Source organism: Morchella importuna (genome assembly GCF_003444635.1).
Source record: "Morchella importuna strain M04M26 chromosome Unknown Morimp01GS067, whole genome shotgun sequence".
NCBI classification, from domain to species: domain Eukaryota; kingdom Fungi; phylum Ascomycota; class Pezizomycetes; order Pezizales; family Morchellaceae; genus Morchella; species Morchella importuna.
Window position 1 is genome coordinate 1 of NW_025763463.1, and position 126,154 is coordinate 126,154.

Here is a 126,154-nt window from a genome sequence, read left to right on the forward strand (position 1 = left end):
TGGGGAGGAGAGGAAGATGGACAGACAGACAGACAGACAGACAGACAGACAGACAGAGGGTATATAGATGTGCTGTCTGTCTGTGGTTTGATACCTGATACTTGTTTGCTCGTTCGATCGTTAAATCCTATTGTTCCATCTCACTACAATCCATCCATCCATCCATATCTGTTTGTTCGTTTTAATTAAATCCCATCAAAGAGTATCCTGATCGCAGAGTGAGAAGAAGACACCTCACAGCAATAACAGACAGCTATGCGTTTCTCCGCCATCGTCCCGATCGTCCTGTCGACGGTCGCGCTGGCCCTCACATGTCTCGTGCTGTTCTCTGGCCGCGACAAGGACTTCCTCACAGATGTCTACATCATTAGAGTAAGCTAATTCAACACCTTCCTACCCCCTCAAACTAACACCCCGCAGCTCAACACCACAAACATCGGCGCCAACGCCACAATCCCCACCACCGGCATCGCCAGCGTCGACACCCTCACCTCCCAACTCTCCTCCTCCCTCATCTCCTCCGCCGCCACCGCCCTCGGCCTCGCAAACGCCTACACCTTCCACCCGATCGGCTACTGCGAGGCCGCCAACTCCACGTCAATCACACGCTGCACCTCGCGGCCAATGTTCACTTTCGACCCCGTCACCATCCTCGAGAAGGAGCTCAATGCCACCGGTTTGGGCATCACACTCGATGATATTGGGTTCCCGACGGAGGACGTGAATACCGCCGTAGAGGCGCTCAATATCGCGTATAAGGTCATGTTTGTCACGTACTGTATTGGCGCGGGCGCGGCGGCGATATGTATCATGGCGGGCCTCATCGGCTGTGGTGGTGGTGGCAGGGGCGTGGCGTGCTGTAATTGGATTTTTGCAACCGTGAGTTCCACCCCCCCTCTCCATCATTATTCTCGGAGGTTTTGTTCTAATATGTTTTTGTTGCTAGATTGGCTTCCTCGCGCTCGGCATCGCCTCCGCCGTCGGCACCGCGCTGGCCGTGAAGCTGACGGAGACGGCGAACCGCGAGCTGCGCGACGTGGGCGTGACGGCCGAGTATAGCGTGGAGTATCTGGGGCTCACGTGGGGCGCCGTGGGCGCGATACTGGTGGTGGGGCTGTATTGGTGTGGCGCGTGTATCATGGGCAGGAGCGAGGGGAGGAGGAGCAGGAGTAAGGAGTATGCGGACGAGGGGGCGATGGGCGCGGGGGAGGGGAGGAGGAGGGGGTATTGGTAGGGGGTTAGAGGAGACGGGGAAGAGAAAGGGAGGTTGAGAGGGGGGGCGAAGGTAGTGGGGTTGGGGTTGGATTTGGGTGGTGGGTGGGATGTGGGATTGGGAGAGGGTAATGATTGAAATGAGGGCTTTTCGCATTGGGCTGCTGGGTGGGTTGGGGTTGGGTGGAGTTTGGTGTGGCTTTTTTCCTTTAAATTTGTAGTTTTTTTTTCCTTTTCCTTACACACTCTCTATCTCTATCTCTTGGCTGGGTTTTTCTCTTTTTTTTTTTTTTTTTAAAGATTTCTTTTTTTTGTCGGATTCGCTCTATACCATCATCTACCACATGCTCATCTGGATCATATCACTGTTATGGCCAATCGATACCAGTTTTATTGCAATTGGGGGTTACGTTTAAAAATTTATATACGACGACGTGTGTTTTTGGAAAATATATCAATATCTGGTTGATCGACATGCTATGCTATTTAACTAATCAATATGTTTTTTTGTTTTGAGTTCTGGCCGGAGTGCGGTGGATATGCGTAGACCCCGGTGGTGGTGGTGGAAAATTTAAAGGGTGCCGGTACCGGTACCGGGCCGGTGTGTGCCGGCAGCGTGCGAGTGATGGTTTGTGATCCGGTGTGCGGTTTGTGGAGCTTGGCACGTGCTCGGTATCGGGGTGTGAGTGCGCTTTGGAGTTTTGGAGTGGGTGGGATCCTTCTTGTGATGGCAGCTACCGCAAAAAATTGGAAATGCCTGCCCGGGCTTGATGATTGGGGGGCAGCTTAGTAAGGGGGCAGGATATTGGACAACAACCCTCTAGTGAGCCTGACAATGATTTTACACTCGGGTGACTAATGATGGGGAGCAGCATAAGTATTCGGAGGGGCAGAATAAGCTGGAGGGCAGCTATTTCTAAATTTTTGCGGTAGCTGTTGTGTGTTGCTATAGAATAGGTTGGTATTTACGTAGAGTATGTACTTGTGGTTTTGATTATTCCCAATCGACTCCTGGGGGTTCGGGTGCGTGTTTTTGTGTTCTCGGCGTAGGGTGTTTTTTGTCCTGTGGGGGGTTATGCGTGAGGCCTGGCGCTGTGGATATTCTTTATGGAATACCATAGCATACCACGCCAGTTCTACGATCTTAGCAAGAGTTTGTGTTCTCGGTCCTGGGTGCTGTGCGCGGTTGGTTCGGCGGGGGCGATGTATAATGTTGGGGACTTCTGGTATGGACTTTTAGTTGTGCTGTTTTGTCACTGGGGGAATCATTTCTGCGTAGGAAGTGGAGGGAGATAGCTGTTGCTCGAAAGGCGGTAGTTTGTAAGATCTGCCACCGATCTTACTTTAGAGATGGGGTTGGACAAGGGGGGGGGCTTGGGGGGAGGGAAGTGTTACGAACCACCCACCACCAAGACGAGAAGCGGTTGGAAGGCTCGCCTTCCCCTCCCCCCCAATCCACTCCCCCCCATTTTTTCACCTTCCTCTCCACCCGCACCCCCCGTCCAACCCTATCTCTCAACCTTCCAGACCACGTCCCCCCACAGATACCGCAGCACCGGAATACACACCAGACTTCTCTCCCACACAAAACCCTACGCCGCGTGCTTAACTCCCCGCAGCCACTCCTGGAAAACTCTGGCCTGATCAAGCCCCTGTACCATACGGCCTGGATATATTGTTACCATTGGCTCTGTTGTTAAATGCGGCGGCTTGTTAGGAATTGATGCCTGGACGTAGGGATTCGGTGAAGGCGGAGAGTAACGCTCGCCTCAAGTCGAAGTAGCGACTTTTCTGGTCCCTACATGCCCGGCCGGCCGTGGGTTTGTGCGGGCTGTAGATGGGTTACCGTTATAGGGGGGCGGGCCGCGAGGATGCGGCTTATCTCCATGCCCACCTGGGTGCCTGGACCGATGTGACGGCTTGTGATCGTGGATGACGTTGTGACGGCGGGTGAAAGGGCAGAAGGAGTTTTATAGACTGGCTGCTTTTGCCCGGCACTCACGCGGTGGATATGGGCTGTCGATGCCGGTTCGGTGGTGGGGAGTTGCAGTGTGAGTGAGTTGTGGATGCTCGGGTGGTGGCGGTGATGCGGAGGGTATGGATAGTGTTCCCGCAGCCGCGCTGGGATGGTGCTAGCTGGTTGATTCCGCTGGCTATAAGTGAGGGGCCGGGGATATATTTTCCCAGAGAGGCAGTGGGAGTAGAAGGACTGGCCAGGGGAGTGTTTGAGAGGGCGCGGCAGATGCGTCGGTGTTTCCCGCGGGGGACGTTTGGAGTGCGTGACAGACAGAGAGACATCACTTTTTGGAACATATAATAGCTAGCATTATAGTGGATATAGATAGGAGATACTTACCGTTCTGCACATAATTCCAGCTATCCCGCATTCCGACGCGCAAAAGTAGAATAGTAGCTCAACACACACACACACACACAAACGGAAATAGCAATACCGTTACAAATCCCACCACCCCCCCATCTTCAATTGCCCAGGATCACTGATCAACGGGTTTCCGGGCGAGCATGAAGTGGAGGGTTCGAACATGGATTCCTTCCCTCACACCCGAAAACGTGATCGATAGGCACTTTCCTATTTCCGTCATTGAAATTTCGGGCCTCCGTCCGCCTACATACATGTGAGTACAGGACTAAAAATACAGGCCCTACATACAATACTAACATATACATTCATGTAACTTGCGGGTATTTCTGGCTTACGGTGCGGGAAGGGGGGAAAGAGAGGGTGAAATCGTCAGTCTCCAAGGAGGTCTTCGTAAGTCCCAAAAAGAAAGACTTGCAGGGTGCTAGCTTCAAACACTCTTGGGTGGTCAACTGGGTGTGCTGCAAACACAGGAACCCTAACCTGCTGCGGTCGGAGAATTATTGGAGGAAGGGAGAGGAAGGATGTGTAGCTAGCTAGCACAGAACGGAAACCGGGTTGCTTGAGAGGGGATAGAGTGGTTAATTAGAGAAGAGAGGAATGGAGGGGATAAATTTGGCAATTACTTACAGCAGTGAGTGGGCTTTCGTTTGGATGGGTTGGGTTGGCGCACGTTGAACGGCGCTGCACTGCTGCTGCACGATGCACATAGGACATGAGCTGGGTGCATACATAGACGCGCGAGTTGGAGGTGAGTTTACTCTCGTGCGGTGCACTGGAGAAAACGCTCAAGCAGAAAAAAAAACACAGAAGAGTTGACTGCTCGCTCCCTCTCTCCTCTATCTGTGAATCTGAACATGAACTGGGTGATCGAACTACGCGGTATACGTTAAGGAAGGAAAGGTTAAGGAAGGGAACAAAAGGATGGAAGGGACTCAACTGCAGCAACTGCACGACTGCACTGCACTGCCCCAATGTCAAGACGCAAACGCAAACAGGTAGGGGGATGAGGCTCGTTTCTGGGCATACGTGTGTTTCACGTTGGCTGGAATAGGGAACAGGGAGTTAGCCCCTGGATCTTGGACCCTTTCCCCAGCTCTTACTCTCTCGAGGGGGAGGGAAGTCACTGTTCCGTCTCGACTGATAATACCTCTCACAAAAGACTCGACTGGAAAGAAAGAAAGAAAAGAGACAGGAATACATACACTCTCTTTAAGTTTCCTGTGCTCCTTTCGTTAAGGCTGTAAGTACACATACCCCACCCCCAAATCTGTCCTCGTAACTTCTTACCTGCAGCAGGTTGTTTCTCGTCAAGTCTGCAGGCCTTACACCACCCCCTCCCCCTACTGCTTCGTCCCATCATCATCAGCATCATCATAGTGAAGGAGGACCACTCTCTATCCTCTTCCCCCCCCCCCCCCCCCCCCCCCCCCTCCATCCCCTTTCATCATTATCTCATCTATCCCACCCCACGATCCTATCAAATCAGATCTGCCTGCCTGCCCAAAGTGCAGTGGTCGGCTTTACTCTCATTACATAGCACCTGACATTGATTTGCTTTTTTGCCCTATTCTAGGTTTACCTACCTGCTCTCTCTCTCTCACTCAGCCTGGTGCACCACCTTCGTTAAGTTCCAACAACAACCTGCAGGGTGTCTATCCAAGTTCTTCTCTGGTCGAAGATCGCATCAGCACGTCTGCGCCCACTCGCTCTCTCACTCACTCACTCTCAGTCACTCTTTCACTCTCTTTCTTACTTTCTTACTTTCCTACTTTCTTTCCTTCCTTTCGTTCCTACTCACCCAGAAGCAGCAGCAGTAGCTCATCAAGAACGCCTCTGCCTGTCTCTCCCGTCGCCAGATTCAATATAACGAAGCCACACCCACTCCACCCACCACCCCCCACCCACACTCGCTAGAATTCGCGACAAGAATTCGCAATCATGAAGTTCTCTTCGCTCACACGAGCACTCGCTTCTACAGCACTGCTAACGGCCTCCCTGTTCTCGAGCTCTGCTGTGGCCATCGATGTTGACCCGACCAACCAAGGTGTGTTGTGTGTTGCTGTTGCTGTTGCTTTGCGTTGAGCGGCGGCGGCTACACGCCCCTATTTGTACCCGCCGAGTGTGGGTGTAGAGTGACGCGACATGAATGGCCCCCACCACGTCAGCACCCTCTACCTGTACGACCAGGCTCACAAACAAGAGCGTCGCGCCCGAAGCTGCCGGGCCGACCTGTGATTGCGCCCGACAAAAGCGAGACGGAGAGGTCGTGGCGGTGTAGTCTCTGGAGCCGGGACCATACCAGACTGAGTCCGACTGGGAAAAGAAACCAATCAAGGAGATACTACTGGGGACCTGGAGTGCGCCTATGAGAATTAGCCAGGCAACTAAGGCAGGGAGAATGCTATGAGCCTCCCCTGCTAGCTGTTCGTCTCCGCTCTTGCGCCCACTATGCTCGCCTCAAGGTTTATCAAGTTTTTTCCGTTTCTCGTGAGCTCTACGGATCCATGTAGGGAGTCGAAGTTATCTGGCACTAACACGAGAGCTCGTACTGACCAGATGACAACCGATATGCGTAGACGAAAGGCCACTTACTCAACCAGAGACGGCCGAGCACCCCACTTTCGGGTCCCCTTTTTGGCATGTCAAGCACCCAGGGACAACTAAAACCACTCCGTGAATACCTCGATGACCAACTGGCCCGAGGTTACATCCGTTCCTCCTCGTCCCCAGCCGGCGCCCCGGTCCTATTCATCAAAAAGAAGGACGGCTCCTTACGACTATGCGTGGACTATCGGGCCCTCAATGCCATCACGGTCAAAAACAGGTACCCCCTGCCCTTGATCAACGACACGTTAGACCGGCTTAAGGACGCCAAAATCTATACCAAACTGGACCTACGCAATGGTTACAACCAGATACGGATCAAGGAGGGGGAGGAATGGAAGACGGCTTTCCGAACGCGATACGGGCTGTTCGAATACTTGGTCATGCCCTTCGGCCTCACAAACGCACCTGCCACCTTCCAGGCTTTCATGAACGACACCCTGCGGACCCACCTCGACGACTTTTGCACAGTATACCTCGACGACATCCTCATCTACTCTAACTCTGAGGAAGAACACTCGCGACATGTAACTACCGTCTTGGACAAGCTACAGGCAGCGGGACTACACTGCAAACCCGAAAAGTGTGAGTTCCATGTCAACCGTACGGAATACTTAGGGTACATCATCTCGGGCGAAGGGGTCACCATGGATCAGGGCAAGATCAAGGCGATATTGGAATGGCAGGCACCTACCTCGGTCCCACGACATCCAGGCTTTTTGGGATTCGCCAACTTCTATCGACGATTCATTAAGGACTACTCGAGAGTGGTCGCCCCGTTGACAACCCTGCTAAGGAAGGACACCAAGTTCGACTATACCCCAGCCGCCGACAAGGCTTTCAACGCTCTAAAGAAAGCTTTCACCACCGCACCGATACTCAGACACTTCGACCCCGCAAGAGCCTGTACCCTGAAAACCGATGCCTCCGACTTTGTTGCAGCCGCCGTACTCTCCCAGGAGGATAACCAAAGGATTCTACACCCAGTGGCCTTCTACTCGCATAAGATGACGCCGCCGAATGCAACTACGAGATCTACGACAAGGAACTACTTGCGATAGTACGGGCCTTTGAGGAATGGCGAAAATACCTGGAGCCTAGCAATGAGGAGATCGTGGTCTACTGCGACCATAAAAACCTGGAGTACTTCATGTCCACAAAGCTCCTCAACCGTCGCCAAGCACGCTGGGCTCTCACCCTGTCCTCCTTCAACTTTGTAGTCACCTACCGCCCGGGCGCAAAAAAATGGGAAACCTGATGCCCTCACACGTCGATCTGGAGATCTCCCTAAAGAGGGGGATGAAAGACTTGCACAACAGCATCAGGTTATACTCAAACCGAAGAACCTCCGCCTCGCCGCGCACTACAAGCTCTCAAGATCGCCGCTGTATCCCTTAACCGCCACGACGAACTCCGCGCAGCACTAAGGAAGGATCCCCTCTCCAGACAACTGATGAAGGACATCGCCAACAAGAAAAAGCACTCCCGTTTCCTACCAATAGGCGAGTGTTCAATCAGGGATGGACTGTTGTACTATCAGGGCCTGATCTATATCCCTGACGATGCCGCTATCAAACTGGAAGTCCTCCGCACTAACCATGACGCCCTTCGGCTGGACACCCCGGACGCGCCCGCACACTGGAACTCCTCTCACGCAATTACTACTGGCCACAAATGCGGAAGTACGTCGCCCGCTATGTAGACCACTGCGACACTTGCTCTCGGATCAAACCAGTCCGACACGCCCCTTATGGCCTCCTCAAACCCCTCACACCACCCACAAAGCCTTGGTCATCGCTGTCCATGGATCATGTTACTGGCCTCCCGGAGTCCCAGGGATCCAACGCTATCCTCGTAGTGGTCGACCGACTGACCAAAATGGCCCACTACATCCCCACCAGAGACACGCGGACGCGGCCGAACTGGCCCGCCTGTTCCTACAACACGTCTGGACATCCCATGGCCTACCCAAGGATATAGTGTCCGACAGGGGTACCACCTTCACGTCGCAGTTCTGGAGGACGCTGTGCAACCAACTGGACATCAAACCTCGGTTCAGTACCGCCTTCCACCCTCAAACCGATGGACAGACCGAAAGGGTGAACGCCATAATGGAGCAATACCTACGGGGCTATGTCAACTATCAACAGGATAACTGGTCGGAGTTCCTTCCCCTCGCAGAGTTCGCGCACAACAATGCCACCACGGAACCACTGGGGGTCAGCCCCTTCTTCGCGAACTATGGATACAACCCTCAGCTGGACACCCTCCCCTCAGAAGAAAGGCACGAATCTACACCCAAGGAAGTGGTCGATTTCGCCAACTCGATCTCCACCCTGCAAGCCGCGTTAAGATCTGAGATACTGTACGCCCAAGCCGCCGCCACCGATAGCGCTAATGCGGCCCGACTCCCAGAACCCCATCTCGAAGTAGGGGACATGGTATGGTTATCCCGGAAGCATATACGCACCACTAGACCCTCGGACAAATTGGACCACAAACGACTGGGAAAATTTAGGATCCTCGAACGCATTGGGTCCCACGCCTACCGATTGGAACTCCCCGCGTCCATGAAGTCCCATCCCGTCTTCCATGTGTCCTCGCTAGAGCCGGCTCGAAGGCACCCACTTCCTGGCCATATACAACCGCCACCGCCACCAGTGATCGTCGAGGGAGAAGAGGAGTTCGAGGTACAGGAAGTGATGGATTCCCGGATACGCCGCAACCAGCTGCAATACCTGGTCAAGTGGACAGGATATGAGCAACCCACTTGGGAACCAGCCCGGAACCTCGACGCAGAATTAGGGTCGCTGCAACGCTTCCACTCGCTGTACCCCAGCAAGCCGTCCCGGGATGCCACGAAGCCCAAGGCACGGAAAGTATGAGTTTGTTAACGGTTTCTTTCTCATACGAAGCCGCCCTATCTTACGTCTCCCGCTTAGAATATTATGAGACCACATTACTAACCTCTCTCCCTGTTCGTTCTCCTACCTCGTCGCTCGCAGGAGCTCGCCCTCCCGGAGGGGGAGCTAAACTGTTACGAACCACACCCACCACACAAGGAGGAACGAGCCATCGCGGAATTCTGGAAGGTTCTCTTGGTATTAGTCATCGCTAGTCTGTTTTCCTTGTATATAGGGGTCTCTCACCCCGCTTAGCTTTACCTTTCCTTTCTTCTCTACGCAACATCTTGTACTATACTTTGGGTTATTACTTTGGGGGATTTACTTCGCTTCAATACAAACTTTACTTCAAAGCCACGTTACGTCTGCTGTTCATCATGCTCTTTGCATCCGCCGTCGCTGTCCTCACGATGCTCGTGACCTTCGCGCTGTTTCCCTCGGCTAATCCGCCGACCGCTATCCTCCCTGTCCTCGTACAGGCCTCGGCCCCTGTCCTAGTACAGACCCTCCTCCCTGTCTTCGTGCAGGCCGCTGAACCATTCCTCGTCTCAGTACGAGCCTTTGTCGCTCCCTCTTCTCGGAGCCCCCTGATGTCCCTCGACCCCGTAGCTATACCTTCGCCCATGGTTCTTTACAGGAAGAGTCTACGAAATCGAGTACCTTTCCTCATCTAGGTAGGAGGACGAGATTACTCCGATGCCGGAAAGCGAGGGTATTTTGATTCCGGGAAGCGAGGTTAGTATTCCGGAGGATACTCACGACATCTTTGAGAACACTGGCGACATTACTTCGAGCCAATTGACTCAGAGGTCTGTGGTCCCTAACTGTAGGAGTGCAAATGTGCTGTCAGTGCAGGCTCAGAGGATTGAGAAGGAGTGTAGCGTGTTAATCGGGAAGCATACTCTTCTACATGAGCCCTTTCCACCTGCAGCAAGACTTTTGGTACTGGTAGTGAGCATGTGGGCAACTGCTAGTCGCCGAGTGGGATGTAGAGTAGACCTTGATGAGGTCGTTATTAAACAGGTGAGTGCCCCCAAAAGGATTACGAGTGCTCTGGAAGCATAATTGAGAATGATAGGTCAGAAGTCTGTACTCCCGTGTCCGTTCCCACTTGATGCACGAGGTGAAAGGGCGCCTGGTGGACTCTACGATATACGGGCTTGGAGATTTTGTGGGGCCTGAGGCGAGGGCGGCTCAAGTGGAATACCTTTTGAAGAATGATCGTTTCTTGAGCCCCCAACAGCATTACGAGGTATGATGCCAGTGGATGGCCAGAGAGCACTCGGGATAGCTGGTAATAGATTCTAGACCTACCGACTGAGCTTCCTGGCTCCGGAAATTATCGATATATTGTAGTTTAAATACTTTAATGGGGTAAGAATGCGAGGGGTTAGTGATCCCGAATTTCTAGAGCGGATAACCCCTATCCTTATTTGCCTGATATCGACGGCGATCTGGAACGGCATTCGGGCGTGGTCACCAGGGAGTTACGTGAAGCCTGATAATTTTCAGTCGCAGAATGAGAGTGTTGTGAGTAAGTATGGCCCGATGCCCTCATTGTTATGGCGAGTCCCTTGGGAGCAATGACGGATGCTTCTAGGGCTATACGGGATTGCCAAGCTGACATCCAAACACGAGTAGAAACATTCAACAGGCTGAGCAACACTTGGAAGGGGAGAAGTAAACAGAACCAGGAGGCAATCTTGGAGGTAATCAAAGATAACCTTCGAGAAAAAGTATGATACTTCTAGATGCCGGTAATGCGAGTGGTATTCTAAATGCTAACCCTAATAGATACGAGATAAAAAAGGGGTAACGATTGAGATTATACCGGAGGAGGGTTTTAGCGAGGACGATGAAGCTCTGGCTGCAGATCTTGCCACATTCCGAGATGCTCGGAGAACATCCACGAGTGCTCCAGAAGGTCGAGTTGATTTCGACAGCACCCAGGACGAAGTGATTAATGCCCGACTTCGCGGCATTGACACCGAAGTGGACGGGGAGGAGGAAGAAGAAGAGCTGGAATTACCTGTAACGGGGTATTACGAAGGGTGGGGGGAGGAGGATTTGTAGAACAATCACGAGTGCTAAGGGAGATCGTGGGGGATTTCTTCTGATTCGTATATTGTATTAGGGTTAGTTAGGGTTTTAAATGGCGTATTGTATTTAGTATTAGGCGGAGGATCACGGTGTTGAAGACACCAATTCTCAAAGTGCAGTCGCGAGTGCTCTGGAGACAGTAGAGATCGTCGTGCGAGCGATGTTTTTGTAATCTCATGGGAGAATTGTGAATACCAGAGGCCGGAACGGCGGAAAGGTGTATGCCTAGAGAGAACGGGGCGCCGACATGTAGGAATCGGTACGTCGGGCATGAGCCAGATTTCAAAGCACCCCATCCGGCAACGTCAGGGGAGTCAGGGCAATCATTCGATCCCCAAAGCCCGCTGGAGCAGTGAAGAGTGCTCCAGGTGCAGTCAGGATATCCAACCGTGCAGCCAGCGTTCTCTGACGGGTAAAGTGAGGTCCTAGTTACACGGGCGCTAGTATTTAGTGTCGGGGCCCGTTGTGCGGACTAGTGTGCGCTGGGGCGGAATAATGTGCGCCAGACCTCGCCAGGAGCACTGGCGGTATCTCTGGAGAGATAGTTTACCTACCAAGCGACCTGAGCACCCTGAGCGCCCCGGGCATCTGGCGAAGGCTACAGGTTGCTGATGAGGTGGATTGGATGCCGGTGGAACGTTATCCAGTGCTCCCCAGATACTCCTGATTGCTCTGCTGTGTGCGGTGTGCTTCAGGATCAAATTGCAGAGCTCTGGAAACGTTATCTTTGTCAGAATTCCAATGAACGAAGGCTCATTTTGTGGATAGTTCCAGTGATAGGTAGGAGGCGGGACAACGTTGAAGAATGCTCCTAGAGCATCGGGGTCTACCACTGTGACCATTATGGAAGGTCTATCGAGATCTGCAGACACTGGATCCCGTTTACGCTTCCTAGAGCGTTGGGCGGGCTGTCCACCGTCGTCATCATCATCACTATCGCCGGCAGCTTCTCTGTACTCGCGATTTCCCTGCCCTCTCGATAGCTTTTCCTTCTGTCCAACATCACCAATCAGCCACTTCAAAGCATCCGCGAGTACTCTACGGGCTTCGGAATCGACTCCTGTCCAAATAGGCAGGAAAGCGCGGAGCGAGCATAAGTTCATCACATACAGGCATAGAGCATCGAACGCTGCTGCCCCGGGAACGCTTTTATTAACCCAACCGACGTTCTGCATCTGCGCTTTGAGGCTGTTGCGGATGTTAGTGTACACTTTAGGTAGGTTGAGCAAACCTAAAGTCATTTTTGCTTTATTCGCCTGAGTCATTCTGAATTGACCTTGAGCGGTGGGAGATGCTTCCGAAGCACTCGTGTATGCTACCTGAACACTCAGGGGTGTTTCTGGGGCACGGGCTCTGCTGCTTCATCTCTGCTCTACCGGTGGAGGAGTGTCTAATGCTCTGGAGGGGCCAGCAACTGAACTCTGTATTGGTAGCCGGCGAGGGGGTCGGGTTGGTGTCTTTGGTGCTCTCTGTGAAGCACTGACGGTTGCTGTTGGAGCAGTGGAACGAACTGGAAGCACGGCTCTATGGACAGGGGCTGGTGGTGGTGGCGGTGAGCTGCCGAGTTCTGGGGAATCACTGGGGACTCGTAAAAGTGCCCGTCTGCTTCTTCTTCAGGGTGCCGGGCTTGCTGCCGGGCTTGCTGCTGGGCCTGCTGGGCCTGCTGCTGGGTGTGCTGCTTGGCGCTTTGCTGAGTGTGTTGCTGGGCCTGCTGCTGAGCATTCGCCGTTGGAGTCAGAATCAGATTGCAATGATATCCACTGCTTCGGTAAGAGTCCTTCAGCGTTTTTAGGGCTCTGGCTGAGGGGGGCAACGCTAGGAGGCGCTTGCGAGTAATGAGGGGGAGGTGGTGGGCGCTGCGGAGGAGGTGCTTGATGCTGTACTGAAGGCACTGCCGGGCGCTGTGAGGACGGTGGTGGGAGCTGCGGAGGAGGTGGCGGGAGTTGCGGGGGAGGTGGTGTGAGCTGCGGGGGACTTGAAAGCACTGGCGAGTGCTCCGAGGATGTCTCTGCTATCTCTTCCGGGATAGCCTTTAGAGTTTTCCGCGACTTTCGACGTGAGGAACGGGAAGATCTATGCTTCTTGTGTTTTCGGCGGGAGCGTTTGTAGCTACTACTGCTACTGCTGCGACTACTGCCACTATTATCAGTACTGGATTCGTCTGAATCTTGATCTCGATGGCGCCTCTTTCGACTTTTGTGAGGTTTTTCGGTATTCTGTGAGCGCTTGGGAGTGCTCTGAGAGGAGTTTGGAGTCTATTGTAAATCTGTGATGAATATGGTTCAGAAAGCAATCGGGTTAAGGAAGATATACCATCTTATATATGATTGCAAAGTGTATAGCTTGAAAGCTTGAACTTGAAACGAAACTTGAAAGCTTGAACTTGAAACGAGACTTGAATGCGCTTTCAAGAGGTAATCTTGAAAGCTTAGATACCAGAGCGCTTGAAGTGATAGGTATTGCTGGACTTGAAATTCAAGATGGTTAGGAATATCTCATGAACTGGAAGGAGGAGAAGGGTGCTCTTATACCGAGTACAATCAGCTTTACCAGGCTCATCATCGTTCTTCCTGGAGCACCACCATATGCTATATAAGCATTTGAGATTGCTATAGAAGCACTCGAGGGTGCTGTACGAGCACCCTCGGGTGCTCCTACCGTGCTGAATGTTTGCTCCCACACATGACGTAGATGAATGCTCTAGGCGTACTCGAAAATGCTATGGTGGTTTGATTCAATTTGAAATGGCGTAGATGAATGCTCTAGGCGTACTCGAGGATGCTCTGATGGTAGCATCGATAGTGGTGTCGGCAGCATTCCGGTGTTGGGTTGGTGTTTGTGTTCTTGTTGGTATCGGTGCTCTGTGCGCTAGGAAGCTGAGTCGGAGAGAATCTATCCTTTGAGATTGTAGTCGATATTGGTGTTGAATTTGGTGCTGAGAATAGTCTCTCGATCTGAATAGCATCCGCGAGTGCTCACAGAGAGTGTGCGAGTGCTCAGAGGGTAGAACATGGCATCGCTGTCGGCGTGATTGTGGTGATTGTTGTTTCTTCCTGTTGTATTTGTGTTGGGGTTTGTGTTTGCATTATTCGGTTGGAGATGTATGACGTGAAAATCTGCCTCGCTATGGTGGAGGTGCGAGCGCAAGGCTCACAATCATTTGGCGAGCGCTTTGGCGAGCACTCCGCATGGGGTGACAAATCGCTTGTAGAGCACTCTGCACAACCGCTTGGCAGCGAGAGCCTCATGTGGTGACTAATTGCTATTAGAGCACTCTGCACCACCTGCAGGAAAGAGCCTCCTCAGCCTTGGCAGACTGCAAATTCTCGAATTCAATGAAATCGTCTTGCCCTTTTTGCAGCAAGAAGTACAGCTCCTCCGCCAACTTTGACAGACATCTTCGAACGATCCATCCTCTGGAAGCAGATGAATGGTTGGGAAACCAATATTCGCTCCTGGAGCACGATCAACCTGCGGAGACTCCCGACTACACTGATGAAAGCCCAGAGAGCATTCCCGACTGCTATTCAGACACGCATTACGCTTCGGAGTCGGATAGTTTTGACCAAGTTTCTGGTAACAATTCGGACATAGAATCTGAATCATATTTCGTGATGGAAGAGGCAGACGGCGATTTAAATGGACATAAGGCATCTACAACAGTTTATGAGGGTGCTGGGGAACCACTTTACCGCTTGTAGGACTACGACGAATACTGACAGAGCCTTCTCCGATACCCATAGCACCCATTCAGGTCAGCATACGAGTTCAGAATGGCAAGGTATTTCGTACTGTCCAAAACCTTCCAGGGAAACATCGACAGCTTCTTTCTACACGCTCCGCCAAGCAGTGACGAGTGCTCCTCCAGCACTGGGCGAGGTTGTATCAAGAGGCTGGAGGAAATGAAGGACATATTGGGAAAGTCGAGCTGGAATCATTCGGAGGTGGATATTGGGGGGGAGAAGATCTCTTACTACTACCGGGATCCAATGGTAGTCGTCCGATATCTTTTGGGGCAACGTGCCTTCCGGGAGTCATTGGTGTACTCGCCGGTAGTGGAGCATAATGAATTTGGCTAGCGATTGTACGGGGAAATGCATACAGGAGATTGATGGTGGGAGATACAGGTCCATAGGCTTCGCCCTCTCAACTTGAAATCCGAGTACTACAGGAGATGTCGCTAATGCTTTCTCGATAGAATACGTTACCGGAGGGGTCCACTGTCGTACCAATTATCTGCGCGTCGGATGGCACACATCTGACAAATTTTAGCGGGGACAAGAAAGCCTGGCCAATCTATTTTACCATCGGGAACATCAAGTCGTCGGTGCGCACCAAGCCCACAGGGCATTCATTCATTCTCCTAGGGCTTCTACCTGTGCCACCGAAGCTCGGGAAGATTACAACACTCGCTAACTCCGTTTTACGACGTCAGAGTCAAATGGCGCTGCACCGCGCTCTTGGGGAGATCTTTCAAAGCATTCGCGAGTGCTCTCAGGAGGGCGAGTTAATCAAATACGCCGATGGCTACGAACGACTATGCTTTCCGGTGCTCTCGGGCTGGATCGCTGACCAACCCGAGAATTCAAACTTGCAACACATTAGCACTAGTGCTTTCCCAAGATGCGAGGTGGAGTTTCACAATCTTGGGAGCACTCGTTGAAGCTCTATGCGCAGTCCCGAAGACTACAGGGAGAGAGTACAGCTATTTAGCGAGAATCCGGGCAACCTGGAACCGGTAGAATACCTTGTTGCGAGATTGGTCAAAACACTCTTCAATGCTTTCTGGGGTATGCCGAGGGTTAATCCGTACGATCTCAATAAACCGGACATATTGCACAATATCTACCTGGGGATGTTGAAGCACATGATGGAGTGGATTCAGGGTTTCTTGAAGAAGCATCACCGATTGAAGGAGTTCGACAGCGCTTGGGCTTCGATTGCGCCTTACCCTGTGCTGGCAGTACCAAACAAAGCATATCGTTCTACCACCCAATGGCAAGGGAAAGAGATGCGCAATCTGGGGCGGGTCGTTCTGAGAGCACTCGCGGCTGCTCTGAGAAACCCGGGAGTGGCTGCCAGGAGCGACTTCGCAAAAGCGTTGAAATGTGTTCGAAGCCTAATAGACTTCCACTTAATGGCGCAATATGGGAGTCATACAACGAGCACACTGAACTATATGGAGAACTATCTGGAGGATTTCCATAAACACAAGGATATCTTTTTAGAATTCAAGGCGTACAAGAAGACGTTAAAGGATGCGAGAGATCGAACGAAAGCAGTAACTAGCTCCCAGATCACCCAGCAATGCTTCCAGAGCACCCAATGAGGCTTGAAGGAGATCCGGGAGAATCGGGAAAGATCGCACTTCAACTTCATCAAATTGCACGTCTTAATGCACTACCGGGAGCACGTTGAGCGCTTTGGGAGCATTCCTCAATACTCCACGGACGTCAGTGAGCTTGCCCATGTACGGCAGGTAAAAGAAGCTTACAGAGTGTCCAACAAGGCTGATGCTGCGATACAGATACTGGACTATGGAGGGAGGCGATTGGTGTTAGAGATCCGAATTCTAAATCTGAAAGATAGCGTCGGAGGTCCTGAGAGTACTGACGACATCCTCTTGAGCCATCGGGATAACCTCAAGGAGTTGCTCAACATTTTCAAAATCGAGGACCGCAGGAAAACGCCGAATGAACGCTCAATAGTAGAAAGCGGACTGCCCCTGAAGCGTCTTTGCAATCCCTACTCGAAATCGGAAAGACTTTTCAACGTGGCAGATGGACTGCAAATGAGCCATATCACGCTGTATCGCCTGATAAAGGAGTTTGCAGAGGATGCGGGATGGTTCCAGAGCTTTGCCGGAAGCTCTGAGAGCATTTTGGAGCGTCGGGTGGAGGTGTTCACATGTTTGCAGGTTCCAATACCAATCTTCCAAAGACCTGAGGTGTACGAAGTTCACAATATCAGGTGTACGGGAACATTATCTTCTAGGAAGGGGAAAATAAGAAAGGATTGGGCATGGGTATCGGTAGGTTCCTCAGAGCAGTGGGGAGTGTTTCGGGAACGCTTACCAGGACGAGTGGAGGCTCTGTTCAAGGTACGGGATAGCACAGGACGCGCACATAGACTATGTGTAGTTGAGCTGCTTGAGGCGAAGGATCGTGGTATCGCTGATAGCTCACATGGGCTGCTGAAAGTCTTTAGTAGGAGGAGGAAGAAGATGTGGGTCGTGAATATTCGGAGTATATTAGGAATGGCCCATTTGTTCGAGGTGGATGCTGGCAATTGGCTGGTAAATACTAGGATAGATTTGCATACGTGGAATGAATTCAGTTAAATGCTGTAAAGCATTCCCGAGTGCCATGCAGTGATATGGGAGGATTACCGAGTGCTAACTAGTGACGTGAGAGGATTACCGAGTGCTATCCAGTGATATGAGAGGAATACCGAGTGCTATCCAGTGATATTAGAGGAATACCGGGTGCTATTCAGTGAATGCTCTGAGGGCAGTGGCGAGTGCTCTACGAGTGGAATGTTAGACCCAATAGGACTGTCTAATTCAAATAGGTATCGTTCTGCTAAGCATGGGGATTGGAAGAGGGAGGTAAGTTTCGGCCGCTCAGTATCTGAGTCTGGCTATCCTGCAAGCTCGCCCCAGGAGGACGCGGTAGGCAGGCATTGGTCTTCCGACTAGTAAAATCATCCTGCACCTTTTTCCAGTCCATGTTGCTGCTTAGGCATGGACATTGAGCTTTTGAGACGAGCCGTACCATGGCCTCAACCTCCAGGCTTATGCCTTTCACGAATCAACAGATACATACACGTTCATCAAAGGTTTGGTAGCCATCTCCAGTATACACGACAGTGATCGTATCAGTATTCCGTGACTGACCGTTCAGCGGCGTGAAGAATACCCACGTAAGATATTGTTTGAGAGACTGGCGATGCCTACCTTGCCTTTGAAGAAAGCTTATCGATTCATATGGGTGTAAGTAGGGGATGTCCCACCTTGAATAGTATTATCAAAGATGTTTTGGTAGCTCTACGAACATTGGTCAGTGCTCTCCAGACTTGGGCTTAGCAGTGCCTGGAAAACCATGTTGACGAAGACTGTCTTGGCGTGAGCGATATACTCCGGCGGTGTCTGGCGGGCAGCCCGGTGAGAATGCTCTCCTGGTGCAGATAGCACTGATGAGTGCTGTCAGGGTGCTGACGCTGTCTCCTGGTGACCCCCGACGCGTCCGTGATTCATTGCCAGTCACTGGGCAGAGACTCATTCGTTGATCGTTATCCAGACGCAGGATGCATACCCCAGGCATGTCATGGCGGGGAGAGCATTGCCGGGTACTCTTAGGACGTGCACCACATTGGCTGGACGTTCCTGATGCGTGAAGGTGCGCAATGCGCCTAGAGAAGATCGCGGAGAGAGCATTGCTAGGTGCTCTGGAGATATAGGTGATATCGCTCGGAGCACTCTGTAGACAGCAGCATTAGCGAGCGTAAAAAAAAGCTCATTAGGAGGACTATTCGGTACTGCTTGGAGCGAGTGCTCTTTTTGGAGCGAGTGCTCTGCTTGGGCGAGTGCTCTGCTAGGATCGAGTGCTCTGTCGGAGTGCTCTGCTTGTGTCGAGTGCTCTGCATGAAGCGAGTGCTCTGCTTGGAGCCAGTCTCTGTTGGAGTATATAGACGATTATGCGCCCTGGTGCTGCCAGAGAGGGAAAATAGTGCTCAGGAGGCGTCGGGCATGGGAATGTATCGTCTGGCATGAGCATTATGCTCTGGTGATGCCTGGCGTGGGAGCTCTACCCTGGCGACGCCTGGCAAGAGCACTTTACCCTGGCGACACCTGGCATTCTTAGCACCCAGGGCGTAGGCTCTGCGCCCTGAGGAATCCCAGAGTTTGCTGATGGTCGTTCTTGGAGTACTCGCGGATGCTTTGAGAAACCCGGGGGTGGCTGTCAGGGGCGACTTCGCAAAGGCATTGAAATATGTACAAGGCTTAATCGACTTCCACTTAATGGCACAGTATGGGAGTCATACGACGAGCACACTGAATTATATGGAGAGCTATCTCGAGGATTTCCATAAGCACAAGAATATCTTTTTAGAATTCAAGGCGTACAAGAGGACGGTTAAGGATGCGAGAGATCGGACAAAAGCCTTGAAGACCTCAGGCCCCCAGAGCGTTCAGCAAGGTTTGGAGGAGATTCGCGAGATACGCGAAAGGGCTCACTTCAACTTCATCAAATTGCATGTGTTAACGCACTATCGGGAACATGTCGAGCACTTTGGGAGCATTCCACAGTACTCCATTGACATCAGCGAACTAGCCAATGTAGGTCAGATAAAATAGGCATACGGAGTATTCAACAAGGTCGATGCTGCAACGCAAATACTAGACTATGGGGGGCGGCGGTTAGCGTTAGAGATTCGAATTCTGAATCTGAAAGACATTGTTAGAGGTCCTGAGAGCACTGAGGACATCCTTTGGAGCCATCGATATAACCTGAAGGAGTTACTTGAGATTTTTAAAATCGAGGACTGGAAAAAAACACCAAATGAACGATCCATAGTAGAAGGCCGACTGCCTCTAAAACGTCTTTGCAACCCCTCCACGAAATCGGAAAGACTTTTCAATATTGTGGATAGACTGCAAATAAGTCATACCACATTATATCGCCTGATAAAGGAGTATACAGAGGATATGGGATGTTCTCAAAGCTTTGCCGGAAGCTCTGAGAGCATTTTAGAGCGCTTGGTGGAGGTGTTCACATGTTTGCAGGTTCCAATACCAATCTTCCAAAGACCTGAGGTGTACGAAGTTCACAATATCAGGTGTACGGGAAACGCGGCTTTTAGGAAATAGAAAATAAGAAAGGATTGGGTATGGGGGTCGATAGCTTCCTCAGAGGAGTGGGAAGTGTTTCGGGGATGCTTACCATTACGTGTCGAGACTTTGTTCAAGCTGCGGAACAGTGGGGGGTGAGCACATAGACTATGTATAGTGGAGCTACTCAAGGCAAAGGATCGTGGTATCGCTGATAGCTCACATGGGCTCCTGAAGGTTGTAGGAGAAGAAGGAAGAGGATGTGGATCATTAATATTCGGAGTATATTGGGAATGCCCCATTTGTTTGAGGTGGAGACTGCTAATTGGTTGGTAAATACTAGGATAGACTTGCGTACATGGAGTGAATTTAGTTGAATACTTGTAAAGCCATGAGGGCATCCTTGAGAGCTCTAAGAATGTTAGACCGAATTGGACTCTCTAATTCAAAATTCGTGTCGTTCTGCTATGCATGCGGATTGGAAGAAGGAGATAAAGTTTTGGCCGCTCAGTATCTGAGTCTAGCTATCCAGCAAGCTCGCTCCAGGAGGGCAATGCCAGTCCAGATTTGCTGCTTATGCATGGACATTGAGCTTTTCAGACGAGCCGTACCGTGGCCTCAACCTCAAAGCTAATTATGCCTTTCACTAATCGACAGAAACATACACGTCCATCAAAGGTTGGGTAGTCATCACCAGTATACAGGATAGTGCCCGTATCAGTATCCCGCAACTGACCGTACAGCGGCGTTGAGGATACCCACGTTAGATATCTTTTGAGGGACTGGTGCGGCCTTTCTATCCATTGAGGAGGGCATATCAATCCAAAGGAGGCAAAGTGAGGGTTGCCTCATCTTGAGTGGGTATGACAAATGCCTCAGCTCTGTGAGCCTTGGTGAGTGCTCTGGGAGCACTCGCGGAGACACTCGCGGAAGCACTCGTGGAAGCACTCGCGAAAGTACTCGCGGGAGCACTCGTGGGAGCCCTCGCGGGAGCCCTCGCGGGAGCGTTCGCGGGAGCGTTCGCGGGAGCGTTCGCGGGAGCGTTCGCGGGAGCGTTCGCGGGAGCGTTCGCGGGAGCGTTCGCGGGAGCGTTCGCGGGAGCGTTCGCGGGAGCGTTCGCGGGAGCGTTCGCGGGAGCATTTGTGGGAGCATTTGTGGGAGCATTCGCGGTGCCGTGAGAGCATTCAAGAAAACTGTGAGAGCATTGAGAAGTGCTCGCGTGTACTACTGACGTAATCAAAAGAAGCAAAAGTTCCATAGGTGCTGTGGGCGCCGGAGTCGCTCCATCCTAGCATCTCAGGAGGGAGAGGGAAACTCATGGCGGCCCAAGCGACCAGCGCATTGGCGAGTGCCCTCCGGACGTGAGCCATATCTCCTGCCGGTCCCAGAGAGTGGGACGGTCCTGCGGCGGAGCCTGGCGCAAAGGTTGTACTCTGGCGGTGCCAGATGCGCTGGGCGCTCGTAGCGCAGAATGCCCGCCAGGACGCAGGGGCTGCGTCCTGGGTAATAGGCGAGCTTGCTGATGATGATTGAAAGTGAAATGAGAAGGTGTACTTTGTGGTAAAAATAGTGAAAGGTGTATAAGCGTGAGTGGTCTCCGAGCTCATAACCTAGAGAAAGTATGTAGCAGAAGTCAAGTAATTTATCGTGTTGAATTTCTATCTAAAGGGGAATGACCCGTATTTATACTAAAGAGAGGTAGTATAAAAGAAATAGAATGAGTCATAGACGTGTGAGTAATAAAATTACTAAAAGGGAAATAAATCATACGCCAATGACAAATACTAAAATGAAATGATGAGAATTTTCCGAGACTATGAAACGTGCCGAGCGCCCTATTTCACGAGGAACCGCAGCGTGTAGGAGAGGTTTTATCCCGTAAAAATATATGACATGAGTCATCGATACAAGAGCTCAACTTCCCTAAGCTTAGCTCTTGGTCGAAAACGTAGGTCAAGTCTTATCCACCCTGAGGCCTCCTTTGTGCACAGACGAGAAGCAATCATTGATCTATATTAATCTATACCGGCCAGTTCTGGTGTTTGGGGGGCGGGAATGGTGAAATCAACAACGAAGAGCGCCAATATATTATTATCATCACTCAATAGCAGCACAAACAGTAAAGGAAACAGTACAATCGGGCATAACCACCCATTTTATGCACTGGTCCTGATGAATATTTCATTAAAAGAAAACACCCAACGCTGAACCAATCAAAATCCATGCAATAAATGAATTAAACAACGAAAAAGAAAAAGAAAAACCAATCAGAACCCTCCGAGACCCACATTACACACCCCAGCATATATATATATATACTAGTGAGACGTGCTGTCAACAGTAAACCCTTCAGGGCCATCACAACCATCACAGCCACCCAGAATACCACCCTCTCAATCCCCAAAACCGAACTCATGCGCTGGTGAACCCCCAAAGACAAGTCGACAATCTGTAGGCTCCCCATCACTCTTGACAACCAGATCTTCCACCCAGGACACCAAGTCAGATGGGTCAGATTCTGGCTGTCTCCTAACTTCAACCCAAACACCCACTTCATTCGCCGCCCAGCCTCTGTGTAAGCCAGCCTCGGAACCCTCTAGAGATTCTCCTCCCCTGCCAAGGGCCTCTCCTTAGCTAACTGGAGAAAGATCGCCCTACTAGCCATCCGCCCAATGCTCACATACAGGGCACCCGTCCTAACCCCCACCAGCTCCCTCAAGGCCATGAATAAATTTTGAAACTTAGTACTCAGATGGGCAACAGGCTGCTTCAGGTCGACCAACCGACGAGTACTCTGAGCCGAAGCTCACCGCCTCCCCCTCGTCAACTACATCCACTACCTAAAAACAAGATTCGCTATCCGTGTCCTACTCACACACCCTCTCAACAACCCTGTCACAGGTCGCTGCCACCCTTCATTCTCCACCCTGACCCCCGACAGAGTCCCCTCCCATATCCGCCTCCTATGCAGCTGCCCAAACCCATCTAAGAAGTGAAACTCAACCGCAACAAAAGGAGTAGCCTACCTCCCAATTGAACACCTCTGCTCTCTCCTCCACAACCCTGTTACAAGAGGAACCAACCACAAACTTCTCCCAAAACAATCAAAAGAACAAATACTGAACAATTGGGCACACAACTTCCCAACACCCCCCTACTACTCCCTCCGCCTAACCACAAGCCCTGAACCCTTCATGGAGCTGTACAAATTCACAGCCATCCGAATCCACCACATTAGAGCCCAAAAAAACTACCTCAAAGGCCACAAATCATGGCTCAACCTCCAACTCCCCAACACGTGTTACAGATGCGGCGAAGGCTCCGAAACCACCGAACATGCCATCATCTCATGCCAAGCAAAAGCAAGCCAATGCTTCCAACTACTACCAGGAATCAATACCCTCGAAGAGATCTGGAGCAACCACACTAACACACTGGCTCTAGGAGCCTTCATCACCGCCACGAAGACGAACTTATAAGGAAGAATCACATCTCCCCCCTCCTGTCCGGATCTGAGACGTCAAGCTCCCTCAGCTCCCCTACCTCCTCCACCTAGCCATTGCAAGCCCACCACCGTAACACAGAACCACACACTCCCACAAAACCCTCAAAGGGCAACAGGTTATTAAAAACCAACAGGAAGGATCTCCTATGTTGGACATGGGCCGCCAAAGGGGGCCAGCTTTCCTAGGCATCAGTCAGTTTGTTAATGCAGTAATCTTTCTTTACATTTCCTTTGTTCTTCTGGGGTCATGTCATTTGTGTTCTAGTCAGGGAGAGGTATTTTTATGCCATAGTCTATGACTGCATGCAGAGTTTTGTACCTAGAATCAATTCAAACTACATGATTTAAAAAACAAAAATGTGCTATCAACAGCAAGAACAGAAACAGGTTTATCGAATCACGCCTCAAGAACCGATACAAAAACGAAGACGGAACTACTTGTGCAAGCACCCCTAAACTGAGATAAAAGAAAGCCTCGTGGAATACCAACTCAATCTTTTTGCATGCAAGCTGCCTCCATGCGAAACAAAAGAACCTTTCCCCCCCCCCCCCCCCCCCACACGCGCACACGAACACGCCACTACGGCCTGCGGATCAACATATCCATCACCCTCCTATCCTCCGGCGCCTCCACCGGCAACTTCACAAACTGGGCCAGCGTGTTGCTTGTTATCTCACTACTCGTGTCCCACCCCTCCACCGGCACCTTCTCGCTCGATTTTGTATCTCTCATCATATCCCGCCCCTCCGTCAACCCCTTCTCAAACCGGACCGGCATCCAGTCCGGCCTCCTACCCGGCGTCCAGTCCGTCCTCCTGGGCCGCCCGTCGTCCAGCGTCTCGTCCGGTGTCAATTCCGGCCTCCTGCCCTGCCTCCTGCCCGGCATGCAGCTTGGCCACCAGCCGTGAGAAGAGCTATCCCTCTCCTCCTCCCGCCCCCCCACAAACTGGACCGCCATCCCATCCTGCGACGATACCTCCCCCCCGTCGGCGTGGCAATAATGCAGCCCCACCACCGTCCTGCCCATCTCTTTCGCCCACTGCTTTGGCGGCAGCGCCCCATTCCTTCCCCCAGCCAACATGTTCACCACCAGCCTCCCCGTACTCAGCTGGTTCAGCAGCAGCCGCACCTGCCTTAACCTCACCCGCCGCCTCACCCACAACACTACCGCGGCCCCAAGCACGCTGAGCCACAGGAGGACCAGCAGCATGCCGGGCACCGCATACCGCACTTGATACCGCACCACGTGGTAATCCACGCGCACGAGCCCGACCCCCTTACCGCCCGTAGACACACTCGTGGCCAAGTTGGCAAACACGTCTGTCCAGATCAGGCCCGGCAGTTCGGCGGCGCTCCCCGCGTCAGCCGTAACCCGGTCCCATTGGCGAAACATTGCATAGTTGGTCCTCCCGCTATAATCCGGCGTCATCGGGCTGGTATCCATGTACATAAAGCTCGCCGCATACTGGTACGCCCCCGTCCCCGCGAGGGAATCTGTGATGCCGTTCCCACCCTGGCCGGCAGGCAGGTACAGGAAGGGCGCTCGACGGGCCGTCATGTTTGCAGCGTTCTCATGGTCGGGGTGCAGTGGGCCCCAGAGCGGGCTGATGAGGGCGGCGGTGAGGTTGGCGCGTGTCTCCACGCCCCAGAGGGGCGGTGAGGCAGTGAGGGTAGTGTTGTTGACGGTAACTGAGGCGAGGTTGCGGGTGGCGCCCGTGGAGGTGAAGTTTGTGGTGCGCAGGGAGGCACGGATGGCCGTTGCGCAGGTGTACAGCGGGTAGTTGTAGGCGCCGGAGAGCGTGGTCGATTGGCCGTCGTCGCGGCGGGGGGCACCAATGATGAGGCCGCAGGTGACGAGGGGGGCACCGGAGGGCGTGTCGGTGGTGAAGCCAGCGCAGTGAGTGTCTGGGAGGAGGAGGGAGGGGGAAGTCAGCGGGGGTTGTGGAAAAAAAGAGGAGGGGAGAAGAGCGAGGGAGTGCAAATGATAGGTCAGGTTGCTAGTTATAGGGGAAGGGGGGGGGGGGGATGGCAGTGGAGGAAAACAGGAAGGGTGGAGAGCGGGGAAGTGCAAATGATAGGTCAGGCCGGCAACGAGAGGGAGGCGGGGGGGCATGTGAGGAGGGAATGTCGGGGTGAGCGGAAAAAGACATATCGTCTGGTGCTCATAGGAGGGGGGTAAATTTGCAGTCTACCAAGAACCAGGATGGAGGGGGATCTAATGCAAACAACCGCCAACGACAGGGTGCAAGGCAGTCACAGGATAAGGAGGAGGAAGAGCGGGGCAAGGGGTGAGAAAGAGAGAAATCAAGCTGTCAGTGACCAGAGGGAAAACCTACCAATACTCGTACTATTCTGTGTTCCACCCACAATGCTCGCCCCCAGCGGCATCCGATGCACTGCAAACAGGCTACTTCCCAGACTCTCACCCACAGTCCTCAGAGTCTCAGTCCACAGACCGGTTCCCTCAATATCAAACTCTTTCCTCCCTTGTCCCCCCCCGCCTGCCCCCACCGCCGCCGCCACATCCTTATTGAAAAAGTACGCCCCGCTCCATGCCCTGCCCGCCAGGTCCGGCACGCCTTCCACATCCGCTGGCACCTCGGGATCCTGCGCCCCCGCCAGCCCGCTGAATCCCCCCGTGTCCACCAACACGCTTGTCGACCCGCCTTCGTCATTCGTGGTCACCCGCATGCTCACATTATTCGGCACACACACCGTCTCCGGCGTCACCCAGAGCAGTGTCTCCTCCCAGCTCGCACCATACCTCTTCCGCTCGCGGTCCGGAACCGCATGCGTCCGGAAGCCCACGCCGCCGCCGCCCTGCGTATTCACAATCAGCCCCTCGATCAGCTTGTAGCCCTGGCTCAGGACGAGCGTCTCCAGGAAGCGGAACTGCCCGATGGCGTAGCGCAGCCCATTGGAGAGCCTATGCTCGTCCTTCTGGAGGATAAGGTAGTTGCGGAACTGGATGTCAAAGACACTCGCCACGCTCTCGCCGTAGCTGGACGTGTTTCCGAACAGTCTCAACAGGGGCGCGGGCACCTCCCCGCCGATGCGGTACTTTTTCACGGTTGCACGGCGAGCGAGGCGGGGACGGGGGGCGGAGGTAGGCCTGAAGTCGATGGTGACCACCTGCATGGCGTTCCTGGCGTTGCCGCCAGCAGTAGTAGTTGCCGCAGTGATGACTTCCGACTGCGCCGCCACCTGGTTCGTGGGGGCCGCCTCACTCACGGTGGTGGCCTCACTCACGGGGGCGGCCTCGCTCACGGGGGCCGCCTGACTCACGGGGGCCGCCTCACTCACGGGGGGCGCCTGGGTCACGGGGGCCGTTGGCGGAGCACTGGAGACGGGGGCCGCCTGGGTCACGGCGGCCGTCGACGGAGCACTGGAGACGGGGGCCGTCTCACTTACCGGCGGTTCCTGGGTCACGGCGGCCGTGGGCGGGGCACTGGAGACGGGGGCCGTTGACGTGGTAGTAGTACTCGTTCCAACGCTGGTGCTCGTGCTCGTGCTGGTGCTCGTTCTGCTGGCGCTCGTGCTAGTGCTCGTTCTGCTGGTGCTCGCCCTCGTGCTCGCTCTGCTGCTGCTCGACCTCGTGCTTGTCTCCACCCATACCGGACTGTCATCCTCCGCCGTCATCACTGGCTTCCACGGCGCGACCTCGAATCTGCCCTCCTCCTCCTCCCCCGTCTCGCTCTCCTGCCCTGGACACCTATCATCGCTCGCGCCACACACCCTCGTCAGTGAATACTCGTTTCGCTCGGCGGTCCCGAGGGAGAACGAGTCGTTGTCCACAGCCAGCTCGAAGCGCAGGCCGGGAACGTCGAGGCCCTTGTAATCGTCTCTGACGCCGAGCGGAATGAGAACACTGGTGAGGGTCATGAGACCCGCCGCGGCGATGCTCAAGTAGGAGATGAGCAGGACGGGGCGTGCAATGTACTTGCTGGGAACACTGTCGGAGCGGAGGACGGCGTGCAACCAGGAGTTGTGGAGAAGGGTGGAGATGACGGACCAGGTGTTGGCGGAGCAGGCGTTATCGATCACGCCAGCGAGGAGGATGCCGAGGAAGAGGGGCAAAGTGTATTGGACTAGAGGGCGGGGGGGGGCGCTGTTAGTACAGTTTGGTGCGAGGGGGAGATGGAGGGGACTGAGGGAGGGGCGGCGGCCGGCGGGGACAAGGAATCGTACTCATGATGATGCCGGCGTTGATGATGGACAAGACACTCCCAGCCTTAGGGATGTATTAGCAATTGTATACCATCATACCATCCTGATTCTCGGAAGGGGAGGCTTACGTTCAGCTCATACCCCAACATGTTGGACATATTTTATCTCTCACGCCGAATTCCGGCAGTCGTCGTAGTGTGTGGGGTTGTATATCTATCTTGGATATAATATTCAAAGTCAGGATTAAACGCGGCGAGCAATGCCCTACTCTGAGCTGCCACTGTCGACAATTAGCTGGGGATAAGAGCATTCAGACAGCAGCAGCAGGGCTAGCTATTAAATTACTTCTTCCCCCTTCCCCCGCGGCTCCCCTCCTCTCCTGTGTCCCCCCCCCCCCCCCCCCCGCGGCCTTCCCAACCCCTTCCCACCCTCCCACCCTCCCATATCGCACCCTCCCCCCAAGCGCAGATACAGATAGAAATTTCAAACGACACTTGGCCATGCGGCACCGCACCCAGTGAGTCCCGCGCGCAGTGTATGGCTTCTGCGCTTTTCAGCTCCGCGTCGCGATGTGAGGTGGTTGGTTGCTGCGACGGGGTGTCTCACCGCAAGGGACGAATCTCTGTGGTGGTGGTGTGGTTAGAGGTTCCAGTACCCAGCTTTCTCTCGACCCCACACGCGCACCGCCTGTAGGACGGGACATGCTCTGAATCCGATGCTGTGCGCATTAACAATATACATGTACTCTATACCTACTCTACTGAATTAAGCTTTTAAGGTGCGCCTTTTAGGTCCACAGTATGTATGTATGTACAAGTTTTCCGCCCAACAAAAGAAAAGAAGAGAGAAAAAAAGCCTGAACTCGTATCAGCTGCTCATCCCAACCCTAGCCTGGCCGGTTGAGCACTAAGTTGATGCGCTGTAGTGCTAGACTACACCAACTGTGTTCCAGTATATACAGTACCTTTTATCAAAAATAGAATCAAATAACAAAAATCGGTCAAAGTAGAGTACTCGTTGGCCATTACAGTGACCAACATTATGCCAAATATTTCCATTGACAAGGGAAGGTTATCAACGTACTGCAGACCCTCGCCAACCATGGGGAGTATAGGCAACAATTTCCAAAAGGTTTTTCCCCCCCCCTCCCCGGGTTAGTAAGGTAGTTGGTCAAGTCGGCGATGAAGACCGCAACAGGAGTATTAACAGGGATGTCAACAATAAAGGCTTTTGCTATGCATAATGCAAATTACAGAGATTCAGAGCTCGTTGGAGGTACAGTAGCGGTAGGGCCCAATTACCTTGAGTTCTACTAGGAAAGTGAACTTTTTCCTCAAAAGACATAAATCTAGCCTAGATATCGGATCCTTAATTAAGCCACCATGCCGGTAATGAAAGTCAGAGAAACAAAGTACAATTCTTCTTCCCGCAACCCAAGAACGGAAACAGGTAACTGGCGACTTCGCGACTTAGTGGAAAAATGGAGGCCGAGTTGTAAATGGGTTTGGTAAAAGAGCTAAACAGACCCGCACATATTGCTCTTTTCCAAAACCTCTGTATGCGTCGATGTTTGCTTTGATTTGTATCATAGAGAATACCCATTTAATTGATCATTGACCTATCATTGCTAAACTCTTTGAGACATCTGCCGAGCGTTCCGGGGTCTTCCGGCCACCACGAAAAATGGTCAGCCTGCCAGACGAAGAGATACTAGGGGGTAGCCTTTTGGGGTAATTATTCAACCTTATGGGGTGATGATTCATATAACAGGTAACCTTATCGAGGCCGAACTGTGTACAATCTGCTATGTATCGCTTTTAGTTCGAACAATATCTTTCTAGTTTCAATGGACACCAACCCTCTACTCGGCCGGATAATCTGCCATAGCTGCCGACTCGACCGTGGTGGTAGCCTAATCCATATAGACGTGCATATGAAACAGCGCCAGAGAAGATTTTGAATGTTTCTCCGTACTGATCATGAGCTAGGCATACTTCACACACACCTCATAAATACCGGGCATAGAAAAAATAATGGTAAAAAAACCTCATACTGAACCCATCTCCCCGCGAGTCAGGCAACTCAGCGCGCATTATCCAGCCATTAACCCCAACCATCAACAGGTGACTCTTTTGAGACATAACCTGCGCATGCTCAAATCTGTTTCCCCCATGAGACACCGCGCGCAGCAGCAATTGGATCCTCCCGGATCGATAACCAGCGAGTATCCCTTCGTCTGCCAGTTAAATACTGCCACGCCAGGAAAAAGAAATTTCGGTGTTCTTTACCAACAGATCTCGTTCTCTCTACAGATCTTCGATAAAAGATTTATTCCTCTATTATCCGGCCTTGGGCTGGTGTGACATACAGATTCCCCGAATTCCTGACGAGGAAGCTATGTGGGTGACTAAGTGACTTTGCCTCTGTAACATTGATCATTTCCCCGCTGGTGGTGGCAGCAGCCATACCTCGATCAGGGAGTTGTGGGGTCTGCATGTCGCACCTGTCCCAGGGATAAGGTGGCAGCATTAACAGAAGACGAAGGAGAAAACAAAGTACACAAAAGCAAACATTCATCGAAAAGAGTGTGATGCTCAGCCCTCTGATCTTCAAGCACAGAGTCCAGACCAGCGAGAGGTGGCCTACATAAAGTGCAGAAAAAGAGATAACAAATGCGCAAGTGGCTGATACGGCAAACCACGGCGAGGTTCACCTTCAACCAACCCCCGCAGACCCATACCTCTTCGAATACGATCGATATTGCATGGATTGACGAGAAGGTAGAGGGATATCTATCCCTTAGACGACACAGTCAAATTGGCAGCTTGGTCCATGCACGCACCTCTGTGGATGACTTTCTTTTCTTCTCTGAACACCAATAACCAGAAAGCCAATCAAATTCACTGATAATTGCTAAACAGGGCTGCATTAGCTCAACGTGGCGAGCGAGACAAGAATACCGCAAAACCCGAATTTTCGCCAGCTCCGTCCAGATATTATCTCTCCAGCTATCGGTTGTATGGCATTGAGCTACATCAGATATCTTCACACAACTTTGATCTCACGGGGTTAGCGGCGGTGAACGGTAGGACGGCCTTCCGGCATGGAATTGGTGGGCTGTTACACAGAGTAGCCAGTAGACGTGCTGTTATCCACATTATCCACTCGATCAGAGGCCTCCATAAGCTGACAGCAATGGAACCCAAGTTACCCTCGTAGGTTGAGTGAGTGGAGGTTATGTGGGGAACTAATTGGTCAGTTGTGTACACCTCCAACACTGTAACACTGCACCTACTTAAACAGCGGACTGCACACTTGTTGGCGATTTACTCGCGGGGGGGAATGAAAAGGAGTCTAGGAGGCTTGCACAGGGAAACATCACGTTCGGGGGAATTTAGTATATAGAGTCCTCTACAGAATGGCCTGTCTAGCTGGTGTACTTAGGAGGGGATGGAGTGAGATTGTGCTGTGATTGGACAAAGGGTGTGTGTAGCGGAGCCTACGATTCAGGGTATGGCGAGAGGCACTAACTAGGACTAGTATTGTTACATATGGCTTAATGCTCTCGATTATTCCTCTGGTCAATTTATATATGTCACTGATAATACATGGAAGAAGGTACTTTTATTAGTACAGCATGTATTAAACCACGTTTTTAGACCCGGTTTCTACAATCATTGACTGCAATCCTGCCGTAAAAGGCTCTAATCCCGTCCTTTAAGGGTGATATTTTTCGGTTCTTCTGTTAATCTATCCTCTTGGCAACCGTCCGAACGAACTCAGATTTTACGATACCTCATTCGGAGAAGAACTTACCCCTTGTTGTCGGGTATGTTTATTATAACACACCCTACAGTATAATTTGCAAAAGAAATTTTACCTGCACTAACCCCCAGGGATAGAACTATTCCAATATCAGACCTTCTCCCCTGTGCCATTTGACCAGTCGCTCCATACGGTGCTTGCAGGAAACCCAAGAGCGCGTAATTCCCACTTTCGTCAAATTATCCACATCCCACTATCACCTGTCCTCCCTTTTCCCAACCTTGTTGAGAATAGGGTGCTCGGCCAGGACCTGTTTGGCCAAGGCCCTATCCTCGCATGCCTCCCAAGGGTCATCTTTCTTTTTACTAGGAGTAGGAGAAAGAGTCTCAGGGGTAGAAGTGCCCGATAAAATATCAAACAAATCGATCTGGTACCTCGGCGTTCCGCTGTCTCGTTTCCGCGTTTCGTTTCCGTCTCGTCGTTTCGTTCTGATTCTGGATACTGCCAAACAGTTCGAGTTTACAGTACAAAAGGATGTGAATATATTATTCAGAAACCTTTGTATAGCCTCCGCACCCCTTCACCGTTTCGTTTAGCCGCATCGTTTTGTTCGTTCGGCAGTTTCACTGTTTCGTTTAGGTAGTATAGTTCTCTTAAACAGTTACAGTCGGATCTCCCTATAAGGTTACCTACTATGAATAATCGCTCTATAAGGGTAAGTGTTTTAGTTCCTTACTAGGCTTCGTAGGTACAAATTTACTCTTACTATAAGGGTAACAGCTCTATAAGGGTACCAAATTTTGGTCCCGACGTACCCTTATAGGGAGACTCGACTGTAGTCATGTAGCCTAAAGAGTGGACAGAACACATACCTAGTTGATGGTTCTTGATGAGTGAGTGATAGTTGATGGTGCGAGATAGCTGATCGTAAGATTATTGTAGAAGTATGGGAGGAGTCTTATTGGCTTGCCCAGCCACAGAAACCCTGTTTTTAGACCCCTGTTTCTACAATAATTTTATCTCTCGCTGTAGTCGACGTCTCGTACTCAGCCCGTTCGTCCTCTGGAAGCATGGAAGTAGACGGGTTGGGGACGAGCCTATACCAAAGGTAAAGTGAAAAGCACTTCCGGACCTTGCACCCTGTTTCTTTGCATTCTGGAGAGCCGGACCTCGCGAACGCAAAGTGTCTAGTACCTCTCTACCCGCAACTACTCCCAATAGTACCTCTACTCGCAATAGTTCCTCTACCCGCAATCTGATATCACGTGACGTCTAAAATTCGCTAGGACAGGTGGCGCGGTCCAGGTCGCGAATTTGACAAAATTCATTCACCCGATACAAAAATACTTAAGAATACCTTTTGACATTTCACAAATAGCGGTGATCAACTCCCAAATGACTCTCACTCACTGGCTTCATTCCCTTTACAGAACCCGCCCGGATACCAATGCTTACACCCGCACTACAGCAAACCATCAGTTCCACCTATAAACCATGTACCTTCTCACTACCTCTCCATTAACTGAATGAGTCCCGAGGCTGCCAGCTGCCACGCTCTCACGACAGCCCTCGTCGCGATACAGGTATGCGATATGTGGTTCCGTGGCGTCCAATGTAAAGTTGTCGACTGCCGCATAGCGAGTGACATTTTGGCAGCCGACATTACCGCTACCAGTATAGGTGACAGCAGGAAAGCTGATGTAGTTGATAGTGAGATCCCAGGCGTTGGCGGAAGGCTTCAGGGCAGAAAGGAGGAGAACGGAAATCATCTTGTGGGGATACATAGAGGCGTGGGAGCTAGGCGATAGGCTGTGCAGAAGTATTTATTTTGCAGGAGCAGTGGAGCGGTGGATCAATCAATGAGGAAAAGCGGGGGAGGATAGGTGTTTTTATATATAGCTTTTTTTTTTTTTTTTTTATATATATCATATAAGTTGTTTCTATAGCTTGTTGTAGGTGACTATATACGGACTTATTGTAATACAAACATTTTTCCCGCCAATCGATATTCGTGCTTGACGATACATGACCCTCTCAATAGTTGAGTACCCCGAGTACTGATCCCGCCTATAGTTTAATTTGCCACGCCCTTGGTCAGAGTGTATGGAGGCTCGTATTCTCTAATTATCCACCTACCTGGATAGCAGTACGTCGATCGCAAATGTTGTGCAACACATCATCGTTGTCTCCTACGAGCCCGCCGCCACTAGACGACTTCCCATAAGCAATAGAGCGCGTTCTATTGCAATAGCAGGTAGTTCTTAGATAGATTCAGTTCCCATGAGCAAGTAAGATTTTTCTATTCGCCGGACTTGTTCTAAGACAGATAAGGTACAGTAGCAGTGCTTTCCTAGTTAGTTCCCTGCTCTAACCGAAGAAGGAAGGTAAATGTACTCAAAGTTCTATTCAAGCGGATAGAAAATATTCTATCCCATAGACCCAGTGCTCTATCAGATTTCTTAGACATCCGTGTTCTATTTAATAGAAAGACAAAATCAGGTCTATTGGGCGATAGAACGCGCTCTATTGCTTATGGGAAGTCGTCCACTGTTACACACAATAGCTCACGGGGGTGACGGATCACACCAGAGTGTAACAACCAAACCACTTGTATCTTCTAGAATTCTTCTATGGGACAAAAAGGCCCTTCCCGTCAACACCCAGTGTCCGTCAATACGGGCCAGTGAATAGCAGTACAAGTTGAACTTACATATAGCTACCGCATCGATCCGAACCAGCGGCCGGTCACGTAAGACGTCAAACCTGACTCTTTAGTAGGGGTTTGACGCTATCCTGGGTTCGTATAGTTGAAGGCGGCGTATGATTCATTTCATATCAATGAGAGAACTAAAAGTCCCGGTTTCCGTTGCCGGAAATCGCACTCTCATTGTGGTACAGACCGGCAGGAAGTGTTTGTTTCTTGTCGATCAACCACTGCAGTACAAAGGTTGTCAAGAATCAGCTAGTGCCGTCTGCTGAGGAAACGGATCTTCTCTCTCGATGTCTGATGTTAGTGGAAACGCTCTATACTCGCTATGATCAGGGGTTTTCTTTCTCAGTCAAATCACTGGCTATCCCTCTCATCAGTCCTGAGTTCCTACAGGTTTATAATTTAGTTGACCGCTATCCATCTCCAGACGAAATCGTCTTACCTCAGACATAGATGAAGTAGATCAATCTGGACGGTGGAAATAAATCGATACATTTGGTTGCAACCCTCCGCGCGAATTTATTTGCGACAATAGCCATTCCACGCTCACCCAAAGCCTTGACAAATCCCCTTGCGAGAGAATACTTGAAAAGAAAAAACAGAACGGAGAAGACAAGCGTCACGCCAGAACGGTGGAGGACAAGACTACACCTTATTCCAGAACTCTGACACAGAAAACAAATTGCAATGGCTTTCTCCAATCTCTACGCCTCAAATCCCTGCGTTTACACGATACCACACAAGAGTTATGAATTCAAATTGAAACAGTGATATAAAGAAAGTGCAAGCCTATGTTTCTACCCTTATGACCTACACGTACCCATCGGGACTATCTAGACCGAATCAGTCATTATTCGCAACCGCCGTTATCTTTGCCGTACTTGCAGCCCTTTCTCCATACTAAGCCCTGTCTCGTGCCCAGCCAAACTCCTTGGCGCCAAGGTTTGTACCTCACGCAGCTTCTCCGATTATTGACCAATCAGAAGAAGGCTGGGCACGAGACAGTACTAAGCCAACCCTAGCCCCAGATACCCGGTGTGCGAGGAAAGTCAGTATCTCTGTCAGTTTCGAGAACTGTAGTCTGCTCTATGCTTTTTATTATACGCGCTTTGTTTTGCAGAAGGCCCTGTATCATTGGTGTCATTGATCATTTCAAGGAGAATATTCTCTCCAATTGAAATCCCGGTACAATTCTTAAGCAGTGCTTCCGGCCCTCCCTAAAGCCGCCGCTAGATTGCAGTTAATAGAACCTCATCGGAGACATTGATGATATTGTCATGTGGGGACGGAGAAGTACTCGTATTTCTCTGACGTTTGTGGACGCGACTGATATTGCATGCCATACAAAAATACGCCAAACTCATGATTTTGGGTGTATGCAATAATGGCCCAGTTCAAAAACGTCAGAGAAATACTAGTAGTCCTATGACATGTCCGCATTCGAGTGGCATATTCCCCACCGCGGCGACCAGGACGGCGGGAGTAATCTTCAAGCGATCATTGAGTTTCTCGAGTAGTATTTCTGTAAATATCTTGCACCGCTCTCGGTAACTCGCCGCAGCCAACAGAACGGCCTCAGTAACCTGCATATCGGCGTCGCAGTGGCTGAGAAGTAATGATGAAGTCTGGACACTCCGAATTCAACTGAAATCCGCACATCAACTCGGGTATACACCAGCAACTACATTTACTACCGCCAGAATAGCAGCCTCTGTCACCCTTATCTTTGGGGTGCCATCTCTGAGCAACAACTCCGCGCACCGTTGAGAGTTATGGTGCGCACACTCATAAAGGTGATATGGTTTTATACGGAAGTGGAACAATCATGGCTGCAATAGGGCCTCATGGGCCAATAGGGGGGCCCGTTTCTAGCCATTCTGCTGCATTACTGCCACGGATCAGTCAGGTTAGCTTTTTGGGGTATAAATGGGTATAATACTGTTCCACTCTGTTCGGTCTTGGCGCATTTTACATACAAAAATCCACAATTTCAAATCCCTAAGGATTTACAACCCAGACAGATATCAAAAATCTGCAAAAATAGAACTAAACTTCATCTCTTGAACTAGGGTTCTATCTTTCCGCTTTTTTTTTTACCATTTTTCCTTACGAAGCCTTAGACTTTTGAGATTTTGTCGCGACCCGCTACCTTCATGCGTAGGCGCACCATACTTGCCGCCGCTACCTAACAGCCTCTGGGATATTGACATCTGAACCCACAGCTTTGAGCAACAAGCAGATCATTTCAAGACAATGCTTACAATTTCCCGCCGCCACCATCATAACAACCTCTGTGGTCGTGAACTACTTCTGTTATTATGGTGCCTGGACCCACAGCGACATGCACGTAGAAATTCGATGACGCCCGCACCCCGATAGGAGCTGTTACGTATAACCGCCGCTTCCACTAATATCTACTCCGTTATTGTGACATCTAACAATTCGATGCTCCTTTTATTACCACTGGACTCGCTCCCCGCCCCCGCCACCAAAATCTGCTCTGTGATAGCTACCATTATTTTTTATTGGGTTGCGGGTTTTTCTCACAGGTTGCGGCCAATGAAAACTGCCATCTGCGAACTTAAGTCTCTACTACGAGTGGAAATGCATCAATTAGCACATTTCCCACACAAAGGTTTGGGAAAAGGCACATGGAAATGGGCTTACAGGGTGACGTCTGTTGGAAATGTACACTTTCTTCCTTTCACATCCCCTGTGGTATTTTTTGTGTCTTTTCCCATTGTAGACCCTGACAGAAAGGCTCCAATTCCTTGGTATCGTTAGCAAGGGTTAGGGTTTACACAGGAATTATTGTTATTATTTGACTGAACGTACTAATTTCAATCATCAATCGGGTTATGGCCACCTTTTTAAGCCTAAGACTGAAGATTATGCTCCCAACCTCGCTTGTAATAACGAATTGGCATCACACGCTATCACTCGGTTCATTGTATCAAACCGTTCAACCCTCATCAATTATATACAGCGCGGATTCTAACTCCCTTGAGTTGTCCGAACAGCCACGCCCGGTGTGAATATAGTCAAACCAACCTATACATCTCAGACTGGTAAACGCCTACAACACCCAAGCCAAACGTCTGTTAACACTTTTTGAATCATAGAAAAGGTACAGCGACGAAGCTCAACGCTCGGCTTTCTTACACGATCGCCATACAGGATAAGATAAGACCTATTGGTGGGTAAGACTAGCAGGCTCGACAAGAATCTTAGGCAATCTAGAGGAATCTGCAAACACTCTAAAATATTGAAAAATGGGAGGGAGCTACAGTCGCCTCTGGGTCAGCGACGAAACCAGTTCGATGGCGAATAGGCCAATCGAAGCCAACAAAAGCCAACAAAAGCGCCCCGACCCTTTTTGCTTCGACTGACTATCAGCCCAAAAAGTAGCCACTCGTCATCGAGCCGGGTTCGTCGTTGACCCAGAAACGACTGTAATGTCAATTTACCCAGGGTCTCGGAAAATGATGCACATTGAGTGATATCTCAACCACGAGAGAATTAATCTGTACATAAGTCTATCTTGAAGTTAATTTAAGTGTGTAGATTCCTTTCATAAGAAAAAATAAATAAAAAAGGTCTGTCATCGATACTTTTGGGTTTTTTTTACCACTGATTTTCGCTACTGGATAGTGACTTCTTGCTTGAAGAATGGCTACTATGTATTCAATTAGCACCAGATGAATTCTTAGCCATTGTGGAGACGCCCTACACTCGAAATTTGAATTTAGGGAGTGTGTTGCGTTGTGCCAAAATATAGGTATTTGGGGTAATTGACCTGTCAAACCAAAATGTGCATCACTTTCCAACACCCTGGGTATTGTGGGTTGTCAAAAATAATGGGACGCAACAGGCTTCATTGCAACGTAATAATCTCTCAACCATGACCGACCACAAAGAGAGCACACACAGGATAAGTGGTAATAAGAACTACTGGAGACCCAAAATGTATTTTCGTTAGTATTGTCGTTAGTATTGTCGTTCGTTGGTGCGGGGTTGGGTTGTCGTTGCTGTATTCGTTGCCCCGTTGCGTCCCATTATTTTTGACAACCCGCAATACATTAATATTTCAATGTATATACATACGAGTGATGGTTTGTGATTCGCCGTCCACGACAAAAGTCCAAGCCCGTATTTCTACTTTTAGTAAGTAACCACCAAAATCTACATATATCTACACCACAAATAACCAAAGATAGCAATATCTACATGGAGAGGGTGGAGCCAAAGGCCCATAAGTGTAGAAGGAAAGAGAGCTGGAAGAAAGCTGGAATGGAAGCAGGGAAAGGAGATGCCAAAGGAGCTGGCAAAGGATCCGGGAGGAGAGCTGGGAAAAAGTAACAACCCGCGGTCGCGAGGCGGATGGACCCCCTAGTCTTTCAGCATAACAAACCACTCAGTGGAGTAGGCTGGTTGCCATGTGGGTTAGGTTTTCTCGCTCTCGGCCAATTAGGTTTCGGGCTCGCGCGCAAATACAGCGTGAGGTAAAATTATTGTAGAAGTATGGGATGAGTCCTATTGGCTTGCCCAGCCATAGAAACCCTGTTTTTAGACCCCTGTTTCTACAATAATTTTCCCTCTCGCTGTAGAGCTTTTACAGTAGATACTTGCGGGATTTTTTTCTGTGCCCAGCGAACCTATTCTTCCTGATACGGAAGAGTCGCAATGACTTTATCTCACCAAATAGCTATCAAATTCACGAATTTTAGGGCCGTTACTTCGTAGCACTCCCATATTTCCGGATGAGGAAGAAACAGCTGGACACAGAAAAAAATCTGGCAAGTATATATTAACACCTCGCGATGCGGTTCTTTTGGAGAGATAAGTGCTTCGGTCATGTGCCACAGTTTTGGGGGGATTCCCTCCTCGGAGCCAATTCACTCTCTTTCTTGATGTTGAATTTTCCAATAGTTCTTCAATCTGCCCTAGTTTTTCGGAGCTGGAGGCCTTCAGCCCCACGCCCCCGGGGGGGGGGGGTCCACCTCCTCCCAGTCAGTTCGCCCTTTCTTGATATATTCAATAATGCATCCTTTGATTGCGCGTTGCGCCAGCTGCTCAGGATACATTTGATGGGTCGTGCTTAGTCAACTATCCTACAGTTGTCATTAATCCCTGTCAATTGCGAGACCGACCAACCAAACCTCCAAATGTCTCAGTATGTGTCTCACTGGTACTGTCATTCACGGGGTATTGGCGGACACTGGACCGTGTTGACGGATTGCAGGCAAAACTTGGCTTGGCTGTCCCCTTTTTGGTTTGAGGGTTTGCAAAAATTGATAGAACCCTAACCCTAAGTCCCATCATCTATTTCTTACTCAATTTCTTAACTCGTACCAATCGAAAGTATATAATAATGACAAGCAACGCAAACAACATGTGAATTTCTAGCCTGCCTTCTTCGCTTCTAGATAAGTATAAATTAGTAGCACCCCTCTTCTGTGTGCATGACAAAAGCCGCAATACATATAAAGGAGTACTAGTCGCGTTGGTGTATCGATTCAAGAAATAGGGACGTTCACGTTTTGCATTTAGGTGCCATAATCGCACGAAATCCCGGATATCAGTTGTAGCGCTTATCTATCCCCCCACCCAGACCACAAACTGATCTAAGCCTTGCCCTTTTACACCCACGCTACGATAACGTGTAGGAGGCCTTTCAACATAATTGGAACAGCTAATACAGCTGGTACGTAAACATTATTTATCCTATGTTACAAAATGAGAAAAGAATAAAGACCAATAGATTGCGACAGAAATATCCATATAAATAATGAATATTTATAGAAGAAATATGAAACTTTTAGACATGAGCTTATCGCAAATCCTGTGAAGATTATTTAGCATGAGATAGAACGAACCTTATACCAGAACCAACCTAGGACCGAAACACACCCCTCTCCAACCCCCCTCCGTCATATGCCGATCTCACTCATACGTTCAGTGTACTTGAGATATCTCTGGACTGTATAGTATTTGGTCGTATAGGACTTTCATGAAAATTCCCGTTTTTTATTTCGTAGTGAATAAGGTCGGAAATAAAATCGCTCCTTAATTTCACGGGTAATTAGCGAATATACAATTAAAACACTTATGCCATCATTCTTCTAACTTACCTAAACTCAAAAGCCACACACACCGCATATGTGATTGCAAGAGTCATAGACACAGAGGTCGCCACTCTGTACTCCATCCATTCTGATGGATGCGGCATAAACGGTGCGTCAAACGGAAGGGTTACCGCCAAAAAGCATATGAATATCACGACCCCGGAAATTGTGGCGAATACAAGGCCGTAGAACACACCTGGGGCGGTTTTATCTTCCCACTGGTGCTCCAATGACAACTGGCAACTGTCGCATTTATTCCTGAGTTTGCGACCATGCCAGTACTTTGAGCTATTGGATTTGTTTTCGACAATGGCTTCCGGCATCCCCGTCAAGATTCGTATTATCGCAGCTTTCTCCTCTGGCAACTCATAGGTGATCATGGTTATTCCCGTACTTGTTTCCAGAAATCTTCCCACAACAAGACTAACTGTCCTAGATATCCACATGACGCACATAAACGCGGCCACGAATAATACGGTCCACTCGAGAGAACCCCCCCAGATGCTTCCAAACATAAAGGTGAGCGCCAAAATTGATGCGGACTGTATCATACCATCCAAAGCGGTTTTAATGTCATCTGAGCGGTTGGAGTGGTGTGCTTTTCTGACTACAACTATCCGTGGATGTGGTTGCCCCAGCCTATCAATCGTGCGATGCAGCCAGTTCATCCTGAGAAATGACAAACGAGGGCTAAAATCTCAAATCAGCCAATGAAGTGGGGGTGTGAAGATTAGTGTAGCATACATTCTGCAGCGGAAAAAAAAGCCCCCCATCTCACCAATCCTCGCTATCGCCCGCGTGACTCTAGAAGATTTCACAGGAGCGACTTCGACACGCATCACCGAGCATTTCTGGCATGCGGTCCTAGTGTCCGTAGTGTCCGCGGGCTGATTCTCTATAGGAGATATATGTAGTATTTCGTCGTGCTTGGTGATCGAAGAAACGGCAATGGTGCGAATAATGGCGGAGAGTACGGCAGTTACTGACAACCAAGAGTTAAATATTATCGTTGTAGTCTCTGGACAACCCCAGATAAACCGTATGGATTCGATCTGCGGAAGAGCTCGAACCAGAGTGCCAAACAGGAGAATCTGTATAACGTTGGATGTTGTTATCACTAGACTGATGTAGATGGACCGCTTATTTTCGGTTGTGGGGGCCGCGAGAGCGCAAAGCTTCGGGTTTCCCACGCCCTGTTCGTATAGTGCACCCAACTCCTCAATCTGTTTCGCCAGCTCATGCTCATCTGTAATTTGGCGAGGATTTGCTAACAGAGACAAAACGTAAGCCATTAGGACATATAGAAAGACTATCGCTCATCTGAGGATATCTATATATATACCGTATTTTTGTATCTGGTCGGGTTTACATAGCTCAGGAACACTCATGATCTTCTCATCCTTCAATGTCTTCTTGTATGTCATTGTCAGGCCTAATGTCAAGGCGCTCGTGAATAGCGCTAATCTTGTGTTTATGAAGTTTAGTGATCTGATACTCGCCATCGGCATCGCCGCAAAGGTCAGCATGGCAGGGACTAGAGTCATGACTGTAGTCGCAGCTGAGGAGGCCGCTTTGTCGTATTCATCCGAGTTTTCGAGAATTTTGAGATAGGCACCCTGGCAATCAGATTTTCCAATCGACATACCCCAAATCCTCTCGACGTACTGACCAGTCTCATTTTTGACAAAATGAAGTCGCCTAGGTGATAAGGAGGGAGTGTCGGGAAAGCCATCCTGCGCGCTGGTACCCTCGAACATTGAAAACAAGATCAGTAAAACCGCATAAGAGCAGTTGGAGAGTATTCGGTTGTTTCGGAGATGATAGGTCATGGTATAGTTGATGCCACGATATAGCTGTGAATGGGTCGACCTGTAGAGGCATTAATTCCAGTAGTACTTGACAAAGCGGTAAATTAGGAGATTTCAAGATTAGTGAATAATGATCCTACCGAAACTAGCACCTACAATAGAAATTCCCAATTCAACCCTTCAAGTTATTTCCGGAGAGTAGATCCGTAGAGTTAGATCTTTTCACGCGGAGGCCAGGTGAGCTAGACGGTATCCGTACTACCGAGTATCGTGAATATATATTGAACTTGCTGACTTTGTTGAACTTTGCCTCAAGATCACTCCAGTGTGGAGACCTGGAGAAAGAGAGAATTTAAAGGTGTCAAATATGGTGACGGACGACAGACTATTTGTTAGATCGAAGGCGCCCAAGACATCCACATATATATATCCACATTGTGTGAGCCCTGTGCCAATTGGAGAGTGATTTTTAATCCTCCCCCACAAGCCCTGCATGTCGCACAAGTACTCTGCATATCGAGGGTCAGATTGCAAGGCACCCGCCCGTGTGAATAAGACTTGATTCTGCGTGACCCTGGTACTCTATGTAATTAAATTCCCATCGCATCAACACCACAGGCCGCAAGCGCCGCGCCAATATGTGGGTACGTACATCTAACTACTTTATAATATCTCCTGATATCTAGAGTAGAATATTTAGGAGCCTTATTTTTCACACCTCTACTTACTTGTCCAGGCGCGGGGAATCTCAGCACACGGTTGCCCATAGCTACCATTTTGTATGCATGTCTCAGGTAGCCGCAGCTGCACATCATCGAGTGATCATAGAAGCACTCGATATGTGTAAACATTACGGGTAACACACCCAGGTAAGCTTTCGGACACGATAACAGCATTATATTTAGCCTTGGCAATGTTGAAATATTCCAGACTATACCGTTTGCATCGTGAACCGAGTGCTCTCTTGTGATTGAGGGTGGCCATTTTGGCTATATTCGAACATTCTGATTGACGCCCTACCCAACAGCAAACAGCACTTTCGTGACTCCTCGCTCAAGAAGTAAATCAAATTCGGGACTTCCCCCCGATGGCGAATCTTCACGATTGACTCGTTCGTATACCTCATTGACCACCCCGGATTAGAAGCAAGCGCATCCCCGACCACCGCTTAGAACAAACCCTTGCAAACTAAGCTTTTGTATATAACCGCTGCTTGTCTCGATAATCTTTCTCAACAGGCTATCCCACTCAATGTGCAAAGAGCCGGTTGGTATCTATCGCTCGCCTTATATCGAACCCCCGAAAGCTTCGCGCAGGTCACATACCCACGGGATGCGCTCTTAAGTGGTATGCACCGATCTACACGGCACACATGCACTCTGTGCTCCAGATCAGTACAACTAGTAGACCAGTTTGCTCTCCTGCGGTACATATGTTTTGTATAAACAAAGGTTTACTAAGATACTGAGAAAGAAATAAATCTGCTTTTATTGTAAATATCTCCGGCAATACCATCGAATATATTAATGGCTAAGAGAGTTACAGCGAGAGGTGGAATTATTGTAGAAGCAGGGGGTCTAAAAACAGGGTTTCTGTGGCTGGGCAAGCCAATAGGACTCATCCCATACTTCTACAATAATCTTACCGCAAGCTATACAAGTATTGACTGACAATGACGCCTAGGTACTGGTACTGACTGATACGTGGCGCCTAACGCAGTGTGCCGAAAAAGAAATTTTTTTGGCAGAGCTGGGTTGGCCACGATTGGCGAATGCGCAGTGTCTCACTTGGAACTCATGCGCATACCTAAGACATACCGCTGCAGCTAACCAAGACTTCGGGTCGAAACACCAGCTGCGCAGCTACACCTACAGATAACAAACATTTGAACTTGACCCTGGTCACGCTATCTGAAGGATGCCAGCCTCGTACTTAAAAAAACCCACTACAGAACCGAGCTTTGGTGTCTCAGTGTGCCTATACCCTTCAAACCTGTTGCTTAGCACTCGTGTTCATGTCGGTAAGATCTAATGACAGCCGAGTGGCGAGCTGAAAATGCTTCATTCTCGGCAACCCATCAATTGGCCAACGATAGCCCGCGAGCTAGAAGAAAGCTTAAAGGATGTTACCTGCGCGGTTTCGATAGAAACTCGGTTTGGGCAAAATAGGAAGTGCAGGTGTTTCTGTCCACACGCCCAAAAGTGTAGCTAGCTGAAGCAAAAATTCATCGCGCCTCTCTGCACGGTGGCACCTACTCTAGCTATGTGGAGGAATAAATGCGATATATATGGCCATCGTATTATGTAAAGCAAAAGTCGAACGCTATGGCCAATCCCACCCTCGTGTCTGGCATGGAATTCAAAAGTAAACCTAGCTATGTACCTCTTTTACACCACCCTCTTATCCCTCGGAACATTCATATCGCCCTGTGGAGTGGAAAGGTTTCGTTCTGGCACTCGAGCTATGGGTTAGGGTGTTTACACACCAAATACTCTGGAGTACCTGGTCCATATCGATATATATAGCACCTATTTCATATCTGGTTCAAAGATGAAAACCAAGGTACAACTTTCTTTTCTAAAAAAGAAAAGTAATATACCCGCGACCAGCAACAAGAACCCGAATATGCAGCTGCAAGTCTTTGGTGTATTTTTGACTTCTACTCCAATGGAAGTTGCAGATTAGGACGTGCATTTTCGGGTTCTTGTTGCTGGTCGCGAGTAGTCCTAAGCGGCCTTATAACCCTGCACGCGTTTCCTACTCCACAACCTTTTACTGAAGGCACATTGATTCTAAGACATCATCTACTCCGCGACAATCGGATTGATCTTACTCGGCGAGATGATACAACCATTCACGTTTTATTTTCTTTCTTTCGTGACCTAACTGCCCACTAATATTCATGCTCAGGCGAAACCCGATTAGTTACATATAGCACTTTTCCACACCTCCCATTGAGTGGATAGGTGGGGAGGGTGCTTTAACAGGCGGGGAAAGGTATCAACGTGCGGGGCGTGTATCTAGTGGCTTTTCTTTCATGAAAGAGGCCTTCCTATCATGTTACATACTGTAGGAGGCCAAATTTAGATATGTACTGCTTGCCTAAAGTGACAAACCACTTTGTGAGATAATGGAGCATGCCAAGCCGCACACGACTGTTCCTCTATTCTCCGTTTCCGAGTGATATATCGTGACGCAGCGCCGGAAGTGCTGAACTGGGAGGATGTGGTCATCGTTTACAACTTTCTAGACGACTTTACGGGGGGTATTCAACACGGGGGTATGGTCAATTCCAAGATTTTGTATGGAAACCAAAAGAGGTAGTGCGTATTATACCTTACTCTGGCGTATATTTGAGATTGACCGTACCCCCGTGAAAGCGTCTACTTTGAAATGGTCCCAGGAAAGCCTTAACTTATTATTTATTGCCTTGGTGCCTAACCACACATACCCCGCTCGTTCTAGAAACCGCCATCACGTGACTTGCAGATCATTATCGAAATATCCATGTGTTCCCGATCCCCTTAGCTCATATGTACCTGTAGGTACAATACATGATGGATACTACGGTGAGGTATATCTCTGCACGCCCACCGCGCGTGGTGTGCCATGTAGGTACATGTAGCTATCCGCAACAAGCAACCCATGGGTTGCCTGAATTATTGATAATTGATATGAGCTGCCTGAATTATTGATAATTGATATGAGCTGCCTGAAAGCTAAAAGTCAGTCATCATGGCATATGAGCGGCGGAAACACAAGTCTCTACAGCTCTTGCTCGAGCATCTTTCCTGTGCCTAGCCTCTATAGCAAGTATCTCGTCGCTTGTGTCCGAATCCTCCTCAGATATATATACACTCTATACCTCCAGATCCATATTCCATAGTTCTCTTGAGTGCGATCTTGATTACTAGTATCGATATCACCTATTCCCAATATCTCAAACTCACTCGATAGTCGGTCATAGCATTAGGCCAGCAATCCTCTTGGAGTGGACAGGAATCTACCTACTTCCACATTGCTCTCGTGTGATCATATACAATCAAAGATGGCATCTTCATCTAAACAAAAGTATTACTAGATTCCCCGTTTATTGTCCCTATGATCATTTCTAGTCTAGAACACTACTAACGAACACCTATTAGAATCTGCAACCAATTCTCCCGTACTGGTACATGTACCTTCCCCAACTGTCGCTATACGCACAACTCCACTGGGCCACCTCCCCCGAAGGCTCCATGCAACTACTTTCTTGCGCGCGGTCAATGCCGTTTTGGCGATGCCTGTAAATTCTCCCATGATACAAGCGTTACGCGTCCGCCTGAAGATCCCACCAGCGCAATATCATTGTACAAAGGCTGGTCCCAATTGCTCGGAAGTCGCACCTCCGCTCGTACCGCTCGCGGACTCCTCTCTGACCTGACTGTAGACCAGATGGAACGTTTTTTGGTTGATGCCCATAAGATACTGGAGATTGGGACATCAGAGTCGGTGCAGCAGCTGATTGGTGACCTGGGGTCGGAACGGGGGTTGAGGAGAATTCTGCAGCTGGTGGAGTCTAACTTTGCGCTTGGGTACTCGTTAAGTGGGTTGGGGTTCAGGAGACATTGTCTCGTATTCTTGAAGGTTGTTGCACATGAGGAGATGCGGGCATCGTTGGTGCTCGAGAAGGAAGTTGGAACGATCTTCAACTTTATATACGGCCCAGGTGGACGACGGGGAATCGACTTCTTCACGAGAGTAGCCGATCAGCTTGAACGACTCGCCGAAACAGACACGAGGGAGGAGCTTGAGGGTGCGCTGCTCCCAACGGCGACTGCGCTCTTTAACACGCTGAATCTGAACGACGCGGCGGCGGTACAGGAGCAGTTCAAGAAGATTGCCAATACCCTCATCACCCTAAGCACAAGACACGGAGACTTGGGCGGCCCCTTCAACTACACATATAGATGTGTACAGGAAGAGCTCAACCGCATCAAGGTGCTCCTTCAGATGGCGGACACAATCCCGAGCGCAAGCTCCAGAATGCGAGTCGCGTCACATGCGCCCCTACAGAGCTTTGCGAGGCATTCCGTGGACCTTCCCGGGGAGCTATCCAGGGAGGGGCCCAGGCATGATAACGATCATGCGGATATATCAAAAATCAAGATTCTGCCTTCGAGTCAGGAGATTAGTTCCCATAGAAATGAATTCCTTCCGCAGAGAGCGCTCGAGTATCCCCACCATTTGGAGGGAATTGCCAGAGTTCTGGATTTCCAGTTTAGACTACTCAGGGAAGATACCGCCGGACAGATCAGAGAGGCGGTAAGGGCTGTTCAAGACGGGTGGGCGGAGCTTGTGGAGGAAGGTGGCAAGGGGAAGCAGAAGGGAAGGAACTCCGGGGTGCGGACACTACTCTATCGGAATGCGGTTATTGAGAGGATCAAGTGCTCTCAGAGAGATGGACTGGTTTTGAATACCACCTTTGATCAGCCATCGAAAGTACAGGCATTGACTGATAAAGCAAGGAAGGAATGGTGGGCAAAGTCAAAGTATCTCCAGGTTGGATCGCTGCTATGTCTGGTGGATAATTTCAAGAGAAGCACCTTCTTGGTGGTCTGTGAGCGTACTGCCAACATCGCGGATAATAAGAAGAATAAGTCGGTCCCATCTCATTTGGAGGTGGAGGAAGGGATTCAAGACCTAGGGAGCAATAAGCAAAGGGCAATGATAACTCTCCGCTTCGCTGGGACAGTCTCGGAAGTTGATATCGAGAATGTATTCAAGGACGTTGACAGCAGGGAAGAAACCACCCAAGTGCTAGTCGAATTCCCGGGACTCCTCTTCACTTCCTTTGATCCAGTTTTAAAGTGCCTCCAACAGGCCTCAAAAACAGGAAATGTTCCGTTCCCAAAGTGGCTGGCTCCATCACCAGTATATGAATACGCATCAGAACCAGGTTCAAAAGAGGTGGATGTTGCTCCTCCACTTTACATGACCAAGCCTGGGGTGTCTCTAGACCTGAAGAGCATCACCGGCGAAGGCCTACCATTGAGTTACTCGGTAGGACAAGAATTCAATATGGTGAATCTTCGACAGAGGACCACCCTGGACCATGGACAGTGCGAGGCCTTGATTGCGAGTTTGAGTAGAGAACTTGCATTGATCCAGGGACCCCCGGGCACAGGAAAGTCTTATCTTGGCATTCAAATCGTGAAGGTCTTGCTGGATAACAGGGAAAAAACAAACATTGGTCCCATCATCTGTGTGTAAGTCTTGCCAGGCCTTTCCATTTGTATCATTATATAAAGACAAAAGCTAATTCACCACCCAGTTGCTACACGAATCACGCTCTTGACCAATTTCTCGAAAACCTGCTCGCAGACAAGATCACCAATATCGTCCGCATCGGATCACGCTCAAAGTCGGAAGCCGTCGCTGCGCTCTCACTCCAAAACGTCTCTCAGAGGGCCGACCGCACACGTCTCGAACGATATCAAGTTGCCAAAGCCCGCGAGAGTATCTTGGCCATAGAATCATCCATCGAAGAGGCGTGTGGGCAGCTCCTTAACCCAAAGGATCCAAAGATTCTAAAGGAGTTTCTTGAAGAACACCACCCCACAGCGTTCACCGAGCTGTTCAGTAATGAACCGGATGAGGATGGATGGGTACGAAAGAGGGGAAGAAGAGGAGGCCGCTCGGGCACGGGGGAGATCCTGGGTGATTGGATTGCGGGCCGGGGGATGGATCCTAATCGTATCCCGCGAACAAACCGTCCTGTAGAGGCCCTACTCACAACTAGTGTCCTCGCCATGTCCCGTATCGAGAAGTTGAAGCTCTTGGACCACTGGTACGACTCAATGAAGGAACTTGCCAGCTCGAAGCTCCTCAAAGGATCGGAGGACCACACTGTGGAGCGTTTAAATCTCACCCGCCAGTATCAAGAGCAGGAGCGGCGGTGTCTACAGGAGAGCCATATTATTGGCGTGACAACTACCGGCTTCGCTACACACTCAGATCTGATCCGTTCAGTCAATGCAAAGGTGTTAATCTGCGAGGAAGCGGCGGAGGTCCTCGAAGCACATATTCTCAGCGCCCTGTTGCCAACCGTGGAACATGCAATTCTCATCGGGGACCATCTCCAACTACGACCACAGATTATGAACCATGATTTTTCGGTGGAAAACCCGCGTGGAGGGAAGGCGTACGGGCTTGACACATCACTCTTTGAGAGAACTGCTGATGTGGAGACCTATGGGGGCAAGAGATTTCCTGTTGCGAGCCTTGATACACAGAGACGCATGCACCCGTCGATTGCAAGTCTTGTTAGGAATACGCTGTACCCATATCTAGTTGATCATCCCGATACTACGGCTCATCCCGCTGTCAAGGGGATGGCTCGGAGAATGTTCTGGATGGATCATAGGGTGCTCGAAGATGGTGCGGATAAGCTGGAGCTCATTCAGACATCGCATGCGAACGAGTTTGAAGCCGATATGGTCGTTGAGCTGGTAAGGCATCTTTCAAGGCAGGGCGTCTACAAGAGTGGGGAGATTGCAGTTCTCTCGCCATACCTAAGGCAGCTCTTTGTGTTACGGAGGAAGCTGGCATCCATGTTTGAAGTTGTGGTTGGTGATCGAGACCAGGAGCAGCTGGACGAGGAGATGAGCGGCGATGAAGAGATGCAACCAACAACAGTACCAGTGTTAGTTCCATCCCAGCAGGTGAAGAAGGGGAGTCTTCTGAATGAAGTAAGGGTTGCTACAGTAGACAACTTTCAGGTTTGCACAATCTTGCCCGTGTATGGTGCAAGAGATTATTTCCATTCTAATAATGTGAGTGTTAGGGAGAGGAAGCAAAAATCATTATCATCTCACTGGTGAGAAGCAATAAAGAGAAGAAGTGTGGATTTTTGAAAACATCAAATAGGATAAACGTGTTGCTCAGGTTTGTACACCAAAAGTCCAAAGCTAGTCTTTCGATGCACATCAGCTAACCCTGCGCCACAGCCGAGCACAAGATGGGATGTATATCATTGGTAACGCAGAGACATGCGGGCCCATCGACATGTGGTCAAAGGTGATTACCATGTTTGAAAGAGGCCAAAATATTGACAGAAGACTGGAGCTCTGCTGCCCTCGCCACCGCGAAACTCCAATCTTTGTCGCCGAACCGGATGACTTCCATCTCTTCTCCCCCGAGGGAGGCTGCAGTGAGCGCTGCGAGTGGCGGCTAACGTGCGGTCACCCATGCTTGAAGAAATGCCACTCGGAGGTGCTTCACCAGAGTACAATGTGTCTGGAGCCCTGCAATCGGACATTCCAACACTGCGCACACATATGTCCCAAGCCGTGTGGTGTGGCCTGCGGCAAGTGCGACGAGAGAGTACGCGGGGTGCTCCTGGCTTGTGGCCATGCACCGCCCTTCCTGCGGTGTCATCAATTGCAGGAACTCTCGGAGATTCGTTGTAAACAAAGGGTTCAACGGAAGCTCTCAGCCTGCGGTCACGAAATCATGATGGAATGCCACCAAGACCCTGATGTTCACCGGTGCTCTCAGCCCTGCGGTGGTATTCTACAATGCGGGCATCCGTGTCTGTCTCGTTGCACTGAGTGCACGAGGGTGAGGAACCAGGGCGAAGAAGGGGCCACGGTGATCTCGGTCCATGGGCCATGCAAGAAGCCATGCGGGAGAAAGTACACAAACTGCCCACATGTCTGCATCAGCAAATGTCATGGAGGAGAGGCATGTCCGCCTTGCAAGCAGCAATGCGAAATTCGCTGTGAGCATTCGCGGTGCGGAAGGACTTGCACGGAGCCCTGTGCTCCCTGTGCGGAACGGTGCTCGTGGACATGTGTTCATCGGGAACGCTGCGAGATGCCTTGCGCGGTCCCGTGTGACATCAACCCGTGCTCTAAGCGATGTGAAAAGCAACTTGACTGTAGCCACCAGTGTCCGTCTGTGTGTGGAGAGCGGTGCCCACCTGCAGAGTTCTGTCAGGAGTGTGGGACGGAGGAGGTGTTGGGCAGGGTGGTGGATCTGATCATGTTTGAGCCGTACTCTGAGATCAATGTCGATACGGACCCGATCATTGTACCAACCTGTGGTCATTTCTACACCATGGAAACATACGATAATGTCGTGGGTATGAAGAATGCGTATGAGATAGACGAGCTCGGGAATATTGTTGGTCCAAAACCACTGGATGGAAGTGGCGGAGCCACCCGGCCTGAGGGTAATAATGAAGAACCACCGGATAGGCTGGTGGTGAAGAACTGCCCAGACTGTCGGTCTCCCCTCAGAGACATTCATCGATATAACCGCATTGTGAAAGTGGCCTGTCTGGACGAGTCAACTCGAAGGTTCTGCACGAATTCCCAAGCCAACTTTCTCCAAATATATCAGGAGGTCTCCGATGCCCAAGATCTCTTCCAAGCAAATCGGGATGAGTTCATTAGAAGGCTTCATGGAACCCCCAAGGTACGTGGAAGAGATGAAGGGAAGATTCCACAGGCCGTTCAGGAACGAACCCGTAGGACACTCATGCTAGGAACAAAGATCCAGCGTTTTGTTGGAACTGTCTCCGAGGAAGAACAGCCCTATTCCAAAGTTCGACAAATGGCCATTAGCGCCCAAAGAAGGCGGAACGCCCAAGGCAACTTTGTGGTGGATAGCTCTGCCGTGCAGATGGGGTTCCGTTTGAAAAGCCTGAACTTACTTCTCTCGTTCAGGTGGGAAAGCCTGTGGGATACGCACTTGGTTGCTGCAAGCTTTCCCGAAAATGACAGTTCTGTTGCTCTTCTTAGGAACCAAATGCTGAGGGAGCTTCGAAATTTGCATGGTCTATGCTCAGATGTCATTGAGGAATGCCAGACGGGAAGGCTCTCGAAGTATGAGGTCGAAGCAAGACTCCGGCGAGCGCAGTTTTTCGGCCTATACCGGTTGGAGTCCAATGCGCAGAGTCAGCAGCAGCAGGGGAGTAACACCCAACCAAACCCGCCAAATACAAGGGGCTTCGACGAGAATGGTCGGCAAGAGGAGGAGAGAAGTCTGGATATATGTGACGCTCTATGCAGAAGGCTTCCAGGCACTGTAGGGCCGCTCAAACCCCAGATTGATGAAGCGCGAAGGCTACTCAGAGGAATAGCATTCTACACCACAGTAACTGCCGAAGAGAGGAGGTTGGTACATCTTGCGATGTCAGCAGAATTCAGCAGCACGGGTCGGTGGTATACTTGCGCAAATGGTCATCCAGTAAGTTAAATCTCAGTACACGCAATTGACCTGATAGAATACGACTGATATTCGTACCATCTCTGTAGTTTACGATCGGGAATTGTGGAGCTCCAAGGCAGTTAACGAGGTGCCCAGAATGTGGGGCACCGATTGGAGGTGACCACAGTGGGCTTGCAGGTGGAGTTAACCGCGCGGCTGAATTTGCCGCCCTTGATCAGCAAATGGGCCAGACAAGAATCTAGATGATTGGGAGGGACAAGAGGGACATGAGTGGAGAGATATTTCAGACATATAAATCAGTATTTGAGTTCTTCTTCAAATTGATCGTGAGGCTTCTTAAGTCAATTAATTTTCTACATTTATCTTGAAAGGAAATGCTGATGGAGGGAAAGCAGAAGTGAGGGAAAACATGATTAATATTAGATGGATTGACTGTTGCAAATAATTCATTGTCTGTAAGAATACATATCTTTAGTTTCTCAATATCCTTCAAGTTGCTGCGTATACGTAGTACTGTACAGCGAAGGCTTGCACCAAGGGGTATATATATATACACTTTAGATATGTAGTTGTAAAGGTCAGATCGATCAATGGCCCGGCCGGGTTGCGGCTTAATTCATTCTAGTCGGTGATTATCAATCTAGCTTTGCACTCAAAAGTATGTAACTATGTCCTGTTGGTTATGGTGGTGATTTGTGGGCCTAAGGAAATGGTGAGGTCGATGGTTGCCATATATATATATCGCGAGAGATAATACAATAGTAAGTACAGCTTAATTTCACCGCTTACCGTTACATGCAGCAATTACCCCGTCAGTCTGAATCTTGGTGCCTGATCATCTAGCTATGAACAAGCATTCAGGCTTGGACAGATCTAACAACTCTGGTTCGTGCACGTTGTGGCGCGTGGCTATGCTAGTAAGGGTACGTTGCAATTGGAAGAGGATCGCATAGTCAAACGTCAGGTCAACATCGATTTGGATTCATGACTGCAACGCGCACACACTTAGAGTAGTCAGACAACCTACAGGTATGTATTTACGTACGTGTCATCACAAAGCCGATTTACAAAAGGTTATCATTATCTCGGTTAGAAATAAACAGGAATGCAAGTTTTGTCTCTGGCATGCGCAGTATTGATGCCTAGCGATAGTGTGCGCACTCATTGGTGTACCAGAACCTGCAGCTGGCGTCTAGGTAGCAGGATACCCCATAACTGGAACACTCAACGTCAAAAAGAAAGGGTCTTCGTTGCAACCAGTTAATTCTATACCAATCATACCCAACTGTTTGGGTGAGGGGGGTGTTTGGTGGCTTAGGGGGATGTGGTATTTCTTTGATAGCAAATTTTGATTATCCTCAGGTTTAGGACCTCTCCGAACTACCACGACCAGGCGTTGAAATAGTTATAAAAACTTCATTCTTCCAAAGATATAGACGCTTCCATCACTCACCAGGATGCCCCCTCCTCGCCCGGACAGTTGCCATAACAACAAGAGGATCTACATTATAACTATCTTTTATATCTCTTCTAAACCAATCAGCATCAACTTTCCGGGTGAGGGTGTCCGAACCATAGCTTGAACCAGATCGAAAGACCGGAAGCGAATCCTGGGTGCGATTCATGGTTGAAAAACATCACATACAGCTATCGGTAGAATTATTGCGGAGACAGGGGCAATTTTTCAACGCCACACCTCCGCAATAATTCTACCGATAGCTGTACAACCGTACCAATAGCGTCATTTTAATCATGACCAACCTCATTACCAGTCACATTCACGATAGATTCTGCACTTTATGTTTCACCTTGGACGACTTTGGCTTTCTGTACTGACAACAATTTCGATAGGTCGGATACTCGGTCTTGCTACTCCATCCATGCGATAGTATCTTCCCCTCAATCCGGGATAGTAGATTTCAAAGATGTACCCACGAATATTGGATAAATACCTCGTCTCTGTCCAATTTTATACTCCTCTCGATGACCCCCAAGTTATAGTATATATATACCCCATTCGATACCAATCCTCCAAACTGACGAAAACTGCTCTATCTTCGTCGATTAGGTTGATTGGCCGACCTCTTGAGAAGTGACGGCATTTTTTTTTTTTTACAGGCTTTGTTCTCTCAATTAAACGCACCCCCGCTCCGATATTCTTCAAGAAAGGTACAGGATCCCGAATAGCGATGGCCAATAAAGCCTCTATTCCTCACGAACCACTAAATGGCCCTACGGATTCCCTTATTGAACCCGGTGGCTCCCGTGACTCCACATATACGGATTCCCCATCAGAGCCAGAATCTATCTACCCTATAGCACCATGGGATATCTGCTGGGACGATAAGCCAAGGACGGCCTTGTCCTTATTTTTGATAGGTCTTGGTTGTGCCATCGGGCAGCACGTATTCTACAGTATGAAGGATGGAACTCTGGCTGAGCATCAGGCGTGGACAATTCGAATCGGGACAGGTCTCGCATATCTCCTCGGGTTTTCGATGGCTGCCTTGGTTGGGATCTCACGGGATCAGTGGGTATGGCGTACCCTCCGAACCCGATTCTTCCCCTTGAAAAGCATAGATGCCTTATTCGGAGTCACCTCCAATGTCACCTGTTTTCTGGATTTCAACATGGTGCGGCACGCCAAAGTCTCGACAGCGCTGGCAGCTTTGAAATGGCTTTTCCCGCTGGTGACAATCTTCACACCAAGTACCATCTCTGTCATATCGTCGCCCTTCCCGTCCGAATTCGATTGCGAAGTACCAACTCTATCATTCTCGAAGGCTAGTGGCAGCACCGATCCCGGTGTGCATGCCCTCAACTACGTCAACACCAATCATACCCAAGATAATACGGGTCCCAACCCCCGCCTGAGATCGAGGGCGATGGCCGCGACGTATGCAATACAGAACAGTCATGCGTTATCCCAAGAGTATAGCGCCGTAGATACATTCGATCCCGCCGCGTACGCTGAACAAAACCTCTTCATCAATAACCACTCTGTATCCATTGATACAGAAATTGAAAGCAAGGATTGCTATGCAAGCTCTGAGGCCCTTCGATACCTTATAATGTCGGCATACTCCGATGAAGTCATCTTCCCTCGGCCCCCCGACAATCGTGAGCACATTATATCGGAGCAGTGCTCTTCCAACTGCAGCTACTCTTACGAGTTTGTTGGACCTACGGCCAGCTGTACTGAGTTTGAGACCCTTCCGCAGATACTTTCTGATATCTATCATAACATTAGTGATAAGAATATCATCTTGTTTGCTGCGGGGCAAGGGTCGGATCTGAACACGACAGATCTTAGCTCGACGTATAATGTGCAGACCAATGACAAGCTATACTCGCCCGATCGCCTGTGGGCATTCTATTCGTCCGCAAACGATAGCCTTCAACCACGCGACGATCGCAGTCTACATGCCTACACATGTGAATTTGGGCCCGCACGGTACTCGATCAAACAAGAGATCACCGACCGCTTCTTGCAGCCCGAGATAACCGTTGGCCCGATCGACCGCGAAAAGCTGAGCTTGGATAACACGACTACATGTGTGCTCCTTCAGTCTGTTCTCGAAATCCTCAGGGGTTATTTGGTAATCACATATGACTCTCGGCTTTATAGCACGAGCAAAGAAAGTGGTCAAACGCCGTTGATGAACTATACGGTCACAGTACCCATCGCCTCCAATCGCACACATATTCGCTCAACCAACCTCATCGACAAAACGGGCTTGAAGGTGAATAATCCCCTAGGCAAATCTATTGAAAAGCTAGTCAGCAAGATGGTTGTCTCGTTGATTGCAGATGACGGCCTCATCATCGCCGATAAAGTCAAAACAAAATGTCACACAGAAAGGATACAAAACACCTACGTATACAAGCCATTCATCTTGGTTCTGGTCAACTCAACCGCCATGTTTTTCTCTGCGTTGGTAGCGGTGCTGGGAGCTGTGGCTCTTGTGGAGAATGGCGTGGCGAGTGACGCTTCGTTCTCGACCTTCCTCCGAACGACACGAAATCCAACACTGGACCAAGAGTTGAGGGGTGGGTGCTTGGGTGGAAGTTCGTTCCGGAAGAGATTTCGTAATCTAAGGCTTAAATATGGGGAAATTTCGGTCAAGGACGAGGGGATTTATGGCGATGGTGTTCGCCACGTGGGTATGGGTATCGAAGGAGAGGTTACCACCATGAAGAAGGGTAAGGATTACTATTGATTTTTCTTCCAAGCCACTTGATTTCCAATTAAGATTGCAATGTATGTATGGATTTGTCTTTCTCTGAGATTTTCCTATGTTTCGTTATTTGTATAGCGGGTTGGTTCGAGGTATGACTTTGATTGTTTCTATGGGCCAGTGATCGGGGGTTTTTAGTGTCGTTTCCATTTAAAGTTTGTGGATAGAAATTATGCCATGCATACGGTAGAAGGTTTGGGGGTGTACACATGGTGGGTTACCTTTCAGTGGGTTTTTGTCATCCAATTTGCATCTCACTTTATCATGCAGTGTCTATGTGTAAAATCATTTATATATATATATTATTTACTCTGCGTCGTGTTTTGATAAACTGCCCCAGTCTTTTACGCAATCCATCTCCATAGGTAGCAGTCGAGGCCCTCTGACTTTGAACTTGTAGTGATGTACAGAAGAGACTTTTGCATGAACTTATTAACCCCTGCCTGGAAAACGCTCCGTTTTCAACATTTTTATCATATTTCGGGACCTCTCGAGATTGAGATCCTTTGTTTAATGTGATAATTACTTACTTTCGAGATCTACATATGTACTTATCCATCTCCCTTATCATTTGGTTAGCCAGACTAGCTTGATTGAGCGTATGCTGCATAGAGCGCGCGCGCGCTCAAGCCTGTAAGATACTAGTGTATGTGAGAAAACGGTACCCAAGGATGCAGTCGGGTAGGAGAGGATAAACAGACCACTATGACACTTGCTCCACGAGTCTTTAAAAGAATATCCTGTAGTGGGTACTCTAGGGTTAGGGTTATGGACAACTGCAAGGAGTAAGTGTGACGGGCAGCATAGCGCAACCATCAACCTAGAGCATGTTTTGGATGAGGAACTGCAGAATATCCCGACACAAATAGTTATCTTGTCGGTGAGGAAATGCGACCATTAGACCGAGACGTGATCTTCTGCAATTAAATATTGCAATGGCGGGGAAGGAGGTTGATCAATCTAGCTAGTGCTATGAGAATATATAAGGCTGGTCTCATTTCTTTGGATGGGAATGTATACCTATGTAGGGCAGACTGGAGCAAGAGGTCATGAACAGGTAAAAGTAGCGACCACTACATGTAGTAGAGATTGAGTGAATTGATCTCTGCAAAAACATGTATATATAGCTACATACATACATATTCTGAGCACTACTACGAACAGCATGATATGTCTTCCACACAAAACTCCATCCCTAATTCACCCTCTACAATAGTCCAAAAACGCTGCCAGCATCGACTTCATGCCCTCCCTCTCCACAATGGTCAAGACATTCTCCCCGCGGCAATCCTTCGCATCGATATCGACCCCCTTCTCCAGCAACATGTCCGCCACCCCGAGCTCGGCCTCCCCCTCCACTCCCGCACCGACCAGGACATGCAGCGCCGTCTCCTCCTCCCTGTTTCTCGCATTCAAATCGATACCCGCGTCAAGCAGCAGCGGGACCACCGCCCACTCACCCGCCCCCACCGCCACATGCAGTGCCGTCTCGTTGTCCACATTCCTCGCATTCCTGTCGACGCCGGCCTCCAGCAGCATGGCCACCACGCTCTTATCGCCGCGCCTCACCGCCATATGCAGAACCGTCTCATTCCGTGCTTTATCGCGCGCATCCACGTCGACCCGTCTACCCAGCAACACCGCCACAACCTCCGCCGCCCCGCGCACCACAGCCCCCATCAGCGCCGTCTGCCCCTCTGCATCCCTCCGGTTCGCATCGGCCCCCATCTCTAGTAGCCAGCCCACCATCGCCGCCCCGCCAGCCCCCGCAACAGCCACATGCAGCACCCCGCGCCCCTTCTCATCAACACCGCCCAAGTCCCCGCCCCGCTCGGCCAGCAGCTTCGCCGCCACAATCTCGCCGCCGCCCACCGCGAGCAGCAGTGGCGTCATCCCGCCATGCCCCGCAATGTCAAACATCGCCCCACGGTCAAGCAGCAGCCGCGTGATGCCGTCGCACCCCGCCGTGCTGACGGCCCAGTGCAGCGGCGTGCGGCCGACCTTATCAACGATGTTGATGTTAGCCCCGCGGTCGACAAGCGCACGGACCGCGCCCTCCTGCCCTGCGCCCGCGGCACAGTGCAGCGGTGTCTGGCCGTAGCTGTCCGCGGCGTTTATTGGTGCTCCGGCGTCGAGGAGGGCTTTGAGGAGGTCCTCGTAGCCGTAGACGGCGGCGCGGTGGAGCGGGGTGCGGAGGGAGGTTGTGGTTGTTGTTGCGAGGGGGGCGCCGGCGGCGATGGAGGAGAGGGCGAGGGGGAGGTCGTTTGTCTTTGAGGCGTGGAGGAGGAGGGCTGCCGGGGTGCGGTGGGTGGCGAGGAGCTGAGCGAGGAAGTGGAGGCGTTTGCAGGTGAGGAGGAGTGAGAGGAGGGAGGAAGTGGGGAGGTAGGAGGCGACCGCCTGGATGAGGGGGGCGGGGAGCGAGAGGAGGGGGAAGGGGGGGTATGGGCGTAGCATCTTTTAGAATTGAGGGAAGAGCAGTTGGAATTGAGGGGAACCAGTTGGAGTTGTGCTTGTCGAGGTAGGCAGTATGGTATGGTTGGATGTCAAGAGGTCTGAACTACAAGAGAGGGGGAATGGGGTTTACTTGTAGCAGATGGCCATGTCGCCACCGGGAAGCGCATGTGCATACCCCTCTTATCTGCAATATCTCCTCTTCATATGTACAGGGAGAGAGATAGATAAGCACTTGCTAGTCTTGTTCCCCTTGTCCCGGGTGCAGAGGGCGTCTCAGCACCTGGCATATGACGTTTACCCAGGCCCTCTTCTTTTTCAGGCAGCCAGCGCACCACAATCCTCGGAGGTGAGCAGCAACAGGCATGGGGTGCAGATCACCGCCGGATCGAGATGCTGTGACCAAAACAATATTGGCGATATCGTAATATGAAAGAAAGAGTGTTATTTTTTCGTAGATGCACAGGTTGAAGGGCACAATGTCAGGAACACGAAAGAGCAGCACAGTTGGGATGGCATGTAGTAGTAGTACCTACGTGTTAGGCGCTGGGGTTGATTTAAGCAATGATAGCTGAGACGTGATTGCTCGCTTAGGCACGCGCGTCTTGGCGCGTGGGGGGTGTCAATGATTGTGTGACCGTGGGTGTCTTGGCAGACGAGTGATGTTCCATGACTGGAATTCCACTCAACACTTGAGACTACGTGCATACATGTATGTATGCAACGTTGCATGAATGGGTTAAATACAGCCATTACGCATTTCTACACTGGCATAAGCACATCATCACCAACGAGTCTCAACCCTCAAGTACAGGTAGGTCAAGTACATAAGTAGGCACTTGTAATTCTTTTATTGCAACTTCGGAAAAACACACCCAAACTAATTAGTTCGTGGTTTCATAATTACTTGAAGATTAAACACTTACCCCCCCACAATGCAATTGAAATTTGATGATTTTCTTAACCCCTCCCCACTTGCTGCTTTATGCTAATAAATCTCTCCCTGCGGTCCGTTATATTCAACGTGATGACCTTGAACGGCTTATTCCGGCCCTCATGCCTAGGAGCGTTCATCGGGGCTGAGATACCCACAATCCGAGTAATCCCTCTCTTGCACTGGGGACATTTACGGCTAGACGGATTCCTGACTGATAGTATCTGTTCAGCACATTGCTTGCATATACAATGATTACACGGCCGCATTCTGGCATCACGTCTGTTAGCCACCCCACACTATGCCTTATCTCGGAAGGGAGAATATATTAACGCACAAACAATCCTGAATTCTGGTTTTGCAGACAGTGCATATCTGCGGTACCGCAGGGTTGTATGCCGCATCCTCTCTCGCCTGTAGCGTCGCATCCATCTCCGACACCGTCTTGACCTTGCTGAAGTCGCCACTGACAGTGGAGGGCTGCTCGCTGTAGAGCTCAAAGAAGGGCAGCCCCATCGACGCATACGTCTCTGGGCTGATTGGTGTTTTTGGCGCTGCCATCCCTGTGATCTCTTCAAAGCCGACAGAGTTGACGACCTGCACGTTGACGAGTTTGACGTTTTCGGTGTTCCATAACTCGGGGTTGTGGTAGTCGGGATGGATGTCTTGCTTGACCGTGCCGCCGACGGCTATGGCCATTTGCCGCTTCTCGGGCGAGTGGGGCGCATACCCCCCGCGTAGCACCTGCTCTATCGTAATGGTATCTCCATCAACTATGTTATACGCACCGAGCGTTTGTCGATCTTCCAGCTGGCTCCCTCTACATATCGCCCTCACATCTCTTGTATCCATGGTAAAATTTACCATTTCGGCTTGACTTGCAATATCCGTTAGCGCATGATCACATTATTCATTGAACTGAAAATTATAATGGAAATCGCACCAATCCTTTCCTTCAGTGACAGGATCGTGTCTGATTCCGTAGCCTTGATTGTGAAGGGAGGTTTGCTATAGACCTGGATCTGTAGAGTGAATCTGTGGGCCCAGTCGAGCAGAATGTCGCTTCTGGCACCGAACCCTTCGCTCGACGCTTGCGAGAGGCGATACATGTCCTTCCATGTTTTGATCACCTTGCCGTGAATATAGAAGCATCGGCCGAGCCTTGGCAGGCCGGCCTTCCTTTCCATCTCTATGCCAATGCTTTCGAATGGTTTCGTGGAGTCGCCCTTGAAGGTATTAGTGCTTTGTATTAATACATATACTACTTTATACTCACATGGACGGAATAGCTTGACTGCGTCCCCGAGACCCGAACCCTGAGATTTGTGTTGATCATCTTACACAGGTCCAGCTCCAACAGAACACATGCACCTGAGTCGCTCAGCAGATCATTCACCGTCCGAACTTTCATCTTCGTCTCCTTGATCTTCTTGCAGTAGATCATCTCTCCCGGCTGCAGCCCCAGACTCTTTGCCGTCACCATGGCATCCAACGACCCCTCTGCCACCATCTCCTCAAAGAACTGGTCCCTGGTGATGAAATACTCATCCTTATCATACGTCGTAATCACCTCAAACTGCATCCCCCCCACCCTCTCCTCACCCGTAACCTGCTTCTCCACAGAGTATCCCGACCCGAACGGCATCGCGACAAACTGCTTCACCAGCCCAGGACTGACTGCCACGCCGTCAAGCCATGGCTGGGGTGGGACTACGACGTAGTCCTGCTTTCTGGCAGCTTTGTTTGTCCGCCTGAGATAGGTTGCCATGTTGGGTATCATGGGCTCCCCAGAGATCCCGTTGACGCCGCCAAGGTATATCTTGATCGCGAAGCGCCTCGTGTAGGGATAATTTGTACGGAAGGACATCCACATCGCCTCTCTCTCTACACTACGTTAGTAAAGCTCCGCATAAAAAGCCGAGAGGGGATACCCACGGTACATCGGGATGAAGACGCCGCCTTTCTCCCCCATGTCCGCCGGTAGCCTCTTCGCATAATCCGCAATGTTAAAGATCGGGAATTTCCCTAGATACGGTGGAAGCTGGTGCTCTCTCCCGTCGTCGGGCACCCTGATTGTCCTGATGAACGAAATCTCAAGGTTGCCGTTATCGAACGATAGGCATTCGTTGGTGCCCTTGATGCTGCATTCCACCTCTTTCTCGAAGCCTCTGTTCAGGCCGGTAATCAGCTTCTCGTCTTCATAGACCCTCAGCCCGGCGAGCGGGGTGTCGTAGTATGATTCCTTGTGCGGCGTCACGGTGAAGGCGAGGGGGGGTATCTCGTAGCACATAGGGGTGATTATCGAGCTTTGGTTATGGAGGACTACAGTATCGCAAGCTGCGAAGCCTGATCATTTGTGAGGCTTGTTAGCAACGCTCAGGATATAAAATATTGTTAGTATACTTATACTAGATGTAGCAGCTTACCGAGCTTTCCCGTGCAGTGAGCGACGATCTGCTCGGTGGGCATGTCAAGCGGAAGCTCCACATCCACACTCGTCTTCCCAAAGTTCATCTTGCCGCCATAGATGCGGACCTTTACATTTCTGGCCGGCGCAGCCGATGCTGCTGGTTTCTGTGAGCGGCGCATTTTCTAGCCAGGCTCTCTGTCGATGGTTGATTGATGATGATGCGAGAGGTGGTTTGGAAATGAGAGTTTTGGATGCCTTATTGAGGATTGCGGGTGTGTGGGGTTTGCCTGAATTGTGCTCAGTCGACCGTAGTCTAGAGTACTCTAGATGATGGTGGTCCTTGCCAAATAATATTCGAACTAAAGCTCTGGATTCGCCTGCAACGGAGCACCACAACAAATATTTCAAGAGAAAAACCCAATATAATAATAGTACTGCTTTGTTTGGATTCGCGAACCACAATTTGAGGTGATCGTAATCCTCCCTCTCCAAATCACAAACTCCCAGGATCACACGGAGCCTTAGGTAGCAGTAAAGGATTAGTAGTAATACGGTTTGAGACGCGAATTATCTAAGTGTAGCCAAGCTAGGCGCCCAAAGGAAACGTAGCGTTTAGTGCCGGTATTTACAGGTGTCCATCACGACTATGATGTACATGTAGTTATGTAGTTACCTCTAGCTACTATCAGCCCCCTGTTAGTCGAAGTTGATCCATCTCGCCAACAACGTCGGGGACAGCGAGGGTTAGGGTTGCATGCAGCGATATCGCAGTCGCTTCTCATGAGCTGTGATTGGATTTGAAGTTCAGCCTTGCAAGCGCTTAACACTTCATCATACACTTCATTATACGGAGTGGGGTGGCCCCCCGCTCTACATTCGAGAATCCTCTTCATCAACCCGGTGCCTATTTATCCCGCAGTAACAATGGAAGTTGGCGCATCTATAGTCGGTTTACTCTCGGCAGGGGCGAGCATCGCCATCGCGATAAACGATTTCGTAACTAGCTGCAATAATGCACCACTTTTTGCGCAATCGATTCTCCACGAAACGCTCGAATTTAGCTACGCCCTTGAGAAATTACAACATTTAGTCGTAGGACCACAAGCTACCTCTCTTGACCAATCTAGAACATCAATGATTGATGTCAACCATCTCTCATTGACACTGGTTGGATGTGTTTGCACGTTTTCACAACTTGAGAAGGAGATTCAGCGCATGAAGCTTAGCGGTAAATTTGGAATCTTGGATCGTGTGAAATGGTCCTTCATAGAGCGAGATGTTTGCTCGATCATTCAACGCATCCAGAATCACAAAATGTCCTTGATGCTGATTCTCACTATCCTGAAGTATGTGTTCAAATTTATTTTATATATCTTCCTTCCACGCTGAGTGACTTCAAAAAGGGTTTGACTGATTTTGTTAATTTTCCACGTCCTGCAGCGGATCGGCCACCGAAGCAGCGAGCAGTCGGGAGAGTCTTAATACGCATCTGTCCAGAACGATATCCTATACTCCAAGTTCCATGCCTATTGATGATGACTCAAGCTCAGTCACGAGCAACTCTAGCCTTTCCCAGAAGTTATACCGCCATGCTTTCGAGTCCACACTGTTCGTTAGCCGTCCCTACATTAGAGGGAGGAGATTCGACGATGCCCAATCGGCGTTCTCTATTGCAACATCACAGCGGCCAAAGGGGTGGTGGTCTTTATATACCGGGAAGTCCAACGACTCAGTACTCTCCTTACCAGTATCCGTCACAACAATCTCGGGCACAAGCCTGACCGAGATACCATCCATTTGTAACTTATCATTGCCGGTGCCCCCTGATGCCCTACTGAACTCTCTTCCGAACCCCTTCAAGCCCGGAGACCCCGGAGACCCTCCCCCTCCCCGGCCCAGTGGCTCCACCGATCGCGATAGACTGACACCGAGGAATGATACTTATCATTTGGTTTCATTCCGCCCTTTTCTGCTTAAAGCTGCTAGACAAGGGCTTAATACAACAGTGACAATGCTTCTAGACAACACAGCAGATATGAGTATCCAAAGAACGCAGCGTCACCTGGATGATGCGCTACACGTGGCGATGGCTCATGGACACGAAGAAGTCGCACAGATCCTGCTGGAGCGAGGTGCACGCATTTCAATTGAGCCAACCAGTGTCTCGAGTGGTGCTCATGGGAAGGAGAAGAAAATCGATGATACTCCGCCGCGCCAAACCGCACACATGACTAAGCTTCTACGGGTAGCGATAGTTGCGGGAGAGATAGATAATGTGGCGCTACAGCTAGATAATGGTGCAGCCATTGAAGATGTTGATCACAATGGAAATACAACTCTACATCTGGCCCTTGGCATTACTCGGAAGGATAATAAGGACAAAATTATTAAGCTCCTCTTGCACCGAGGCGCGGCCGCTGATACGAGGAACAAACAAGGACTCACGCCCCTACATCTGGCGGCGAAAGGTGGCCATAATGACGCCATGAAACTCCTATTAGACCGAGGGGCGGCTATTGATGCGAGAGCCCCCGGGGAAATGACAGCCCTTCATCTGGCGGCAGAGTACGGCGACAAGAAGCCCGCAGAGCTTCTATTAGACAGAGGGGCGGCTATTGATGCGAGAACCGACGCACGGCTGTCGAAAACGACAGCCCTACATCTGGCGGCAGGGCGCGGCCACAAGAACCTCGTAGAGCTCCTGTTGGACCGAGGGGCGGACATCGATGCGATAGATAATCAACACAACACTGCTCTACACCGAGCGCAGGCGGGGGGTAAGAGGGACGTTATAGAACTTCTCCTGGACCGAGGTTCGGCAATTGAGGCGAGGAACGAAGATAAACTCACGCCTCTACATCTTGCGGCGAAACACGGCTCCAGGAACACCATAGAGCTCCTATTAGACCGAGGGGCGGCTATTGATGCGAGAGCCTTCGGGGAAATGGGAGCCCTGCATCTGGCCGCAGAGCACGGCCACGAGATGCCCGCAAATCTCCTGTTAGACCGAGGGGCGGCTATTGATGCGATAACCTTAGGCCAAACGACAGCCCTACATCTAGCGGCAGGGCACGGCCACAAGAACCTCGTAGAGCTCCTGTTGAACCGAGGGGCGGACATCAATGCGGTAGACAATCAACACAACACTGCTCTACACCTAGCGCAGGTGCGGGGTAAGAGGGACGTTGTGGAAGTCCTCTTGGACCGAGGATCGAAAATTGACGCGAGAAACAGATATGAACTCACGCCTCTACATCTTGCGGCGAAACACGGCTCCAAGAACACCATAGAGCTCCTATTAGACCGAGGGGCGGTCATCGATGCGAAAGACAATCAACATAACATGGCTCTACACCTAGCAGTACAAGTGAAGGGTAATAGGGACATTGCGGAACTTCTCTTGGACCGAGGCGCGGAAATTGAGGCGAAAAATGAAAATGGAGATACGCCGCTATGGTTAGCAGTGGTAGCCGCCGAGAAGGCCACTGTACAGCTGCTGCTGGACCGAGGCGCAGCTATTGAGGTGACAAACGAAGATGGATATACACCTCTACATATTGCTACTTTGGATGGAACGATGGATATCGTAAAGCTGCTGCTGGCTCGAGGTGCGAATATCAACGCAAGATCTCCGACTGAACGAACGCCATTACACTTCGCCGCCCGATTTGATCAAGAGGGTATTGCCAAAATTCTACTTCTTAACGGCGCAGACGTAAGTGCGAAGGATAACGCTGGGAATACTCCCTTGGATTTGGCGACATCCTCCAGTGGGACCCTCAAGCAGCTCCTGTTGCGGCGAACTAGGCGGGGGCTAGTAAAGAGCCATAGGAAGAACGCCCACGGCTGATTCTGAAGAGATCGATCTTGTACGGTTACATACTTATCCTTCCCTCTTCTCTCTTGTTTCCTTTGTCCTTGTCATCAAATTTTAGTTCGAATTTCCATCAGCGTTCCATCGCTCCTGTTGGGCTCTTCGAATGGTGGTATTCAACAAACCTTCATCAGCCTAGCCAGGTGTGATGACGAGCGGGAGGCTTTAGTGCAAAAGGGGGCTCACATAAGTGTGTATCCAAGTCTTCGACATCATATCAGCTCCTTCATGTTTTCATCTTCCTATCTCTACTGCACCTCAACTGAAACACAACCTACTGTCGTCTTACCTTTCACCAGTCGGTCGTACCTCATCAGCTCTCTCAAATCTAGTCTAAGGTATACGACTAAGATGGCTCAGCTCACCACCAAGAGTTACCGGCTACAATACTTTAGCACCCGAATAAGTAATTCATGAGCTGACTTTTCAATCCTACCGGACTTCCCCCCCCCCCCCCCGGGGGGGCTCCGTCCAGCAATAATCTTGAAAAAATGATATATTGTCTTCAACGAAAGGATATACTGTTGAAGTAGAGTCTTACTGATTATTTGTATGTTTTGATATTTACATGTTTTTCTTTCTTCATTCTCTCCAGCCCTCAGCTCCCTTTTAGTTAAAATTGGGGGGGGACAACCCCACCGCGGCCTAGAAGGCCTACCTTTCGGGTCTGTGTTCCCTTCCCTGGTCAAGCGTGGAATCGGTTTTGGCGGCTGCGGGTAGGGTTAAGCGACTTGAGATCCTTCCTTTTCATTACCCATTTCCCTGTCTCTAAAAACCAGCACTTATATCCATGCCAAGTTGTCTCCTTAGGTGTCTTAACTACTATACTTGGAGCTTTAGTTTACTATGTTATAACCAGCTTTTATTCTTCCACAGTATACATATCAAATTTCCTTTCCTCCTCCGCGTTACCATACCTTCCACCGCTATTTGCGAGACCTTCTCTTTTCCAAACCAGAAGAACCGGATAAAGCGATAGATAGGAGTGTATGATAACTGCGAGGGCATCAAAGGAGTCTCCTCCAGATCTAGATGCTATTATATTGGTGCGTGTGGGTTTACTACCAATCCTGTCCGATTATATGATAATAAATATTCTTTCCCATTGTCGGGATCAATCAATAGAATCTGTGTCCTTTCTGTCTCCGAGGTTAGCAAACCCAGATACGACCAAGCTTCAGGAAGATTCCAAACAAGCCTATTACCAGGAGAACGATCAGAACACGAGTGAGGAAAACGAGAACAGATCATCCCTATTTGGTTCAGCATTAGACAAACATTTTAAGGCCTTAGAGCTACTTCTAGATGTAATTTAAGTAGATATATTAGCAGCGATGGCGCACATGTGTTTGGTTTTATAAAGCGATTTATATAATTACTCTATCACAAGAAATGCGGTACTGCCTAAAATTATTAGAATAATACTCTATAATATGTATAATTATATATAATCTGAAAGTATTGATTACAAGTACATATAAACTTACATCATATGACTTGATATTAGAATACTATTGCTAGTTTTCGTAAACATGCCAGATTCAGTTGAGAGTGCGAGAGTTATAAAAGGCTGATTTTTGTGGCAATCACATACTAGCTTCATTTCAATTTTCCCTCTCCGTTCCACTAATGATTACGAAAGTTGACTCAGCTATGTCTAATTTGAATCGTTGTGTGGAAACAAACATATATGCATATATCTTAATTCAAAGAGGGAAATTAGCAAACTTATTATTTAGTCTTGAATCTAATTTGTTCCTTAGTAATATATAATATCATCCTCCCACTGCTAAATCCCCATTGGCGCTTCGCAAATTTGGTATGTATATATAGTACATGTTTGTTCCAAGAATATGTGAAGATTTAATGCCCTCATATAAAGTACAAGGCCATGTATTTCTTTACATAGTCAACATCCTGCTGTATTGGCTTTATTATCCTTTCCGGGGCAGGCAGCGCATGCCGGTATCGCTTAACCTTGCAGAACCTATGGATATGTGTACATGTGCCGCACAGGAATATGCTTGATTAGCCTAGCAAGGGCAATCGCTTCCTGGACTGGGTGGCAAAGTGTCAATCTTTCTCTGGAAGTAATAGGTTAAGAGTAGAGACGTGACAAAATTTGATCTCCGCGAATTCCTCACAACCTTTAAACAGAGACGACCAAATTAGGTACACATTATCAAAAGTATACGTCTAACAGGAATGTTTCCTTCCTTAGCAGTATCCTTCAGGAGCTTACGGGGCCGGCTTGCGGTGCTTCTTAATGACTAGTATTTTCCGTAGCAGGAACTTCAAGGGCCCTCTTTTTGCCATTTCGCGAGGGAAAAACAACTCTTTCTTTATGGTATATTCTCTCAAGGCTTCCAAATCCGGGAAAAAGGTGAAGGGTTTTCCTGTTCGCACGTAGTGAACCAAGTCGTAAATATTGACGTTCAGCGGTGCCAGAGCCTTCAAGTGACAGGATTTCAGAGGTCAATACTCTATCCGTCGAATATGTCAGAGGGCCTTCATTATGTACTCACCCTTCGACACACAAATATGCTTTCCGGGATGGGGTCCACTCCCAACAACACACAGAGATTTTGCCATGTTCCGACATCCTCATCGTCGGCGCCAAACATCGTTTCAAACTCGTCTCTAAATGAAAACAAGAACTTGGTATGTGCTGCTTTAGATTCGAGCCTGAGCTCAGCAGTGCTTTTCTTCTCAATCCCGTAGCCAAAACAGTTAATATCTTCGAGATCCCAGCCCTTCTGTTCTCCCAAGCGTCTGAATTCTGCCATTGGATTTCCCCTAGGGTTATAGGGAAAGTCCGGATATTTCGCAAAGAATAGATCTACCTTCCCCTTGAACTCCAGTTTGAAAGATTGCTGAAACGTATGGAAAGCCGCCAGAGTGTCTTTCTTATTCCAGTTCTTCAACGCCCTCAACCTATCAAGTTGGTATATCGGTGAGCCCTCGCTATCGTATCCAATGAAATCTTTATGGCGCTTAAAGAAATATTTGTGAACAGGAGACTTTGTTTCGTCTACAAGTGTCTTGAGGAATGTTCTCCGAGCCGTCTTGTATTCATCACTTGACTCTTCCCACTTCTCTGCTTTTTGGAGGCGACGGAAGTCTGTTTCGGGTGATTTTTCCGTGTCGCGGACGAAGTTCGGAAAGGTTGCAAAAAAAGGTTTTAGTAGTGGGTGATTTGCGGACTTTTTTTTATTCTCCCCGACGGGACTAGATGGTGATGGTTTCTCGACTACAATGGACGACGTTTTTGCTTTCTTGCCGGCAGACGTTGCTACTTTTTTGCTGCTAGATGTTGTTTTCTTTCCCGCCTTGGAGTACCTAAAGAACGCCGAAACTGAGAAACAGCGTAATTGAAACATTGGGCACCGGGTCCGAACGCTTGAATCTTCTGGGTGTTTATAAAGAGGAGATCGAATTGCAAAGGCACTTCCTTTACTGCGTACACCGTGTAGAGGGGTGACCGAGATGTTATTAGCATATAGGGTTAGGGTTACTACACAGTACTATTCAGGCGGTCCATTAATCTCTTGCCCAGCCTGCACAGCATGTACAGTCGACTCCTTTCAGAACCTGCGGCGGAGTTAGGATCGAAGCTTTACTGCGCTTCGTAGCTTGGCCAGAACTGTCAATTATAATTATGATTTGTCATTTCGAAAAAAGAACCAAGACTCTACTACGGGGGGTAATGCATCAAATGATGCATTTCTGAAATTCTACAGTGGAGGAAATCGATCCAGTGATGCATTTACTGTCGAGGCTTTTGGTAAATGAATCAGCTGATGCATTTGCCTTGACAGGTGATGCATTGGCCTTGACTGGTGATGTATTTGTTGTTGCTGATGTCTTTCTTGATGCCTTTCTTGATATTATTTTTCCGGATGCTTTTATGATGCCTTTTATGATGCCTTTTATGATGCCTTTTATTATGCCTTTTATGATGCCTTTCATGATGCATTTCATGATGCATTTCTATCCATATCTGCTGGATATATAGCACTCTTTGAGGTCAAATATATAACAAATGTTATATGGCTGATATGGTTAAGTATCAGCTAAGGATCAGGAGTTCACAGGTTCAGATCCCTTTTAAGTCAAATCATGTTTTTTTACGAAATCCGATTTATTTGACACATTTCCGATACAATGCCGATTCATTACCAGATGCATTACTAGATGCATTGCCCTCCCATTGCCAGCACATTACCCTCCTATTGCCAGCACATTTTCGATATATACATAATCGATGCATTACTATTCAGTGCGCAGGAAATACACAATTCCTGATGCATTCGTGGATTCATTTCTGTACGTTGGTAGAGAGAGGGAATCCCGGCCGCTTTAAAGAAAATCTACATGCATGTGTTGTATGTACTACATACATCGTATTCGCGGTCCCTTCAATTAAGACTCATGGGATATAAACAAAATCGGTATCTTACCGCACAAATCCATTTTATCATAACATTCCTCCTTAGCATTAATAGAGAGTTTAAGCCACCCGACCTTTTGGTAAACAAAAAAGATCGTCAGACAAAAAAGATCAGCGGTCTAGGGTCAAAAGAGCAAAACTAACGCAGGATTGGTAATCTTTCACGCCGATCTTTGGTGGCTTAAACTCTCTATTACATGCCACATTTGTTTGGGCCCAGTGTAACTACATGTAACCCTACTCTCACTTCCTGGCGAGAAAGACTGTATTCTGTCAAATGAACGACAGTTTTCAATTAGCTTATATCACGTTGCACTAAGGATATATGATCCTACACCCCAGAATATACCTACTACAGCATACCTTTTTTGTTCTTCCCATCGGGGGATATATCGATGGATTATTCCACCAGGTAGAAGGCGCGAAGCACACTTAAGTTATTAGATATGTGTTAACCCCCCCAAAAAAAATAAACACTCTCTACAACCAGCTCTCATGCTCAAATTAAACGCGTTGCTCCATTACTTCTCCCCTTAAATCCTTCAATAACACTATTCCATAAAACGTCGACTCCTCATGCGAGACTAAAAGTCTCAGCGCAATTAGACAATCGAACAGTAAAAACCACAGCATCGGCTCTAGGGGCCACCTCTAGCTAGGCATTTTCGAAGGTGTCAGCATTGTCTCGACGGTTTATAGGATACTCCCTCCCCTCAACACATACTCGGGGTTGGCTCTGATCTCACCTCCCTCCCCTCCTCGCCCTTCTGTCCCTTTCCTTCTTCAAACATATCACCAACGTCGCAAACACCAAGGCGATGTCTACCCCAGCTCCCCCATCCACCGCCAACACTCCCCCCATCAACCACGTGCCCCTCAAGACATATCTCGCCACCGTCAGTACCTCATTCCCCTCGGCGTCCTCAATCACCAACTTTGTCGGGGCCAGCAAGTCCCACTTCCACTTGTACATCCTGCTATTGTACACAAAGCTCATCGTCCTGCTCAGGATCGCCTCCTGCTTGACGGCCACCTCCGGGTGCGTGATCCCGTCAACCCACTTGACCGTCGCACGATGGGTCTCCCAGATCGACGCATAGATCTCCAGGATGTTCGCCCCCGCCGGCGTGGACACCAGGGATGTGCTGGAGAACCGGGTGGATTTTGTGCATGCCAAGAACGGGGGGCTAGTGGCCAGCACGGTCTTGCGGGAAGCGTCGACCTCCTGTTTGAAGTTCTTTGTGTCTGTAAGGGGGGCAGTAATGTGTGGTGTAAGATCATAGGCAGCGCATGACTTTAGGGAAGGGAGCATCGGCGGAGGGGTAATGTGCAGGATGTGGGTTGGCCTAAAGTTATCTGTATTTTCCATTTTCTTCGGTGAGTTTTCGACGTAGGATTTGAGCTTTTCTATGCAGTTGTAGAATCGCGTGGCCTGGCGGGGAGGAGCGGAATTTTCACCCTTCGAGAAAGTGGGGAGATTTTATATTCTCCGAAAATATCGCTGCTTTTCCTTGCTGCGTTTCGACTGCAGCCTTGCCGTGGAATCAAGGATGCTTCGCCTTGTGATCATTGTCCTGTGGTATGAAGATCTGGGGGCTTGGGATTATACGAGTTTTATGTTTGCTTTTTTTTCGCGCGCTCGAGATCTAAGCTTTCGCAACACCAATGAGCATGAAACATCTTTCCACACCTTAGCTAAGCCCCAAAAGACGTTCCTAGGGGGATCACTATCGGATTGTGCTCTACAGAAATTTCTGATAAGAAATAGCAGAGCCCAACGCCAGCGTGTTATTTCAGCTCGCCGGTTAAACCAGTCTAGCTTCCAATTAAGCCACGATTGATATCTCGGCTCTTGAATACGAGCTTTATGTTTTGCTTTTTTTCCCTATCCGGCGGGCCATTTGACGCCATAAACCATCACTCGGTACCTTGCGTGGTAAGCTGTCATACTAGGGATTAGTATACAAGACAGGATATACCCCTGCCGGTATAAAAGATACTTCGACAGTATGAGATGCACGGTAACAGTATAGATAATACAGTGGGAGTATGAAATATACTCCTTCAGTATGTGAAATACCCTGCGACAACACACACACCATATAAAATCCACAGGTTACAGCGCCACTCTATAAATGATCTTGGAACGTATTTGGTACGTTAATATTTTATTAGCACCCCGGAACTCACAGTCTCGCTCCCAGGACCACTTACGATAAGAACAGTAGCTTGCAGATGTGATTGGACTGGAAATATATCCATAGCCGGGGTCTAGCTGCTGGCTCAAAACAACCCCTACAAGATGAATGCCGTCACTAATCTCACAAGGCCTCAAGGGCATCCCTGCACTCTCGTATTTCTAGTATCTTTCGATCCGCGGCCGGCATAATCGAGTCTGATCGATATATCCCCACTCCCTGAATTTTCTTCAACGAAAAACCTCGAGTCGACGCCTCGACCACCTTTCAAGTTGAAAGACTTTAAGCTTTAAGCAACCGATATATATATACAAAAGGTCTACCGTCACCTTAACATCCATTAATCCATCCCCAGCTACAACGATTCCAAGGATTCCATTCATCCATAGGCTTCCCATATATATTGTCAGCCTCCTAGCGGTGACTCAGCAAGATCATTATTAAAAATTCTGTCTTTCCTTCTATACAGGTTTCACCTCTTACCTTTTATACAGTCCGCCTAAGCCTTCCGTTACCTCTTCTTCCATGACACTTCTTGAACTAAGTGTGCGACGCAGGCAACGGCTCCCAGCATAGACTCATGGATGAACATCTAATCGGAACATCTAGCCCCGACCGCGGCCCTACGTGGTGCGCCAGGTTAGAGATTCGAAGAGAGAGCCTCTATCTCTTGGCACGGGCTGCAGCAAGCGATTTCAGGTAACTATGATCATTGACACCCAACGCAATCTCCTACAAAATTTCCAAGACCGATATTTCGCTCAAGCCACTCTGGATACCCGGTGTTTAAAGTGTGCGTACACCTCCGTAATTGTAGTAGTGCTCTGACACCAGTAACGCCCCAACGGCAACAGCTCAACACCAACGCCTCCAAACACCACCATAACCAAAACCAACGACGCCTCAACCCAAACCGCAGTCAAAAAAATCAGAAAAAAGAGAGGATAGAGTTCAGTATCCAGGATTCCCACATGGTCACCCACTGCAGTACTAACTGGACGATATGCTGTTTGTGTATGGCAGAGCGGACGGGATGCCCAATTTTCAACATTCTATGACTGAACACGGCGGATTGAAGGGTTTGGGAGGATTTATATTACTGGTATTGGTATCACGGGCTGTGACTGTGGATGGGACAAAGAGCGGGATTACTGCGCGCGCTATGATTTCTACTAAAGCCAGGCAGGGACAGTCCCAGCGGGCCTTGGGCTCGTTTCACAACATCAAATGGGATACGGAAAACAGCATGAACGGTCATGGAAATGATTGCAACACCCGCTTTTTCTTACACCTAGTATACAAGGCCCACTCTCAACAGCTACAACACCCCCAAACCCCACCTCCACAAACCACAGCCCCCTAGCCCCCACTACCAAAACCCACTATCCAACGCCGCCGCAACCTGCTCCGCCACCACCTTATGTAACGCCGACGACGCTGTCACACCGTTAGCCCCCTTTCCTTTCCCCGCAGTCTTCGAAACACAGATCAAAGGGACATTAGGTCAACTCACGGTGAAACGTATCATACCACATGCACGTACTCGTCTGGCAGACGGTGGTCGCATCCACATACCCATACGCCGCCGGGTTCGAAATCACCTGGTTGAACGCCGGCTGGGTGTCAAACTGCCACACTGTCGTGCCCGTCTTGCCTGCCTTCCATGTCGCGGCGCGGGACACGAGCTGGCTGTTGTAGTCGGCGATCTGGACGACTTCGTTGGCGCGGACGGCGGCGCTGTAGACGAGCTGCGAGGGCGTCTTTTCGACCGCTACATATGGTGGGTCAGTGTTTATTTGAAGTATAAGCGAAAGGTGAGGGGGGTGGGTACGTGGAACACTCATAAACATAAACTTCCTAGCACCAACGTCATACAGCTGCTGCACGAGTTTAAAGATCTCATCCATAAGCTTCGCATGCAGCGCGGCCTGGTCCACGTCCAAAGCGTACGAGTTCCAAATATCGTTGATGCCAATCCAGAAGACAAAAACGGAGTCGTCACTACTCCACGGCCCACCGGTGCCGAGGTACTGCAAGAAGGTCGCGACCTGGGTGGTGAGCGGTGTGCCCCAGGACGAGACGATAGAGTTGTTGACGGCCGCGCCGCTGGAGGCAAAGTTGTAGCTGAGCGCGGTGGTGGGGTTGAACTCGGTCACGAGGTAGCCGACCCAGTTGGCGCCGCCGGAGGTGGTGGAGCCTGGGAAGGTGGGGTTACCCAGGGGGTTGGAGGCGCTGGGGGCGGTGCCGCCGACCCAAAAGCCAGTTGCGGAGTAGGAGTCGCCGCTGGGGGGGAGGGGGGGGGGGTTGTTAGTTACAGCTATCTGTTGATCGTAATTGAGAGAGTTGGGTGCCTACAAGCTGAAGATGTATTTTACACCGCCGGTAGCAGAAGAAGTGCTCGCGGTGGAGGTTGTGGTGGTTGATGTCTTCAGCGTAGTGGTGGACGTTGATGTTTTCAGAGTAGTGGCCGACGTCGTCGAGGCAGTACTAGTAGTACTGGTGATGCACTTGTCCACTGTCAATGATATTCCCACCACTCACGAGATATCAACCAGAGTTAGAGCTAGATATAGATGTCTCTCATACCTGGCTGTACCACTCGTTCTGCGCAACACAGGTCGAGCCACTGGCACACGTTGTAGCGCCAGTATATCCTACAGTCCCCCACCAGTCAATCAGCACATGCATCTCTCCCCGTAATTCACGAGCCCAATTAATTGCACTGCAATTGACTGAGGCTAACATGATGCAACCCACCAGAGCCACCACACTGTCCCCACAGCGCCACCGTCTGGCCCATCACCGCCGGCATCACCGCAAGCATCGCAATCGCTGGAAGAATCATTTTCGCCGTTCGATAAGTGTCCACTGATCTGGTTTCAATTGCACTCGAGAGTCGATCGCCAATTAATTATAACCCACCAACAAACAGCAAAGAGCGACCACTTATAAGCTCCGGATCCGCCCACAACATACCCTAATATCGGCTGTACGGAGCGGGGGGACCCCGGGTTACTACACGTACTCCAAAGACCCTTAACTATTGTTGTGGTAATATAATGAAATGAATTGAAGGGTATATATATATATTACATAGCTAGGCTATTCTGCGGTTGCAAGGGTTTAACGTAGCCCACGGGCCCTACTTCCGACGTCGCTCTCGGCAGAGTTTACGCAGGGCCCGAGACACAGCGGGACTACTAGCCGTGTGCACGATTGGGATAAAATCAATCAAAACTTTTTTCTTCACAACCAGCACAACTACATGTATGTAAGGCCCACTCCTAACAGCTATAAAAACACCCCCTCCGCAAGTCCCCAGCCCCTCCCACTACCAAAACCCACCATCCAATACCTCCGCAACCTGCTCCGCCACAACCCTATGCAACGCCGACGACGCTGCCACACCGTTAGCCCCCTCTCCCCTCCACGCAGGGATTTCAACTCACGATGATAGCTATCCCACCACATGCATGTACTCGCATGACACACGCTGGTCGCATCCGCATACCCATACGCCGTCGGGTCCGCAATGACCTGGTTAAACGGCACTGCAGTGTCAAACTGCCACACTGTCGTGCCTGTCGTGCCCGCCTTCCATGCCGCGGCGCGGGCCACGAGCTGGCTGTTGAAGTCGGCGATCTGGGCGGCCTCGTTGGCGCGGTCATCGGCGGTTTTGGTGAGTTGCTTGGGCGTCTTTTCGACCGCTGCAGACAGATCGATGGGGGTTAGTTTAGTGTTGCGTTTTAACAGAGTCGAGACAGGAAGGGGATGGGGGGAGGAGGGGCAAGCTGGGGGAGGTACGTGGAACACTCATAAACAGAAACCTCCGCGCGCCAACGGCATACAGCTGCTGCACGAGGTTAAAGATCGTATCCATGAGCTCCGAATGCAGCGCGACCTGGTCCACGTCCAGATAGTACGAGTTCCCGATATCGTTGATGCCGATCCAGAAGACAAACAGTGAGTCGTCACTACTCCACGGCCCACCGGTGCCGAGGTACTGCAAGAAGGTCGCGACCTGGGTGGTGAGCGGCGTGCCCGAGGACGAGACGACAGAGTTATTGGTGGCCGCGCCGCCGGACGCGAAATTGTAGTTGAGCGCGACGGTGCGGTTGAACTCGGTCACGAGGTAGCCAAGCCAGTTGATGCCGCCGGAGGAGGTGGAGCCTGGGAAGGTGGGGTTACCCATGGGGTTGGAGGCGCTGGGGGCGGTGCCGGTGATCGAGAAGCCGCTTTGGGAGTAGGAGTCGCCGCTGGGGTTGTTAGCTACAAGTATCTATTGATGGAAATTGAGAGAGTTAATTGGCCGGGTGCTTACAAGCTGAAGATGTATTTTACATCGCCGGTAGCAGAAGAAGTACTCGCGGTGGAGGTTGTGGTGGTTGATGTTTTCAGAGTGGTGGTCGTCGAGGCAGTCCCGGGGATGCACTTGTCCACTGTCAATGATATTCCCACCGCCCACGAGATAACAACCAGAGTTAAAGCTAGATGTCTCTCATACCTGGCTGTACCCTTCGTCCTGCGCATAACAGGTCGAACCACTGACACATGTTGTAGAGCCAGTATATCCTACCGTCCTCGCCCGTCAATCAGCACATGCATCTCTCCCCAATTAATTGCACCCAACTGATTGAAGCCAAGATGGCGCAACCCCACCAGAGCCACCGCACTGTCCCCACAGCGCCACCGTCTGCCCCATCACCGCCGGCACCACCGCAAGCATCGCAATCGCTGATAGGATCATTTCGATAAGTGTCCACTCTGATTTGAATTCAACTGCACTCGAGAGTCGATCGCCAATTAATTATAACCACCCACCCACCAACAAACAGCGAAGAGCCACCACTTATAATCTCCGGATCCGCCCACAACGATGATACCGGGAGCGGGGGAAGGATAGGAGAGAGACCGGAGGGTTACTATATGTATTCTAGAGACCCTGTCCTTGTTGTGGTAATATAATTACAATGAAGCGTATATTTCATACGATATTTCGAATTTGCCTATTCCTTTAAACCAGACATCGCAATGGGTGGCACCCAACCCGGGCATCGCCCGGGTAGCACCCGGCGGGTATCTGTTGGGTACGGCCTTTCCTTCAACGGGTCGGGCCAGGTGTGACCCATCTCTTGACCCGGGTATCCCCAGCTATTCCATGGGTGAGAAAAAGGCACTTTACAATTAAAAAAATTAATATATTTCAAATACAGTACCAAAAATGGGGTGTTTTCACTACCGCTAGAATGCTGCAAAAAATGCGGCTAACCAAATGCGGCCTTACTACCTCATTTCAGGGAATGCTGTATTTGCGACAAATGCTGTAAGAATACCAGAAAAGTGCTGGTGTCTGTCTGGACATATTGTATAGCAGTGTGACTGTAACGAGGCGAGTGTGACAGCAGGAGTTCCCGGCACAACACCACCATTGAATGAGCGTAATCGTTATTGATACAACCTACAACTATCAGCGAATCGATTGACTTCAACGTCTCCACAGGTAATCAAGCCTCCATCATGATAGTCTTCCGGTAGAAAAGAAACCCTCAAATGAAAAAGTATTTCCTTTAAAGCCCCATACTCGTATAATATTAATCCATACAACTATTGATGGATATAATTCTCATGATGTTGATGGTTATGTGGCTTCATCGAAAGAATACTGTAGCCAAATACCGTAGTACTAAGGCATTCACCAATAAATACGTATACTTGCACCCGCCACGGTATTTGACGGGTAGTGAGAACATCCCGATTTTTGGTACTGTATCTCCGAAATTACATGAAAGAAATAGTATATCCCCCATATCTGATGTCTGGCGGGCCCTACTTCCGGATCCGACGTTGCTCTCGGCAGAGTTTACGCAGGGCCCGAGACAGAACAGCGGGACTAGCTATAGCTATAAGCCGTGCGCACGATCGGGACAAATGATCAACAGCTTTAGTACTTAGATGTCGATCTCTGGATGTATGTATCAGACGTATACGGGGGCACATATCATATCAACTCCTGGCTGGGCAGCTCTCCTGCTGTGAGTGGCTGCGCCAGCTGTCAGGGCCAAGCCTCAGGCAGCCATGCCATGCTATATCCGGTAGAAACATGTATGTATAAATAGTAACCGTGCTATCTCCGATTCGACAGAATTTTAAAGAGAAAGGCGCAGCCGCCCATTCTATTGCACAATTGACGCGCTTAAATAGACTAGCGACCTCCCCTCCCCTCCTGGTACGTCTCTCCAGCACTTCTATCTCTACCCAGCCAGATCCAGATCTCCCCCCCCCCCCCCAAACCCTTTACCCCTTCCCCCCTTCCCCACAACCAACCCCCACAACCAACCCCCACAATGAGTAGCAGTAGCAGCACCCCCAACCACCCCCGCGAACACCCCACAACCCTCCGCAAGCTCCTCGCCTCTCCCACCCTCACCCGCCCCAAAGACTGGTGGCGCTCCCAATGTGTCCTCTACGAGCTGTCCGCGCCCGCCAAGGGCACCATCAAGACATACCGCGACGCCCTCGAAGCAGCCATGAAGCGGCCTGGCGGCCTCGACGGCGTGGTCCGCCCCGTGTTCAAGGAGCGCAAGGACCCGCTAAAGAGCGTGGTCGGCGCGAAGGTGTCCAAGACAAAGCCGAAGCCGAGATCAGGCGCCACGGGGAAGAAGGGCGCGGAGCCAAAGACGCCGCAGAGGGCGCCGGGGACGCCGAAGCCGAGGACGGTGCTGAAAACAACGAGGGTGACGAGGAGTATGAGGTTGGAGGTGACGGAGGAGGTAACGGTGGTGGAGAGTGCGATGGACTTTGAGATGGAGTATGAGACGGAGTATCGCGAGCAGTTCCGCAAGTTGAACACTGAGGGGAGGGTGGATGAGCACGTGAGGCGCCGGAGGGAGACGCTGTTCTACGGCGTGGATGAATCAGTCGAGTTTTGAGGTTTTGTAGGCCATAGGACGATTTACATATGTATCCCCTCCCCCTTTTCTTCTATTTTTATGTTTTATGACACTCCTTATGATTGTATTTACTTTGTAGAATGGATAAATGAATCAACTGCGGGCAGTAGAATCACAGACCGTCACTCAGGCCCAATTATTACATTTCTGGAATAGGCATGGCGCTGATCGACACTAGTGACAGCAGCCAATCGGAATTTGTGTGTGCCTGGCGCTAGTAATAATCATCTGCACGAGCTAGAACTATTGCTACTATTACTATCATGCCCTTAAGAGGCTCCTGGGACAGCTATATGTGTTGCTGTTATTCACATTCTGTCGCGGAGGTCGCCCGCTGTCGTTCCGGGCGATGTTCCTAATAGTTATGCCCTTGATCACAATTCCGGAGTGTCTTTGATTTTTAATCAATCGATTTTAATTATAATGCTGTTCGAATCCATGCAAAGACCAATCACCGCACTAGAAAACAGCTCTGCGAGGTAGCAAACAACCTATGGTCAAAGGGCCAATCAACGAAATCTATAATCAATCCTTCTGCCAATAACATAAAACCTATAACCTATAACCTAAAATCCAATGTCGTACCAAATCTCACCACTAACCAATCCGCCAATCATTCGACACACAACTCTCCGGATCTGCCAGTCTAGTTAGTACATCTCGAAATCCCTCATCCCCATCATCCTCTGTCTCCGGAACGCAACAAGACGAGCTCTGTCAGTGTTTCTCCACCTGTATCTCTCGTCCGCAGAATCTTCATCCAGTGCTTCTTCCTCGCCGACCAATTTAACGCTAGCTTTAGCGGTGGTGGGAGGTTTATCTCCTGTAACGGCTGACTCTCCGCCTTCCGAGCCGGATTTATCCTCATCCTCACCTGCTTCTTCCTCGTCACTTCCTTCTCCCACCTCGATATCGTTTTCTTCACCGCCATCCTCACCCACGGTTGCCCGATAATGAACCTCCTCCCCATCACTATCAATCCAGACGAATATCTCATCCCCATCCCCCCTTCCAAGTCCCACTCTCCACCTTCATCATCTGCTTCATAACCCTCACTATCACAATCGCTATCGCTATCTGCATCATCCCTCACAAAGATCGACACCCCGCCCTCCTCTTCATCCTCAGACTCTTCAGTATCGCTCTCGTACTCCTCGCTGCCACTGTCGGTATCAGCACCACGTTTCTGTGGAGAGCGAAGCTTGTCAAGTTGCCAAGAGCGGACACGCTCCACGAGGGTGTCGTATTCGGCTTCGCTGTCGTCAGTGGAGCTGACGTTGGTGATACGATTTTGCGGGCGGTGGGGGGTGCGCGGTGCTTCTTCATTGCTAGAGTAGTGGGAGCCGCTGGAGTAGTAGGAGCCGGTAGAGTTGGATGCACTCAAATAAGAATTGCTGGCTAGAGACGACATGGTGATTTTAGTTACTGTTGGTTGTATTGAGGATGCTGTGGATGTGGATGTAGATGCGAATGCGGATGCGGATGTTGTGAGAAGGGATAGTTCTGGAGGGTGGTTATGATTATATACTTGCGCGAAAGCGAAAGCGGTGTTGAAAACTATGCTGGCCAATATGGCAGCCTTGAAAGTTGACAAGGGAAGTTTCATGGTGTTGTTTTTGAAAAGTTGAAAGTGATGTGATTTTGAATATGATTTTTCTTGATGCATTTTAATAATAAGATATGAAATATGCGGATGAGTGCAAAGGAAGTTGCGAAGATGCCAGTAACGAGGATTCATGGTATGAATCTCGTAGGTTCGCGAAAACTCCCTGTACTGATGCTCTCTAGAAACGTTAGTTTTCGATACCAGCACCAATCCTAATTCTTTTTCTCCTCGTACTTATCAACTATAGCTACCTCCAAGTATATTCCAAGATACCTCCCTATTCCGGTATGGAAACCCAATCCCCAAAGCTATTAATCGTTGCAGAAATATGCTTCACCGCACCGCCTTTGAAACAGATTAATCTCTTTCAGATATAGAAGACGATAAGATGTTTCCCACACATACCATTATGTCCCGTCAAATCCTCTTGAATTCAGAGCAACGCAACTCATCCTCGAACCCACCCTTAACTTCAAAACGCACCCCCTCATAGCCGTCATGATCGGGGCCCATCCGCGCATCCTCCAGAATAGACCTCCCCATTGTCCACCCTCCACCATGCAAAATCCAGATCTCCACGCCTCCAATACCCAGTAAAGAATAGCCCGCATATTCCACACCATTCAAGATTCCCAGCCGTATAAAAGGCATCCCTCCCCACCCCCACCTTAACCTAACCACACAACACACACAATCATACAAACCAAACACTAAACTTATTATCCAAACCATGAGATACGGCTCTTTTAGGGCCGTTACTCTCTATAAACTCATGTATGCCTGGTACGCACTCCGGGAGATAACCTCAGGGATACATAAAAAGAGACCATCAAGAAAGCAGTAGAGGCAGGGTACGGGATATGTGGGGCGGCCGGGGGTGACAGGATGGTGCTTGGCTCTACAGAGAAAATCGCCTGGTGGTGAGAAATTAAATGCGGTTTGAGCGATAAAGGAGGGGATCGACTGCTTCTATCGGATGGATGAATACAGGGAGATGCAGGTCATGGCTCTATCACCGGGATACAAGAGATGGTTAATATCGACCTGACTTCAGGCCGAATCTTTTGCTATGATGGGGTGGAAGTATGGTGTTAGAAGTGAGCTGCCTAAGGACACCTTCCAGTACATGCTTGATGTACTTGATTGCCGACGATACTAATCATGCCAAGAATGACTAGGTATCCTAAGGATATAACTACACCTTATGACTCCCGTCTTTTGAAGAGCACGTTTTCCTTTCTTTTTTTGAATATTGCATTTCATTTGCTGAACTCTCTCGTAAGAGTAATATCATTATAGGACGACCTACTCACCGTCTTGAATAAAAGTAGGATTGCTATATGTCTACTCTCAACATAATCAGTGTTTTGGCGCTTATGTCGGATAATTAATCAGTACTTATACCTATCAAATTGAGCTTGATAAACTTACATATATCAATTGGTTCGAGATAATTTCACGCCGTTACTTGCACCAGGCCAGAGAGTAATCATCTCCGCTCGCCTAACTTCGATATTTGAGTATGATAGTCATTTCAGGCATGCAGCGCAGCTAGCTAGCAGTCAAACGAAAGTACGAGGAGATAGTCATATAAGTGAGTAGAGAGTGTGCCAAAGGCAGTAATTCCGATGCCTATCGATTGTCAGGCCAAAATGAAATGTTAGAAGCCTCTTTCTCGTTTGATCGATGATATGTGGGGACGCACATTGTGTGCGTTGGAACCAATCACCAACCACATGAAGTCATAGAGAGGGCCGTGTCATTGCTGCCCATGCTCCCAGACATCACGATTTCCGCGTTGCGTTACGTTACGGCCGTGCACATATTCTTATTTGGCCTTAAGGTCTCAAAGACACGGTTGGTTTTGGCATTGCAATTAGGACCGACGTCAAGAGCTTATTATTCGCGTCGACCCCATATCGATAAAGGCCCCCAATTTACATATCTAAACCCACAGAGTCCACCTATCCTACTGAAATCAAGGATTGATCTTCATATCTCATTATTCAGTCCTCTCTCCAGAAGGATGTTTAGTTTTACAGCTAATACCACACCCATTCCTCCTATTATCACGCTTCATGATCATGATCATCCTCCCGAACCTATGGACTTAGACACAGAACCCTCAATGAACGAGACACAAGCGATTGAAGGAGAAGGGGCTTCTCAAGCTCTCACGCTTTACACTCACCCAAACACAGAAGCCTCAATGAACGAGACACAAGTTATCGAAGATTCTCAAGCTCTCACGTTTTGCGCTAGCTGCTCAAAAATCAAAGCTTCAAAAACCCAGGGTACGCAAACTATAGAAGAATCCCCTCAAGCCCTGAAGACCTATGTGGATCCAAACACAGAAGGCTCTAAGGCCACTGGTATAAATGAAGTTATTCAGGTCCCTGCTACACCACCAACATCCCTACCTCGTTGGCGAGCAGTCTGGAAAGTTCCAGACTCAGGCAAAGCAACAACCCCACCTCGACGCGAGAATATCGACCAACACCCCAAGAAAGCGCGAAAGGTCACTTTTTGCGACCTACCGCCCGAGAAGGCCTCCAGCTTAGGTGCACCAAAAGGGCCCCTACGCCGCAAGAAAATTAAAACCCACCAGCAGACAAACGCAAACACACCAAAGATGCCCGCCCACTATCCTCGTGACACTACTGTGACTAGGGCATGGGGAAAGCTTGTCGCGATCACGAGTGGTTCTGATGCGCCCTGTCACGCTTACAACACAATGTACCTACTCGCAGCGTATACCTCCATAGGGCGGTCGCGATCTTGCACATATAGATTCAACTATGTGACAGTCTCCAGGGTACATGTTCGGATAATCTTGGCAGAACCGGATGATGCATGGCCTCTCGATAACATGGACCCGAAGAAATGGCGCGCACGGCCGTCCATGCGGGCTTGGATCAATGTTGAAGCCTGCAATGGCTGTTGGATCAATGGGGAGAGGAAGATCAAGGGCTATATAGGCAGAATTTACGAGGGAGATATTTTACAATTTTTCCAGCCTGAGGGGATCTTCAATTACACGTGCGACTTCGATATCGGTGACCACGAAAGACCGCGGGCTTCGATTGATGATTGCGCCAGGACAGTTGTTCTATATTCACCCGTCAACAGGAAGCGGAAACGAGAGCGAGAAGAGTAAGTAGGTGGGAGGTGGTGGGACTGCGGAAGCTGGTGGAAATAATATTAATATAGGTTCGACACACTTGTGTTGCCAGAATCAGCGGTATAGATGCTAACAGAACGCAACCAGGCATATAGGAGGTACCTTATCTGGAAATGTGTGTACCCGTGGAGCTGCACCGGGGATGGATTGCGGTTATTTCGGGCGTTGGAAGTCTCATAATATATATATCGTTAATTCTCACGTAGCACATGAAAACGACTTATTTATAGTCCATGCATATCATCACTCCACACTCAAATCCTGATGCCTGAAGCAATCATGGGAGGCCTTGACATCTTTAGTAGTTTCCGGCTCCCCGATTCCTCGAGAGTCTCTGGGTCGGAAATTTAAATACCGAGAATGCATAAACTCATGGCGCCTTAAGGAGAACAGTAGATAAACCATAATTATATACCACTGTACTACAGTAGAATCCCGATAGTAGCAACCTCGATAATAGCATATCCTCGATAGTAGCATATAGTTGGGCAATCCCAAACGAGGTCGGTACGGGCAAAGCTGTTCCCGATACAAGCATATCCCCGATAGTGGCACACGAAAATCCGTTCCCTACCATATGCTATTATCGAGACTCCACTGTACCAAGGTCCGGAAACTTGGATCTGCCACGTTCAGAGCAGACTCGTCACAGAAAGTGTAAGCCTAAGTGTAAAGATGGTAAAGGTTTCGTTGGAAATTAGTAATTAATCCTAGGACAGTTTCCGAACAACACTCCGAGTGATATATTATGATGCCACGGATGTGAGTCTGCTGTTAACTGCAAAAGCAAAAAGAGGGTCTTTAGTATCGTGATAGTATATTATTTCCGTAAAGTCAGCCCTATCACAAGATTCTTAGGATCCCCAAACTCGTTGAAAGTTTCACTCCATTCACCAAAATGCCGTGATAGTTCAGTGTTAAGCCAAATGCCAAGCTATTTGATTTCTGGGCAAGCCTCTTTCAGGACGTCCCTACTAAATCAGAATCACCCCGACGCCAAAGAGATTTCCGGAGTCAGCTCGGGACACCAGCATCCTCACTTTCACAAACATTCCTTTCTCTTTTTGGTCCATTACAATCTAATCACAGGGAGTCGTCTCCTAAATACTAGGGCACCAGTTAGAGGCAAGAATTACAGAGCACAGGCACGAAACATGTCAGCCTAGTGGGTACATCACCTCCCCAGGAAACCCGTTTCTCAAAAGAAAGGGGAAGCAAAAAAGATGAGTTCGGTACCCAGGATTCCCACATGGTCACCCACTGCAGTACTAACTAGGCGATATGTTGTTTATGGATGGCAGAGCGGACGGGATGCCCAGCTTTCAACATTCTATGACCGAACACATTGGGGCCAATGATTGTGGCTCCTTGTTTTTTACGACAGATCCAGAGACCATCACACATCGACACAGCAATGGCTGGTACTCACTCGAAACCTTTTAAAAACAGGCCGACACTTTAGTACCCCAAGCACCCTTTGTGGTCTGGCGCGAGACCGCCAGTGTTGGGTAGGGTTGTCTATGGTTATTTAGGTTTGTTGTTCAAATTTCTCATCCATGCTCGTCGGAATTGCCCGCCGACCGTACCCTCACCTTCACCGAGCAGGCCCTCCAAGTGAAACCGGAAACCAATACAGACTTCCTTCATCAGCTTTGTAACTTGCTCACCCTCGTACTAGTAGGTCTGCGCCCACCCAAGCCCGTTTATTTCCGTGAACGTTCGCCCGTTGAGGTAAGTACATACTTACTTAGTAGTGAATTCATTTCAAGTTGTTAACGTTCGTTCGTTGTTGTTCGTTCTAGGTTCCTTCAGCGGTACATTATCATGATGACGTGAATAACGATGTGATTATAAGGCTTGAAAGGCTTCGCTTTCTTTTCCATGATTCTTTTCCCAGAATTTTATCTCGACCACCTGTATGGGCTGGTATTAGGAAGACCGTGCAGCGGGAATAGGTACAAGTACTTTCTTGCGAAGAAATCTGAGTACTAGTATTATGTCTGCTTTTTGCGAGACAGATCATCCTCCTGGTAAAGTTTAATATCTGGCTTCGCCCTGCTGACTTCTCGATGTTTCCCACGTATGGGATCGCCAGTACGTTGTTCACAAGGGTTCATCCCACGCTCAGGGACAACCACTTAGTGGTCTTGGCAAACCGCATAATTTTCGCACCTTGCCTGACCACCAAACAACGCTCCAAACCACAGCAAATTTCGCGCGAAACATCTCGGGTTGAAAGTCGTCCAATACATGATACGGCCATATGGAGAGACAACTCGAAACAACACCTTTCGGCAAGGTACTGGCAAACTTAGTAATACTCCCTCCCCGGCCCGCCCGCACTGCTAGTATTAACAAATCGACAACGACGTGATCCTTGCACAACAGCAGCCCTGCTGGCGCAATGGTAGCGCGTCAGACTTCTATCTTGATATCTGAAGGTTGCGGGTTCGAGCCCCGCGTGGGGTTGTTTGCATACAATCTTTTATCCTGCCCAAGTACATAGCTTCCTACCTGCGATCCAGTCATTTCCGCCTCATGAGACGCACTGTGTATCATTGAGCGGGGTACGGATCATGTGGAGGGGCAGCCGGAAAGTAATCTTATAACAATTATGCTTATCTTACATTACTCAGAACCCTCTTCTTTTTGGGTGTCTCGACTGCCCTAAGTAATTAACAATTAAATTCCCCGGGTACGATTAAAGAGACAGCCGTCAATCATCCCACCAAAGCTGTTTGACCGCCGTTTCAACCTACGCCGCCACAATACCTCAGGTACCACCACCCACCACACCCACACCTACACACTACCTACTCACAGACATGCATGAAGATCCATCGATCAGGCACGAACGGATGTATGTGTGTGGTGCTGGGCAGGGTGCATAAGCATAACCCGTCACTCGGCCCGCCCTCTGCACTGTGCCACCGTGGTGCTCTCCTCTCCTCACGTACCTCTGTAACGATTGGAGGATTGCAGAGACGTCATCGCAGGGCGTGTGTATGCCATGAGATGCAGAGTTTCTTTTTGGGCTGCTATTAATAGTGACGATGGAGGGCAGGGAGGGTGGAGGATAGAGGGGGGGGGGGGGGGAGTATTAGTAACCGGGCCAACTAACAACTAACCAACAACATGGAGAGTTGCACTTTCAGAACTACATATATCGGGATATATATAGTAGCATCATATCAATACGTAGCACATACTACATACTACATGAAGATCTGGTGGCAGCCAGTAGTAGAGTCTGTACCTAGGGTAGATATGGTGGTGGAGCTACATAGAGACGAGAGTTAGACATGCTAGCTAGAGGTGTTTATCTGTGCTACACACCGGCGCCGGAGTGCCTGAACGTTCCTGTCGCGTGTCGCGTGTGGGAGCCATGAGGTATAAACATGCAAACACCTAGGCAGGTACACTCCCCACCTCTCGGTTATTTAAGGTGTGCGTGTGGGTGGGTGGGTGGGGCAATTGAATTGAAAGGGGGGGTCGCTCTAATACCTAGAGTATACTTGTAGGTATAAGATCCAACACTCTCACCGTTAACTGTTAAACAGGAAGGTGGTGCACGACGTTATTATATACAACGTCTGTCCGTTGTTGGTGATTAAAAACACTCATGAGCACAATATAAGTATATACGCAAGTGGAAGTGGAAAGGGAAAAAAATTCCTAATAAGATAAAAAAATCCGTAGAGCACATTTCAATTAAAAACACGCCCCTAAAAAGACCTAAATTGACGCCCCCGACCCCGGTCCCCAACTTGCTCCGCCCCCCACACCCAGGTTTATAGATACAGCCAGACAGCGGAACAAAGGTAAAATAAATACACGCAGAAAGACAGCTATGCCGAGAAAGCCAAAAAAATTGTTTTATACACAAAAAAGGTGGATTATATATATGGGGGAGGGGGTATACAATGGTATCGTAATATAATCATGCACAGTAAACGAGATAGAAACGGGAGAAAAAAAAGATATTACAATACAGAACTAGAGACACCACATAAGAAAAGAAAAGACGGGCCTCTCGCGCTGCGATAACCCAATTGCAACCATAGCCAGGAGAAAGAGAAAATAATTGATTGTAGCGAACGTCGTAGTATGGTGATGATGGTGGTGATGATGATGATAGTAGTGGTGAAAACATCTATAGCGTAGTCTATAAGGTCCGCGAGAGTAATAATACCGCAGTAACGAACGTCTCCGTCTCAGTCCCCGTCCCCGCATCCTCTACCATCCAAAGGTCTCCGAATGCAAATACACCTCCTCCCTCTCCTCACACGCCCAAATATCCGGCTGCATCTTCGCCACCGCATTCGCCACATCCACCTTCATCTGCTCGGGCCCACACACATAGATACATGTGCGCTTCCCAAACGTGCTACTCCACGGGCCCAACCCATCCTTCAATGGCGGCCTCCCAAACTCCAGCAGCACCTCGTCGCCCAGCGGCGGCAGCGCCGTCGGCGTCGTCGGCTCGTTCCCCGTGCTGACCCCCGAAAACCGCTGCGTGTTGATACTCATGCCCGACAGCCTCTGCCCCACGCTCGCGCGCCGCCCCATGCTCGACCGCTGCTGCAGGCGCGGGCTGGGTGGGAACTTGAAGATTGGGCTTGCGCCGCTGCCGTCGGTGGTGCTGCTCTCGGGCTCGGCGCTGCTCATCGTGTGCATCTCCTTCTCCATGCCGAAGCCCCAGCCGAACGGGCGCTCCTCAAAGTCGACTGAGTTAGCGGTCGGCGGGCGTAGCAGCGCTGGAGGGGGCTTGCGGAACGAGGGCGTGATGGGGGTGTTGGGCCATTCACGGGTGGCGGACACGGCGTGTTTGGGTAGTTCTACAGGAGTCTCCTCGGTGGCGTAGTACTGGCAGAGGAGCATATTGCGGGGGAGGGCGCGGGCGGCGGCGGAGATCTCGTCTTTGAACCATTCGAGTGATTCTGCATGTCGTTAGCTTATTACTTCACCAAGTCTCATTCGGCAGAATGTTAATCGTTGGCATGCATATTGGGTCAAACATACCAAAGTGCTTGACCGTCCACACAATCCTGATATCCCGCGTCAGTGCCTCCCCCTTCTTGATCTTCTGCACCAAGTGCTGCAGATGCGCCACAATCGGCGTAATCCCCGACCCGCCCGCAATCATCAGTACCGTCTCAAACGCCTCCAGCTTCCTCGACAGCCCTCCATACGGCCCGTCCAGGTAGGCCGTAAACGTCGCGTCCGGCATGCTCCTCGAGATGTTGAACGCCTTCCGCGTGAACCCCTGGTGCGGCTTGAACACCAGCACCAAATCATTATACCCGTCGCCGCCCGCCTCATCATCGCTCATCACGCTGGACACCGTGAACGGGTGGTTGTCGTAAAAGCTGATCCCGGGCATCCTCAAGAATATATGCTGCCCTGCCCTCCACTTCATCTTTGTCGGAATAGTCACCTTGACACCGTCGTTCGTGAGCGCCGTAAAGCGCGCAGTATCACCTCCAAACATCTTTCTTGTTATGAACCAGTTTGTACGCATCGTGAAGCGGAACAGCAGATGCGTGGCCCAGATACCCACCGTGGCATACAAAAAGTGCCACGACTGCAGCATATTCGCACAGTGCCAGAACAGCATCGCAATATACCCCACGCCGCAAAAGATATGCAGATGCACCCAGCCCTCGTAGCACCACTTACGGATGAACGGCAGACTCCCAAAACATAGAAAGAACACGCACAGCAGCGCGCCCACGCCGTTCCAGTAGACGATGTGGTTGCGGAACAGTGCCGCAAGCGTGCCCGGGCCGCCATTTCGCAGCGGCTCGATGATGAATGGCACGGCGTGCACAAGGCTGAAGAAGCCGAGGAAGTATCCTAGCCAGCGGTGCAGCACGTTCAGCTTCTCGTGCCCAATACCGGTGATTACACTGATGAGGTTGCTCTTCATGCCGAGCATGAGCACAAACGGGGTCATTGCCAGTGCAGTCATGCCGCCTCTCCCCGCGAGCGGTGGAGGCCCGAATCGGGGCTCACGCTCGTAGTACGGGTGCTGCGTAAACACATACAGACTCGGGTATGCGAAGCCCAGCATGATGAGGACGCCGAGCCCGAAGCTGGTGGTGCCGATGCGTTTCCAGGAGCTGCGGGTGTAGCCGAATGATCTCAGATGCAGCAAGAGGCGGTCGAATGTTGATCTCTCCTGCGAGAGGAGGTACTGCTCGTGGTGCCGGTCATTGGCGTGTGTGTACGACAGCCTCCGGCGGTCCAGCAGGATGTCGTGCAGGTTGAGCAGGCCAAACAGGACCAGCAGTGCCAGCGCAAAGTAGACGAAGGCCATGGCATGCTGTCCCGCGGATGTCCATGGCAGGGCTTTCCGTCGCTGGTAGAATATCACCTCGAGGTCCGAGTTGTTGTATAGGTTTGGGTTGAGGACATCGCCGGGTCGGAGGGGTAATGACATCTTTGTGGTTTTTTTTCTTTCTGTTCTATTATTGTGATCCGGCAGGCTACACGGGGCCCTTAGGACGACTGCAGTGCCCGGCTCGACAAGATGAGCTGGACGATTGGGTGTTATGGGGTGCTGGAGAGTGGTGTTTCCTTGTTGGGTAGTTGCTGCTCTCAGAGCATATCCAGTCCTTCACATGTATCTCTTTCTCCGTTAACGTTATGTACGTACTTCTTCCAGGCCAGTTGGAGAGTGGTCTTTTTCTGTATCACGGGCGACGGGGGCATGCCGGCTCTACTTATTCATATTACTCCTGGCCCGTGAGTGCCTGCAGATTCTTTCCCAGTGTGTCTGTGGCAGTGGCAGTGGTGTGGGTGTGGGAGTGTGTGTGTGCCTCCTCCTACTCGATCCCACCCAGACAGTCTTTCCCTCCTCCACCTCATCCTAATCCTCCACCTCCCCCCCCCTCCACCCCCCTGCCAGGAAGCATCCCCTCCCAAGCGAGAAGCTTGACGGGGGGAAGCGAATATTAGGACCTCCTGCCCCTGCGTTCCCACGCCTCTAACCCCAAGCAGCTCCCACCAACTTCGGGGCCCAGCCAATGACCAGCCCGCAGCCCACTTTGCACACACACGACAAAAGCGGATTGCGGCCATTCCGGAAATGACCATTTTTTTTTATTTTATTTCGCAAGCTTGGGCCATCAATTCCATCGCGAAGACGCAACGATTGGAACAGCGGCAACGAGGGACCTTCCCAGACCCTGCTCGTGCAGCGCGGTGGTCGTGCATGGGTTGGGTCCGTCCCTCTACCTACTCTACCCTCTAAGCGCCCGGTTCGGATGGCCAGTCGAGACCCTGGCACAGCTGTTTTGCAACACCATTGGTAACCACACATACTCTCTACTCTACCTTCCTACTTACTTACTACGGTGGAGTATGTACCCTACGGACAGACAGGCAGGCAGGCAGGCAGGCAGACTCGCACGGAACGCAGCAGCAGCAGCAGTTCATCCCCCACAAAAAAATATCAGACGAAAATTCAATAGAAGCCCGTGATCTCAGCAGTCTGCGCTCGAAGCGCTGGTGGCCATGCCCACCTACATACATAACCTGGACCATGGAATAGAACCGATGGAAGCTTCGGTAGAATAGAGTAGCAGGCCCAGTGTGTCCTACGTTACGTAGGGCAGCAAGCGCTTGACTGTCAAGTTTTTTTTGTGACATCGGATGAAAAAAAATAATAATGAAACCCAACGTATAATAGCCATTATGATGATGATGATGATGGTGGTGATAATCTGCATAACGTGATTTTCGATATGAAGATAACGCCGGGGAGGATTTAAATTCTCCTTGACACTCACACACACCCGACGGGCATGATCAGTGATCTATCTATGTATCTAGCTTGGGTAGGTAAGCGATCACACATCATGATAGCACGGAGCTGCTGCTGCATGTAAATCATTGCTCGAGCACGGGAATCGAATCGGGTGCTCATCAGGGGCACTAATATCTGTCCGTCCGTCCGTTCGTATGTAGAGCACTCTACTCTAGCATCAGTATTGCGCGAGCTGGTCTCGCTCGGACGGATCATCCCGTGAGTACAGCTCCCTAGGCGCAGCTCCAAAAAAGCCCAACTCAACTCCCGGCGGGCTCGCAAAAGAAAAGAAGCTAGCTGGAGCAGCTAGCTAGAGTACCTAGGAGAATGTGCAATTCCTCTTGACGCCCTACCTGCTCTGCCAACTCTAGATCAGTATTCCGCATGTAACTAGAGGAAAGCACACAGGAATGACAGGTAACCCTTCAAGCCGTTGTATGACGCCCCATTTTCAATTCTTCACAAGCAGCTGCCGGGTACTGTTGCTCTTTTCTTTTTTCCTGCCCTCGCCGGAGGGAAAAAAAGTGTGATGTGGGTTGAGTTAGTTTCCCCTCATCACCAACCAACCAAACAGCACCAACCGGGGGTGGGCCAACCAACAGTGGTCTCACCTCGGTGTCGTCGGCCCTGCTGCAAGCGAGGCGGAGAGAGGAGAGAGGGCGAGATAGAGCAGATAGACTCGCAGTGAGAGAGGGAGAGAGGCATGTGCAGGATCGGATCTATCTGACTGTGGTCTTTTCTGTTTCGTCCGGGTGAGAGGGGGGGGACAAAGTGCTGAACGTGGTCGTCGTTGTGCAAGTACTAGCTAGTAGCAGGTATGGTGACTATTTCGATGTCGAGATGTCTCAAGTGTATACTCTGCGCTGAGTACGTAACATACTTATGTCTATCGGTACTGTTCTCTACCTCCACCTGCCGTATGTCTCGACCCGCGCGCGATGGTCTACATTCTTTTCTACACTTCTTTTCTCATAAACCCACATACATGTAAGTAAGTAGGTATATGTATGTAGTCGTCGATATAGATACACGCCCGCCGTATTATGGTCACGATACCTACCCCAAAACCCCAATCCCATCAAAAAGCCCCATTCATCCAGCAACATAACGCCTTACGCCTCGCACCCCGCCTCCCAGGTTCACCCCCCCTCTCCCAAGTCCCAGTCCCTCATTCTCTGCACAGCTGCACAAACAATTTATCCACCCCCGGGTCCTCTCCAAAAAAAAAAAAAAACGTACATACCTACTCTAGAGCAAGTAACGTGAGCACTTGTCGCGCCCATGGTTGGTTCGGTAACGACCGACGTACATGTGGATGCAGCAAGGAGAATGCAAGAGGGCAAGCAGGCATCGATCGGCCACTGTGCATACACGGCCGTAAGTGGAAGGCCAGAGTGGATGGGCTCGGGTCGAGTCTGTGGTTTGCGGCGGTCCCGGGAATGTGGTCTGGCCGGGTGGGATACGAGGGGAGGGAGGATTCGTGAGAGTGTCCGAGGTGGAACTTGACTTGGAGCTGGAATTCAGTTCTGCTGTCAGTCAGTGTCAGTGTCAATACCGTATTATCTCCAGCCTGGTGTCCAATAACGGTACTTACAGCAGTTCAGATCATCGTCAACTCCGAGTAAGTACAGGGCAAAGTAATCATCTCACTACACACAGTACTCTACCCAACTAAACCCTTGATTCCCCTCCCCCCCCCCCCCCCCCCCCCCCCCCCAATCCCAGCACCCAAGAACTCATCCCCGACCACGCATTCACCCATCCCCATTCACCCCATCCATCCTTCCTCTCAGCTCGGAACCCAAACCGGATCTCCGCCCGGCCGCATCTCCGCTAGACTCGCAGAGTTAGAGTAATATCATTGAATTAATTACACTTCCCAATCAATCGAGATTATCACATCGCGAATGACAATAAACAAGCAACACTCGACGCCGATCACTGTCCTTAACCCTAGAGTATTCCATCTATTGATTGTAATCATCAAAAATAGGGGTTTGTCTCTCTATAAGCGAATAGTAAGCTCTCCTCCAGCTGTGTAAATACTTACTAATAGATAGCCCCATATTCCCAGATCTGAATAACCACCATCCCAAACACTCCAGTTCTATACCCAATATCACCAAATGTCCGTCCCCTTCCAAGCCCTCCACAACTTCCGCGACGTCGGCACATCCATCAACAGCCATGACAGGAAACGGTATTATTATTCCCCTCCCACCCACACACACACACACACCCCGCGGGAAACAAACCCTAACCCTGCCCGCGTGCATGCAGAATCATGAAACCACACATGCTCTACCGCTCTGCCCGCCCTGGTACGTGCCCCCCCTTCCCTCTCCCCCTCCCGTTCCCGCCGCAGCACTAAAACACACACACACACACACAGACGACGCAACCGCGGTCGATCGCGAGCGATTGATGAACGAGTATGGCATCCGCACCGTCATAGACCTGCGCACAAAGTATGTTCCCATACATGTCTGTGACCATACATATCTATGAGAGCTAGATACTGATATAGACACCTATAAGCTCGGAGCATATCAAGCAGGCGCGGCAGCGCGCAACACCCGTGGTGCCGCTGGAGGGCGCGCAGACGGTGCGGATTAATTTCATTGGCAGGCGGTTTGAGGTTGCGTTGTTGAAGCGGCTGGGGTGGTGGGATTTGGTGTATGTTGGCCCCCTCGAATTTCGCTTTCTCTCTGTGTGTGTGGGTGTGGTGGTGGTGGTGGTGGGGTATCACAGCATGCCTATATTAGATATTGGAATTCTATTATACATATGCACACACATCCATCCATATCAAACAATGATATAGCGAGCGCTAACACCGAGTATCTAGCTGCTTCCTCGTCCTCTTTATCCTCCGATTCCGCCTTACCGCCATCTCCCTCCTCGGGCGCAAGGTCCTGCGCCCCCGCGGCCTCCCTGGCCTCTGCCACGACTCGCTCCTCCACTGCCAGTCCGAGATCCGCGAAGTACCCTCCCCTCCCCTCCCCTCCCACCCTGCTTCCAAACTCACTATAGCTAACACCACACTCTATAGACACTGACAATCCTCAGCGACCCGTCCTCCTACCCCGTCCTCATGCACTGCACGCAGGGCAAAGACCGCACGGGTCTCATCGCAATGCTGGTCCTCCTGCTGCTCGACGCGTCGGTGCCCGCTGTGCAGCGGGAGTACGAGGAGTCGTGGGAGGGACTGGAGGGCGTGCGGGAGAGCATGGTGAGGGAGATGTTGGAGGTGGGGCTGGGGAGCGAGTTTGCGGGGACGCCGGAGGGGCTAGTGGGGGAGGTGGAGGCGCTGTTGAAGGAGGGGTGGGGGGGCGTGGAGGGATATTTGGAGAGCGTGGGGGTGGATGTGGTGGGGTTGAGAGGGGTGTTGGCGGGGTAGAGTGGTGGAGGGGGTGGGGAGAGGACGGAGAAAAAGGGGGTGGGGATATAGAAGTGGTTATATTGCTATATTCTCCGTCTACGTAGTATGCACACGTACATCATACATTAACTCAACTCCAAAGAGTCCCTTCCGCCTTGCAGATCATAAGGATATACCACACATCGAACCCTGATCATCGGCGAATATAATAGTAGTCTTATAGTAACAGATTCCAATTAATCGCAAACGGATGTTAGGCCAGCACTGTAGGATTACAATTAATGGATAAGAGTGGAACATACACATATGACCAAGGCCTTCCGACCCCAGGTAAAAAAGAAGCGGGAGAGTGCGCAAGGCTGCGGAAACGGATGTGTTTACGAGTGTTACACTGGAGTTAGTGCAGGTGACTGCAGAAACGGATGTGCAATTTTCAGTATTTATGTACATTCTCCTTGGTGCCTGGTGTGGGAGATTGTACTAGACTTTTACATTATCTCTACTGAGAAACGGTATAAAATGTGAACCAGTACAGTAAAGGTGCGGTGCGGTGCGGTGCGGTCACCAAGCGCCGATACCCAAGCTTTGCGGGGAGAGATTGCAATTGGGGGTGGGAAGAGTGATTACTAGTGCAAGCTAAGGAAGATGTGTACAAGTATCATGCACCATCGGGATTTATCTCTTGTCTACTAGTGTAACGTGTTACAGTGCAAATTGCAAAGACAGTGCGGGCATGGACACACTAAGGCCCAGACTTTGAGGAGAGAATTCTGGATCCTACAACTACATGTAATATAGATTACACCACAAAAAACAGACTCAAAAAACAGTCTCAAATCAGTTAGTACTTGTAGCCACTCTCTATTCTAAATAGATCTTAGATTGCGCCATAGACCCAACTACGCCATCAATGTGAGTGAGTACAATCGGGCTTGCATATTTTCCGACCTCAATTGGCGCCCCACAAAGCCATATCATTTCCACCACCACAGCGAGCTAGCCCCTGGACACAAACAAGCCTTGCAATTAATTGTCCAAGAGCTAGATTAGTACGTAGGCGAGGTACAAGCAGCTGGGGTACAGCTAGTAGTAGAGCGCTTATTTCTCGCTTAGCGCAGACTGTGGGGGATTGAGGTTGGTGGGATGTTGGTACGTGGATGAAAGCCCCGAAAGGGGGACATGTCTTAGATTCGATAAGAAGGGAGCTGGGTTAGTATCAATAATCAAGTGTGTTAATTCGGCTTCCTGTTTGAGCATAAGCCAGCTGCAGTCCTACGTTATGGTTTGGTGCATTGTGATGTTCGTTTTCGTAAGGATTGGTAATAGTACAAGTATTGCAGTCTGTCATCCAACGTGGTATGATTGATGGCCACTAGCTACTTCATCGGTTGGTTCGTTAGCTGTCTTTTGACCGCAATCGGGATGCACGGCATCGAGTGATAATCTATGACTATATCACCTGATACACCTGCTTTTTTTTGTTTTGTTTAATTCATTAATTACCTGATACACCTGCCGATAACATGCTCATCCCCAGTCCTGCCTGCACTTCGCTAAAACCCAGTTATTGCGATCGACAGCCATAAGCTTTTGCGAATATCGTCAAGGTGTTCTGAAGAATTTTCATGCCGGACCTTCCGAGAGCTGGGGTAGGGAGTGCTGGTGATTACTTCGTGTGTTGGGCCATATATGGAGGTGCGATACGACGGGTATGTATCGGCAGATTAGAGTAGATATTACCGATGTTGTGTACTGGAGCTCAATGGCCAATCAAGTAGTTCCGAAGCAGAGCTTCGCCGTATGTTCTGGTCTATCAGCCAATGATTAACCGGATATGGGGTGTGAATCGACGTTGAAGACTTCTTTTTCGAGTTACATGAGTTGCGTTTAGGCTTGAAGTATACACCCATACCGATATCGATGACGTCTCTACCACACTTGTTGTGTACCTACTCCCCAATATCTGAATGATATGACCTCACCAGATGCTATGATTGTGTTGCGAGAAACGCGAATTGTGAGCTGACCTTATATTGAAGAATTCTTATCCAATTTGTATCCTTAAAACCAGGCACGTTGTAACAGGCTGTCTAGTTTATCGACTTAGCTGATATGTGATGGTACCAGTGCTTGCATATATGGGGAACGTGCCCTCCTGTTATATATCAGGGGTCTGATATGGGGACATAATGACTCCATTCTACAGATTTGGCAGTGGGACGTTTTCGCGCGTGCGGGAGGAGGTTGGCGGGGACGGGAATCACCTTAAAGGCGTTAAAGGCGAATGTATGACCAGAATTAATGAGCTTAAATCCGGAGGGAGATGTCAGAATATTGGTGTTTATTTATCGGGCCTTAATAAATTGCCTGAAGTCATTTTTATATGGAATGACGTTATCAAGACCGGCCCTTAGTACTAGTGCGTGTCGGGACGGCGTCTTCACGACGATGGATCCATGGAGTCCTTGAAAAATGATTTTAGGATCGTTCGATAAGAGAGAGGCCTTTGGAGCAATCCAAACACCTCTTATAATTACTGAGCAAAGAGTACAATATACCGCCGGACTCTTGCCTGTCGTTGCCAACTACCCCCAGCCGGGTGCAACATGCCCCCATGAAAACCCTTACCCTGTGTTTTCCAATGACGTCTACCAGGCTCGAATGTAGTACGGCAGTCGTAAATAATTGATTCTACCATTTACTACATAGTAGCTGCTTCTTGCGCAATTGCGCCAGGAGCAGACGAACCGACTCGAAGAGTTTGCAAGTAGCTGACTTATGGCCATGTTTTTTGCTATGATTGCTGCATTTGTTTCACTTTTGATAACCTTCGTTGCCGCCAACACCCGAACAGTATATTTGCCCTAATGATATAATGAGAACTACGACCTTAAAGAGATCTGGGAGGTTTAGCGACGCTACTGTGTGGATTTATCTGTGGGGAGAGCTAGAGGCGTTGTACTTTTATGAGGGTATTAATTTCGCACCTAGAGAGTACTTGTACATAACAGCGACATGTCGGCAGGCTGTAAGGGTTCGGGGGTAGATTACAACTTTGCTCTTTCTTATTATGATAAACAGGAAAATCGATAGTCAAATGGGACAGGCTGCTCATATCATGGGGCCGTTATAATTGAGTATTAAACTCGTCCCAAACTCGCATGGCGGTTCGTCGGGCGTTTCCTAGCGGGTAATCTGCACAACAACTGAATTGATCAAGGCAGGCGTCGTGTATCTAATTAAAGGCGTTGGAAGTGAAAACCTTTGATAATATTGCTCGATCGGAAAATGAACTAGTGGAGACTGTCAAATGAGAGTTGTGGAAAAGGTGACCCAACTACGCATGTGTTTCTTTAAATAGAATATCCGACGTAAACGTTGCGGTGATCCCGACATCCATGAGATGCGGGAGGGAGTAAAAGTAAAGGGGCGAATGATCATGAAACATCACTCGGTATCCAGTTCCAAGCTGAAGAAGTTTTTCAGCAGAATACCAAGACTTTTTTCTTGATTATTATTAAAAATATAGAGCTATATATTTACCCAAAATAACTGCCAAGAAAACGTTCTACGCTATCACTTTACAAGTAACCACGGAAGAGGTTCTTGGTAGATATACTAGTAACCCGAGGCAAATTATACACTCGCCCAAAAGCGCAAAACCAATAATTATTAAGCCAGTGGTGTCGAGTGATAGAATATGACGCACTTGGTGTCCAGTGCATCTTCAATCATCCATGCCCACGCCGCAGAACCCCCTGCCCTGACCTCATGTCCTGGGACCTCGACTGGGACACAGGTGACTGAGTTTTACATGTATAAATTACTCTTAATCAAGTTCCCTAATTGCCCACAGTCCAAACTATGACAAACAACTGACATTCTAAACACCCTCGTCGCCAGCAGTACCAGCCATTCAATGACTATTTGATAAAATAAAGTTGCCGGGTACATATGTATGTAAGTATTGATCAGACTAAAATGATTAGCCTGAGGACTTATGACGTTGGCAATAAAATGCTGGTTTCAACTTAACAGGATAAGATCAAGAAATGGTACCGAATGGTTATTATCCTAGACTCCATACTGAGTGTTTTCTGATCATGTACATGTACTTCCCTGCAATATTGTTTTGATTACAACCTTAGTATGACTTTTCTCAGCAGTAATCCATGCTTTCGGTGGTTTATATCCCAATGCAGTTGTCCAACCTGTTTAGGAATGATCTCAGTCATGTAATATCACTCGATGGCCTCAGAAAACCGTGTCGTCGAGTACAGGGCAAGTCTTTTCCGAATCCTTCATCCTACATACTTCTTACTCGTACTCTTTGATACCAGATAGGCCCCTAGAAAGTTGTTTCACCGCGCTACATAGCCTCTCATAATCTCATTATCCGTCAAGTAAGGTTTATAGAAAGCTACAATAAGTAGCCTTTTTTTGTAACAATTATTTACAAGCTATGTATTTTCTAGATGACGCTACCGGTTTTCAGTCTCGTCGTGCGCATCTATTACACTCGTTCTTCATTTTCGTTACTACCTGCAGTTTAAGTATTGCTAAGATAGCATTAAACATAGTAAATACTTAGTCCAGTCCGCCCCCGATGAACTTTACCCAATACTTATCTTACCCACTACCTTAAGTAAAAGATTGCTGCTGCTCACCAAGGCTTTGGCAGACGCTCGTTGAGGGCCGGGCCCGCTGGGAGGGTACAGGCCGACTGGCCTAGGGGAGAACTAGACCGTTTCCAGCATTTTGTGTGTCTTGGCAGATTTCTAAGACGAAAACCTAATTTGTGTCGGGAAACAAGACTTCACGATCACTCGTCTTGGGGAGAACACTAAGAGTGCAATCTTAACTGGTATTTTGTAACAACCTCCAACACTACAACCGCCAAAACTAACGCTCCACAACCAAAATCGGGGCCAGAAAATCCACAAAAAAAAATAATCGAGTTCAGTATCCAGGATTCCCACATGGTCACCCACTGCAGTACTAACTGGACGATATGTTGCTTGTGTAGTATGGTAGAGTAGACGGGATGCCCAATTTTCAACATTCTATGACTGAACACATTGGAGGAAGCGGATAATGCAATATATTTTGAGTTATTAGCTGAAATTATCATCATTGGGGTGGACATTCACCCCGGAGATTTACAGTTGAATACAGGATGATATCTTCGTAGTTATACCGGTGATATAGTGTCAGTAATACTTACTTATGTACATACTCAAATTATTATTCTCTACGATACTAAGATACAAGACTGTGAGACGAGACTAAGGCCCAGTTCTGTCTTGCCCGTCTCGATGAAAGCTTTATAAAAGCGAGTCAAGACGACCCAAGGCCTCTTCAAAAACATTTTCAAATATTACCTGTTCCTCCTCTAAATATTTGCTCAAATGATATCTAGTAGACATCCCGTTGTGTCCGTCACACTCGTCGTGTCCGTCGTGTCCGTCGTAAGACCTGATATTCCTAAATTAGACTGTAGATTTCTCTCTTAGAGCACCATATATTCACCAGCTGAGTATAGAACCTAATATAGTTGGACGAGCTAGGAATGGAGGAAGACGAGCTTCGAATGAACAACCAGGGTCCAGAGACTCCTTTTTCCGAACGGTCGAGCAGCTATGTTCGATTGAAATAGTAGTTGTATGGGAAGACTACCTATTATGCGGTAAAAGATTTTCTGATTTTGGTAGTTACTAATATGCCTGTAGTTGGTGCGTTGGAGCGTTCCAGAAGATACGCCTATCGTGACTATCTATACGATAAGCAATGTATATTAGAGTAATAAGATCATCGGAACACTTTAGGATGCACTATCTTGAGTTTACAACTCGTTATACTCTAGGTCAAACGGTTCCAATATTGAAATGACACTTTAATTTTGATAGACGTAAATCCAAAAGATATATTCACAGCCCATCACTCGGCCAGAAAGCAACTATGAACATTTCCAGTAAAGGGTAATTTCATCACTGAGATCTTTTCAGGACATCCACAATTAGAATCCCAGTCTTTGCGCCTTTCAGACTAACCTGACCATCCTGATAGTCCACCTCCACCGTCGACTTAATCTCTCCCTGTTTCTTCCAGTCCGGAATATTGACCTTGATCGTCTTCCCCGGCAGTGGATTCACCATTAAACTAGCGCCATCCTCCCAGTCATACTCCGCGATATCCACCCGATTTCCCATCAATACCGCCGATCCGGGTCTGAGCAGCACTGGCATCGAGAAGAAATCATGTTTCTCTTTGAAATACCCGGGCCCCTCCCGAATCTTGTGGTCTAGTAGCCCGTACCACTTCCCTTTTGGTACGTAGAACTCTACGTCCCCTTCGTCATTGAAAACAGGTGCAACAAGGACGTTATCACCGAGCATATACTGCGTGTCGAGGTGCCAAGTGATTGGATCCTCGGGAAACTCGGCGAACATGGGCCGCATCATGGGGTGACCGTGGGTGTGGGCCTTGATTGCTGCTTCGTAGAGGTACGGCATGATACTGAGTTTGAAGTTGACCCAGTGCCTGAGCACCCTGTCAGCCTGACCAGACTCATCAAGTAGCCATGGTGCCTATATATTTCTGTCAGTCATCCTTACTATAATCGTACCCGTTTTAAACCTACCCTGAAACTCCCACTCCCATGAAGTCTACTATGACTGCTCATACACCCGAACGCTATCCAGCGTTTAAACAGGCCCGGGTCCGGCTTCCCCTCGAACCCACCAATATCGTGAGCCCAATATCCAAACCCACACAAACCAAGACTCAAACCCCCTCTTAGCGTCTCTGCCATTGCTTCATACGTACTCATCGGGTCACCTCCCCAGTGGACAGGGAAACGCTGGCCTCCTGCTGTTGCAGAACGCGCAAATAGTGCCGCGTTATTAGGGCCGAGCTTTTTCTCCAGGATCTCGAATGTTGTTTTGTTATAGAGCTGTGTGTAGTAATTGTGCATGAGTTCTGGGTCTGAGCCATCATGGTAGACGACGTTTCCGGTGGGGATGCGCTCGCCAAAGTCGGTCTAGAATGTCAATGATTGTTTTGTCATGAAAATAAGTAAGGGACTGACTTTGAAGACGTCAACACCAAGGTCAACCAGATCGGCGAGCTTGCTTTGGTACCATTTACAGGCAGCTGGGTTGGTGAAATCTACGAATGCCATTCCCGCTTGCTACTGAGCATTAGTAATAATCATAAGAGTGGATGGGGAATATTTACCCAGGCATCGTATTGCCAGACGCCTCCATCAGGTCTCTTTACAAAGTAGCCTCCCTCAACTCCTTCATCAAAGATTTTACTTTCTTGTGCGATATAAGAGTTTATCCATACGCAAATCTGCAATTCAGGTCAATACTATACTCGGGGTCATACTGCTTTTAAAAAGCTTTCTCTAGGGAGTAAGGGAAGTGGAAGTACCTTTATCCCCCTATCTTTCAAACTCTTCAATTGTTTCTTTGCATCCGGAAAATACAACGGATCAAACTCGAAGTCGCACCAGTGGAACCCTCTCATCCAGAAGCAATCATAATGGAACACTCCTACGGGGATCTCTCTCTTTTTCATACCCGCCAAAAAACTATCGACGGTGGCTTCATCATAGTTAGTCGTAAAGCTCGTACTCAACCATAGTCCAAAGGTCCATGCAGGCACCAAGGCAGGACGCCCGGTGAGGAGTGTATATTTTGACAGGATATCTTTAGGTGTTGGGCCGTAGATGAGATACATTGAGAGGGCTTCCCCGGGGACACTGATGTTGACGCGAGTGGTGCGCTCGGATTGTACCTCATAGGAGACGAAGGCGGAGGTAGGAATAAAAATTCCGTAACCGGCGGAGGAGAGGTAGAATGGGATGTTTTTGTAGGCAAGCTCTGACGAGGTGCCACCATCTTCGTGCCACAACTCCACAGTCTGGGGGGCATGAATATATTAGTATATAGATACTTTGCTAATCTCTCGATCAATTGTTCTTATAAATTATTGCAACTGAGCATATATATCCATGGAACACTTGAACATACCTGTCCATTCTTGATAAATGGTCCAAATCTCTCCCCTAGCCCATATATCTTCTCTCCGACACCAAGCTGCAACTGATACGTGAACCACCTCTCCCCCTTATCTGGATCCACAAGTTCGGTATTGGGATGAGCATCCGTTCCTTTCTGGACGTACCCAACGCTGCGCCAACCAAGCTTTGTCAATAGCTTATTTCCTGCCTTGAAGTCGACATTGAAGGATTTAGGACGGATATTGATACTTGTCGTAAGCTCTCCCGTAGTTAATGTTAGTAAATCGTCCGTTTTGGCGGTAGTAACGGGATTAACACGCTCCGGAAGGCCATCGGGGTAGAGTTCGAAACGAGGTCCAATTGCGGTGCTGCGCTGGGCTTTCCAATGGTAGGAGGAGAGTAAGAGGATATCGTCGGAAGGTGAGGAGGCTGTAATGGTCAAGGTTGGGTTATTAAGAGTGTCGCCGCGGTGGTTTATTGCTCGTGAAGACTAATATCGGTCTATTAGCGCAATGTACCTCATCTCTATTGGAAAACATTATTGATAGATCATCCAGTCAGGCGATCCCCCTTAGAGTGAAAACAAAAGAGGAATTCCTAAACTGGTGGATCCATCATACAAATTCCAACTTGTAAGGCCGAGACATACCGCTACAGTGCGAATCGACTCAGGGAGTGCTTCTGCCTTGACAGATTCAGTAGCCCAGCGGATTATAGTGTCAGGTGTGGCATGCCACATCCCCTTGGAGAATTTGACCATGATGGGAGAAAATACAAGAGCTGGTGGAGGTTTTGGGGTTCGCTGGTCGAATTGAAGGTTGAGTGCAGTAGCCAGTTATATATCCCGTTAAAGTGGCTGAAACTGTTTGAACATTTGTTTCCTTTTGGCAAGCGGTTTCAACGATGATTATATGATCGGATGCTCATCGTGAGGGGTTCTTCTCGATGGCTTGATTGACAGTTGAAAAAGCAAATGCGATAAGCTTCGGGGAAGCGGGAATACCCTACATGCTAGCGTATCTTTCTGCAAAAGGAATTAGGAGCTCAATCGCGGGGTTTACGAATGGCAATCAACGCCCTGTGTCTGCTCAATCGAATCAAGTCATGATACATTCCATCATCATACAGAATTATCCAAATAGGTTAAAAGGGTAAATGAGAACTCACGGCTCTCGCTATATATTCCCCGACGAACCGAGTCCCAGGTTTAGTAGTTGAGATTTTGCCAAGGCCATGATTAATAGGCATACCCCGCAGTAGGCATGGTTGAGCTGTTATCATGCCCGGTAACGAGCTGATAATTGCATATTGAGTACAGCACGGACGCAGCGTATGAAGATCCCGCTCTAAGAACATGGTTATCCCCGTTAGTATTCCCCCGGATTATTACCCCACAGCTTTTATCTCCCCATAGTGCTAGATGATTAGACATATATAGACTAGTCACTCTGATGTATAATTACTAGGAGCACCTGTCTATTATTCGGGGAGAGTCGGTACCTTTGAGTTTCTTATGAAGTAGAGATCATAAGATCCGTTCATAAGATCCATCCACAAGTCCCATACTCATTTTCTAGCGGTGTAATCAATTAGATACTGAATTGGCGCCCCGGCATACTTAATACTCCTCGGTCTAGCCAGCTTGAATCATAGAATTATCGGCATGACGGATCACAGCAACAACTCAATCAACCTCTACACCTGGGGTGTCTCTACATTCGCCGCTGTAAGTGTTTATATATACTGTAATTTTATGCCTCTAATATCGTTCAGGTTGGGTCTCTCCTATACGGTATCGACTCTGGTATTATTTCCACTACAATCGCACAGGACACCTTCCTAGAATACTTTGCGCCGTTTGACCGTACGTATCCCTGCCTGCTTACACACCCGATTCCTTACACAGTGGTGTATAGCATCTATCAAAGGCGCTGTTGTATCTACCTTCGGTGCTGGCTCCTTCTTCGGCGTGTTATTAGCTGGATGGTCAGCCGATAAATATGGTACGTGCAAGACCATCTCAGAACCTGTCCAGGGCTCGCCCGCTAATTTAATTATAGGTCGTAAGAGGACTATACAGTTTGCCGCTCTTGTGGCCCTGATCTCTGGAATTGTACAGGCGGCGGCAGTGGATGTGTCAATGTTAATAGTAGGCCGGATTCTTGGTGGATTCGCGGTTGGAATAATGAGTACGTATACACAACTATTTCCACTTCGTGAGAGACAGAATTTAACAAGCCCCCCCCAGACTTGACAATTCCCATTTACAACAGTGAGATTGCGCCACCGTCAAAAAGAGGCATGGTGACTGGCCTCCATGCACAGTTTGTAGGCTTTGGGTTCGCGGCCGCAAACGTACGATCATTCTTCCCGGGCTCTATAAATCTTAAGTACTGACAATACCACGCAGTGGATTGGATTTGGCTCGGGCTACGCCAGCGGCTCTTTCAAATGGCGCTTCCCCCTCGCGTTCCAATGTGTCCCAGCGATAATTCTCCTGCTCGGTAGCTATTGGCTTCCTTTCTCGCCCCGCTGGCTCCTTGAACGCGAACGTGACGAGGAGGCGTTCGAGATAATAAAACGTCTTCATTCCGGCAGTGGACGAAATGATGTTGAGCTGCGTATGGAGTTTGACAGGATGAGGGAGCAGATCAGGTATGATAATGCGGTGAATGTTAGGAGTGTGAGGGAGCTTGTGACGAAGAAGAGCTATCGGAAGCGATTAGCGCTAGCTATTACCGTCCAGGTTTTTACACAGCTAAGTGGTAAGATAAAACTCTTTTGAGAGGGTGCGGGTGCTGTGGCTGACTTCAGGTGATAGGAATTAACGTGATTAATTGTGAGTTATTTATGCCAATCGATATCTAGAAATGGGACTTGAACTGATAGTAGAGAGAGGAAAGACTACCAGACTGACCTCTATAAATCCGTTGGGATAACCGGACACACGGTCAATCTACTTGCCGGCTGCTACGGAATGGTTGGGCCGCTCGCCAACGTAGTATCCCCCTCCCACCCCTCTCCAACCTCTGCTAACATCATAGATAGATCATTTGCCTTCTTTACGTCGACACCTGGGGTCGCAAAAAGTCTCTATATATCACCGGTCTCCTAATGGCCATCGACATGTCGCTCATAATGTCACTCACCGCCGCCTTTGCCACCGGCACCAACCGTGTGGGTCAGGGTTGGGCCATTGCCTTTATATTCCTCTTCTCCATCATTTATTCAATGGGCTTCAACAGCATCCACATCATCTATGTCCCCGAGATCCTCAACCAGGCTATCCGTGCCCAGGGTAGCAGCCTGTCCATCATGTGCAATGTGTTAATTAATATCCTGTTCAACCAAGTCTCACCTATTGCATTCGCAAACATTGGGTGGAGATACTATAGTGTATTTATAGTCACGAATGTGCTTGGGGCAGTGACAGTATGGAGCTGGTTCCCGGAGACGAAGGGAAGGAGCTTGGAAGAAGTTGGGGCTCTGTTTGGGGAGGAGATTGTAGTTGAGAGTGATATAGCTGCGGCGAAGCTAGCAGTAGCAGAGGAAGAAGAGGTTGGTATTGCGAGGAGGGGAACTTGATGATGGGGTAAATAGGGGGATTTTGTGCTACAGAGTGATGTGGTCTTTGGCGTGTGTGATAAATTGATGAATACACGTTTATCTCGTACAAAATGACAGCCTCGTGTCCATTTCAGTCATGCCAAGATATGAGGGTTTATTACATGTATCACAGGCACAAAGATACTGCATGTAATACACGCAATCAAATCTATGCCCATCCTCAACGGATTAAAGTTTTTCAGTCCCTATCATTTAGATGATTTCAATTGCCTCACATTCCATCACTCGTTCATGTATTATCACTCGGTAAACCAGCGCGACAAATTGAGTTACTTCCGATTCTATGGTGACATTAAGGTTGGATTCGTTCAGATTTTTACCCTTTGTTTCTTAAGCTACATGTAGTTTCCTCCTCTTTATTTCCTGTTCCTGTTGCGAAACCCTTGACCCAACGTTTCTAACGGCCAACTCCAACGGTTTATGGAAACAATAAAAACGTATGGCCTCGCTCAACTGCTTCAATTCACCTTCTGATTACTTGATACTGAGTGTGATTTCTCAGTTTAGTAACTTAAGACTCATTGCACGGGAGAGCACCAGGAAAAAATTCCTAGGGGGTATTCTAGCTGGGCAGCGAAACTTTCTAAAATTGTAGCACCGGAAGCTCGGAAAAAGAGCCAGGCGCTGGTGTTGCAATCAATCTTGTATGGGAAAATATATCGTACTTGTTTCAACACAGGCTTACAACAGAAGTACAGCTATAAATGAAGGGGGATTTACTGTACGTACTTGCCTGTTTACTTGGTGGTGAGTCCCGCTTCGAAAATACAGAGAAGTATCAGGCCAGAGTTGTCTTCTTCCAAAAAAAAAGGATGCAAAAAGGTGAGTTCGGTACCCAGGATTCCCACATGGTCACCCACTGCAGTACTAACTAGGCGATATGTTGTTTATGTATGGCAGAACGGACGGGATGCCCAGCTTTCAACATTCTATGACCGAACACATGAGCATTAGCTGATTTTACATTCTTAATTTAGTGGAGATGTTTAGTCTTGATAAACCCAGACGCCAGCGAAACCGCCTGTAAATAATCCTATCAGGCGTTTTAGCGTTAACTACTAAGTAGGGAGTTAGGGTACAGACCCTCCTACATACGCGTAGCACCCGCACATTAACACTGAGCCTACTAGTAGTCTGGCACGAGACTAAAAAGTGTTGGTTGAAAGAGTTGAGTCCAACTCCAAGCTTTTCTTACAAGCGGGTCAGACACCACGCCTCCACTAGATCAAGAATGTAAAATCAGCTACTCCTCACGTGTTCGGTCTTAGAATCTTGAAAGCTGAGAATCCTAGGTACCAAACTCATATCACCCCGCCCTAAATTCACAGCCCGCAATTCCATAGAGTAAGAATCTTATAACCGAGTGATATATCATGATTCCGAGATTCTGCCAACTTCCTCACTCGTTCTACGAGATAGATATAAGCTATTCTGCATCCTCGATTTTTGACAGCCCCGTTTGTGATGTCATGTATGGGCAGTGTTTGAGTGGGGGGAGGTGTAAAGATACGGACTCGGCGTAGTAACATTTTCATTGCTGCAGTTTGCTGCAGACGCCTTTCCAAGCTGCATGCGAAGATGTTGGCGAGGCACAGTACAGGTCGTACAAGCGCCGGAAGCGCCCATACTCTTGAGTCTTGAAAAACTGTGCAATCGTAGACATATTTTTCCTCTGGGGGGGGAGCGCTGGAACCAAAAAAATCGCAGACGTGCGCATTAGCCGTAGTTCTCCGCCGAGAAGTAAAGCCCGAGGAAATTCTTACGGTATAAAAGCTTAGCTAAAGTCCCCATCCCTAACATGTAGTCTACTATGTACTAGAATACACTTTTTCTTAATTCGTTGCGGTCTGATTGGTCGACACCGACATGGGTGTTTAGTAAGCACGACACATCAAATTCAGAGCGGTTACCCTGCCTGCTTTGGTGCGGTTACCCTGCCTGCTTTGGTGCGGTTACCCTGCCTGCTTTGGTGCGGTTACCCTGCCTGCTTTGGTGCGGTTACCCTGCCTGCTTTGGTGCGGTTACCCGCCTGCTTTGGTGCGGTTACCCGCCTGCTTTGGTGCGGTTACCCCGCCTGCTTTGGTGCGGTTACCCCGCCTGCTTTGGTGCGGTTACCCCGCCTGCTTTGGTGCGGTTACCCCGCCTGCTTTGGTGCGGTTACCCGCCTGCTTTGGTGCGGTTACCCTGCCTGCTTTGGTGCGGTTACCCTGCCTGCTTTGGTGCGGTTACCCTGCCTGCTTTGGTGCGGTTACCCTGCCTGCTTTGGTGCGGTTACCCTGCCTGCTTTGGTGCGGTTACCCTGCCTGCTTTGGTGCGGTTACCCTGCCTGCTTTGGTGCGGTTACCCTGCCTGCTTTGTGCGGTTACCCTGCCTGCTTTGGTGCGGTTACCCTGCCTGCTTTGGTGCGGTTACCCTGCCTGCTGCTTGCCTGCTGCTGCTGCTGCTGCCAGCGCTGCTGAATTTGAAGTGTCGCGCCCGTTGCGGAGTTGCGGAAATGCACTAAAAAATACACGTTTTCGACCCTGAAAATAACCCCCGGTGCGTCAAGTCGCCGGAGCCCTCCTATTTTGCACCGGTTGGTCTATGAGAGCTGGGTGACAACACAAACAACTCTCTGAGACCAAACTCTACTGAATAAAATCTACTGAATAAAATCTACTGAATAAAATCTACTGAATAAAATCTACTGAACACAATCTAGCAAAATAAATTCTATTACATACTGTTCCATAGTGTTCTCACCCAGCTCTCTCAACAAAATGTCAACTATAAAATGTATACAATGTAAACGTGATAAGGAAATCGCGGATTACGATCTTGATAGGCATGGCCGGCCCCGTAAATCATGTCGGACATGCTTGGTGAGTTTTGAATTTTACTACGATTAATTGAGCTCTACTGATTCAAATCGAATAATTAGTCTCGCGCGTGTGAACATACACGTCGTCGAGCGGAAGCCAGACGGCAACGAATTGCGAATAATGAAGAAGTGAGTTGGAACATTTCTTTTAATATCCACTAATACTTGGGCCGTTATTCTAATAGATACTGTGACAGCCATTTCTCCCCTCAATCGCACCTGTAGTACCATTAGCATTCCAATCTGCTCGGGCACGTTGGAGGCAATTGGAGTTGGGTAGAATGAAAGTGATTTGTTCTTCCTGTCAATCGTTACATTGGATATGCGAACGCGTGCATGGAAGTTCAATTGCATTACCACGTTTTGAAAGTTGTTGCAAGAAAGGCGACATTCAGTTGCCGGCATTGGGACAAGCACCCGAGTACTTACAATACCTACTTGAATCTACTGATTCTGTACCCAAACAGTTCCGTGCCAGGATCAGGGAGTACAACTCCGCTTTAACCTTTACTTCTGTTAAGTACAACTCAGATGAACGCGTCGGCGCACAAGTTGCGGGTGTTCGATGCTTTCAAATTCACGGCGAGCTTTACCATCTTCAAGGACCATTAACTGCAGCGGCACAAGATACACCCAAATTTGCTCAGTTATATTTCTACGACCCAGTCTACGCAGCCTATTTGAGGCAACAAGAACATCCCAATCTGGACCTCGCTATCCTGGAACGCTTGACAAATGAACTGAACATTGTAAATCCATTCATTTCATTATACAAAACGGCAAAGGAACGGTTAGACGCTGCATCACAAGGGGATGGAAATGTACGCATGTTGCTCAATCCTCAGCTAAGGTTGGTGATGGAGCATGGGGCGGACAAGCGTCGGGAAAATCTGCCTACCAGCAACGAAGTCGCCGCAATAATACCAGATGAATACGGTGATTCAGGATTCAGGGATATTGTCCTAGCTCATAAAAATCCAGATGTCAATAGGCAGTTTAGTGTGATTGATCCCAACCATGACGCATATATGCCATTGCATTATGTTCTACTTTTTCCTAACGGAGAAAACGGTTGGCATTGGGGCTTGCGATTGCGGGATGAGTTGAACAGACGGAAGAATTTGAGGTTACAACAGCGAGAGTTTTACCGGTATGTTTCAATACCCTTTGTTCTGAATAACCTTTTGACGTATCTGACTTTTTGATTGACAATTCTGTGTATAGATACCGAATACATACGAGGACCACTGAGCCCATGACTTTGTTCCTCTCGCAACGACTTTTTCAGCAGTATTTAGTTGATGCTTGGGCTGTCTGTGATCAGAATAAGTTGAATTGGCTTCGATTGAATCAGGCAAACATCCGAGCTGACCTGTATAATGGACTGGCAGATTCCATGCGGCAAGAAGATTTTAACCCGGAGCAAACTGGGAAGCGCATCATTTTACCACGAAGTTACACAGGTGGAGACCGGTATATGCTCCAGTTGTTTCAAGATTCCATGGCCATCGTTCGACATTTGGGGCGTCCCTCACTGTTCGTTACCTTTACGGCAAACCCAAAGTGGGAAGAGATTACTGCGGAGCTACTACCGGGGCAAACTGCTGTTGATAGGCCAGATTTGGTTGCAAGGGTATTTCATCTCAAACAACAACAACTTCTCCAAGAAATAAAGCGAAAACACATCTTTGGACGGTATCTTGGCTCAGTTTGGACTATAGAGTATCAGAAAAGAGGACTGCCACATATGCATCTACTGATCTTTCTGCATCCGGATGACCGTTTTTTGACAGGGAGAAGATGGATGAAATTGTGTGTGCAGAGTTGCCAGACCCTGCGACTGATCCTACTGGGGAGCTTACTGAGGTAATCAAAAGCTGCATGGTACACGGTCCATGTGGAGAGGCAAATACACGATCACCTTGCATGGCTTCAAAGGAAAACAGTGGACCAAAATCATGTTCCAAACGGTACCCAAAGGCCTATCAACCCGAGACAGTTGTACAGGAGGATGGTTATCCCCTGTATAGAAGGCGTAATGATGGCAGAACATGGACAGTGATGGTAAGGGGATCGGGGTTTGCTAATCAGTATACAATGGATAATAGATGGGTCGTACCATACAATCCATATTTGTCTAAGCGTTATAAAGCACACATTAACGTAGAAGTCTGTGGTTCAATCCATGCGATCAAGTATATACATAAGTATATATATAAGGGCTCAGATCGAACAACACTCCAGGTTGGGAGTGACTCGGATGAAATCAAACGATATCTCCAAGGACGTTATATAGGACCTACTGAGGCTGTATGGCGTTTGTTTGAATATGGCATGCATGAGGAATACCCGTCAGTTATTCACTTGGCTGTCCACTTACCAGGCGAGCAACCGGTGTACTACGGTAACGATGCGAACCGGGAAGAGTTGATACAGAGGATGGAAAACTCGAGAACAACGTTGATTGCGTATTTTGAGTATAATACAGAGCACGAGGTTGGTATACAGTATCTCTATCAAGATTTTCCTGTACACTTTACCTATGACGCTAGATCGCGGAAGTGGGCACCTCGAAAACAGGGGGTCGCAATTGGACGTATGTGGCATTGCAACCCTATGATGGGGGAGAAATATTTCATGCGTTTGTTGCTGACTGTTATCCCCGGGGCAAAATCTTTTGAACATCTTAGAACTGTAGAAAACATACCGCATCCTACTTTTTAAAGCTGCATGTATTGCTCTTGGTTTGCTTGAGGATGATCAGGAGTGGGTGCAATGCTTTACTGAAGCGAGCTTATTCTCAAGTGGATATTCCCTCCGTACACTCTTTGCTACAGCCCTACTCTTTGGTAACGTGACTGACCCTTTGGCATTATGGGATAAATTTAAAACAAACATTTGTGATGACTTGCCCCATGCATTGGAGAGAAACCCAGGACTGATTGTACCTCCTGAACTGCCTGATGCCTATCTGGACTATGGTCTTTACCTGATATCACAAATTCTTGCGGACTCCAATAAATCACTTTCAAACTTTGGGTTGCCCTCATACATGGTAGATTGGAATCGAACGGGTGGGAACGAAATGGTTGCATCTGAACTGCGATATGACATGGAAATGGAGGCCGCAAGCCTACAGTTGAGGATTCCAATGCTCAATACTGATCAACTCCAGTGCTTCAACACTATTACACACAGTGTTGAAGAACGTTCATCAGCCCTATTTTTCATACAAGGGCCTGCAGTACTGGAAAAACATTTCTCTATAATGTTATCTGTAACCATCTCCGTTCTCAAGGTAAAATTGTTCTCTGCGTGGCTTCTTCCGGTATTGCAGCACAGTTACTCCCTGGAGGCAGGACATCGCATTCAAGGTTCAAAATTCCAATTGCGATACATGAGACCTCAACCTGCGACATAAAATGGGGCAGCCTCCTAGCCGGTTTGATAGAACAAACTGCTCTGATAATCTGGGATGAGGTACCTATGCAGAATAAGTACTGCTTTGAGGCTGTTAGTCGTACCCTGAATGACATTTGTGGAGTTGGTGATGATTCTCTGTTTGGAAATATTCCGATCGTACTCGGAGGGACTTTGCACAGATTTTACCAGTTGTGCGGCGTGGTAATCGAGCTCAGATAGTGCAGGCCTGCCTTCAACGATCATATTTGTGGCAGCACTTCAAAATCTTGAGACTCAAAATTAACATGCGGGTTCGTGAAGGTGTTGTTAATGAGGAGTTTGCGGATTGGCTTGGTGGAATGATGCATAATGCTCAATGGTACGGTAGAATCTCTTTACCGCCGTTCATTCAAAGCTGTAAAACAGTTGAGGATCTCTGTTCGCATGTCTTTCCACGGCGGATAATCGAATCGGCAACCGTAAATTACGCTGCGTTTTCAAAGCGCGCGATTCTAGCGATGCGAAACGATACAGTCGCTGAGTTCAATGATAGGGTTTTACAAGAAATTGAAGGCGAAATTCATACCTACTACTCAGCTGATACAGTCGACAGCGAAAATTCAGAAGATAATTCGAACCTACTACCTCCGGAATACCTGCAGAATCTGAATCCATCTGGACTTCCACCGGCAATTCTCAAACTAAAAGTGGGGGCGCCAATAATTCTACTCCGTAATTTGTATCCGAAACAGGGTCTCTGTAATGGGACGAGAATGACTGTGACAAGGCTTGGTAGACGGTGCATCGAAGCTAGAATTCTGGATGGTGAGTTTGATGGCCAGCCAAAGGTTATTCCACGCATCCAGTTATCATCCGCTGAGGGTGATCTCCCTTTCATCATAATAAGAAGGCAATTGCCTATTCGGCTTTGTTTTGCAATGACCGTCAATAAAGCACAAGGTCAATCATTGGATGTTGTTGGAGTTGACTTGCGGTCTGATTCCTTCACTCACGGGCAGCTGTATGTAGCACTATCAAGAGTTACCGACGTGACCGGCTTGATGGTATTGCAAGGAGAGGAAAATGCAGCCACAAACCGATAACATCGTTATACCCGGAGTGCTGTTGTAAAGAGGGTATGGTATTCAAATCTACTTTTAATAATGATGTTAACATTGATGTTAGCATTCTGATCATAAACGCTCGGCAAATTGAAGCGTAGTAGTACGGTAATTTTGGGATTTCTAGGAACGTTGTAGGTAATGGTAATAATCATCTCTATCTCAATCTCAAACGAAAAACTGATATTGATATAGATACTTGGTAGCAGAAGGCTGAGGGTTTGGGTTAGTGTTGCGGTTAGGGAAAGATAAAACTGGGGGTTACAAAACGTAAAGGTAAATATCTCAATCTCAAACGAAAAAACTGATATTGATATAGATACTTGGTAGCGGAAGTCTGAGGGTTTGGGTTAGTGTTGCGGTTAGGGAAAGATAAAACTGGAGGTTACAAAACGTAAAGGTAAATATAATTTCTGTTTCCGTTGCTTGCGAAATACTAACTTACTCATAGATTTAGATTGGGATTGCGGGCGGTGGAGAGTAATTTTAGGGTAGTTTTGAAAGGGGTATAAGAGTTTATTGTTATGAGTTAGAATTTTGTTTTTTTCTTTATCTCTCTCTGTATTTTCTTTTTTTTTCTTTATCTCCATTTGTATTTTCTTTTATTTTCTATTTTCTTTTTTTCATTTTTTCTTTTATTATTGTAACTAAATCGCAATGCATCTATTTTCCAAAATTGCAACACCTCGCGGTCGCGAGGTGGCCAACACCTAGTTTCGCAATTGACACTCCACAGGGCCATGAAAATCGAAAATAGATATCTCAGGGAAACTTCTAGCATGATTGACTCGAATCTCAAAGCGGAACCTGCTCGCAATTTGTCATTCCTACAAAAGAGCATTCACGCTGCTCGTGAACGCACTGGTCAGTTTCAAATTCATTTTCACAGTCCTTTGGACTAACGTTCACCTCCTAGGTTCTATCGAAGCTGTTGGTGGAGCTACAAATCCAGGAGCTACAAATAATACTCATCAGCTTACTGGTCAGTATCCTAATTCTCTCCCTTCAATTCAGTAAGCTAACAGCAGCCGAGTAGGCGACATCAAACACCAAAATGAAGCCCGCCAGATGGAAGCGATGAAAGAGAATGATTCCAAAGCAAAAAGACAATGAATGCAGTAATAGCTGGGAATTAGAATAATGACGAGAGCTCATTAGAACTGAATACGATTCCATGGTACTCGAGATACCATAAGATGGACCACTTTTGTAAGAAGACCATTAGATCTTCACCCTCTATCCTGGTATACGAACTCTCACTCTGACTGTGCTTTATACCAAACAGCGTATACTCTTCTTTTCAGTCGAGGTTTTCAACGAATATTAAACTTGATACACTTAACGAGAGATTTCGCTCCAATGAAACTGACAAAATGGAATAAGAAACTATACTTGTTCTAGCCAATGTCACTCACAAGTTCGGCTGATTCTTCTATAGTAGTACCAAATAGATTCGACGGACTCTCTCACACTTTGATAACACTTTTCAAACACTTACACTGTCTGTCTCAACCACTACTGGTTACTCACAAGTTAAATTGAATTCTTTTACTACCTTTTTTGTGAAAACTGTTGTATTCTTTCAATAAATATCACTTAGTCGTACTTCTCGAGAACTCAAAGCTTTGTTCACTAAATTCTCATACTCTACTCCGAAAAATGTTACACTGCGTGATATCTTTGAATACTTTATTCTCTGGTCATTTGAACAAGTCTTGTAATCCCTTTTTTTTTTAAATATTCCAACATAGATTATCACTCGCCCTGTCCCAAAACTTGTCTGTGGAGAACCCAAACCTCTCGAGAACCAACCACTCTCGGATACCATATCCTGCCAGAGCATTAATGTTAGTGAGCAAATCCACATTCACATTCTCTCCTGAGTGCATATCTAAAATAAATCCACAGTCATCTACTGTCACTCGTACCGCCCGAATCCATTCCATCAAGTGAACATATCTACAGTATGATATTTTTTACTTATACCCACACCTTGAGTGTATTTCGGTGATTATAGCCAATTGAAATCTACTCTCTCAGTACAAAGTGTAAAATAAATTTAAACTCACTCATTGTCACTCGGTAATCCGAAGCCTTTTCTACATAGATACATACTCCAAAAGCTTATTGTTCCTTTTTAATCCCCGGTACTCGATATACTGTATCATTAGTGACCGAACCCACCTCTTCTATAGCCCTTCGTCAAAAGAATTAAAATTCATTGCCATTCATAAACCGTCTCTCGTCCCCCCGAAAACCTTCCTCCCTAAATACATACAACCACAGCTGAACATTACTTACTCCTATCTATACTCTGAAAATAGATTTTAATTATCAAAGTAACCATCATCACTATAGTAATCTGATGTCATATTTCAATTTAATCTAGATTCACCAAAGGTCACTCGTTATAACCAAGTTCAACGCAGCAACAGCTGCGAGTGACACTGTGAATTTCATATATAAAGTCCTTGAATTAAAATACCACCCCCTGCATCAAGGGCACTTAGAATGCCTACTGCGGCAACATATATTACTACAATACCCACAACTCTTCTCCCCCTCACCTTCAAACCATGCTATTTAGACTCTGCGAGAGGTGATGTGTTAAGTAGCCAATAGCATTATATTTCCGACGTGTTTTTAATCACTGAACTAGATTTATGCAATGATAGAAGTTAATTTATTTCCCTCCACTGATAGCAAATCCCCGCAGCCTACACAAGAGATATCTATTCCTACTAGATACCTTTTCGCATCCGATATAACCACCTCCATACACAAATATAAAATCAGTCTCATGCTCACTGTCATTATAGCTCAAAAGTAATTAATTTCATGCCTGATCTGTAATGACCTATCGTCATTTAACCCTTCTTCACAACCTTATTCCCCCCATAGCGAATTCAAGAACCCAGCCATATAAGCCCAACCACAATGAACCTATAATTAACACTCGTTAAAAGCTCTTCGAAACTAGCATATTTCTTTACTAACCTTATCTTTAAATATCGATTGCCATATCGAAAACCCTCATGAGGTTTGTGCTTTTTTGACCATGAACCCAGACCAGCTTTCCAATCCAAGCAGTGTACTCATCGGGGTTAAAGACTTCGACACCCATAAGCCCCTTGATCTTCACCCTCAATCGCTGATAAATTGAGCAACATATACCACTAGCATGATAACATGTGGCCCATATTTGCACGTTAATTTCTGACCCATATTACTCCTTGAAACTTTGCAAATATGCTGAGGTAGTTGGCATCGGAAACAGCAGGCATACTGATCGCATTTCACAACATTTCTCCACTCCCAGTAGGAATTATAGTCACTACTAATCCCCTGTAAACTGAGCTTACTATACCTCCCAGTACATTCCTTGCTTGGATGATCAAGCTCGGCTTCCACTCGAGAACCCATCAACAGTACCCAACATGAACCAGCGGCTTCGGCATTGCTCCCTCATCCTGTGCCAGTACTCGAGGCCAATGCAACCCTTTCGACCCTCATCTCCTCGACCCGCAATGCATAAGGTTCCGTTTTTTGAAATGACAGCCTCCGTTACTAAATTTCCTAGTTCATTGAACTCAAGACTTTGAAAAAACCTCAATCTGGCAAGCCTAACACTTGATGGGGCACCAGGCTGGTCAGTGTCGTGGATTCCTAGATCTCACACCCACTAAACACCCGAAGCCCTTCATTCACCATCTTCTATTTTTACAGTTTTTCAACCAATCGCAAGAGTATCTCATCGTCGTGCTTCGAAAAAAACGATGGTGCTTGTAGTCCCTTCGCCTTTTCCTTGCATTGCCATGATTGCTTCATCCTATACCCCACTAGCTGCAGATACCCCTCATTTGATTATTTCATTCCCGATCCGATTCTGAATCAATGATTACAAGTTGTTGATCGGACAACTCTAAATTTCACCGGAAAGCTGCATGCCTACCTTTTTTGGCTGAGCACACTGTTAATACCTCATCCCGTGCTGCACCAATAGCGATGTTTACCTTAGCGGTGATCGGATTTTGAAGCCATCAACTACTCGGTGGCCAGTCCAGCAGCGTAGGAGATTCTTTATCTCGATTATTCCTCGACATTTGGTACTGGACATTTTACAATCCTTTGCTTAAACAAGCTGCCAGTCCTAACAAACTTGTATGCTCCTCATGGGAATATAGATCCTGAATTTCACTTAGGCAGTTATCGCATAATTCGTCTGATAACCGGAATTCCCTCACCTCATACCATACCCATCAAAATACTCACCAAGTCTGTTTTTTCTACTAGTTTTTTTGCAGTAAAGGGTATAGATTCCTCTCTTTATAGTATCAAAGTGATCTTATGTGTATTTATTGTGCTAGAATCTTGATAGGCCCACAGACTTATCACCTGGGAATAGGTATTAGACCCATTCTCGCAAACCTCTGGGTATTTCTAGACCATAATTTTTCTCGTTGTTCCTGGAAAGCCTAACCCTGAACTTGCTGTAAGGATATATTGGCTATCCCTTAACCCGTCAATTTTTTTTTTTTTTTTTTTTAAATCATGTAGTTTTAATTAATTCTAGGTACAAAACTCTGCATGCAGCCATAGTCTATGGCATAAAAATACCTCTCCCCGGCTTAGAAAAATACAAACTTCACAACCCCAGAGGAACAAAGGAAACTATGAAAAGAGTAACTGTACTAACATTCTAACTAGTTGGTGGCAAGGAGAGACAACGAGCTTCGGCGGTCCATATCCGACATAAGAAAGTCTTTCTGCTGGTTTTTAATAACCTGTTGCCCTTTGAGGGTCTTTGCGGGTGTGGGGCTCTATGAATTGTGGAGGCAGCTTTGTGGAGGCCAGGTGGAAGAGGGAGGGGAACTGAGCGCACTTGACGTCTCTGATACAGACAGGAGGGGAGAGATATGTTCTCTTCTAGGGAAGTTTGTTTTGGTGGCGGTGATGAAGGCTTCTAGAGCTAGTGTGTTGGTGTGGTTGCTCCAGATCTCTTCGAGGGTGTTGATTCCTGGGAGGAGTTGAGTGCGTTGGGTTGCCTTTGCTCGGCAAGAGAGGATGGCATGTTCGGTGGTTTCAGGGCCTTCGCCGCATCTGTCACATGTGTCGGAGAGGTGGAGATTGAGCCATGATTTGTGGCCTATAAGGTAGCTTTTTGGGCTCTCATTTGGTGAATTCGAGTAGCCGTGAATTTGTGCAGGTCCATGAAGGGTTCAGGGCTTGTGGTGAGGGGGAAGGTGTAGTAGGGGGGTGTCGGAAAGTCGTGAGCTCAGTTATCCAGCATCTGTTCTTTTGCTAGCTTTGGGAGGAGCTTATGGTTTGTTACTCTTGTGATTGGGTGTCGGAGAAGGGAGCATAGGTGTTCGATGGGGCGGTAGGCCACTTCTTTTGTTGCTGTAGAGTTCCACTTCTTACGTGGGTTAGGGCGGCCCCACAGGAGGCGTGTGTGGGAGGGTACTCTGTCGGGGGACAAGGTAGGGAAGGAGGGGTGACAGCATCCTGTCACTGGATTGTTGAAAGGGTGGGCGAGTAGGACACGGATGGCAAACTTCATTTTTAGGTAGTGGATTTAGTGGATGAGGGGGGGGCAGTGGGCTTCGGCGTAGAGGACCCGACGGTTAGTTGCCTTGAAGCAGCCAGTGGCCCATCTGAGTACTGAGTACCAGAATTTATTCATGGCTTTGATGGAGCTGGTGGGGGTGAGGACAGATGCCCCGTATGTGAGCATTGGACGGATGGCGAGTAGGGCAATTTTCCTACAGGTGGATGAGGAGAGGCCTTTGCCGGCGAAGGAGAATCTCTGGAAGATTCCGAAGCTGGCTTGGGCGGAGGCTAGGCGGCGGATAAAGTGGGTGTTTGGGTTGAACTTTGGGGATAGCCAGAAGCCGACCCATCTGACTTGGTGGCCTGGGTGGAATATCTGGTTGTCGAGGGTGATAGGGAGAGTGCAGGTTGGCGCCTTGTCTCTAGGGGTTTGCCAGTGCATGAGTTCAGTTTTGGGGATTGAGAAGGTGGTGTTCTGAGCGGCCGTGATGGTTGTGATCGCCTTGAAGTGTTCTTCGAGGATGTGGATGTTTTGCTGGTAACTGGGGAGAGAACCCCTGCTCCTAATGCAGTTGTGGCAACAAGAATCCTACTCTTCCCATTGGCGAAATCGTCGAGTATTGCATCTTTATCACCAGTTCTCGAGTGATACATCGAGCAATTCAGAGTTCTCGCAATATTTTCACCCTCTTTGCAAGACCTGGTATATATTAAGGCTTGTGCATTGGTGTTACTAGAGAAGTCTGACATAATCTCATCGAGATGCTTCTCTATTGATGTTCTACTGCCGGTGAGTACTGAGTATGCGATGTTGGATCGTGATACTCTAGCCCGCACCAAGGCAAAGCTCGGTATGAATGCCGCTTTCCTCAGCTCGGGTTCCATCCAGCTTGGCAGGGTTGCAGTCAGAAATATACATTGTACACCGATGCCTGTAAACCAGTCGAGCTTTGTAAATGACTCCCTGAAATTGACCATGGTGACAAGCATATGTGCTTCGTCTACTACTACCCTATCTAATCTCCCAACTTCCTTAATTCTCCGGATATATTGTCTGAACTTCGCCGATACTGCCGACTCCACTGTAACAACTAACAATTGACTATCCTGTTTCATGTCCTTACCCCACAGCTGGCAGTCGAGTTTTAGGGTGCTCGCCCTCCTTACAATATCCTGCGAGAGCGCAATGAATGGTGAGATTAGAACTGTAACCCCTGCACCAAGCTCCAGCGAGGGGCCCTGCAAAAGAATACTTTTGCCTCCACCAGTCGGCAGTACCACGACTAGCGGTGATACCCCCTTTAACAAAGCTGCGAGAGCCTCCTTCTGCTCTACCGACTTGAATTTGGCATCGTTACCATATAACCCATTCAGTATCTGATTGCACCGGATGTGTGTTTCTTCATTGGTCAATCCTCTTGATTTCTGCTGTACAGATACCTGCCCAATCTCCCTGACTAGATCTGCAGTCGCTGATTGTGTAATGCTCTCCACACTCTCGGGGTTTTTGTCCTTCGTCTTCGTTCCTGTAACCCCCTCAAGTACCTCACTTTGAGCCAATAAGTTTTGCTTTGGATACACAAGCTTGTGCCAATCGCGGCTGATTAATCCAAATATATTCATCGAGCTCTCTGTCAACTCATTCAAAGTACTTGCATTGACAGGATAAAACCTATCTGCTACAGCACTCGAATGTGCAGCTTGCAAATCGAGGCCCTCCTCCTCGGCTTGGGAGTCTTCATCTTCAAAAGGCTTTTTCAAAAACCTTCTTCCCATAGAAATAGCCAGGTGTCGGTAGGTGGAAACTCCAAATTTGTGGTCTACACCGAATTCTGAGCAGGTTACTCTTTTGAGGGCATCTGTGAGTCGATCGCTCTCCCATGCCTCTTGACCATCATTCGAAAAGAGATAGTATCTGGAAGAGAAGGAAACTTGTGACTTTTTTGTCATAGTTGTATGTTACAGGATTACGGAATTACGGAATACTGTCCTAAAAGGCTTAGAACAGTGAGGAATACGAGTGACGGATTGTGATGCGAGGTGACGACGTCGGGGGGTAACGGTCGGACAAACATAAGGACAAGCATAGAAGGTATCGGGTAGTGTGGGGGCACGCTTACGGTGTTAGTTACTATACTACTTATATACTATTATGACGGCACGCTTACTGTTGGGTGTCTCACCCGAAATAGAATAGGAAGCGGGGCTTACGGCTGTAGGCTGTTTTCTACTCAGGGAAGTAGGTCTAGGATAATAGTATGGTACAGCCCGATGACTGGCAATTGCAAGGTTCATGGTTACGTGTCGGAATTAGAATGGAGGACGGAACTATGCGGGGCGCTTTTCTATCTGGGGTATCTCGGGAGCATTGTCTTATTCTATTATCGTTGTATCAGTTAGTATTAGAAAGCGCGGCCTTGGCCTAGGTTCCCAACATGTATAAATAGGGCAGGATTCTGCGAAGACTTGAGGGTATATCATCAACCATCAAGTCAAGGGAATCCGGGTTTACAATATCATCAGTTTAAACGCTACAGAAATTATCGCTTAGCACTGGCCATTTCCCCAAAACACTATATATGTACCTTATCCCTAACTTTTACTCTTTACCTACCTATCGCATACACTACCAAAAGTCTCGATAAGACAACTACTCGCTTAAACCCATACTTTGAGTATTTTGCTTAGTGGCGGATAGTCACCGTGCTCTTAGTAGAAGAATAAGCGCTTAGTCTATTAGAAAGAGACCAAGGTACTATATGCACCCCCGAGTGGCAACAGCAGCCATCAATAACTACCTTTGCGCTACATCCTTCATCGTACGAAGAGGAAGCGCCGAACACCTATACTGCGGATACCTTCATTACACAGGTTTCTTCGCAGAAGCAGGAACCACAGCCACCTTTGAGGAACACGATCCCGAAATCCTCAACTACCCAGAACTCTTCCCAATCAAGATCACCCTCTCGCAACGGTCTTTCGGACTTGCTCACCCAGCCCCTTGGTTCATCGCTCAACCCTGGTGCAGAAGGCAACCACAGCTCAAACTCGAGCAACTTAGCAATGTCAAGGGCTCATCAGCAACGGTCGGAGGAAGACTACAACATGGAGAGCTCAATCGCCTTGAGAGATCGAGGTATATTGGAAACCCAGGCGAAGAGGCGCCACAGGAAAGAGAGAGATGTGCCGATAGGCTCCCTCTTCGCATCGACGAGGCAGGAAGAATCATATGGGCAGGCGAGGAGGCGGCAGGTAGACCACAGGGAATTCTCCCCATACGTCACCCCAATCAGAGAGAGATCCTCTACTCAGAGGCCCTCGTGCGTTAATCCTCGGGTAATGGACGACGACGAGGATACCAACATGGACGTGGAGGAACGGCGGGTGGAGAACCCTTTTGGCGACCTTATTGGGCAAGAAGTCCAGCGACAAGGGGGCCCCCGTGGTGCAACAGCTCAGCCGTGGGATCGAGGAACTCAGCATGCACGTACGGGACATTCCATCCTCAGAGAAACTAACTCACCAACGTCACTCAGCAGCAGGAGTACCACCAACAAGATCGTCGAGGACCTCCACGCCAAGTTTGCTGGACAGACCCGAGAGCCGAGCGCGACAATCAGCTCAACCAGGTCATGGCTCAGCTACGAGCGGAATCCACGCCCCGCTACCAGCAACCACCTCGGTCAAAGTCCTTGGGCAGATCGTCGAAGCAACTAGGGCGCATCAGGAGAGGCAGCAGAGCGACAGGATATCAGCACATAACGCGCTGACCAACTTCGTCCAGCAACTCCCAAAGGATGGCCCAGTGCAGATACCCGCGGAAGTTGCGGCTGCCCTCAAAAAGATGGAACGGGACAGACAAGCTGCGATGGAAGACCAGTTCGCGGGTACGAAGAAGAACCTGGAGGAGATTATCGAGCAATGATGCGGGTAGCAGCAGCAGCCAATAGAACGGCAGCAGCCCCTGAAGGCTCAGGAGGCGGGGGCGTAGTACCCCCCCAACCTCCACAAAACCCCCCTAGCAATTCCGGAGAAAGACCGGAAGAATCAGCAAACCAACCCCCCGTACCCCCTCGCTCTGAGGCCAGGAGCCAACAAAGTGAGCAAGGAGGCAGGGAGGCAACGCAACGGCAATATGGTAATGGCGGAACCACGAGTCCCCCTCCACTCATCCAGGATTCAGAACGCGCGGCGAGCAGCCGAGGAACAAGAGGAACCCACCCCCACCCCCTCCCCCGATCCGACTCATCCAGCCTCGAATCAGGATTCAGAGGACGAGCCTCGCGCGAGGGAAGGCACAGAAGCGAAGGCAGAGAAGAAGAGGACGTGGCGAACGCTAATAGGCAGCAAGAGTAAATCTCATGCAAGCCCCCTCTCGCGCCACCCTGGGAGACACGCCAAAACAGGCAAAAATCCCCTTCTCTGGAAAAAGCCGAACGAAGACGTCGACACGTGGACACATTGACCAAATGGAAGTCTTAATTGAACTTCAGAGGAAAGTCCGGTGGGATGACCAAACCAAGATCCTATGGGCATCCTTGGAACTTACCGGGAGCGCGGCAAAAATTCTGGCGAAACTTCGTGGAACGACTATCGGTTGACCCCGAATGGGACATGGAAATTTCAAAAACGAATTACGGATTCAATATGGCAATCGGACTAGTCAAGAGCAAGCCAAGCAGAAGATGGATAGGCTCCGTCAAACTGGCATGATCGATGACTACATCAATGAGATGCAGAATCTAGAATGGGACGCAAAGGTCGGGCCCATCGTAATGAAATCCATGATCCTAACAGGAATAAACTCCTCGCTGGAACAACGCCTCTCGAATGCGATCGAGGAACCAGAAAATTTCGCAGAATGGCTAGCATGGGTTAGAAAGGTCGGACGAAAGGATCACGAGGTGAAGGCCCGGAAAGAAATCTTACGTGGCAAAGATGTCGTGAAACCTCGTGAGGAGAAGTCGGAACGGCGAAAAATCGCGCAACCCCGCACCTCGGAAAACTTTCTCCGCGCCAGCACACAACTCCAAGGCCTCGGATGACTTAGGTGTCACCAAGGACGAGAAGGAGAAGTGGCAAAAGGAAGAAAAGTGTTTCCGTTGTGGAAGAGATAACCACTTTGCGAAAGATTGCGTGGCGACGAGTAAGGTCAGGATAACCGACCTGAAGAGGAAACGGTATCCTTCCGGAGGAAAGGACCACGGAAGGGAGGGTGAAAAGAAGCGAAAATTGGGCCCCCAGAATGAGGTATTTAGGGCAAGGATTACAACTTTGGAGGATCAAAATTGATTGGGTATTTCTATTTTTTCGGTATCTCATGTTGCGTTCTGGTTTCTTTCTATTTTGTTGCGGAAACAAGGATTTTATGTATTATGGTTATTTTTATCGGTGGGCTACGGGATTTTCTATATTTGTTTTGCTACACGCGCGGAAATTCAATTCTCTTTACACACACTCTGAGGATGGGGTTACACCCCGAAACGCCTGGTGCGTAAGTGTTGTACCATGATCTTCATCAAACACTCGAACTCTCTATATAAAACCCCTCACCCCGCGCTCAACAAAAGAGAAAATCCATCGAACCAACCCACATCAAACCAATAAACAACCTTTTATTAAACCAACATACAAACATGGCTTCCAACACACAAGAAACTCGCCTCGAGATCGAAATCTCTTGGGACCACCCCGCAACTAGTACCAAACATGTCGCGACAGTCAACGCCCTCTTGGACAGTGGCACAGAAGACTGGA

At 48.9% G+C, this 126,154-nt stretch overlaps 32 protein-coding genes across 32 annotated transcripts; 18 read left to right on the top strand and 14 right to left on the bottom strand.

Moving 5' to 3' along the window:
- Positions 1-255: 255 nt before the first annotated feature.
- Positions 256-1,234, top strand: LAJ45_11398 (uncharacterized protein; the record flags this gene model as incomplete). The annotated part of the gene is made up of 3 exons (XM_046120906.1): positions 256-372; positions 421-879; positions 947-1,234. 3 exons carry the CDS (start codon positions 256-258, stop codon positions 1,232-1,234), a joined length of 864 nt encoding a protein of 287 aa, XP_045965868.1.
- A 6,527-nt stretch (positions 1,235-7,761) lies between these two features.
- Positions 7,762-9,084, top strand: LAJ45_11399 (uncharacterized protein; the record flags this gene model as incomplete). Its single annotated transcript, XM_046120907.1, has 1 exon — positions 7,762-9,084. One exon carries the CDS (start codon positions 7,762-7,764, stop codon positions 9,082-9,084), a length of 1,323 nt encoding a protein of 440 aa, XP_045965869.1.
- A 714-nt stretch (positions 9,085-9,798) lies between these two features.
- LAJ45_11400 (uncharacterized protein) lies at positions 9,799-11,175 on the top strand (the record flags this gene model as incomplete). Its single annotated transcript, XM_046120908.1, has 5 exons — positions 9,799-10,125; positions 10,181-10,354; positions 10,459-10,636; positions 10,744-10,838; positions 10,897-11,175. 5 exons carry the CDS (start codon positions 9,799-9,801, stop codon positions 11,173-11,175), a joined length of 1,053 nt encoding a protein of 350 aa, XP_045965870.1.
- A 467-nt stretch (positions 11,176-11,642) lies between these two features.
- LAJ45_11401 (uncharacterized protein) lies at positions 11,643-12,443 on the bottom strand (the record flags this gene model as incomplete). Its single annotated transcript, XM_046120909.1, has 1 exon — positions 11,643-12,443. One exon carries the CDS (start codon positions 12,441-12,443, stop codon positions 11,643-11,645), a length of 801 nt encoding a protein of 266 aa, XP_045965871.1.
- Positions 12,444-14,328: 1,885 nt separating this feature from the next.
- Positions 14,329-15,281, top strand: LAJ45_11402 (uncharacterized protein; the record flags this gene model as incomplete). The annotated part of the gene is made up of 3 exons (XM_046120910.1): positions 14,329-14,453; positions 14,564-14,899; positions 14,957-15,281. 3 exons carry the CDS (start codon positions 14,329-14,331, stop codon positions 15,279-15,281), a joined length of 786 nt encoding a protein of 261 aa, XP_045965872.1.
- Positions 15,282-15,871: 590 nt separating this feature from the next.
- LAJ45_11403 (uncharacterized protein) lies at positions 15,872-16,531 on the top strand (the record flags this gene model as incomplete). Its single annotated transcript, XM_046120911.1, has 1 exon — positions 15,872-16,531. The coding sequence occupies one exon, from the start codon at positions 15,872-15,874 to the stop codon at positions 16,529-16,531; it is 660 nt and encodes a 219-aa protein (XP_045965873.1).
- A 66-nt stretch (positions 16,532-16,597) lies between these two features.
- On the top strand, positions 16,598-17,542 carry LAJ45_11404 (uncharacterized protein; the record flags this gene model as incomplete). The annotated part of the gene is made up of 1 exon (XM_046120912.1): positions 16,598-17,542. One exon carries the CDS (start codon positions 16,598-16,600, stop codon positions 17,540-17,542), a length of 945 nt encoding a protein of 314 aa, XP_045965874.1.
- Positions 17,543-19,111: 1,569 nt separating this feature from the next.
- LAJ45_11405 (uncharacterized protein) lies at positions 19,112-19,558 on the top strand (the record flags this gene model as incomplete). Its single annotated transcript, XM_046120913.1, has 1 exon — positions 19,112-19,558. The coding sequence occupies one exon, from the start codon at positions 19,112-19,114 to the stop codon at positions 19,556-19,558; it is 447 nt and encodes a 148-aa protein (XP_045965875.1).
- Positions 19,559-20,907: 1,349 nt separating this feature from the next.
- Positions 20,908-21,216, bottom strand: LAJ45_11406 (uncharacterized protein; the record flags this gene model as incomplete). The annotated part of the gene is made up of 1 exon (XM_046120914.1): positions 20,908-21,216. The coding sequence occupies one exon, from the start codon at positions 21,214-21,216 to the stop codon at positions 20,908-20,910; it is 309 nt and encodes a 102-aa protein (XP_045965876.1).
- Positions 21,217-24,117: 2,901 nt separating this feature from the next.
- LAJ45_11407 (uncharacterized protein) lies at positions 24,118-27,862 on the bottom strand (the record flags this gene model as incomplete). The annotated part of the gene is made up of 4 exons (XM_046120915.1): positions 24,118-25,442; positions 25,874-27,625; positions 27,726-27,768; positions 27,833-27,862. The coding sequence occupies 4 exons, from the start codon at positions 27,860-27,862 to the stop codon at positions 24,118-24,120; spliced, it is 3,150 nt and encodes a 1,049-aa protein (XP_045965877.1).
- Positions 27,863-32,871: 5,009 nt separating this feature from the next.
- Positions 32,872-33,238, bottom strand: LAJ45_11408 (uncharacterized protein; the record flags this gene model as incomplete). The annotated part of the gene is made up of 2 exons (XM_046120916.1): positions 32,872-32,931; positions 32,981-33,238. The coding sequence occupies 2 exons, from the start codon at positions 33,236-33,238 to the stop codon at positions 32,872-32,874; spliced, it is 318 nt and encodes a 105-aa protein (XP_045965878.1).
- Positions 33,239-39,975: 6,737 nt separating this feature from the next.
- LAJ45_11409 (uncharacterized protein) lies at positions 39,976-43,096 on the bottom strand (the record flags this gene model as incomplete). The annotated part of the gene is made up of 9 exons (XM_046120917.1): positions 39,976-40,021; positions 40,073-40,091; positions 40,144-40,244; positions 40,311-40,994; positions 41,049-41,571; positions 41,647-42,173; positions 42,269-42,290; positions 42,841-42,881; positions 42,978-43,096. The coding sequence occupies 9 exons, from the start codon at positions 43,094-43,096 to the stop codon at positions 39,976-39,978; spliced, it is 2,082 nt and encodes a 693-aa protein (XP_045965879.1).
- A 3,064-nt stretch (positions 43,097-46,160) lies between these two features.
- On the top strand, positions 46,161-50,327 carry LAJ45_11410 (uncharacterized protein; the record flags this gene model as incomplete). The annotated part of the gene is made up of 6 exons (XM_046120918.1): positions 46,161-46,183; positions 46,258-48,360; positions 48,426-49,872; positions 49,938-50,038; positions 50,101-50,129; positions 50,191-50,327. 6 exons carry the CDS (start codon positions 46,161-46,163, stop codon positions 50,325-50,327), a joined length of 3,840 nt encoding a protein of 1,279 aa, XP_045965880.1.
- A 477-nt stretch (positions 50,328-50,804) lies between these two features.
- LAJ45_11411 (uncharacterized protein) lies at positions 50,805-52,569 on the top strand (the record flags this gene model as incomplete). Its single annotated transcript, XM_046120919.1, has 3 exons — positions 50,805-51,052; positions 51,121-52,345; positions 52,414-52,569. The coding sequence occupies 3 exons, from the start codon at positions 50,805-50,807 to the stop codon at positions 52,567-52,569; spliced, it is 1,629 nt and encodes a 542-aa protein (XP_045965881.1).
- Positions 52,570-54,516: 1,947 nt separating this feature from the next.
- On the top strand, positions 54,517-56,547 carry LAJ45_11412 (uncharacterized protein; the record flags this gene model as incomplete). The annotated part of the gene is made up of 1 exon (XM_046120920.1): positions 54,517-56,547. One exon carries the CDS (start codon positions 54,517-54,519, stop codon positions 56,545-56,547), a length of 2,031 nt encoding a protein of 676 aa, XP_045965882.1.
- A 1,218-nt stretch (positions 56,548-57,765) lies between these two features.
- On the bottom strand, positions 57,766-59,019 carry LAJ45_11413 (uncharacterized protein; the record flags this gene model as incomplete). The annotated part of the gene is made up of 1 exon (XM_046120921.1): positions 57,766-59,019. One exon carries the CDS (start codon positions 59,017-59,019, stop codon positions 57,766-57,768), a length of 1,254 nt encoding a protein of 417 aa, XP_045965883.1.
- Positions 59,020-63,284: 4,265 nt separating this feature from the next.
- LAJ45_11415 (uncharacterized protein) lies at positions 63,285-66,651 on the top strand (the record flags this gene model as incomplete). Its single annotated transcript, XM_046120922.1, has 4 exons — positions 63,285-63,706; positions 63,801-66,075; positions 66,192-66,229; positions 66,438-66,651. 4 exons carry the CDS (start codon positions 63,285-63,287, stop codon positions 66,649-66,651), a joined length of 2,949 nt encoding a protein of 982 aa, XP_045965884.1.
- A 2,096-nt stretch (positions 66,652-68,747) lies between these two features.
- On the bottom strand, positions 68,748-69,614 carry LAJ45_11416 (uncharacterized protein; the record flags this gene model as incomplete). The annotated part of the gene is made up of 1 exon (XM_046120923.1): positions 68,748-69,614. One exon carries the CDS (start codon positions 69,612-69,614, stop codon positions 68,748-68,750), a length of 867 nt encoding a protein of 288 aa, XP_045965885.1.
- A 1,721-nt stretch (positions 69,615-71,335) lies between these two features.
- LAJ45_11417 (uncharacterized protein) lies at positions 71,336-72,053 on the bottom strand (the record flags this gene model as incomplete). The annotated part of the gene is made up of 2 exons (XM_046120924.1): positions 71,336-71,339; positions 71,431-72,053. The coding sequence occupies 2 exons, from the start codon at positions 72,051-72,053 to the stop codon at positions 71,336-71,338; spliced, it is 627 nt and encodes a 208-aa protein (XP_045965886.1).
- Positions 72,054-74,251: 2,198 nt separating this feature from the next.
- Positions 74,252-75,727, bottom strand: LAJ45_11418 (uncharacterized protein; the record flags this gene model as incomplete). The annotated part of the gene is made up of 6 exons (XM_046120925.1): positions 74,252-74,319; positions 74,396-74,653; positions 74,714-75,165; positions 75,238-75,389; positions 75,469-75,536; positions 75,640-75,727. 6 exons carry the CDS (start codon positions 75,725-75,727, stop codon positions 74,252-74,254), a joined length of 1,086 nt encoding a protein of 361 aa, XP_045965887.1.
- Positions 75,728-76,213: 486 nt separating this feature from the next.
- Positions 76,214-77,629, bottom strand: LAJ45_11419 (uncharacterized protein; the record flags this gene model as incomplete). Its single annotated transcript, XM_046120926.1, has 6 exons — positions 76,214-76,281; positions 76,332-76,589; positions 76,687-77,138; positions 77,204-77,313; positions 77,387-77,454; positions 77,542-77,629. The coding sequence occupies 6 exons, from the start codon at positions 77,627-77,629 to the stop codon at positions 76,214-76,216; spliced, it is 1,044 nt and encodes a 347-aa protein (XP_045965888.1).
- Positions 77,630-79,226: 1,597 nt separating this feature from the next.
- On the top strand, positions 79,227-79,811 carry LAJ45_11420 (uncharacterized protein; the record flags this gene model as incomplete). The annotated part of the gene is made up of 1 exon (XM_046120927.1): positions 79,227-79,811. One exon carries the CDS (start codon positions 79,227-79,229, stop codon positions 79,809-79,811), a length of 585 nt encoding a protein of 194 aa, XP_045965889.1.
- Positions 79,812-80,482: 671 nt separating this feature from the next.
- Positions 80,483-81,981, bottom strand: LAJ45_11421 (uncharacterized protein; the record flags this gene model as incomplete). Its single annotated transcript, XM_046120928.1, has 6 exons — positions 80,483-80,804; positions 80,855-81,616; positions 81,673-81,715; positions 81,781-81,783; positions 81,844-81,862; positions 81,922-81,981. The coding sequence occupies 6 exons, from the start codon at positions 81,979-81,981 to the stop codon at positions 80,483-80,485; spliced, it is 1,209 nt and encodes a 402-aa protein (XP_045965890.1).
- Positions 81,982-83,566: 1,585 nt separating this feature from the next.
- LAJ45_11422 (uncharacterized protein) lies at positions 83,567-84,714 on the top strand (the record flags this gene model as incomplete). The annotated part of the gene is made up of 3 exons (XM_046120929.1): positions 83,567-84,541; positions 84,600-84,648; positions 84,707-84,714. The coding sequence occupies 3 exons, from the start codon at positions 83,567-83,569 to the stop codon at positions 84,712-84,714; spliced, it is 1,032 nt and encodes a 343-aa protein (XP_045965891.1).
- A 4,141-nt stretch (positions 84,715-88,855) lies between these two features.
- LAJ45_11423 (uncharacterized protein) lies at positions 88,856-91,061 on the bottom strand (the record flags this gene model as incomplete). The annotated part of the gene is made up of 2 exons (XM_046120930.1): positions 88,856-89,559; positions 89,642-91,061. 2 exons carry the CDS (start codon positions 91,059-91,061, stop codon positions 88,856-88,858), a joined length of 2,124 nt encoding a protein of 707 aa, XP_045965892.1.
- A 3,494-nt stretch (positions 91,062-94,555) lies between these two features.
- On the top strand, positions 94,556-95,829 carry LAJ45_11424 (uncharacterized protein; the record flags this gene model as incomplete). The annotated part of the gene is made up of 6 exons (XM_046120931.1): positions 94,556-94,629; positions 94,710-94,750; positions 94,822-94,897; positions 94,968-95,105; positions 95,278-95,413; positions 95,482-95,829. 6 exons carry the CDS (start codon positions 94,556-94,558, stop codon positions 95,827-95,829), a joined length of 813 nt encoding a protein of 270 aa, XP_045965893.1.
- A 5,969-nt stretch (positions 95,830-101,798) lies between these two features.
- LAJ45_11425 (uncharacterized protein) lies at positions 101,799-104,597 on the bottom strand (the record flags this gene model as incomplete). The annotated part of the gene is made up of 7 exons (XM_046120932.1): positions 101,799-102,398; positions 102,452-102,850; positions 102,899-103,000; positions 103,048-103,164; positions 103,246-103,737; positions 103,848-104,327; positions 104,487-104,597. The coding sequence occupies 7 exons, from the start codon at positions 104,595-104,597 to the stop codon at positions 101,799-101,801; spliced, it is 2,301 nt and encodes a 766-aa protein (XP_045965894.1).
- Positions 104,598-105,500: 903 nt separating this feature from the next.
- LAJ45_11426 (uncharacterized protein) lies at positions 105,501-107,422 on the top strand (the record flags this gene model as incomplete). The annotated part of the gene is made up of 9 exons (XM_046120933.1): positions 105,501-105,563; positions 105,611-105,701; positions 105,754-105,840; positions 105,898-106,026; positions 106,086-106,192; positions 106,248-106,602; positions 106,659-106,676; positions 106,741-106,835; positions 106,886-107,422. 9 exons carry the CDS (start codon positions 105,501-105,503, stop codon positions 107,420-107,422), a joined length of 1,482 nt encoding a protein of 493 aa, XP_045965895.1.
- Positions 107,423-110,223: 2,801 nt separating this feature from the next.
- On the top strand, positions 110,224-111,529 carry LAJ45_11427 (uncharacterized protein; the record flags this gene model as incomplete). Its single annotated transcript, XM_046120934.1, has 3 exons — positions 110,224-110,325; positions 110,385-110,453; positions 110,522-111,529. The coding sequence occupies 3 exons, from the start codon at positions 110,224-110,226 to the stop codon at positions 111,527-111,529; spliced, it is 1,179 nt and encodes a 392-aa protein (XP_045965896.1).
- Positions 111,530-114,031: 2,502 nt separating this feature from the next.
- On the top strand, positions 114,032-114,829 carry LAJ45_11428 (uncharacterized protein; the record flags this gene model as incomplete). The annotated part of the gene is made up of 1 exon (XM_046120935.1): positions 114,032-114,829. One exon carries the CDS (start codon positions 114,032-114,034, stop codon positions 114,827-114,829), a length of 798 nt encoding a protein of 265 aa, XP_045965897.1.
- A 6,230-nt stretch (positions 114,830-121,059) lies between these two features.
- Positions 121,060-122,347, bottom strand: LAJ45_11429 (uncharacterized protein; the record flags this gene model as incomplete). Its single annotated transcript, XM_046120936.1, has 2 exons — positions 121,060-121,097; positions 121,315-122,347. 2 exons carry the CDS (start codon positions 122,345-122,347, stop codon positions 121,060-121,062), a joined length of 1,071 nt encoding a protein of 356 aa, XP_045965898.1.
- A 2,657-nt stretch (positions 122,348-125,004) lies between these two features.
- LAJ45_11430 (uncharacterized protein) lies at positions 125,005-125,442 on the top strand (the record flags this gene model as incomplete). Its single annotated transcript, XM_046120937.1, has 1 exon — positions 125,005-125,442. The coding sequence occupies one exon, from the start codon at positions 125,005-125,007 to the stop codon at positions 125,440-125,442; it is 438 nt and encodes a 145-aa protein (XP_045965899.1).
- Positions 125,443-126,154: the final 712 nt, after the last annotated feature.